This window comes from Petromyzon marinus, chromosome 6 (assembly GCF_048934315.1).
Source record: "Petromyzon marinus isolate PM22_M1 ecotype Great Lakes invasive population chromosome 6, UKy_Petmar_22M1.pri1.0, whole genome shotgun sequence".
NCBI classification, from domain to species: Eukaryota; Metazoa; Chordata; class Hyperoartia; order Petromyzontiformes; family Petromyzontidae; genus Petromyzon; species Petromyzon marinus.
In genome coordinates, this window is record NC_133672.1 from 13,493,280 (window position 1) to 13,618,670 (window position 125,391).

Below are 125,391 nucleotides of genomic sequence, written 5' to 3' on the forward strand. Positions count from 1 at the left end.
GCATACAAGTGTAATGAGACACTTCCGCGACACGTCGTGGAGAGGGAACTTCTTCCGTTATTTCTCACACTGGGCACAACACAGGCCAACCTCATTCCTCTCACTCCGAGTGCAACACTTAGATATTAAAGTCTCTACTGGCTACACACACGGCCGATCACTCGGCGTGGTCCCACCGCCCTCACTCGGCTACGCCGCTGGCTGGCGGCGTGACGAGGATGGCGATGGAAACCCCGCAGGAGATCTTCCACGTGGCCGGACGACGGAGCCAGGACCCAAGAATCCACACGCGAGCCCCGGGTCCGCTTCCCCTTATATCCCCCCAGGCGCGGCTAGGCCCCGCCTCTGGCCACGCCCTCTCGTGGATTCTTCGAGCAGGTTCCCGGAGCATCTCGACCAACCCCACCTGTTAACCTTTGCCCCAGATACCTGTCTCTCTCTCCGATTGGATGTTCCCTTAAGCGTGCCCATGCCCGTGCTTCCCTTTCCCAGCCAGCAGGTGTCATCATGTCATTACACAAGCGACACCTCTCCCACAGTCCCACTTCTCCCGGTTGTATTTGTCTGACAGCTGAAGAAACTGAACTGTGACTCATTTGAAGGCCAATTTTGACAAATTATTATCGAGGCTTGACCCCTCCCTCCCTCCCTGTTTCCTATGCGTACATTGTCGTCATTTGGGTTAACTCCCCATTCTCCCCTCCATGCGTATGTACTAAATGGATAACCCCTTATTGCCTGCTCACAGTTAATCACCACCGATGTATGGTGACCTGCTTCCAAACAGCACTGAGCCTGTAGCTATCAGAACGGTTTATAATTGTTTGTATTTCTCTCCATTTTGATAGATTCTCTAATTAGTCTTGGCCAACAGTAACTAGTTTTGCACAGAACTTCAACATGATCAAAAACAATTGAGTGTCCTTGTTGGCACGCTTGTTCTGCCACTGCCAACAGTTGTATTTTGGAGTATTTAATATTAATTTGGTGTTCTTTTAGTCTCATGCTAATCATTCGTCCTGTCTGACCATTTGCCACAGGAACAATGCATCTGTTGCATGCCTTCTGTTGATAACTTCGTGAATACATTTTTAGTACCAGATATTAGCTTTTATATTTACACGATGTAACCCAAACGCCTCTTATGGATAACATTGGTCGCGAAAGCCTACGTGTTAAACTAGATCACAAGTGACATCACAGTTATCCCTCTATTTAAGACCGAAACAGCAAGATTTCTCCACAACTCTGGCTGTCTCCTGATGAGGATAGTTGTAATTTACTGGTAAAACATCAGACTGGAATTGTAAATGTTGTGGCTTCTTCTCTCCAACACACCGGTGTGCTGTACTAGTAACGAATCGGCATGTTTCATTTTCGTGACAAATCTTACTAATTGGCTGTGGCGGGTTTAACGACACATTTATATTTGGATAATATTTCTCGCGAAAGCCTACTAGGCATTAAACTGACATGCTTTACGGCTTGTTGATGATGCTGTGGTTATTGCGCCATAAGTGATTTGTGAATTACCACCCCACGCATTAACACGTAGCAGAGGGGACTCGGCTGGTTGATATGCAGTTGGATTACTCTATACGGGACAGCGATTCACGTGTTCCAGTAACGTGGGGGCAGGGGTGCCTTTCCTCCTCCCCCGTGGCCAAAGGCTACAAAATGGGACCCCCTTGACAGCCATCATGAGATGTGTTTTCAACAACAGTGTAAAAGAACAAACACCTATTTAAAATGCGGTTTTAAATTCTTATTTTTATGGAAATTCTTTAACATCATCAGACCGCCTTTGCCAGTACCAAAATATAATAATAGGGTTTTTCCACTTTTTTTCTGGCAACAAAACTGAAGCCTTTTAAAAAGGAATTCATGTGTGCATTAACCACAATACTGTAGCCACTACAGTGTCTTCAGTGGGCATTGCCAGCTTCGGGTCCAACTCGCTGATACAGTATTTATAGCCCGGTAGTCCACAAGAGGCAAAATACTCAGTTTACTGATTATGAGGATCCTATATGCATAATTATATATAAGGGAAATTTGTGAATGTGTGTCGACATGCAACGAACTTGAAACTTGGCATGTGGGTAGTTTCCAGACTGTACACCATGCAAAATGTATAATAATAGACTTTTGTATATATATTTTTTTGGGGGGCGCAATAATGGATATATTTTGCACGGCAAGTGAGCTGTGACGTCACATCTGTGATGTCACCCGCATGTGGAAGCGTTACGCAGTGTGCCTGCTGATGTCACGCATTCCCCCCCCCCAACCCTCCGCGAGTAAAGTGCCAAACAAATGTGTTGCAGGTCTAAGGCGTTTTTCGCGCAGCATTGCTTTATTGTTTCAGTCGTTTACTGCCGTACGCACCCTGACAGTTGTGTGTGTCTGCAGCAAGCGCGTGTATGTGTACCTATGGACACGCGCGCGTGTGTGTGGGGGGGGAGCGGTAGTGTAGTGGTTAGTGCACTGCGCTACGAATCCAGCGACCCGAGTTCAATTCCCGCCCACCACCGGTGACGATTATTTGTAACCGTTCCTGGGCCTCCCCTAGGTCGACTCAGCCTCAAATGAGTAACTGGTGTGGTGTGTGAACATCGCCACTGGGGAGGCAAAGGCCGCCAGGCATGGTGAATCCAAGTCCCGGGTAGTAAAGCTAGTTTAACATGAGACATAGCTCATTACAAGTATTTCTTTTAAACCTCAACATATTCTTCAATAACACTGCCTTAAAAGAAAATGCATAAAAGGCGACGTTTTGGGCAATGGCCCTTCTTCAAAGCACATATAAATGGAGGTTCTCCCTGCCCTATGAGGGAATCATATGAACTATCTCGGTTGAAGCATCAACTCTTCGGCACGTGACAAATTTCAGATTTATAGGCCTTAAAAAAATCTTAATCGGAATCTTTATTGAGACAGGAGGAATCCGACGCGCTATGAAGCTCTGTCACAGATGTCCAGTCGGGACGGGTCAGCCAGTGACATTCAATATCATGGGTGGCATCTTCAATGACACAGCTGCGAGCTGTCCTAGTTAACCACAGTCATCACAAGCCCAGTAAACATGATGATGAAACGTTGAGCCGACCTTGGTCCCAACAGTTCCCACCACATGCCAACGTTGGACCAACATTGCATGTTTACTGGAAGACTGCCAAAGCCTTGACCTGTGGAGGAGGCAATTGTAGTTTATGACCATAGCAATTATGTGTATTGCCGTTATTTATTAAACTTGTAGTTGTAAATGCTGTACACATTTTCCCCATTTGAAAGTTTTCATTTGCTGACATACAGTTGTGGTTTTATAGGTGTTCAGATTATCGGGGCCTTGGAACTGTTTGTGCAAAGCACGACATAAGCTTGATTTGCAGTACTTTAGTTATTATTACATGTCATTTAAAGTCTGTTTGCTGGCGTGCTAGAACATGCAGATAATATGTAGGGAATTCCTGAGCACGGAGCTCTAAGCTACGAAATAAGCCTCCATTGCTGGCTCAAAGTCACTCACAGTAATTCAAACCCTCGGGCGCTGTGGTTAAGCCCTCAGTGGGTTTACAGTGAGGGAAAAAAAGTATTTGATTCCCTGCTGATTTTGTACGTTTGCCCACTGACAAAGAAATGATTCTATAATTTTAATGGTAGGTTTATTTGAACAGTGAGAGACAGAATAACAACAAGAAAATCCAGAAAAACGCATGTCAAAAATGTTATAAATTTATTTGCATTTTAATGAGAGAAATAAGTATTTGACCCCCTCTCAATCAGAAAGATTTCTGGCTGCCAGGTGTCTTTTATACAGGTAACGAGCTGAGATTAGGAGCACACTCTTAAAGGGAGTGCTCCAATCTCCCTCGGCCTGGGGCTCCATGCAAGATCTCACCTCGTGGAGTTGCAATGATCATGAGAACGGTTAGGAATCAGCCCAGAACTACACGGGAGGATCTTGTCAATTATCTCAAGGCAGCTGGGACCATAGTCACCAAGAAAACAATTGGTAACACACTACGCCGTGAAGGACTGAAATCCTGCAGCGCCTGCAAGGTCCCCCTGCTCAAGAAAGCACATATACATGCCCGTCTGAAGTTTGCCAATGAACATCTGAATGATTCAGAGGACAACTGGGTGAAAGTGTTGTGGTCAGATGAGACCAAAATGGAGCTCTTTGGCATCAACTCAACTCGCCATGTTTGGAGGAGGAATGCTGCCTATGACCCCAAGAACACCATCCCCACCGTAAAACATGGAGGTGGAAACATTATGCTTTGGGGGTGTTTTTTTTCTGCTAAGGGGACAGGACAACTTCACCGCATCAAAGGGACGATGGACGGGGCCATGTACCGTCAAATCTTGGGTGAGAACCTCCTTCCCTCAGCCAGGGCATTGAAAATGGGTCGTGGATGGGTATTTCAGCATGACAATGACCCAAAACACACGGCCAAGGCAACAAAGGAGTGGCTCAAGAAGAAGCACATTAAGGTCCTGGAGTGGCCTAGCTAGTCTCCAGACCTTAATCCCATAGAAAATCTGTGGAGGGAGCTGAAGGTTCGAGTTGCAAAACGTCAGCCTCGAAACCTTAATGACTTGGAGAAGATCTGCGAAGAGGAGTGGGACAAAATCCCTCCTGAGATGTGTGCAAACCTGGTGGCCATCTACAAGAAACGTCTGACCTTTGTGATTGCCAACAAGGGTTTTGCCACCAAGCACTAAGTCATGTTTTGCAGAGAGGTCAAATACTTATTTCCCTCATTAAAATGCAAATCAATTTATAACATTTTTGGCATGCGTTTTTCTGGATTTTTGTTGTTATTCTGTCTCTCACTGTTCAAATAAACCTACCATTAAAATTATAGACTGATAATTTATTTGTCAGTGGGCAAACGTACAAAATCAGCAGGGGATCAAATACGTTTTTTCCCTCACTGTACAATTCACCTTTTTGTTCGAATAAGTGCCCTTCATTGTATTAAAAACGATTTCTAAAACCTCTGGGATGAATGAAAATGTATGTGCCCTTTAAAACAATCTCATCCTATATATGCGAATAGGATAACAAATAAAAACATTGTAAGTTTTAGATTTTGTGGAATAAAAAATGCACTTAGGATGCAAGAAAACAAAGTGTTGTTGAAATAACCCCAGACATGTCAAACTCATCGGCCTCATCAAACCTGCACTGACCAGTGTGGTAAAGTATGGCCAAATATACTCACGACTGGCACGGAGTGGAGAGGTATTCATCCAGCAGTAGATGTAACAAAATGGATGTACATGTACACAAAGTATCATACTATAAAACAATGCATACATCACACCGTATGGAATTCCAGCCAATGGCTTTTACAGAAACTTCGTTTTGGAAAACGACAATTTGACTGACATGCGAATAATATTTGGTCCCAAATAGAGTACAGTATGTACATCCGAGTTATGTCAGCTACTTCTCAATACAGTACATCGATTCTGGCGGTCTCTAGCGGTTGCAGTAGTGGCGTGCACCCATTGCATACAGCATAGACTAAAATTAGAAAAGTTTTGCTGGCTGGCTACGTGGACGTGATATCACGCACGGAGGGACGAGTGGGCCGCGAGTACGAATCGAAAAATAGATTATTACGCACGCGATTTGATGCATGTGTGCGAGCTTAAGAATATCAATAATCTTGATTTGAAGTTTTCGTGACTGCAGGAATCCATACTCTTTGGTTCTTTCGGTAAAGTCACGTAGGTAGAAAATAAAATAAAACAAATCACGACCACAAGCGGTCGTCATCAGGGGATGACGACCGCTTGTGTTGTGATCGAAACGTCGTTATTTGTTTTATTTCTAACAAACGTGACTTTACCGAAAGAACCAACGAGTAATATCAATATTAATGCGCCGTTCCGCTCGTCAGTCTTACCACAATGGGCTCTCAGAACCAACTGGCTTTTGAAAGATACTAAAACTGTACATTGTCGTGAAATGTAAAATCCACTCGCAGACGCACTCATAAAATAAGGACAACAAATACTGCCGCTGATGCCGTATATATTAAAGTAACTTTATTATAATGAAAGACAGGCAATCAGCCATGCTGCAAAAGGCAACTTGAAAGTGTGATTGCAAATTTAAAAAAAATCAACAAAAAATACTATAGCTGCAGACGAGTAAAATGTAGCAAATATCTGTAATAACTTAGCAGGCCCGAAAGCTCCCCACAGCCGGGTACATCTCCATCTTAACTGGTAAATAATCCAATGCGAGAAAGCACACGTGTCCGTCAGACTTCCAGAGTTCCACTTGCTTCTACGTACCAACTGCAAACCAAGGTGGTGGATGTGACGACTGAGTGGTTGAGCGTGGATGGTTGGGTGACTCTCCGTTGGAAGTGGTTCCACGAGGGTGGACCCATAGTCGAGTGTGAATGTTTCCGTGGCTAAAATGCGGATGGCCGAGTTTATATGGCTGAGCGTTATTGAGTATGGGATGGTTGAGTGTGGATCGGTGTATTATTAAATGGCTGGGGTGTGCATGGTTTTATGATTGAATGGCCGGGTCTGCATGGGGATGAGTGGTGAGGCATACATGCCAATTCCCTATGACAGCCTCTTCCACGCTTGGTCCATCACAGCAATGTCCCATTGAATGTGTGATCCGTGTACCTACATGAACCTGCAGTGACTAAGACACTCTAAACTTCTGCCTTTGTGTTGCTAAGCATGGCTCGGCTGATAAGGCGGCGAGTACCAGACTCGACTGCACATTTTTGTTTTACTAAAAATCGCTCGGGATAAACGAACAATGGGAATCTTGCAGCTGCCGTGCAACTTGCACGCACGGTTTAGACGATCCATCATGCCACGATCGCCATCGGGCATCCCTCGGCTCTACAGGGAGGAGGGGCCGCTGCTGGATATTATGAGCTTAGAGTCCAGACAGACACCTCGTCTTTCAGACAGACACATTGCCTGTCGTGGTCCAATTGCCCAGCAGCCACAGCAAGTTGTCTGCTATGAGCCCTGCACTGAGGTTTGGGAGTATGTACGTGACGGTATAAGCCAAAGGCATCGAAGCAGGTCCATGATATAGCTTTGCGTTTACAGCTCAAGGTCACTCAAGTCCATGCTTGCGTGTAACACATCTAACCCAGTCCGGTGTAACATGGGAACGTGGCGAATTGCATTGCTTTATATTATTCTCTGGAGTTATTCAAAGGCTGAAGGAGGCATGGCAAGTTGGGCAAATCCTGAACCTCTGACCACTTCATTTTGTGTTTTTGTTCAAACTTCCTAGAAGACGAGGAGGCTACTTTAGAAAACTAGCATTCGACAACATCTATAACGGGGTACAATAAAATACAGCAAAACAAACTTAAAGCGGTAAAGAAAGCCACGTGTATATATAGCACTCTTTATGGACGAAAAAAAACGTGGGTCAACAATTTGCACAAATGTGAGCTTTGAAAAGTTGTTACCAAGTATTTGGTTTAATCTTACCTGGACGAATGAAGGAATAATTAGGTATGCTAGCAGGCATAAGGCATTCAGCTCTGCTTCGTACCAAATGCTACAGACATATAAAATGAGGACATCTGACATCCTCACAGTAGACTGCTTAAGACCCTGCGTGCACAGGCAGTGGTCCTGCCAATGTCCCACTTCTAGCCACTTCGGGCTGACTTGTTGACAGTCATGGCCACGAGTTTTGGGGGCTCATCCTAGAGATGCTTAACAATCCACGCTCTGGCCCAATACAAAGGAGGGCTTGCGCTGGAAGAAAAAAAAACTTGATAACCCATATTTTTTAAGGAAATGTATGCTAGCTTCATATACCTCACAGTCAACCTGATTGTTATTTTATTGTATCATCTCCGCACAGGTGGAAAGTTCAATGAACTTAAGAATCCATTTGTTTCATCCACGACGTCCTCCTGCTCTCTACAAAAGCCTACTTTCTGGTAAATTCGATTTTGTCGATTATCAAGCTTTTCCAGGGTACCAAACAAAATCAACTCGCCAGGTGACACCACAAACACAAGTCCTGTTGGTGATTATTCAACGAGAAGCCGGAGCTAAATGTGGAGGTACAGAAAGTGTTGTATAAAAACAACTGTCTCGATTATTACGTATAAAAAAAAAACATTTTTTAAAGAAATTACTATTGCTCAAATATGCTATTGTATACAGTTACGCTTTCTCTCGGATAGGCTCAGTGATGCCATCACCAAAGTGGTCACAGCACGACGCTGGCTACTGCGGATCTTTACCATTCCAATCGAAGCCAAATGCCCGGTAAATTGTATGAGGTATTAAGCGCCTCGCGTTACGTTGAACTTCGGGACACTCGTGTCCACGTGGGTGATGGCGCTCACCCAGGAGTCTCTCGACAATGATCGCCCATAGAGATAGGCCAGGCTGCGACGCTGGCGTGCCCTGCCAGACACGGGCGTCACTGCCACCCGCGGCGTGCCACAGGCCCAATCCATAACTCACCTTAAACACGAGCCTCGTGTAACTGTGGCTTCCGAATGTCACGCATCGCTTGCACAACCATTAATAACGTTAAAAAAATACTATTTTCAATTTGTGGATCAAATTTTGTTAAGCAATTGGTCCAACTTTCAAAACAGTAGCAACATTATGATGAAACGAGTCCTGAGACTCGGTGAGGCTTTCCTGCGCAAGATTTATTATTATTATTATTAACTATCTCGACAATGTGGCTGCACGTATGGGGCTTAATTCCCAAACAAGTGGTTGGGAGGAGATGACGAGGTGGAGACATAAGGGACACATGATGGAGACGCAGGAGAGAAGGTCGCAAGGGAGTATTTCGAACTGGTAGGTGCGCATAGGTGAGCGCAGGGTGGCTGGGTGGGTAGGTAGGCGAGGAGCCGGAGTGTGGTCGGTGAGTTGGGTAGCGATAGGCCCCCGCCTCAGTTGCGCGGCTGCTGGTTGAACTCCTTGCAGATGTTGCTAATGATCTGCGGCACCACCTTGTACACAGCCTCGAAGTCGTCCACGAAGAACATGTGCTCGACGTGCGGTTCGGAAGCCATGAACTGCAGCTCCTCGCGAGCCGCCCACGCGATCCCAATCGAGTAGCCGATGATACCTGCAAGCGCACAGGGGATGCGCACAGGTGCACAGGTGTATCACCAACCTGGCTACCTGGCTTACACGCATGCAATATAATCACACTTTAGTTTCGTTAAATGTCCCTGTGTTTTGGAAACAAGGGTTGGTGTATCACGTGCAGATTTATGAAACACAAAAATATTGCTGGGCTATGGCAGCATTGGCATCACGTGGAGTGTGAACCTGGGTGGGTTCTCTCTGAGTATTCCAGTTTCCTCCCACATGTAAAACACTTCTTATACTTGAATTGGAGAAAATCTCAACGAATGAACACCACCCCCTCTGCATCAAGGCACTACAAAGATAAACATCTCCGTATAGCCTAAACAGAATTTTGGGCTAAGTGCTGTTAGCGATTTCCTATGAAGGCCAGGGTGGGTAGCCAGAACCACGCCTGGTCATCTTTGTCTCCCTAATGGTAACGTTTGCACACCGCACCAGGTACTCATTTGAGGCTGAGTCGACCAAGGACAGGCCCAGGTCCACTTCAGATAATCGTCACTGGTGTTGGCCGTGAGCGGGAATCGAACTCGGATTGCCGGGTTCTTAGCGCAACGAGCCAACGGCGAGACTACCTCTCACTGCAGGGACCAGCATAGGCACATACCTACACACAAGACAAAGATCCCTCGTATAGACTTAATATAATTTTGGGGCAAGTGCTATTCGCAAGCACCTTTGAAAGCCGACAAGGCACGCACGCATGCACACACCCACGCTCCTCACCTTGACTGTGCGCGGTGCTGGAGGGGCCCCTGACATCATCGTACGAGCGCCCATCCGTGATGATGATGAGGATCTTGCGCTTGTTGGGCTTCGAGGTGGAAAAGAGGTTGGCGATGGTGTAGCTGATGGCGGCACCGGTGCTGGTGCCGCCGTTCCAGTAGTTAACGCGCCGCACGGCCGCCACTACGTCGGCCTTGGTGGAGTGGTCGGCGAAGGCGAACTCGGTACGCTGCTCGTAGGTGTACTGCACCAGGCCGATGCGCGTCGCCGTGTCAGAGATGTCGAAGGCCTGCGAGATGTTGGCCACGAACTCGAGCACCGTGCGGAAGTTGTTGTAGCCCACGGAGCTGGAGCCGTCTACCACGAAGGCGATGTCGGCCGAGTTGAGGCACGTCTTACTGCACAGCAGCTGGTCCGTGTCGCACACGCGCTCCACCAGCGGGTTTACAAAGTCGTGCACCGCGAACCAGCTCGGCACCGAGAATGAGAAGAAGCCGCTCGTCCGACAAACGGTCTAATATAGGGGGGCAGGAGTGGGGGGGGGGGGGCGAAATCAAGGGGTCAGGGGTCAAGACCAGAGTCAAAGTTAAGGGTCGTGGTCAAAGGTGTGAATTTAGGTATTCATTGGATTTGGGGTAGGGACTAAGACTGGGGATAGAGTTGAAGATGGGGTGAGAGTTTACATGAGGGATAGGGGTTGAGGTCAAATGTATGAATTGAGAAGTGTTTGATTCAAGTCCAGGGTCACAGTTTGAGTCAGAGTTGACCACGGGACTAGGGCTGGAGTCAAGAGTTGTTGTGCATTGAAGTTGAATGGGTGCATTTGAAGACACCACGTGCTACTATATCCAGCCACAATGTAGTTTTCATCCATTAATTTTCCCAATTATTCATTGCGTTATTCACTATATATCTCTATGTATTTAGAATATGGTGTGCACCAGAGTGATAAACTGAACCCCCTTCATGCCACCAGATCACCACCCACTTACAACTGGGGATAGAGATCAAAGGAAAGCCTAATTTATCTAAAATCCACCACATCACAGATGTTAAACGTAAACAGCCAATAAGGATAAAAACCGTAGTTTGGTTGAGAATCAGGATGCACGCCCGTGCACTTGGACGCGCTTTACTAGGCTCTGGGCCTAGTCCGCAAGGCCCTGGGATATGTCCACGGAATTGTTGAAGATAAACAATTATTAATGTAAACCCTATACTTTTTCGCCGCGTTGTGCTCCGTGAAAAAAAATTCGAGGGTTGACAGTCGACGACGGCCCCGGGAAGGTCGGGAGCCACTGCTCTAGGGTCAAAGGTCGAGTGAGGCGAGCGCAGGCCGAGGATCGCACCTGGTTGACGTAGTCGGGCTCGGGCAGGAGGCGCTTCTCCTCGCTGCTCGCCTCCTCCACGGTCACCATGAAGATGTTGATGCCGGACTCTCGCGAGAGGCGCGCCGCGTCGCCCAGCTTGTCCGTGGGCCACCCGTCCAGCAGCACCACCACCACGTTGGGCGCGCGCCCGCGGTTGCCGTTTTCATCCAAGAAGACCGTGTCAAAGACCTCGCGAAGCCCGCGGCCTGTGTGAGGGCGAACCCGGCAGATGGGTTACGTCGAGGGCGTACGTGGGCATACAGTGCTTCCTGTCTCTCTATTTGTCTACCTCCCTCTGCCTATCCACCTACCAATGCCTCCGTCTCTTTGTCGCTCTGTCTACCTGGTGTATGTTGTACTGATGCTGTGTAATCCATGCTGTCAAATATGAGTTTTAAGGTTTTGCTCGTGTTAACAAAAATTTATCACCATAAAGTGACTTGATAATGAACATTTATAATTTCTTTTCCTGAGAAAGCAACAACGAATCTCAAATCTCTTTTTCTGCAACATGCCACGATCTGAAGTTTGGCCAATTCTATTATTTTGCATGTGGAAGGACATGCAGCATGTTCGCCCTTGCAATCAAAGGTATAACGTGCAACGTTTTGCACAGGTGCGCTCATCAACCCATTTGCCGTACTGCCATATTCAGGCCACCTAGCAACTCAGTGACTTTGGGAGTTTCCAATATCTCTATGATCCACCAACCATTACCTCTGAAGTGCTGGATCACAGACACTTGGGATTACTATAGCATGAGAATGTGACCGCACAATAGGATGCTGTACAATAACAGTTACCGTATTTATATTACTGAGAGGTAGATGCAGTCGATCAAAGGCAGAGGGGAAATAGGACAATCCTGGGCGTCGAACTTAGACAGGAGCTGGCAACCATTAGGAGTTATTTGACATGAATCCTCAATTCAACTGCGAGGTGATGAACACTGTGTGCGGTGGCAGAGCGAATGGGAAGAGTACTGCCCCCTAGTGTGAACCAGTGGTCACTTGAAGGAATCTCACAAGTAGATCTGTGACATCCATTTCCACGGGATGTTCTCCAACATGAAGGCTCGCACTGCTCGGAGACAGTTCCGAACAAATACACCCCGCGCCTCTTGGCATGACGCCGTCCGGATAAGATTCAGGGAAAAAGAAAGACAAACGATAACGTAGCCCGACGAGTGCCCCTCCCCTGGAGCTTAGTTCGCCCTCGCACTCGCTCACCCACGTTGGAGAGGCCACCGCGCTGCGGGATGTTGAGGATGGCGGCCGACGTCTCCTTGGCCGAGTTGTAGCTCTTGAGCGAGAACTCCGTCTTAGATTCGTCCCTTCGGGTTGGGAGTGAGCGCACGGGGAGTGTGCGTGAGAGGTAATGGAGAGCGCGGAGTGAGAGGGCACATTCTGGAGCACGTGTAGCCACGGGCCACCCTGACTAAACCCCTGGACATGAGGAGGGCTGCGACGTGGAGGTGACGATGAGAGGTGCGAGGGTGGTGGTTGTGAGGTGCAGCTCGGGAAAAGCAACTTGTGCAATTGGCCGCAAATGCAAGCGTGCGCTACATCGACATCCACAGACACTCGCCGTATATTGATGCGTCGATTAAAGTCGAATGTTACGCTCATTGCAATAAATAATGTGTGTAACAAATTGTTCATTAAGATTGATTACAATTATATCCAGTGGAGGAAACACTTCCAGGAAGGATGTCCACCACAGAGATGGAACCAAGAGATCGGCTCGTGTGCAGGAGCTTAAAAGGGCTGTTGCATCACGTGGCCGTGAGAGATGATGGCGGCTTGCAGAGGCTTTTATCCACCAGCGGATAGATCATAACTGGTGATGATATGCAACTGACACGAGTATGTAACACTTTGGCCCGCGGAGCAAACTAATTTATAGAAAACGAGAGAACAAATATCGACAAATGAATCGACTCGTGATGTCACATTTATGACACAACTCGCTGGATGGGAGAATCATAATGGGGAGCAGCGTCGATATCCCCCATGGCGGCACCAGTGGTGGAGGTGGCGGTGGTGGCGGCGATGGCACCGGTGTTGGCGGTGGTGGTGCGGCGCGTGCCGTACCCGTACTGCATGATGCCGATGGCGGCTCCCTCTGGGCCCACGCCCAGTGCCTCCGTCACTTTTACCAGGAAGTTCTTCTGGATGGCAAAGCGGCGTTTGCCGATGCTCCAGCTACCGTCGAGGAGGAACACGACGTCCACCTTGCACTCTGCAATCCACATGTACGCACACACAATGCGCACGCACGCAGCAAACGGTTCCACAAAACTTGATCTCCATGGGGACAGAAACCCCGATGCAGAGTTCTGGGTGGGCCTGATTCCAGCAGAGTCCCGAGCGGTAATGGAAAAGAGGAGTGGAGGTGGCACTGTCGCTACCCCCTGCTGAAGACTCAGCCCCCCCCCCCCACCCCCTCTTATAAATCTGAATAGTCAGCTGAGAAAATGTAGGAAAATATTGAAGGGCAGTAGTTTTCCTTCAGAGTTTACAGGTTCGATGAACACCCATTACACCGTCAACATTTGGGATGGAGTGGGCTGGACAAATTGCAACAATTCATGTCCAAGCAACAGGTGTCACAACCTTTATTCAGTTGGATACGCGGCGGGTGAGAGCTCGTCCAGAATGCCCGACAGTCAAAAGCAGATTGTATCGTTCCTCATTCCGTTGCGTGTTCAACGTCTGGTTTGAAAGTTCTGTTTAACCTTTAACTGTGTTGTGCCCAGCCCGAGTTCGCATAATGCCGCCCCCTCTGAACAAGGTCACGCCACGGTGGTGTCGCGTCGACGCGTGCGTGGTGTGGACCGTGGGAAATTAAGGAACGGAGCGGAGCGTCACATACCCGGGTTGCCTCCGCTCACGGCGTGGTTCATGTCGGGAGCCGGGGCCACCCGGTGTCCGCCGGCGGGGACGGCGGTTCGGCTCTGTCCTGCACGGCACTCGCACACGGCCAGGGATGGGTCGTTATGCACTCGCACATCCATCCGGCCAGCCTGCTAGGATGGCTGCGCTCTGCTGCGTTGAACCGCGGTGACCTCTGCGTGTGGGACTCGTCCCGAATCTCGTTGACAGCAGGAGGCGTGCAGTCATCGATTTGACGTAACAAGCAACGTACGTGGCTGGAGATAGCGAAAGTATTCAAGGTTGGCTGGGGACACGCGTATGACTGGGCCAACGTGGTGGGGGGAGGGCTGGACATGGCTGGGCGGGGCAAGAGATCGCATGGCAGGGTGGAAAGAGAGTTGGACTGGGAAGGGCAGGGCAGGGCTCACCGGGTATGCCAGACACCGCAGGCGGAATCCTTGGCGGAGGCCAAACGCCCGTGTCCGTCTGAGCACGTCCTGGGTGAGGGGGGAAAGGAGGACAGAGGATTAAGGGGAAACGTGAAGAGAGGAAGGGATTTGGGGAGACAGGGATTAGGGGGGGGGGATGTATGGGAGATCGGTTAGCGGGCTGAATTACAAACCCGGCGACCCGAGTTCGATTTTCTGCTCACGGCCAAACCAGTGATGATTATCTGAACGCGTCCTGGGCCTCCCCTAGGTTGACTCAGCCTCAAATGAGTACCTGGTGCGGTGTGTAAAACATCACCACTCGGAAGACAAAGGTGGTCGGGCGTGGTGCTGGCCAACCACCCCCTTGTGTGCCGTACCGGCCTTCATAGGTGCTCGCTACCAGCACCTGCCCCAACAGTCTGTTAAGGCTATACGGGGGATCTTTATTTTTTGTGTATGATGGTTTGTGTGTGAATGATGGTGTGTGTGTGTGTGATGGTGTGTGTGTGTGATGCTGAGGGAGGGTGGCGTTTGTGCACCACTGGACAGGTTCCGCAGGATTGGAAGGATGCCCTGTTGGTCCCCCTCTTTAAGAAGGGGGACCGCACAGACTGTAACAACTACAGGGGCATCTCACTCCTTAGTGTGCTGGGAAAGGTCCTGGCAAGGATTATTCAACATCGCCTTGCCAGGCACGCTGAGGAGAGGCTTGCGGAGCCCCAATGCAGTTTCAGGAAAGGGCAGTCCTGCACAGATGCCATATTTTCTGTTCGTCTGCTACAGCAGAGGTGTAGGGAATTCCAGCAAGACCTACATCTCTGCTTTATTGACCTGGTCAAGGCCTATAATACCATCAGTAGGCCTGGGCTCTGGGTTGTTCTTCGTGCTTTTGGAGTACCTGACCCTCTGCTCACGATCATTAAGGACCTTCATGATGGTTAGCGGGCCCGGGTAAAACTACGTGGCCGGGAGTCAGAGCCATTCCCTTTACACCTTGGGGTGCGACAGGGATGTCCTCTGGCTCCCACATTATTTAACATCTATTTTGACCACGTAGTTCGTGAAGCCTTCAATAGCTGTACCGGGGGAATCTCCATATGGTACAGATATAATGGGAGGCTGATCGATGCCCGGGTGCGGTCAAGGGATGGCTCCCTATTGCTCAACGATGTTATTTATGCCGATGATTTGGTAATAGCTGCTCATTCAGAAAAGGAGTTGGAGACGCTGCTGCTGAGACTGGAGCGTGCCACTAAGAGATGGGGCCTTACCATCAGCCCCACCAAAACTAAGCACCTGCCTGGGTATTTTGTACCATCGGACACTCCACCCCCACAACTCCCAATCGGTGATGGGGTAGTTGTGGAGAGAGTGGAGAGTTTCCCATACCTGGGCAGTGTGCTTATGACCGGCTCCAGTTTAACAGCAGAGGTCTCACTCCGAATCAGTCGAGCGGCAATATCTTTTCATCGGTTGCATAACGCTGTGTGGAAGCTACCTGGTCTGTCGCTCCGCACTAAGCTTCAGGTCTTCTCGGCCACGGTCATTCCCTCCCTTCTCTACGCTTGCGAAACGTGGACCTCCCTAATGGAACATCTTCTCCGGTTAGAAACATTTAGGCTAGCCTGCCTACGATCCATCTTGGGTTTAACTAGGCTGGATTGTGTGAGGAGCTCACAAATCCTTGAAAGATCTGGGCAAGGTCCCATCGGTGAGCTCCTCCGGCAGGCAAGGCTGCGTTGGCTGAGTCATGTCGCCCGTATGCCCAGCCACCGCATGCCGAAACAGCTTTTGTTCGGCCGGATCGAGGGGGCTAAACGGGCGCGGCACGGGCTAGAGAAGAGATGGAGTGATGTGGTACAGGAGGACGTGGAGCTGAGTGGACTTGCCGATGACTGGTACCAGCGGTGTCAAGATCGGCCTCTGTGGAGGAGGCTCGTGAAGGATGCTACTGGGCAGTTGGAGGTAGTCGCCCTCCAACAACAACGGAGGGCGGAGGAGCGACGCTCACAACAACGAGCAGAGCGCCGGGTGGCTAAAGCACACCAAGTTGGTACAGTAGGGGTGCATCAGCCAGTCATCTGAGTCAGTCGACTTGTGGCATCTGGGTCTACCCTGTGAACTCCTGCCAGCGGGCGTTCGACACTTCACGTGGCCTCAAGGTGCACATAGCCTGGCACAAGAGTCGTGGAGACGTCACCGCCACTTAGTGGCGAATGGCGGTTGTTGTTGTGTGATGGTGTGTGTGTGTGATGGTGTGTGTGTGTGATGGTGTGTGATGGTGTGTGTGATGGTGTGTGTGTGTGATGGTGTGTGATTGTGTGTGATGGTGTGTGTGTGTGATGGTGTGTGATGGTGTGTGTGTGTGCGATGGTGTGTGATGGTGTGTGAGTGTGATGGTGTGTGTGATGGTGTGTGATGGTGTGTGATGGTGTGTGTGATGGTGTGTGTGTGTGATGGTGTGTGATGGTGTGTGTGTGATGGTGTGTGTGATGGTGTGTGATGGTGTGTGTGATGGTGTGTGATGGTGTGTGTGTGTGATGGTGTGTGTGATGGTGTGTGTGTGTGTGATGGTGTGTGATGGTGTGTGTGTGTGTGTGATGGTGTGTGATGGTGTGTGTGTGTGTGATGGTGTGTGATGGTGTGTGTGATGGTGTGTGTGATGGTGTGTGATGGTGTGTGTGTGTGATGGTGTGTGATGGTGTGTGTGTGTGATGGTGTGTGTGTGATGGTGTGTGTATCCGGCGCTCACCGGGGCTCCCGGCCACCACGGGTCCCCGGGCCTCGTGTCTCGATTCGGCCTCTCCGCGGCTGAGCCCTGGGGGCACGGGGAGACGAGGTTTAGCGACGGGCGCCGACGGTCGTGCTACCACTCCTCCTAGCTCTATTCAACACGTAGTAGTCGGGCTTTCGCGACCAATATCCATAATGCAGGGGGGGGGTTTGGTGTTAGATCGCGTAAATATAAATGTGTCGTTAAACCCGCCACCACCCGACACAGCCAATTAGTAAGGGTTGTCACGTAAACAGAACACGCCAATTAGTTACTAGTTCAGCACACCGGTTTGTTAGAAAGCAAATCCACAACATTTACAATCTGAGTACGACGTTTCGCCAGTAATTACAACGAACGTCATCAGGCGGGCAGCCTACCTCGCGGTTGTCGTGATTGTACTCGGATTTAAATATGGAGATGTGGACACATGTGATCTGTAGCAATAGAATGACTTTCCCCGTCTCATTTCATATTTATAGAGCGCCTTTAGTCATCATTATAATCATTACCAAATGTGATTTATCCACTGCTAGATCCAGGCCGTCCTAAGCCATCAGCCATAACTTACGATCACGTGATACGACCATCAACATGAATAAAGGGGATTATTGTTCTGATGATCACCTTGGATGCCCCTGCAGTGTGGCAATGTTCAAGTGAAGGGACAGTCTACCCATACCCACCCTGCTTCTTGTCTTGTGGCTGTCCGGCACGCATGCCCTGCCTGTAATCTGCAGGCGACAAGCAGAGGACTATGAATCACCCTCGTGTCCCAGCTATTTCTTTCTGTGGCTCAGGCAAAATCGACCAGAAATAAAATACTGTACCATGCAGACCAGAACACACAATTGATATTAAAAAAAAGTTGTTTGTATCACAGGCTGTGTGTGGCACGCATATATATTGGTTGCCATCATCTAGACGTGCAAAGTATGCCGGGACGTCTTTGTCACGCATTAGGTTTCCAAAACACATGTTTTGTGCTGAAAAAATAGTTGCTTTTGGGTTAGATCGTGTAGGTACAATGTAATGTCAGAGGCATAATGTAAATGTTTAATTATATACAATGAAAATGTAACAATGTACCGAAATGCTCTAACCCAGAAGAACTCATTATGAGTCCTAACGTTGGTTGTGAAAGTCGGCGTGTAAAATTAACCTTCCTGTGCACGCTGAGCCCGAGTCCTCATTTCAAATCACGGAACTTCACATCGTCCCCGTGGCCGTCTTTGGCCACAAAAATGTGAACAGCTCTCCGCTGCCGTTCCACAATCCGCTCCCGTCGCGTCGTCTATTGCCGAAATATATTGTTGTAGACAAAACTGACTCTTTTACCGAGAACATCAGGGGCGGGGGGGGGGGTGGTAGGTTCGAAGTGGTGCACACACTCTTCCAGCGTCCTTGGCTATCGGTATCATTGACGGTTGCGTTGATTTTCAACGCCGCTACGCAAATATCTCACTTCCGATGAATTCCCATTGATATTGAGCCTTTCTTTGCACCCCTTCCTCCTCCTCCTCACCCCCACCGTCAAATACTGCGCCTCCTTTGCCTGTTAGTATTCATTGAGGATTCCCCGTACTCGTTCTCTGCGATGTTTACACGTTGTTAGCCCTCGGTTGTTGCTGCTGTGCTCACGCATCACCAGGGAATGTCCCGTGTACAATAGCCGGGCAGCTCACTAAACGGGATCATCATCCGTGTCACAAATCAAATAAAGTGAACACTCGAAACGGTCACCAGGCCACAGCGGGGTTTCGTCCCGCCTTGAAAATACCACTGACGGTTCAAATCGAAGGGCCGCCCTGATTAATGCTGCGGGTGTATTAACCGTAACAATACTACACGCCGCCTGCTGCACGGTAGACATTAAAGATGCTGCGATGTTATTCGCAGGAGAAAGTCGTTCTGTGTGCCGGCGTCATGGTCCAAATTTGCCAGGTTTTAGAACTTGGCTCGGTTGAAATCTGCACAGCAATCATCAACCCCCCCCCCTAGTGCACAAACTTGGCAGGACCCTCGTAAAAGGGAGTCATGAGACTCGGTGAGGCTTTCCTGGGTAAAAAAGCGTTATGTAGTAGTAATAATAATAACAACAATACTCTTTGGGTCTTTCGGTAAAACTTAGCTCGTGACTTTACCGAAAGACCCAAAGAGTATGAATTCCTGCAATCACGAAAGCTTTAAGTCTATAACAACAATGTTTGTGTCGCACGCTGTTGACCACACTGCTGCCTGCACCGATGGGTGGTGAGTGCGGTGGCGTTACACGCCCGCTGGGTCACAAGGTGGCTAAGGAGGTAGCAGGAGAGAGTACAGCAAGTAGGTTCACGACCCTTTCAATGTTATCCCCTCATATTTGTGGTGAGTTTTCTTCGAGTACTCGAGTTTCCTCCCAAATAAAATTACCAAACGTCCCAAAGTCAGGGCCCTCCTCAAAAAAGTGTGAAGGTTCAGTTCGCATTTTCTGGATAAATGTAATTATCATGATGCTGATTATAATTGCTGCTGCATACCGAACTCCACGCCACTAGGGCTCCCCAAACAGCCACAACTCATCATGGTGCTGTATGTACGCGAAACTTCTTTCGCACTGGACGTAGCCAACCGTCATAATCAGGGGTGCGGGGATGGGCAACAAATCACGAAAATAAGTTGTAAAGAAATTCGTTTAAAATCAAGATTTAAAGTGCATAGCTCCAGTGGCTTCCTCAAATCGGAATGGCGGGCGTTCCAGACGGTCGCAGAAACGCACCCGAAAGCGCGCGATGTGGTAACCGTCTTTGTTCGGTGGCGCGCCAAGAGCCGCTGCGATGATGACCGGAGTTCGTGTGATGGTTTATGTTGCTTATGATGTTGCTGAAGGTTGATGCCAACATCGACGATAATGACTATTATGAGAATAATGATTACGATTATGACGTTTACCTGCGTCTGCTTTCTTGCCGTTCGTCTCTCCACTGGGTGAATAAGTACCTGCAGGGTTAGGATCAGGGTCGTGGACGGGGTTACGGGTTGCAGGTTAGGGGGTGCGGTGTTAAGTGGCAATTAGGGGGTTTCTTTGATCGTTTGTTAGTAACGTGGCCGCTGGGTGAGAGTGGTTAGACTGACAGCGTCAAGTGGTAGTGGCCGGCTGGCTTGCCGATGACTCTCAGCTCAAGAGATTCAACACAATGATTAGTGCATGCAGGGCAATTCGGAGGGATCACAGTCTCTTAAGAGCCTCTTATGAGACTGTAATTGCGTGGTTATAAGTTGGGGACGTTAATGCATGCGCGTAACTGTAGATAAATATCGGGCTACATTTTTGTCAAAGTCAATCGAGCCAATCGTTACCGTCATCTTCATCCCTTCATGGTCGGAAAAAGAGAAACCATTTGTACGAGCTCAACGCATTCGTCAATAACTCTGTAGCCTCAAAAGGAAAATATATAACGGACATTCTTCATAGCATGTATATGGTATGAGGAACCATCGCCCGAAACGTCGCCTATGAAATATAGTTTTTTTCTTTTAAGACCACTCTGTTATTGACGAACGTGTTTGAGTTTTATTCTTTTGCTATTGTGCACCACTGCCAACACAGCAGTAGCAAGCATCACCAAATAATTTGCGTGAACTCCATCAGTTGCTGGGAGGGAAGTCGGCACCGCCATGGTAACGTGGAATTCCCACCACTATCCAAAAGCCAAATCGCAGAGATGATTACTCCCCACTGTCTGCTTACATTTGGCACGTGTTCTCTGGCTGCGTTCCGTGACAAATGCATCCGATGCTCAGGCGCGACTTGCGCACGCGAACGCTGCCGCATTTAAATGTAGAGGCACATCCCAGAAAGCAAGCAGCTCTTCTCCTGTATCTGCGTCACGCCTAGACTTTGGGTCCTGGCCTGCCCCGAAATGAGGGTGAAAAGTTTCATTCACAGCGGGGGGGAAAAAAGGACGTTGAAATAACTTTCGGGCACCGTAATTTGACCACCGTAGCTATCGGTGTCACCGCAAGAGTGACATCGATCGCTACGGGTTTGTGCACCCGTAAATCACCACAGTTACTCTGTGGTGAACCTGGTGGGTTTGAGAGGTCTCTTGCCCCCTCACTGTGGTTTTGTGCCTTCGGGTTGAGTTGTGTTGCCCCGTGCTCCCGCTCGCCAGCAGGCGTGTCGGAACGGAGGACCGATTTACCGACTAGCGACCGCGACACGCGTGCGCGGAGCCGTGCGGAACGCGCGTCCATCGCCACTGCTCAAACATTTGCCACGCAAATTGCGTTGCAGAATACGCGGCGCAGCTCGGCCAGGTCGGGGGAGGGCGGAGGTGGGGAGGGGAGGCAGCCTGCGAGGGGGGGGGGAGGTCACACGTCGGACATGAAGTTGGGAGGGAAGGGGGGGGGGTGCGGAGGGGGTCGCCGAGCCACTTACCCGGACGCGCATACAGCCGACCGCTGGCTACGTCGTATCCTGGAAAAAGCAAGCGGCACGGGTTGATGCGGGCAAGCGTGGAGACACAGCGACCCGGTAGCAGCAGCAGCAGAAGCTCTTTCACATGAAGGAAGGTAAACCGGTTCGGCGTGGACATTTCCGACGGATTCTTTGATGTTGAAACGTTTTGCAGGTGGGAAACTTAATTAAGGAGAAATGTCACTCGGGCGGAAAATGTAACCTCAGTTGGCGCTTTGGAGAGTTCGGCCCAAATGAACTGTCAGCAGTTTCCTTATTTGTCCTTATATGTCTCGGGTCGTGTTTATTGTGGATTAATGGGGGCCTCGTAACAATAATTTTCCACTCTCGTGATTTGACGAATTGCCACGATTCGGTGTCACAATTCGATGCACGAATCGACAGCAGTATATTTGTCATTGTTTGGTGAACGTAGCGGCCTCTGATAGCGGCAGGGGTCATACGCCACCATTACGTACAAGGTGCACGAATCGGAAATAATCAATTCTCGCCCGCACGGTTCGATACATAGATCACAAGCACGAGAACCGATTGTAATTAATGGATTACAATGCACGCCGAGTACAAATCCTACAACAACAAAAAACCCCACACAAAAAAACAAGGGCTCAATTGGGCTGAACTCTGAAATGATTCTTAAGCGTGTTAGGTTATCCGTGCCACTTCTCCTTAACGAACCGTTCGCGTGAAGCCAGATTAGAGCGATCTATTTCTCAAAACGTTGCAGATATATAGCCCACCTCAAGTGGGAGTTGGTAGTAGTGTGTGTTTTTGATGGAATTTGCCACAACTGTTGAATGAAGCCGATTTAGACAACCTCATGTGAAACGGGGCTCGTCGGGAGGCTCGCGCGGCATTCCACACGCGCGCAACGGCTTTCGCGGCGAGGCGATGACTTCAAACAACCGGCACGGAACACTTTAAAATCAGGACCCCCTCGAGCTGCGCGAATATTAACTCGTTTTAATCTCGACGACGGGGAGGGGCGGGGGAGGGGCGGGGGCGGGGCAGAGGGCTTCTCTCGGCACCTCCCGCTGTCCTCTCCACAAATCGCGGCAAAAAAAAGAAAAATCGGCATAAACGACCCGATCGATGGAGGGCCTTTCGTTAAGAAGAGGCGTCTCTCTGGACATTGTAAAGTTCGCGTGTAACCGGCACTGGCCCCGCGTGAACGCACAAGGCCTCGTCGTCACACGGCACCTCGGGTGTTCATGGCCAGCACCACGGACAGCTCCCCCGCACCTCTCGGAATCGATAAAAAAAAATCGGCGGAAGCCCCCGGCCGCCGCCTCTGCTCGAATCTCGATTTCAGTTTTTTGGTGTGGGCCACGGCAACAGCTGTAGCTGTTTGAGCAGCTACGAACTGTTATTTACGTAGGGCGCAGAAACGCTGCAAAAAAAATGCTTTAGCACCATGGTCACACACACTGCACAAGTTCATGACGATGATGCCGAAGCATTTTCCGACAGGATTGCAATTTTCAATATTTTTGTTTGTTTACGTTTTAAGGAGGTTAACGAACTAGAATGGACCCCATCGAACAGGATTCCTAGGGTGGACAAAAGCTCTCCGATTTGTTAGTTGCCCGTATGACCACCGCGTGAGAAAAGCCACGACCACGAGCGCAGAGCCCAGGGCTGAGTTTCAAAGCCCCCAGAAGATGGGGCCCAGCTTGGGGAGAGACTATGCTGTTCGTTCTCGCGTCAATGCAGTATCATAGACTCAGACACAGTATCCGATTTCACACCAAGATTAAACGTGTGCAGTATTGTCGAATGTTAGGATGCAATCATCAGCCAACTGAACGCGAGCCATAACAGCACTTGGGTGCCATGGGTCATATACTTCACACGTAGCGGACAGCATTATTTCCCCCAATCTGTAGTCACACCTGTCCATCTACAGCTCGAGGGGCCGGTGTCTGGTTAATTGAGGCCACGTGCAGCCCGGCGAAACATGCGATGCGGTACAAAGGATAACCCCATCCGCCGTGCGTTTCCATTCATACGCGCGTCTCGTTTAAGCATGCCACGTTAACTACTCAGTAACACGCACCGACTACTGCTTTTACTTTATAATGGGCAAGGAAAAATTGCCAACAGATACCCAGTAATAATGCCCTCTTTGTATCCAGCAATGTAGTCTCACCGAGTCTCAGTACTTACGAAGAGGGTCTTGCATTATTAGGGTGTGTGGCCAATTCCAGCCACGAGGGTTTTGGCAATGACAGTCACAGCGTGTTTGCCGGTTAGTTAACGGGGAGGCACGAACAAGCAATTAAGGGGGAGCGTTTTCGGAGTGCTTAAACGACGCTTGAGAATGAATACACAGCGGTGAACGGATCGGTCCTTCACGACCCGGCGTTCACTGAGCAATGTACCATTATCCTGAGCGTCGTTTTGGACATTATTAGTACTGTTGCTTGAATTTTTAAGAGTGTGAAATGTTCAAGGTTATTAGTAAAAACACCGTGTTTGGGAACAGCACACAATGGTGCATCATGGGACTACCGTGTTAATCCAAATTCTGATAAAAAATAGTTTGCCGTTGCTGATTGGAATCGAACATATTTCGGAAAATCAATTGAATTAAAAAAAAAACATCTCCTCTGTTCAAATGTATACTGCTCATCGTCAGATTTTATGTTCGGATGTTCACAATTTTTGAATACGTTTGGGCGATAAGTGGATGACAATAACTTGAATATAATTGCGATGAAAATGTGAATTGCGATCGCGTCTAAACGCGACCGCACGTCAGGACGCTGAGCCTCATGCGCATTGGAAAGGCGGCGATATTTTGGTTAGTAAATTTGGCGGTACGCGTCGCACATACCGGAGAGAAAACGCTCGGGAAACGCGGAGCCACAGGTTTCTAAATATTTGTAAAATTCTTCAACGCATGCATCCTGCCAATCTAGAATGGAAAGGCGAGCAGGAGTTAGGGTTGAGCCTGGTTCCTTGTGTCCGTCACTTTCAACACACATGACATACACAACACACACACACTCCATCTCTCATTCTCGTAAGCTGTACCCCTGGCAGCTACACGAGCACCTATCCAGTAAGGCCGGAATGGAACATGATTTATGGGTGTGATGTGCAGGGTTGCCACCTGACCCGGTTTGACCCAAAATAGTGAGTCAAGTATGTCTGTGCATATGTTGAACTTCTTACGCACCGTACGTGGGAAACCTGTACTCCTATCAGAGGTGCAGGCAGGGATTGATTCGTACAGGAAATCCTGGTGGTGCTATTGCGTTGGACCTTTATTACACAGTTGACCTCGGCCGACTGAGACATATGCACGGCAAAAAGGTGGCAAACACGCGTGATGTGGACATTGTCACTCAACCACGGCCACCTTTGTCTCCCCAGTGCTGCTTTTCCTGATCGCTCCACCGCAAAATTTGACTCATTCTCGGCTGAGTCATTCTGGAGGATTTCCGATTGCAGGTGACATGGGATTGTAGCATCAGTAAATCTGTCTCTCCCCCAAAATACGCCATGTAAACAGTAAAATTGCATAAAATGTACAGCCCTTTGTCAACGCACTGCTGTACACAGAGTATAGTAGTTGACACAGACATGCGCATACATACACGTGCACACGTATGTATATACTGCACATGTAAATGACGTTGCCGCTTCCTCAAGCAGACCATGGTGCAGATCATTTGAATAAAGTAATTAATTTGTGGAATTCTCCATTTTTGGTCGCCGAGATGAGGGAAGAATTTCACTTTAACGTGACACTGGGCTTCGGCCCTTCCTCTTTCTCAGCGACAACACAAATGGATTCCTGCTGTAATTAGTTTATTCAAACGCGCTCACATTGACACGGTATATGCAGCACGCACAGGCGTGTCCACGCAGCACCACGGTGAAGCCGCCACGCGTGCACGGTCGGAGCCTCGCACTCCGTGCGAGCCACGCGTGCGAGGGCGCTGTACTCCCTCCCCTCTCCGTGTGCGCGCGTGTGGATTCTGCGTGTGCCGAGCGCGGGTAAGTGCATTCATTTGCCAGTCGTCTTAGTCGGTTTTAATCCCAAAACACCTGGGTCTGTCCCGTGACCGCCCGCCATCAGAGAGCCTATGATACTTCACGTGGGCCTCAAAGTGCACCAATCCTGGCACAAGCGCTATGGTGACGTTACCTCCACTTAGTGACGAACGGCGGTTGTTGTGTGGGTTCTGTGTCTGTGTGTGTGTTCTCTGGGTGTTTGTTTGCATCGATCCGGTGAGCGTGGGTTTGGTGTGTGTGTGTGTGTTCGCTGTATGCCAGGTGAGTGTACCTGTGTATATGTGTGGCTGTACACGTGTGTGTGTGTGTACACGTGCGTGTGTGTGCATGCACGCGTGTGCGTTCTCCACTCACTGGAGGCTGCTGCACTCTGCTGCTGCTGATGGCTCGCCCTCCCGCCCGCACCTGCACGCAGCCGGTGTGTTAGCGCAGCTTCAGCTGAATACGCGAAGCCAAAGGCCAAAACGGCTGCTGGCTGTCTCTGAGCTGCAAAGCCTGAGCAGGTTTTGCCAGCGTCTCTAAAATATATATTTTTTTAATCGCGAAGGTCACGGTCAGCCGTCCTCCACATTGCCGTCCTGAACGTTCAAAATGAGCCGGTGGGTGACGTGGCCCAGCCAGCAGGGAGCAGCGATTTGCCGCGCCTGTTTCGGAGGGTTCGCGGGATCGAGCTTTTCACGGCCGCTCTGCTTAACATCGCCGATTCGTTAATCGTAAAATACTCTGCGCCGCCTGCTTCGCGAGGGGGACGTTACAGATCCCGTGGCGTCGTTCGAAGAAGAGTAGGCCGTCGTTTGCCAACGCTATGGTCCAAATCTTAAGACAATAATTCGCATGTTACTCGATCGGGAAACACTTCGCCAGTGTCACTCGAGAACATAGCAGGAACCCTCCACGAACAAGGCCTTAAAGACGCTTTGCTGGGTAAACCAGTGTAAAGATGATGATGATAAGAAGAAGAACCGGCCTCAGAGCAGTGAAGTCACTGGGACGCTGCAAGGGCACGCACCCGTCCGTGACGCTAGCGTGCGTTTGATTCTCAACAGGCTCGAGCTCACGTTGGAGGCAGCCCCGCACAAACACCCTGGGTGTGTAGCGACAAGAGCGGAGCAGGCTCTCGCTTTCCTCGGGGTTTCTCTCCCCTTTATCAAGCCACGCCGCATGGAGCCCTCACCTGTGCTGGGCCCCGTGGACTGGCTCAATCGATCACCTTCACCTGCGCAGAGCGGGGAGAGTGGTGGTGGTGGTGGTGGTGGAGGGGGCGACGGAGGAGAGAGGGGAGTGGAGAGACAGCAATGGGGGAGAAAGATAGGGTAGGGGAGAGAAGGCAGAAGAGAGGGAAGAGAGACAGGGGGGAGAATGCGATAATACGAATGAGACGGTGAGTAGAGAGGTAACGAGAGAAGGTAGAAGAGAGGGTAGGAGAGAGAATGTACGGGAAGAGAGATAATCGAAGGATGAGAGAGTAGGTGGAATCGGGAGTAGATGATATAGGGAGGGGGATAAGGAGAGAGTGCAGGACCAAAGCAAAGAAGAGGTCATGAACAGCGATAGGTAGACGAGATAATTTAAGGAGATAATGAGATCATTAAAGAGAGGCGATCACAAAAATAGAGAGAAAAGGCGCACTAACGAGAAAGGGAGATGAGGTTACACCATGTTTGAAGGCGGCACGGTGACAAAAGCTGCCCATTGTGTTCTCGTGCGTGTGTGTGTGTGAGACGGTGCGAAAACGTCACGTGTAAACTTAGCCACGGGGTCATTTACAGAGCAAGCGCAGCGCCCCGCGTGCCTCCACGGCGTGCAGAGCGCTCGGCTCGCAATCGGACGAAGGGGTTCGTAAGTCGAACTCCCGATGTACGGGCGGACTCGGCCCTACATCCCCATCCCCCCACCGGGTCGGCGATAGGGGCAACGTGTGCCCGTGGCTCCTTCGTCCCAAACGCCACGGAACGCTGCAGCAGTACCCCACGTCACTCGCTTACGTCAACAGCGGACAGCAAGGGGAGTTCAGCTCGGGTCGCTGCCTGCGGCTCGGTAGGAGCACAACCTCGCATCGTCCGATCGCAGTCGCGACAACTGCACCAAACATCAATCGTGTCGCGATTCTTCGGCTCCCTCGAGTTTAAATGTAAGGGGTGCTTCGCCTTAGGCTAGCGGAGCTAGCGAGTCGACGCAAACGAGACGGCACAGGTGAAACGATGACAGTCGGACGATGTGAGTGGGCACAGGCGAGACAACACGAAGAAGACAATTTGGAATCGATCGCCGTTCGTCTCGTTCGGGTTGTTTCTCATTCCTGCCGTGTTGCCGTTTGTACTGTGCATCTCATTTGTCTCGTCCGTCTCGTCGTGTACCGCCTCGGTTATTGTCCCGTGTGCTACGGCTGTCCCGCTCCCTCCTGCCTCGTCGTCACCTTCCTACTCACTGGCGCTGTATCCGTAGAGGAGGCTGGAGGAGGTGTCGCGCCCTGTTGCACGGGGACACACAAGGCACAGCATGCGGCACGCACGCACACAGCATGCGATACGCGCACGCACGTGACACATACAAACAGCATGCGACACACACACAAACACACAACATGCGACACGCGCACGCACGTGACACATACAAACAGCATGCAACACACACACAAACACACAGCATGCGACACAAACGCAACATGCGACACACACATACACAACATGCGACACACACACAACATGCGACGCACACGCACAACATGCGACACACACAACATGCGACACACACACACATCATGCGACACACACACACACATCATGCGACACACACAACATGCGACACACACACACACAACATGCGATACACCGTCACAGGCGCTGCAGGGGCCAGTGGCGGCAGTGAGGAGATGCCGCAGTTGGATGAAATGGGGGTGTAGGTCGAGTTGGGGGTGCAGAGGAGTGAGTGTGCAGTTGGAGGGAGGATGCAGTTGGAGAAGGGTGCAGTTGCAAGTAGATCGAGGCGCAGTTAGAGTGGGGCTGTAGTTCGCTTGCGGGGGGGGGGAGGAGGAGGGGCAGTGCAATCGAAAGGGGGTGCAGGTGGGTGCAAGTGGGGTCGGGGGCGCTGCAGGTGGGGTCAGGAGGTGGACGCTGTGGGGGCGAGGGGGCGTGCGAGCACAGCGACGAAGGGCTATGGCGCATCATCATTCATTCTGGGCGTTGATGTTAATTGGTGCTGTGAGCGCTCCTTCCCGGTGTTCACGCTGCATGTCTTTGTGTTCACGCTGCATGTAAGGTGTTCACGCTGCATGTAGTGTGTTCACGCGGCATGTAGTGTGTTCATGCTGTATGTAGTATGTTCATGCTGCATGTAGTATGTTCATGCTACATGTAGTATGTTCATGCTGCATGTAGTGTGTTCATGCTGCATGTAGTATGTTCATGTTGCATGTAGTATGTTCACGCTACATGTAGTATGTTCATGCTGTATGTAGTATGTTCATGCTGTATGTAGTATGTTCATGCTGTATGTAGTATGTTCATGCTGCATGTAGTATGTTCATGCTGCATGTAGTATGTTCATGTTGCATGTAGTATGTTCACGCTACATGTAGTATGTTCATGCTACATGTAGTATGTTCATGCTGTATGTAGTATGTTCATGCTGTATGTAGTGTGTTCATGCTACATGTAGTATGTTCATTCTACGTGTAGTATGTTCATGCTGTATGTAGTATGTTCATGCTGTATGTAGTGTGTTCATGCTACATGTAGTATGTTCATGCTACGTGTAGTATGTTCATGCTGTATGTAGTGTGTTCATGCTACATGTAGTATGTTCATGCTCATTGTGGTATGTTCATGCTACATGTAGTATGTTCATGCTCATTGTGGTATGTTCATGCTGCATGTAGTGTGTTCATGCCACATGTAGTGTGTTCATGCTACATGTAGTGTGTTCATGTTACATGTAGTATGTTCATGCTGCATGTAGTGTGTTCATGCGGCATGTAGTATGTTCATGCTGCATGTAGTATGTTCATGCTCATTGTAGTATGTTCATGCTGCATGTAGTATGTTCATGCTACATGTAGTGTGTTCATGCTACATGTAGTGTGTTCATGTAGTATGTTCATGCTACATGTAGTATGTTCATGTAGTATGTTCATGCTACATGTGGTATGTTCATGCTACATGTGGTATGTTCATGCTACATGTAGTGTGTTCATGCTACATGTAGTGTGTTCATGCTGCATGTAGTATGTTCATGCTACATGTGGTATGTTCATGCTGTATGTAGTGTGTTCATGCTTTATGTAGTATGTTCATGCTGTATGTAGTGTGTTCATGCTGCATGTAGTGTGTTCATGCTTCATGTAGTGTGTTCATGCTACATGTAGTGTGTTCATGCTGTATGTAGTATGTTCATGCTACATGTAGTATGTTCATGTTGCATGTAGTGTGTTCATGCTACATGTAGTATGTTCATGTTGCATGTAGTGTGTTCATGCTGCATGTAGTGTGTTCATGCTGCATGTAGTGTGTTCATGCTGTATGTAGTGTGTTCATGCTACATGTAGTATGTTCATGCTGCATGTAGTGTGTTCATGCTACATGTAGTATGTTCATGCTGCATGTAGTGTGTTCATGCTGCATGTAGTGTGTTCATGCTACATGTAGTATGTTCATGCTGCATGTAGTGTGTTCATGCTGCATGTAGTATGTTCATGCTGTATGTAGTATGTTCATGCTGCATGTAGTATGTTCATGCTAATTGTGGTATGTTCATGCTGTATGTAGTGTGTTCATGCTACATGTAGTGTGTTCATGTTGTATGTAGTATGTTCATGTTGCATGTAGTATGTTCACGCTACATGTAGTATGTTCATGCTACATGTAGTATGTTCATGCTGTATGTAGTATGTTCATGCTGTATGTAGTGTGTTCATGCTACATGTAGTATGTTCATTCTACGTGTAGTATGTTCATGCTGTATGTAGTATGTTCATGCTGTATGTAGTGTGTTCATGCTACATGTAGTATGTTCATGCTACGTGTAGTATGTTCATGCTGTATGTAGTGTGTTCATGCTACATGTAGTATGTTCATGCTCATTGTGGTATGTTCATGCTACATGTAGTATGTTCATGCTCATTGTGGTATGTTCATGCTGCATGTAGTGTGTTCATGCCACATGTAGTGTGTTCATGCTACATGTAGTGTGTTCATGTTACATGTAGTATGTTCATGCTGCATGTAGTGTGTTCATGCGGCATGTAGTATGTTCATGCTGCATGTAGTATGTTCATGCTCATTGTAGTATGTTCATGCTGCATGTAGTATGTTCATGCTACATGTAGTGTGTTCATGCTACATGTAGTGTGTTCATGTAGTATGTTCATGCTACATGTAGTATGTTCATGTAGTATGTTCATGCTACATGTGGTATGTTCATGCTACATGTGGTATGTTCATGCTACATGTAGTGTGTTCATGCTACATGTAGTGTGTTCATGCTGCATGTAGTATGTTCATGCTACATGTGGTATGTTCATGCTGTATGTAGTGTGTTCATGCTTTATGTAGTATGTTCATGCTGCATGTAGTGTGTTCATGCTGTATGTAGTGTGTTCATGCTGCATGTAGTGTGTTCATGCTTCATGTAGTGTGTTCATGCTACATGTAGTGTGTTCATGCTGTATGTAGTATGTTCATGCTACATGTAGTATGTTCATGTTGCATGTAGTGTGTTCATGCTACATGTAGTATGTTCATGTTGCATGTAGTGTGTTCATGCTGCATGTAGTGTGTTCATGCTGCATGTAGTGTGTTCATGCTGTATGTAGTGTGTTCATGCTACATGTAGTATGTTCATGCTGCATGTAGTGTGTTCATGCTACATGTAGTATGTTCATGCTGCATGTAGTGTGTTCATGCTGCATGTAGTGTGTTCATGCTACATGTAGTATGTTCATGCTGCATGTAGTGTGTTCATGCTGCATGTAGTATGTTCATGCTGTATGTAGTATGTTCATGCTGCATGTAGTATGTTCATGCTAATTGTGGTATGTTCATGCTGTATGTAGTGTGTTCATGCTACATGTAGTGTGTTCATGCTGCATGTAGTATGTTCATGCTGCATGTAGTATGTTCATGTTGCATGTAGTGTGTTCATGCTGTATGTAGTATGTTCATGCTGCATGTAGTATGTTCATGTTGCATGTAGTGTGTTCATGCTGCATGTAGTATGTTCATGCTGCATGTAGTATGTTCATGTTGCATGTAGTGTGTTCATGCTGCATGTAGTATGTTCATGTTGCATGTAGTATGTTCATGCTACATGTGGTATGTTCATGTTGTATGTAGTATGTTCATGCTACATGTGGTATGTTCATGCTGCATGTAGTATGTTCATGTTGCATGTAGTGTGTTCATGCTACATGTGGTATGTTCATGTTGTATGTAGTATGTTCATGCTACATGTGGTATGTTCATGCTGCATGTAGTATGTTCATGTTGCATGTAGTATGTTCATGCTGCATGTGGTATGTTCATGCTGCATGTAGTATGTTCATGTTGCATGTAGTGTGTTCATGCTGCATGTAGTATGTTCATGTTGCATGTAGTATGTTCATGCTACATGTGGTATGTTCATGCTGTATGTAGTATGTTCATGCTACATGTAGTATGTTCATGCTACATGTAGTATGTTCATGCTCATTGTGGTATGTTCATGCTACATGTAGTATGTTCATGCTACGTGTAGTATGTTCATGCTGTATGTAGTGTGTTCATGCTACATGTAGTATGTTCATGCTCATTGTGGTATGTTCATGCTACATGTAGTATGTTCATGCTCATTGTGGTATGTTCATGCTGCATGTAGTGTGTTCATGCCACATGTAGTGTGTTCATGCTACATGTAGTGTGTTCATGTTACATGTAGTATGTTCATGCTGCATGTAGTGTGTTCATGCGGCATGTAGTATGTTCATGCTGCATGTAGTATGTTCATGCTCATTGTAGTATGTTCATGCTGCATGTAGTATGTTCATGCTACATGTAGTGTGTTCATGCTACATGTAGTGTGTTCATGTAGTATGTTCATGCTACATGTAGTATGTTCATGTAGTATGTTCATGCTACATGTGGTATGTTCATGCTACATGTGGTATGTTCATGCTACATGTAGTGTGTTCATGCTACATGTAGTGTGTTCATGCTGCATGTAGTATGTTCATGCTACATGTGGTATGTTCATGCTGTATGTAGTGTGTTCATGCTTTATGTAGTATGTTCATGCTGCATGTAGTGTGTTCATGCTGTATGTAGTGTGTTCATGCTGCATGTAGTGTGTTCATGCTTCATGTAGTGTGTTCATGCTACATGTAGTGTGTTCATGCTGTATGTAGTATGTTCATGCTACATGTAGTATGTTCATGTTGCATGTAGTGTGTTCATGCTACATGTAGTATGTTCATGTTGCATGTAGTGTGTTCATGCTGCATGTAGTGTGTTCATGCTGCATGTAGTGTGTTCATGCTGTATGTAGTGTGTTCATGCTACATGTAGTATGTTCATGCTGCATGTAGTGTGTTCATGCTACATGTAGTATGTTCATGCTGCATGTAGTGTGTTCATGCTGCATGTAGTGTGTTCATGCTACATGTAGTATGTTCATGCTGCATGTAGTGTGTTCATGCTGCATGTAGTATGTTCATGCTGTATGTAGTATGTTCATGCTGCATGTAGTATGTTCATGCTAATTGTGGTATGTTCATGCTGTATGTAGTGTGTTCATGCTACATGTAGTGTGTTCATGCTGCATGTAGTATGTTCATGCTGCATGTAGTATGTTCATGTTGCATGTAGTGTGTTCATGCTGTATGTAGTATGTTCATGCTGCATGTAGTATGTTCATGTTGCATGTAGTGTGTTCATGCTGCATGTAGTATGTTCATGCTGCATGTAGTATGTTCATGTTGCATGTAGTGTGTTCATGCTGCATGTAGTATGTTCATGTTGCATGTAGTATGTTCATGCTACATGTGGTATGTTCATGTTGTATGTAGTATGTTCATGCTACATGTGGTATGTTCATGCTGCATGTAGTATGTTCATGTTGCATGTAGTGTGTTCATGCTACATGTGGTATGTTCATGTTGTATGTAGTATGTTCATGCTACATGTGGTATGTTCATGCTGCATGTAGTATGTTCATGTTGCATGTAGTATGTTCATGCTGCATGTGGTATGTTCATGCTGCATGTAGTATGTTCATGTTGCATGTAGTGTGTTCATGCTGCATGTAGTATGTTCATGTTGCATGTAGTATGTTCATGCTACATGTGGTATGTTCATGCTGTATGTAGTATGTTCATGCTACATGTAGTATGTTCATGCTACATGTAGTATGTTCATGTTGTATGTAGTATGTTCATGTTGCATGTAGTATGTTCATGCTACATGTAGTATGTTCATGCTACATGTAGTATGTTCATGTTGTATGTAGTATGTTCATGTTGCATGTAGTGTGTTCATGCTACATGTAGTATGTTCATGCTACATGTAGTATGTTCATGTTGTATGTAGTATGTTCATGTTGCATGTAGTATGTTCATGCTACATGTAGTATGTTCATGCTACATGTAGTATGTTCATGTTGTATGTAGTATGTTCATGCTGTATGTAGTATGTTCATGCTACATGTAGTATGTTCATGCTACATGTAGTATGTTCATGTTGTATGTAGTATGTTCATGTTGCATGTAGTATGTTCATGCTACATGTAGTATGTTCATGCTACATGTAGTATGTTCATGTTGTATGTAGTATGTTCATGTTGCATGTAGTGTGTTCATGCTACATGTAGTATGTTCATGCTACATGTAGTATGTTCATGTTGTATGTAGTATGTTCATGTTGCATGTAGTATGTTCATGCTACATGTAGTATGTTCATGCTACATGTAGTATGTTCATGTTGTATGTAGTATGTTCATGTTGCATGTAGTATGTTCATGCTACATGTAGTATGTTCATGCTACATGTAGTATGTTCATGTTGTATGTAGTATGTTCATGCTACATGTGGTATGTTCATGCTACATGTAGTATGTTCATGCTACATGTAGTATGTTCATGTTGTATGTAGTATGTTCATGTTGCATGTAGTATGTTCATGCTACATGTAGTATTCATAATACATGTAGTATGTTCATGCTACATGTAGTATGTTCATGTTGTATGTAGTATGTTCATGTTGCATGTAGTGTGTTCATGCTACATGTAGTATGTTCATGCTACATGTAGTATGTTCATGTTGCATGTAGTATGTTCATGCTACATGTGGTATGTTCATGCTGTATGTAGTATGTTCATGCTACATGTAGTATGTTCATGCTACATGTAGTATGTTCATGTTGTATGTAGTATGTTCATGTTGCATGTAGTATGTTCATGCTACATGTAGTATGTTCATGCTACATGTAGTATGTTCATGTTGTATGTAGTATGTTCATGTTGCATGTAGTGTGTTCATGCTACATGTAGTATGTTCATGCTACATGTAGTATGTTCATGTTGTATGTAGTATGTTCATGTTGCATGTAGTATGTTCATGCTACATGTAGTATGTTCATGCTACATGTAGTATGTTCATGTTGTATGTAGTATGTTCATGCTGTATGTAGTATGTTCATGCTACATTTAGTATGTTCATGCTACATGTAGTATGTTCATGTTGTATGTAGTATGTTCATGTTGCATGTAGTATGTTCATGCTACATGTAGTATGTTCATGCTACATGTAGTATGTTCATGTTGTATGTAGTATGTTCATGTTGCATGTAGTGTGTTCATGCTACATGTAGTATGTTCATGCTACATGTAGTATGTTCATGTTGTATGTAGTATGTTCATGTTGCATGTAGTATGTTCATGCTACATGTAGTATGTTCATGCTACATGTAGTATGTTCATGTTGTATGTAGTATGTTCATGCTGTATGTAGTATGTTCATGCTACATGTAGTATGTTCATGCTACATGTAGTATGTTCATGTTGTATGTAGTATGTTCATGTTGCATGTAGTGTGTTCATGCTACATGTAGTATGTTCATGCTACATGTAGTATGTTCATGTTGTATGTAGTATGTTCATGTTGCATGTAGTATGTTCATGCTACATGTAGTATGTTCATGCTACATGTAGTATGTTCATGTTGTATGTAGTATGTTCATGCTGTATGTAGTATGTTCATGCTACATGTAGTATGTTCATGTTGCATGTAGTATATTCATGCTACATGTAGTATGTTCATGCTACATGTAGTATGTTCATGTTGTATGTAGTATGTTCATGTTGCATGTAGTGTGTTCATGCTACATGTAGTATGTTCATGCTACATGTAGTATGTTCATGTTGTATGTAGTATGTTCATGTTGCATGTAGTATGTTCATGCTACATGTAGTATGTTCATGCTACATGTAGTATGTTCATGTTGTATGTAGTATGTTCATGCTGTATGTAGTATGTTCATGCTACATGTAGTATGTTCATGCTACATGTAGTATGTTCATGTTGTATGTAGTATGTTCATGTTGCATGTAGTGTGTTCATGCTACATGTAGTATGTTCATGCTACATGTAGTATGTTCATGTTGTATGTAGTATGTTCATGTTGCATGTAGTATGTTCATGCTACATGTAGTATGTTCATGCTACATGTAGTATGTTCATGTTGTATGTAGTATGTTCATGCTGTATGTAGTATGTTCATGCTACATGTAGTATGTTCATGTTGCATGTAGTATATTCATGCTACATGTAGTATGTTCATGCTACATGTAGTATGTTCATGTTGTATGTAGTATGTTCATGCTGTATGTAGTGTGTTCATGCAGGGGGGGTGCAGGGTGCTCACCTGCAGCCGGCGCCCAGGGCACGATGACGTTGTCACGTGACCCGCCTTCCGCCCAGCCCGTGTTGCGGTCTGCGGCCAAGCGTTATGCATGGACGAGCGAGCACGTGCGCATGCACACACATACACACATACATACACACACAGACACACACATACACGTACATACAGACACCACGTACACACATACACACGTACATACACACACAGACACACACATACACACGTACATACACACACAGACACGTACATACACACAGACACACACAGACACGTACATACAGACACCACATACACACGTACATACACACACAGACACACACATACACACGTACATACACACACAGACACACACATACACGTACATACAGACACCACATACACACATACACACGTACATACACACACAGACACACACAGACACGTACATACAGACACCACGTACACACATACACACGTACATACACACACAGACACACGTACATACACACACAGACACGTACATACACACACAGACACACACAGACACGTACATACAGACACCACATACACACATACACACGTACATACAGACGCCACATGCACACATACACACATACATACACACACAGACACGTACATACAGACACCACATACACACATAGACACGTACATACAGACACCACATGCACACATGCACACATACACACGTACATACACACACAGACACACACAGACACGTACATACAGACACCACATACACACATAGACACGTACATACAGACACCATATGCGCACATACACACATACACACGTACATACACACACAGACACACACAGACACGTACATACAGACACCACATACACACATAGACACGTACATACAGACACCACATGCACACATACACACATAGACACGTACATACAGACAACAAAGACAAAAACACGCATACATAGACACATATAGACATACTTTCAGACATACATGCACACTCATTTATACATACATACATACAGACATGCACACACGCACAGACATACACACACACAGTTTTAGCAGCAAGCCGTGCAGAGCCAGACTCTGTGTGAGCTGCACGAGTGGATGTGCTCGGGATGAACACGGTTCACACACGAGTGGCGATACGGGGGGAGACAGACACAGCGAGGCACGGGGAGACACCGAGGGACACAGAGACACATGGGGGAGGGGGAGGAGGGAGGGAGGAGGGAGGGGGAGGAGGGGGGAGGGAGGGGGGAGGGAGGAGGGAGGGGGAGGAGGAGCGGCCTAATATTTCCCCACCCTCCCAGGCCAATGCAGTCCCCTGGAGTCGCACACCGTTGTGGGAGTGCTGCAGCTGGTAGAGCGAGGAGGAAGATGAGGATGAGGAGGGTCCTCCTACCGGCGGCCTGCGGTCAGGGGTCACCACGCGGCGCTCCGGGACGGAGACCCGACCCACGGAGCCTGTGGGTCAGGGTCAAGAATGCGATCAGGTTTTAGAGGAGCGGTCACCGCCTATGTCTCAGGGTCACGAGCAGGTGTAGTGTGTTAGGGGTTAGGGGCTCGTGTGAGGGCGGATGTAGATTGCGGAGTTGGGTCGCATTGGTGGTCAGGGTGAGGCTGCGTGTGACCGTCTAGGCGAGGTTTGTGTTTCGCGCGATGGTTCGTGTAATTGTGAGGGTTGGGTTAGGGTACTGTAAGGGTTAAAGTTGGTTTAAAGGGTCATGGTTATGGACAGGGTTGGGAATTGGGCTAAGGTAAGAGATAGGGCTATGGTTGTGGACAGGGATAAGGTTAGAGAAAGGGCTATGATTATGATTATGGACAGGGTTTGTATTTGGGCTATGGTTATGACAGGGTTAGTGTTGTGGCTATGGTCAAGGTTAGTGTTGTGGCTGGTTATTGTTGTGGCTATGGTCAGGGTTAGTGTTGTGGCTATGGACAGGGTTAGTGTTGTGGCTATGGACAGGGTTAGTGTTGTGGCTATGGACAGGGTTAGTGTTGTGGCTATGGACAGGGTTAGTGTTGTGGCTATGGACAGGGTTAAGTGTTGTGGCTATAGACAGGGTTAAGTGTTGTGGCTATGGACAGGGTTAGTGTTGTGGCTTTGTTCAGGGTTAGTGTTGTGGCTATGGACAGGGTTAGTGTTGTAGCTATGGACAGGGTTAGTGTTGTGGCTATGGACAGGGTTAGTGTTGTGGCTATGGACAGGGTTAGTGTTGTGGCTATTGACAGGGTTAGTGTTGTGGCTATGGACAGGGTTAGTGTTGTGGCTATGGACAGGGTTAGTGTTGTGGCTATGGACAGGGTTAAGTGTTGTGGCTATGGACAGGGTTAAGTGTTGTGGCTATGGACAGGGTTAAGTGTTGTGGCTATGGACAGGGTTAAGTGTTGTGGCTATGGACAGGGTTAAGTGTTGTGGCTATGGACAGGGTTAGTGTTGTGGCTATGGACAGGGTTAGTGTTGTGGCTATGGACAGGGTTAAGTGTTGTGGCTATGGACAGGGTTAGCGTTGTGGCTATGGACAGCGTTAGTGTTGTGGCTATGGACAGGGTTAGTGTTGTGGCTATGGACAGGGTTAGTGTTGTGGCTATGGACAGGGTTAGTGTTGTGGCTTTGTTCAGGGTTAGTGTTGTGGCTATGGACAGGGTTAGTGTTGTGGCTATGGACAGGGTTAGTGTTGTGGCTATGGACAGGGTTAGCGTTGTGGCTATGGACAGGGTTAGCGTTGTGGCTATGGACAGGGTTTGTGTTGGGGCCTTACCGCGTGCTGGCTGTGCTGCCGGGGTCGCGGCCGGGGGCTTGGTCGTCACGGGCCCTTGCGGCGCTTGTGGTTTCCCTGCGCGAAGCGCGACCGCTCGGCACGGTTAATCGCAATCGCAACGAGCGTCGACTACTGCCATTTAAAAACGTGGGCACCGCTCGCGACCGAGTTTTAAGGATGCAACCCCCCCCCCCCCCTCCGGTGCCCTGCGTTTGAAACGAGGAGACGACCCCCCTGAAGAACGCATCCCCGCTCCTCCGTAACCAAAGAAGTTCTCTCACCGATCTTCACGGACGACTCCGCAGCCGGGAAGAATTCCAGCTTGGCCCGCTCACCCTTCTTCAGCTTGGCGTCCGACGCTGCCACGCACACAAAAAAAACGTCCTCGAGATTTGTGTTTGTCGCCGTTGTCGTTGTAAAGGTGCCCACTCGTCGACAGCTTACACTTGCCCCAAATGATGTTAATTCGTTGAAAAAAATTACGAACATCAGTTGGTAATGATGCTGATGCCTGGGCAGTGGTGCACCACAAACACGAATAATAATTTTAAAAAAATCAACATGTTCGTCAATTACACCGTGGTCTTAAAATTTAAAAAAATATAAACATATATATGATCGGCGACGTTTTGGCCAATGGTCCGTCATCATAGCACATCAAAGCCAAATCCCCCAATGAATGTGCTATGAAGAAGAGACATTGCCCAAAATGTCGCCCGTTATATATTAGTTTTGTTCAAGAAATTACTGACGGAGGGAGATGGAAGGATGCAGAGGGAGATGGAGGAATACAGAAAGAGATGGAGGGAGGCAGAGTGAGATGGAGGGAGGCTGAGGAAAATAGTTAGAGGTGGAGGGAGATGGTGACAGGTGGAGGGTGATGGAGGGAGGCTGAGGGAGATGGAGGGAGGCTGAGGGAGATGGAGGGTGATGGAGGGAGGCAGAGGGAGAGTTTTCCCACCAGAGAGCGTGAAGGAGCCACTCCACTTGGGCAAGGAGAGCGAGCGAACCCCGTTGGCCACCGAGGCACGGTAGTTCGCCTGCCCTGCCATCTTGCGAACCCGCACCGCGCCGCCCTGGTTCTCCACGGCCCCACTGCGGGACGCGCACAGCCACAGGCACCATCGGCACCCCGACCACCTTTGTCTTCCCGACCACCGTCACCACCCTCGCCACCCCACCCACCCTCTTCCCCTCACCCCACTCGATGACCCGCCAGACCCAGTGGATGAACCCCCCTCCCCCCCCTCTCTGCACCGGTGCCCACCATAACTGTGCTCGTGTGGAATGTGTTTTTGTTGTGATGAATATTTTTAGATATTACTTTTACCATCATCATCATTGTTATTCATGTTGTTGCAGCATCCTGTCACCGGCTGGGTGGCGCGGGGGTTGGAACTCGCAGCGCCGATTCCGATTCCGGAAGGCTACGCATTCACGTCCAATGAATCATCCATCAGTGGCCTGATTGACCGTGGCATGCTTTAATGACTGAATGGATGATTGATTGATTTGCTGGATGACTAATTTTATTGATATAATTGCTCATGTGTTTTTGTTATGGTCGTTTACCCAGGAAAGTCTCGCAGAGTGTCATGACTATTTTGAGGAGGGTCCTGCCACATGTTCACAGTCGGTGGTGGTGATTGCTGTGTGGATTCCGACCGAGTAGTTTGACTCCTTGGCCGATTTATTCCGTAAATAATTCCACTGACTAATTAACCGATTTATGAAATGGACAATTGACTGACTGATCGTCTCATCGACTGATTGACTGATACACTCACGCACTGATCATCGGATTAACTAGAAAAAAACACCTCGCGTTCGTGAATATTGCTGCCGCATTCAAATTGATATGCATAACATATATCAGGCAGTGTTATTGACGGGTGTGTCGAGTTGTTTTGTTATTTGTGCACCACTGCCAACGCAGCAGCAGCAGCATCGCCAAATAGTTTCATTATTTCATTCATTCACTCATTCACCTCGCACTGCCAAGAAAGCCGTGTGGTTGATGGGATGTATACATTACTTTTCATACGTGGAGAGATCGATATGGTGGGGAGCAGGCCTATCAATTCTGCCACCGACCGTCGACTCGTGTGGTGGACAGCTGGTAGAGAGTCCCGCTCACGGCTAACACCGGTGAGGATTATCTGATCCGGTCCTGGGCCTATTCTAGGTCGACTCAGCCTCAAATCAGTACCGGATGCGGTGCATAAAAATCGCCACCTCGGGAGGCAAAGGCGTCCGGACGTGGCTACGGCCAACCACGCCTTTCGTTTTGCCGTTCCGGCCTTCGCGGGTGCTCGCTAGCAGCACTTGCCCCGACGGTCCCTTGAGGGCTACACGGGGAGCTTTGCCTTGTGCATGGCGCGTGTCCCACGGCGGCACCTGTGGATTGCGGCGGCGCAGATGCTGGAGATGGAGGCGTACACGGCGCTGCCCCACACGTTGGCCTTCTTCTCACGGCAGCCGGGCGGGCAGCGCACCACGAACTCGTTCCCCTTCACCTTGGCCGCACGCACGTCGCAGTCTATGAGCGGAGCGGCTGCGGCGGGGGGGAGAGGGCAGGGAGGAGAGAGGGGGCAAAGCGAGAGCGAGAGAGCGACATGGAGTAGGAAGAGAGGGGGGGGGCAGAGAGGGGTTAAGAGAGAGAGTGAAGGGGTAAGGAGAGCAGAGCGAGAAATCTTTTGTTAAATCTTTCATTTAAAAAGGGGGGGGGGGGGGGGGTTACTTAAAGCAAAGCATTAAAAAAACGAAATGATGAACGAAGCAAAGTGCCGACTACACCGAGCATCTTCTTGTTTTCTCTGATCGTAAAAAAAAGATAGAGGAGTGAGAAGGTGAGCTGGTGAGATGGGCGGGGTGCAGGGAGGAGGAAAAGGAAGGAGACGAGAGAAGAGAGAGGGAGGTGGGAGCGAGAGTGAAAGTGAGAGGGGGTGAGATGAGAGTGGGAGAGCAGAGAGAGAGGAGGGAGAGAGGAGAGTGGGAGAGCAGAGAGAGAGGAGGGAGAGATGAGAGTGGGAGAGTAGAGAGAGAGGAGGGAGAGGCTCCGGCAGTACATATACTAAAATTGGAACGATACAGAGAAGATTAGCATTGCCCCTGCGCAAGGATGACACGCAAATTCGTGAAGCGTTCCATATTTTTTCCCCCTCCACGGGAGCTCTCAGTCGTGCCACTGCATCACCAATGCCGACAAACGAAGGCGGATCACAACCTGTGCCGGCTGGAAGACCTGCCGGAGGTGGCGTTCGCAAATGTAAAGAGGAAGGTGCTCTACTCCTACATGGTCCGGTTCCACCAACAGGACACCCTGAGGAGCCACAAGGACCATGCCTGGAGGAGAGCCCTGCCCTGCGTCTCTCCGGAGAGGCCTCGCTGGAGGCAACTCTACTCCAGCCCGACGTACAATCGCATCGGCGACCTCAGCTGGAGCATCGCCCACGGCACCGTCACCACCAATGCCTCCCTGGCGTGCTTCACCGACACGTCCCCGGAGTGTCGGTTCTGAAGTAAAGTGGAGACGGTGGCACACCAATACGTGGAGTGCAAGAGCCTGGACTCGCTGTTCAAGGTCCTGAGAAACACCCTCCTAAAGTTCAGCCTCCACTTCTCCCCGACGGTACTCATCTTTGGATACCTGAAGGGCGACGGACCCCAACATCTTCAGGGGCTGGTCAACGTGCTCTTTGGCTACGCCAAGCTCGCCATAAACAGGGCGAGGAAGGTAGCCCTGGAGGGGCAACGTCCGGCCAGCAGCCTGGGCATCTTCCGCGCTCTGGTCGGAGCCAGGGTGTGTGGCCGGAGTTCCACCATGCGCGGCTGACCCACGCCGTGCCGGCCTTCAAGGAGCAGTGGGCACTGGAGGAGGCCGTGTGCTCGGTGGCAGATAACGGAGAGCTCTACATGCAGATCTGAGCTACCCGTCGGAGGCCGTTTGACTGTGGGAAGGGCTGCGTGCAGATGCAGCACTTGTCGTAGTTATAAAAAAGAGAGAGTGAGCGAGAGAGAGCGAAATGGAGTAGGAAGCGAGGGAGCAGAGAGAGAGGGGGGGCAGAGAGAGAGGGGGGGTAGAGAGGGGGGTAGAGAGAGAGAGAGGGGGGCAGAGAGGGGGGTAGAGAGAGAGGAGGGGCAGAGAGGGGGGTAGAGAGAGAGGGAAGGGGTAAGGAGAGTAGAAAAAAAGAAGAAAAAAATATTGTATTGGGTCTTTTATTTAAAAGGGGGGGGGGTTTACATAAAGCAAAGCATAAAAAAACAAAAAAACGAAATGATGAACGGAGCAAAGTGCCGACTACACCTAGCATCTTCTTGTTTCCTCTGATCGTAAAAAAAGAGAGAGGAGGGAGAGATGAGAGTGGGAGAGGAGAGAGAGAGGAGGGAGAGATGAGAGAGAGAGGAGGGAGAGATGAGAGAGAGATGAGCGTGTGAGAGTAGAGAGAGGAGGAAGAGAGGAGGGAGAGAGCAGAGAATGAAGTTGGGGGTGGAGAGAAAGGAGACGAGAGTAGAGAAATGGAGGTGGGAGGGAGAGGAGGCAGGAGGGGGGTGGGTGCAGGAAGATGAAGGAGAGAGAAGAGAGGCGAGTTAGGGAGGAGGGTGAAGAGGCAGGGGAGGAAATGAGAGAGGAGAAAATAAGACGCGAGGGAAGAGTGACAGATCGGGTAAGAGAGGGGGGAGCTAATGGGAGGGACGTTCGGGGGAAGAGATGAGTGAGATGAGCGAGGGTAGGGAGCGGAGACGAGTCGGCCGTGCGAGTGATGGGAGCGTGCGAGTGATGGGAGCGAGCGAGTGATGCGAGCGAGTGATGCGAGCGAGGGCTCCTTACACTTGCGGCGGTTCTTCCTTCCTTCCTTGCAGTCAGCAGTGATGGCGAGCATCACGCCTGCAAAATATCATCATCATCCAAAAGCAATCATCGGCATCATTAATAGAACATTATCGTTATGACCTCTTCATCATATTACCATAATCACCCCAAAACCAAGCATCGTTAAAACATTATCACCTTCATAATTATCATCCATCAATGAATTACCAAACAGAATACACCACTCACCATCCGCATCATCGATAAGTAATTATAATCATGATTATTTGTCGACATCATTTATAAACCACCACCACCACGATCCATCATTCGTAAATCGTCGTTCATCATTCATCGTCGTCGTCATCTCACCCAGCACCAGGACGAGGGCCGGGAGCTTCATCCTCGCCCAGACCCGGGCCGGCTCCGAGCGGCGTGGGTGTGGCCTCGCTCTCCGCGGTTGGCTGGCGAGCGGGGATCCGTGTCTCACCTGGGGGACCCCAGCAGCACCGCGCAGCGTCAGCAGCAAGGGGGATCCTAGCCCTCTACTCCCTCCACCCCCCTGCTCCTTCGTGAGCGACCCACGTTACTCGAGGAACCCCCCCCCCCCGTCCTCCACGCGCGCCAGGATTCGACAGCGTTCCTGGAAATTCGAGGGCGCGATGAGTGAGCGGGGCTCATTAACCCGCCCGTTACTCAGCGAAGGGCGCGCACCGATGCAGCGTCGTCACCACCACCACCACCAACCACCTCCACCGCGAAAGCGTGCCTGCTCGGTTCTCCAATCGGGCTGTCGACGGTCTCGACACGGGTTCGCAAGGGAGCTCAACAGGGCCTGGAAGCGCCCCCCCCCCCGAACGAAACGTCTTCATCATGAAGGCCGCTGAGCGCACCCACCCTGGGAGCAGTCGCGGTGATGCACGTTTCAAGCAACGTGGATCCGAACCCTCTCCACGGCGTGCCTCGCATTGCCCTCCCGCAACCACCCCGCTTTGCTTCAATTCCATTATTTCTGAGATTCAATTATCTCGGCGAGAAGCCGACTGCTTGGTGCGGATGTGTGCGGTGTGAGCGAGTGTGTGTGTGCAGTGTGAGTGTGTGTGCAGTGTGTGTGTGCAGTGAGTGTCTGTGCAGTGTGAGCGAGTGTGTGCAGTGTGTGTGTGCAGTGTGTGTGTGTGCAGTGTGTGTGTGCAGTGTGTGTGCAGTGAGTGTCTGTGCAGTGTGAGCGAGTGTGTGTGCAGTGTGTGTGTGCAGTGTGTGTGCAGTGTCAGTGTGTGTGCAGTGTGAGTGTGTGTGAGCGAGTGTGTGTAGTGTGACTGTGTGCAGTGTGACTGTGTGTGTGTGGTGCTCGCTAACAGCACTTACCCCTACAGTCTGTCAAGGCTATACGGGGGATCTTTATCTTTGTGTGTAGTGTGGAGGCTTCGTAGCAAGCATGCCCACGTGTGCCACGCCGTTGTTTGCTAAGCCGGGGGGTGGCTTCTGTCTCGTGTTCGCCTCGTACGTTCAGTTTGCGTTTTGTGGTGTTTCTAGTTTCTTGCCATGCGAAATATTACGAAGATGATGGTGGTGGTAATGCTGTCCGATGGTTGATGATGACTGATCAATCATGATTATTGAGAAAGCATAATGGACTATTGATAATGGCGATAGCTGATGAATGATTACTATTATTAATACTGATAGATTGTGGTCGACGGTTGATGAATGACCACGATGGCTAATGGATGACAACGACGACGATGATTGTCGTTCTTGATGACGATCGCCCTCATCTTTAACGATCGTCCCCTCGCCAAGGACGAATTTCTCGTCTCGATTGTCCCTCACTTGGTTCTAGCCAAAGGTCACCGGTTGACTCACCACGTATCAGCGACCCCTGCCATTAGATAATGACTGTGACGTCACAATACCTCTCTTTCCCTCCCCTCTCAACATCTCTCCTCCTCATTCACCCACGGTCATTGCCTCTCCCCTCCCGAGTGCAATGTCACCCGCCAAAGTTTTATTTTCCATCTCCCGTCACCACCTTCCTCGGAATACTTCCCTGGCCTCGTCCGCCGTGCACACGGCCGCATTTCACACGGCGCTGGGCAAAAAATTACCCGGGGCCTCGTAACCTGAGGCGCCTTTCATTTTCGGTGGGATTTTTTTTTACAAATAATATATAAATATATATAAAGATCTTAATCTGTGTGTCTCAAAAAAATCCTCGAGCGTACCTTCCCGACGAGGTAGAAAGCTGACGTTTGGTACAGAGGTGGCTTTTTGGACGCAAACAGCACGGGAGATCTGAAAATCCGAGATTTCTCATTTTTAAGACCCAAAGTCTCGATTTTGTCCACCCCCCCATGAACATGTTTGTGCGTTTCTTTCAGAAACCGTTAAAAAATATAAGATTTCGGATTTGTACTCTTTGGTTTGATTCGGTAACGTCACGAAAGCAGTCACGAAAGCTTCAAATCTAGAATTTCGGATTTGTTTTCGTTTTATAAAGCCTTAAACAGCAAATAAGGTTAAAGCGATAACCATTGTTGCGTCTCTTTGGGTCTTTCGGTAAAGTCACGTAGATAGAAGAAAAATAATAATAAAAAATCACGACGTTTCGACCGCAACACAACAAATCGTCTTCAGGTGAAAAAATACAGCAGGCGGACTGCTGAGGCAGGAAGAAATAAATATATATTTTTTATTATTTTTCGATCTACGTGACTTTACCGAAAACCCAAAGAGTATGAATTCCTGCAGTCACGAAAGCTTTTCGTCAAGATTGTTCCATCTTTTATTGATTTCGATATATTTCTGATTCAAGCAGTTTTGCAGGAATTTTTTTTATTATTATTATGTTAAAACTGAATAATTCGAAAACGGTAACAAAAAATAGGAGCTTCCCCTAACAGAATATTAAGTTAATATGTTTTTGTTCTTTCCAATAAAAAAGAACGGAATCTTTAAATTGAGTGGTTTAAGAGTTCAATCAAGTCATCAACAATGTTTGTAAAGTCACGTAGAAGGGAAATAATAAAATAATAAAAATAAAACATAATATGATACAGGGCAATAATAAAATAATAAAACCACATTATATAATAATGTTTCATTTTTTAATTTTATTATTTCCCTTCTACGTGACTTTACCGAAAGAACCAAGAATATGAATCCATGCAGTCACGAAAGCTTTAAATCGAAACAATGTATTTTTTGTGGAAAAATACAAATGTTTGGAGCAGTTGTTAGTGTCTGATCGTAGAAGAAAATATTTAAAAAAATTATATCAGGTTACTTATTATATTTATTGAAAACTTTTGCCTGGCGAAAGCTTTATGAACGAGTGGGTATTTACACGCAAATAGCAAGGAGAGGAATTAGAGAGCACGCAGGGCGGGAAATATGGAGAGAGGATCTGTTCGCAAACACAGACGTGAGCCTTCTCTCTCTCTCTCGCTGTGAGGAAGCGTTTCGTGTCACTGGCCTTGTTCAGGAATGGATATGACTTTCTGTATGTTGTGTTTACGTGACTTCTGGTTGTGTGTGTGTGTGAACTTGGAGTGGACTCAACAAAAGACAATCACGGACGTTCGCAACAACGGAAGTCGCACCCTTCCCCTCGCTCACCTACGCACCCCTGCACTCTCACGCTCACACACTGGAACCCACAATCACACACTCACACTCCTCCTCACAACTCACAATCACACACACACACTCCTCCTCACAACCCACAATCACACACTCACACTCCTCCTCACAACCCACAATCACACACTCACACTCCTCACAACCCACAATCACACACTCCTCCTCACAACCCACAATCACACACTCACACTCCTCACAACCCACAATCACACACACACTCCTCCTCACAACCCACAATCACACACACACTCCTCCTCACAACCCACAATCACACACACACTCCTCCTCACAACCCACAATCACACACTCACACTCCTCACAACCCACAATCACACACTCCTCCTCACAACCCACAATCACACACACACACTCCTCCTCACAACCCACAATCACACACTCACACTCCTCCTCACAACTCACAATCACACACTCACACTCCTCCTCACAACCCACAATCACACACTCACACTCCTCCTCACAACCCACAATCACACACTCACACTCCTCACAACCCACAATCACACACTCCTCCTCACAACCCACAATCACACACTCACACTCCTCACAACCCACAATCACACACACACTCCTCCTCACAACCCACAATCACACACACACTCCTCCTCACAACCCACAATCACACACACACACTTCCCCTCACAACCCACAATCACACACTCACACTCCTCCTCACAACCCACAATCACACACACACACACTCCTCCTCACAACCCACAATCACACACACTCACACTCCTCTTCACAACCCACAATCACACACTCACACTCCTCCTCACAACCCACAATCACACACTCACACTCCTCCTCACAACCCACAATCACACACTCACACTCCTCACAACCCACAATCACACACTCACACTCCTCCTCACAACCCACAATCACACACTCCTCCTCACAACCCACAATCACACACTCACACTCCTCCTCACAACCCACAATCACACACTCACACTCCTCCTCACAACCCACAATCACACACACTCACACTCCTTCTCACAACTCACAATCACACTCACACTCCTCCTCACAACCCACAATCACACTCCTCCTCACAACCCACAATCACACACACACACTCCTCCTCACAACCCACAATCACACACTCACACTCCTCCTCACAACCCACAATCACACACGCACACTCCTCCTCACAACCCACAATCACACACACACACTCCTCCTCACAACCCAAAATCACACACTCATACTCCTCCTCACAACCCACAATCACACACACACACACACACTCCTCCTCACAACCCACAATCACACACTCACACTCCTCCTCACAAGGCACAATCACACACACACACACTCCTCCTCACAACCCACAATCACACACACTCACACTCCTCCTCACAACCCACAATCACACACTCACACTCCTCACAACCCACAATCACACACTCACACTCCTCACAACCCACAATCACACACTCACACTCCTCACAACCCACAATCACACACACACACTCCTCACAACCCACAATCACACACTCACACTCCTCCTCACAACCCACAATCACACACTCACACTCCTCACAACCCACAATCACACACTCACACTCCTCACAACCCACAATCACACACACACACTCCTCCTCACAACCCACAATCACACACTCACACTCCTCCTTACAACCCACAAAAGCTTACCCGCCACCTCGCCTTGCACACTGACCCTGTCGCACTCACCCACACTCAAAGACAAAGATCCCCCACATAGCCTTAATAGACTTTTGTGATGTTGGCAGGCGCCTATGAAGGCCGGCGCGGAAACACGAGGGGGTGGGTGGCCAACACAACGCCCGGCCTTCTTTGTCTTCCCAGTGGCGATGTTTACACACTGCGCCAGGTACAGTACTCATTTGAGGCCGAGTCGATAAACTCACACACGCACAGCCCATCGCACCCACCCTCTCACCTTCACCCTCTCACCTTCACCCTCTCACCTTCACCCTCTCACCTTCACCCTCTCACCTTCACCCTCTCACCTTCACCCTCACCCTCTCACCTTCACACTCCCACAAACTCGCACCCACCCACTCACCTTCACACTCCCACAAACTCGCACCCACCCTCTCACATTCACACTCCCACACACTCGCACCCACCTACTCACCTTCACACTCCCACAAACTCGCACCCACCCACTCACCTTCACACTCCCACAAACTCGCACCCACCCTCTCACATTCACACTCCCACCCCTCCGCACCCACCCACTCACCTTCACACTCCCACAAACTCGCACTCACCCTCTCACCTTCACACTCCCACAAACTCGCACCCACCCACTCACCTTCACACTCCCACACACTCGCACCCACCCTCTCTCACCTTCACACTCCCACAAACTCGCACCCACCCACTCACCTTCACACTCCCACCCCTCTGCACCCACCCTCTCTCACCTTCACACTCCCACAAACTCGCACCCACCCTCTCTCACCTTCACACTCCCACAAACTCGCACCCACCCTCTCTCACCTTCACACTCGCACCCCTCCGCACCCACCTTCGTGTGGTATCGCCGCAGCCCGGACCGCCTGTAGATGGCCCTGCTCCTTCCTCCTCCTTGGGCGCTCGCCCCAGGTTCAGCTGCCGCCGCCGGTGCAGTCGCCGCCGCCTCTGGGAAGGCCGGGAAGGCCGCGTTCTGCCGGGCCCTCCCCTGGCCTCCGCCCTGAAATCCCAGAATTTGGAATTAGCAACGCCGAATGTCACTCACGTGCGTGCGCTAATCGACAGCGGCGGTCGGTCTGGGATCTCCCGGTCACAATCGGCTCATTCTCGCCGGCGGGTTTCGAGCAGCAATGCACGCCCCTTTTCGTGACCTAAATACAATCATCACTGGAAAGCTCAACACGTTGGTCAATATGTAACACTGCCTTCAAAGGATATATATAATCAGCAACGTTTTTGGCCAATCAAATTACGTGGCTCTTCACAATAACGGCATATACAATTATGCAGTTATTATGAAGGGCCAATTTTATGTCCTATGAAGAAGGACCATTACCTGAAACGTCGTCCGATATACAGTGAGGAAAAAAGTATTTGATCCCCTGCTGATTTTGTACGTTTGCCCACTGACAAAGAAATGATCAGTCTATAATTTTAATGGTAGGTTTATTTGAACAGTGAGAGACAGAATAACAACAACACAATCCAGAAAAACGCATGTCAAAAATGTTATACATTGATTTGCATTTTAATGCGGGAAATAAGTATTTGACCCTCTCTCAATCAGAAAGATTTCTGGCTCCCAGGTGTCTTTAATACAGGTAACGAGCTGAGATTAGGAGCACACTCTTAAATTGAGTGCTCCTAATCTCAGCTTGTTACCTGTATAAAAGACACCTGTCCACAGAAGCAATCAATCAATCAATCAGATTCCGAACTCTCCACTATGGCCAAGACCAAAGAGCTCTCCTATGATGTCAGGGACAAGATTGTAGACCTACGCAAGGCTGGAATGGGCTACAAGACCATTGCCAAGCAGCTTGGTGAGAAGGTGACAACAGTTTGTGCGATTATTCGCAAATGGAAGAAACACAAAATAACTGTCATTCTCCCTCGGCCTGGGGCTCCATGCAAGATCTCACCTCGTGGAGTTGCAATGTTCATGAGAACTGTGAAGAATCAGCCCAGAACTACACGGGAGGATCTTGTCAATGATCTCAAGGCAACTGGGACCATAGTCACCAAGAAAACAATTGGTAACACACTACGCCGTGAAGGACTGAAATCCGGCAGCGCCCGCAAGGTCCCCCTGCTCAAGAAAGCACATATACATGCCCGTCTGAAGTTAGTTTGCCAATGAACATCTGAATGATTCAGAGGACAACTGGGTGAAAGTGTTGTGGTCAGATGAGACCAAAATGGAGCTCTTTGACATCAACTCAACTCGCCGTGTTTGGAGGAGGAGGAATGCTGCCTATGACCCCAAGAACACCATCCCCACCGTCAAACATGGAGGTGGAAACATTATGCTTTGGGGGTGTTTTTCTACTAAGGGGACAGGACAACTTCACCGCATCAAAGGGACGATGGACGGGGCCATGTACCGTCAAATCTTGGGTGAGAACCTCCTTTCCTCAGCCAGGGCATTGAAAATGGGTCGTGGATGGGTATTCCAGCATGACAATGACTCAAAACATACTGCCAAGGCAATAAAGGGGTGGCTCAAGAAAAAGCACATTAAGGTCCTGGAGTGGCCTAGCGAGTCTCCAGACCTTAATCCCATAGAAAATCTGTGGAGGGAGCTGAAGGTTCGAGTTGCCAAACGTCAGCCTCGAAATCTTAATGACTTGGACAAGATCTGCAAAGAGGAGTGGGACAAAATCCCAACTGAGATGTGTGCAAACCTGGTGGCCAACTACAAGAAACGTCTGACCTCTGTGATTGCCAACAAGGGTTTTGCCATCAAGTACTAAGTCATATTTTGCAGAGGGGTCAAATACTTATTTCCCTCATTAAAATGAAAATCAATTTATAATATTTTGACATGCGTTTTTCTGGATTTTGTTGTTGTTATTCTTTCACTGTTCAAATAAACCTACCATTAAAATGATAGACTGATCATTTCTTTGTCAGTGGGCAAACGTACAAAATCAGCAGGGGATCAAATGCTTTTTTCCCTCACTGTATATGTTCTTCTTTTAACGCCACAAGACTGTGTTGAGTTTGTTTTGTTAATAGTACCTTTTTTGTGCACCACTTCCAATGCAGCAGCAGCATCGCAAACAATCTGTGTTCACTTCCGATCCGTGGAATGTCTTAAACAGTAGCATCAGCAATCGCCACAGTAATCCACGCGCGTTAGCAGCGCAGTCTGTCGCCCCGTGCGTTGTGTACGCGCTTAAAGCGAGGTCTATAAACGGATTACGGGTTTTTTTGCATTTCAGGAATGCAGTTCAATTAGATCGCAAGGATCGTTTAGGGGGTTAGGCGAGGCCTTCATCCAACAGTGGATCGACCACGGCTCGTGATAATTTGCTCATTTATCCAGGAGGGGTACACCGAGTCGTGCGACTCGTTTTCAGCAGGGTCCTGCATTGGATTGATATTTTAAAAGTTTCCATTAATGATGGGGGTCTATGGTGCAAGTGGGAGGGAACCGGAGCACCCGGGCGAAAACTCACGCTGCGCGAGGGGGAAACACTATATCCCCGTAAAAATGTAAACAGATCAGCATTAGTCCACTTGCTGTACTGTCTTCTCCTGGCGAGCCGGGGTATGGCACCACGTCGACGCCCAGGGAGTTTCACAACATTTGTGCGGTGATCCACCAACCCTCGCGTGCTCATCGAGCCAACTTCAGATGTCTTACCAACACACACACACACTACGGTGTACAAGCACGCATACAGCCCTTTTGTCAACACACTGTCGGATAAGTGTTTGCCCACGTCGGTTGGCTACGTATACGGTGCAAAAGAAGTTCAACATACTTAAGTATACTTCCCCACGCTGAGCTCCGCCACTGGCAGAGAACATAGACGTTGAAGCATAGTGCAGTGCAACAATGGACGTTGCCGCACTGCCCCTCTGCGCACAGAGTAGCACCGGTAATTACGGTAGTCAGGGTGCATCAATCAAACGGCCGTCAACAAGATGAGACTTGTGCCGAGCTGCAAAACACAAAGATCCCCCGTCTATCCTTGAGCAGACTGTTGGGGCAAGCGCTGTTAGCGAGAGGCATCTATGAAGGCCGGCACCGTGGCACACGTGGGAGTTTTGGGTGGCCGACAACACGCCGGGCCGCCTTTGTCTCTTGTCCCAGGGGGTGAGGTTCACACACCGCATCGGGTACACGCAGGGCCGGATTTAGGCACGGGGGCTGCAACCCGGGGGGGGGGGGGCTCCGCCAGCTGGAGGGCCTCCAGAGATTGTGAAAAGTTATTTAATTTGTGAATGCTGAATTTTATTTGTTAGCCTTGTAAAAAAAAGTATTTTTATTTAACGTTCATAATAGAGGTTTTTAAAAAAATATAAAAAATTATGGATGATATCGGTCGCGAAAGCCTACGTTGTTAAACTTCATTTAACTTTGTTTTACTTTTGAAACTATTACTGGGGGGCCTCGCAGTACCTGTAGCCCAGGGGTCTACACAATCTTAATCCTGCCCTGGGTACACGACTCGATCAAGGCCGAGTCGACCTACGCGAGGCCCAGGCCGGTTTCAAATGTTCTCCGCCGTCATTGTTCGTGAGCGGGGAAATCGAACCGAGGGGGGGTCGATTGGTTTCCGCGGCGGTTCGCTGACCGCTGCACCGCCGCTCCCCACGACGACGACTCTAGAAAGAGGGGCCACACTCACCTGCGCGAGGCTCTCCATGGGGGTTCGGGGCGATGTCGCTACAGTGCTTGTGGTTGCGGTGACTCTCAGGGAGAGAGAGAGAGACGGAGGGAGGGAGGGATGGAGAGGCGACCTGTGGCGGGTGTCGTGTGACAGGGTCGGCCAGGCAACTCGTGTAAATGAAGACGAGGTGGATGATACGGAGGAGGGGAGTGAGGGAGGGGGGAGTCTCCACACACGAGGGAACCTCGGGGGTGGTTACACCTGCGTGTCAGGTGCGTTCACGGCCTCGTTTATGTGCTGGTGAAGAAGGGCCATTGCCCGAGACGTCACCTGGTATATACTCTTTCTATTTTAAAGGCAGCGTGATTGACGTGTTGAGTGTTCTTCTTCATATTTAACACCGAGAGCTCTTTGCTTGCTTGCTTGCTAGGAGCGCAAACATCGTTGCGTCGACGATCAATCGATCAACAACACTCATTGTCAGTTGAACACGTCGTAGGAAGTGCAACACTCATTGTGCGTACGATGACGATTCTATTCGGGCGCGTGATGGCAGCAGCAGCAGCAGCAAGTTGTTCAGGAGCCTCGTGCCAATGGCGAGGTCTGCGAACCACGAGGGGAGGGCTTCAGGAGAGAGTTGGCATGTTTTTGCAATTCCTCCTCCATTCACAATGAGCGCGGTCCATGCGATGGCAACCTATTATTATTATTGTGACAGGGGGAGACAGGGGAGCGACTATGCAGGGTGGGGGGGGGGGGTGGTATGTAAGAAGATAAACTAAAATGTTAAGGAAACTTATTCAACAAAAATGAGTCCAACAGTTAACCACGAATGCCAAAAAAAAACATTGTTACGAATGAAACAAATTCACGCAGCGCAAAATATTTTTGCTGACTGACGTGCGCGTGGCAGCAAGATGCGTTCTAACTTAATCGTGAGTGCTGTACCTTTAAATCTCACTGAGACTGTCTCCCCCTTAACCCAAGACACGGCCCAAGTAAAATAATACCTAGACTTATAGGCTATTCATGATTGTATTTGGGTTAAAAACATCCGTGGCTATTGAAGTAAAAGTGAGCCGGGTGAAAGGAGGCCCTTGAGCCCCTGGGTTGTCGGGAACCAACAACCAAACAAGAAGCATCATTTCTTTCGAATTCGGTCCCAAAAAAAAACCACAACCGCCACCCTCAATATTTCAAGAGCCTCAATGCCGTGCGAATGCTCGTCACGAAGCGGTCCTTCGGAGAGAGCCGCGTGCGGCTACGGATCAGCAGGTTGCACCACCAACCAACCGTCTTATCGTTTACATCGCAACATTGCGGAGACGGCGGCTACTCGGGAAAGCCCCCTCCATTCCGTGGGCGATGCAACGGTGGATCGCCCATGGCTGACGGACAACTTCCAGCCAGCGCCTGTTGTCAAGGTCACCGCTGGAAGAAGGGCACCTCCCGAAGCGCCGCGATGGTTTGTTTGACCACTTCTTCATCGCGTCGGTCGGTGTGCGTTGGCGAACGGGGTTGGCGTTGATGGGAGACACTTTTTTACGCCCAGAACCTGGTCAGATGTTAGCCGTGACCAGCGGTTCAATTCAGAGCGTAGTGCCTGAGCAGCTGTGTCACTGATTGTGTGTGTAGCTTGTTGCTGTGCTGCGTGCTCTAAGCTCTTGTTTATCAGCTAGTGCAGAGAGCTCGTGCTGATAAACAAGCACGCGGCATTTGTTTAAACCGGCCACGCACTGCTGACGAGAAACAAAGAAACCGAAGCCGGTCCATGAGTTTGCGGATTTAACAAAATTCTGTTGGAAACCACTGGTTCGGAATGATTCATCATGGGCTGTCGACTCTAAACGTATATCCCCTTTCCGGAACGAATTGAACACATTGCACGGCACTTCGATTGTTTAATTCGAAGGAACAAAAATCGGCACGCGTTGATGTTGGACAACGCATCCTCTCGGCACACACGTGGACACTGAGAAAGTTGCTTCGCTGTCGAGATGGAGCTGACGGAATGCGTCGTCCGCACGTCAACATTGGTGGAACGAGTGAAGGTGTGAGATTAAGTAGATGGGTAGGAGGGGAGTTTGGAAGCGAGCTCTGGGACCCGCGGGCGATGCGCGCCCTCTCGCGGACTCCTGCTGCTGCTGCTATCGCTTCTACGTTTCTGGTGTAAACGACTGCACACGTTTTTACACGTGCGCGGTCGCACACGTGTAAAAACGTGTGCACCGTACGCAGCCAATCGTGCGGGGGTTAGGGCAACAAACTCAACACACACAAAATAACAATCAGTTCTAAAAGAGATGAGTTTTCAATCTGGATTTAAAAGCGCACACACACGTGGCCAACAGCTCGAGAAAGCTGAGTAGAGTCAAGGCGCTATAAGTTATAGAAATAGGAAAGTGAAAGGATAGAGAGAAGGAGGGGAAAAGATGGAAAAGGAAGGGAGAAACGGGAGCAAAGAGTCCAGCCAAGATGATGATGGGGAGGAAGAGGCTGCATTGGGGTGTGCACGCAGCAGCGTCTGTTCTCACAGGGGGCGGGGAGAGAGAGAGGGGGGGGATTCAGGGTGGGGGTGACCCCACACAGAAGTCACGTGATTGAAGAGGGGCTTCAGGTGATTTATATACATAAATATGGATTGGACTGTGCAGTATGGCGACGTATAATTAACTCCTGTAAGTTGCTCTATACCGCTAGTAGCGTTTGTGGTTGAACCTGACGTGAGAGGGTATCCCGAGGCCACCGAGTGGGCACGGGCGACACGGGCTGTCGCTTACCACGTTGTCCGCGCGGTGCCGGCCGACACGTGCTGTTGAAGGGTTAACGCCCGGATCGACTTTCGAGCGTGAGTGATGGTCTGAGTGAGCTCTTAGCGAGCGCCCTTCCGCCAACGCGGGGTGCGCCTCCGATGGAAACCACACGTCCCCGCTCATCCGCCACTCGTCTGCGGAGAGCACATTCATTCCGAATTGCGTTTCCCTCTTTGCCGTGAACATGTTGCGCGACCCCGTGCCCGCCTGTGCGCCTGACCGCACGTAACGGACGGGACGGTGACAGCGATCGCGAGACAGCAGCCATGAGCCGCGCCGCACTCGCCCGTGTGAAATGAGACCCCATCTCTTGACTCCGCAATCGTCACCGTCTGCGCGCCGTGATAATTACCACCGCCACCACCACCATTAACCACCACGCGCGCTCACCCCGAATCACTGCTGCCATCACTCCACGCGCATCCACCACCCCGACGCCTCCATCCGCCTTCCACCCACCGTGTGCGTAGGGGTGTGAGTTCCACGTGGATCAATGCACGGCTGTTACCAGCTCTTACCTGGGACCCCGCCTCGCCGCCCCGAGGGGGTTGATGCTGTTCACGCCCGAGAGAGGTTACGAGTGGCAGAAAAAATAAAGGGCCGCGGCGCAGCCACGATGGGTGGCAGGAGAAGCGAGGTGGACGGTGCGCGTTGAGATTGTCGCTAACACCAACAATGACCAAGGCGCCAACGCCAGACGCTAGATACCCTCCCCCCACCCCTAGCCAACCAGCGGTACGGAGTGTGTCCGTCGTGGACAAGACGATGAGACTAACAGAGGCGAAGCGAACGAATGTTTCAATGTTTTTGGAAAGTTGAATGTGTTTTATTTAAGAAGCACAACAACATACCGATATGCCGAACGGGGGAACGTTTTCGAATTTGTGAATGCTACTTGCTGGTGACGTGTTGACGTATGCCTGCTGAAACGTACACTGAGAGAAAGAGGAAACTGGTGAGACGGGGGAACAATCGTGAATGAGAGAGACACCGTGCTGACTGAGAGCGAATGGGCTTGAGCAGATCACATCTCCAGAAGAGATGTTGCCGATGGACAAGAATGGAATGGCATCCGAAGGAGAGGCCGCATCTGACAAAGTAGCCACCGCAGAGATGGAACGGTTCGGTAAGTTCGTGTGAAGGCACGAGAGATAGATTGTGGCATCGCAGGGCCGTGAGAGATAGTGACGGTGTGGTGAGGCCTTCAGCCAGCAGTGGATAGACAATGGCTGATGATGAGAGAACGTAATCAAGATTGGCTTTTGATAGTGTTGATGAAAGAAAGACTTCCATTGTAAAATCACGTAGAATATTTACAACTATATTTGCTTTGACTGGAAATAAGAATTAATGAGACTGCACCAAACCAAATACTAAAATAAAAGCCAGGTACCTTGTGCAAATAATATTCCTGCATTTATATCGGAATGTTTGAGATTATACCAGCCCCCTTTTCTCTCTCTCTCACTCTTTGGACTCAAGCAGTAGATCACATTTGTGATTGCTGAGAGGGTAAAGATTTTAAGAGGGAGGGTGATCATCGCTGAGACGCGATGGGGCCTTGTGAACGATAACACTGCGGGGATATCGTCTGGTCAGGATTATTAGAACGACATATACGATTAACAATTAACTCCACGTGTGTGCATAAATACATAGTTCTCATCGCATCCCAAATGCGTGATTTAACCTCCTCCCGTTCCTCTCTTAAAGCTCACCTCTTCTATGTTGCCCATTCTCTTCCCTCTCGTCGCCCCTCCACTTCTTCCCATCCCCCCCCAATACCCTTTCGTGATCCCCACACATGTGTAGCCCTCTATCGCTGTCACTCATTCCTCAATCCTTGTACCCCCCCCCACCCCCACCGCTGCAATCTAAATCATTTATTCGGTCACCTTTTTGGAAGCTGTGTCAAGCGCCTTGATTGAAGGCGCTCTCTCTATAAATTAGATTATCGGGTGCATTGGGATCTTCGGATACAATGCGCCTTACACAATTTAGTTGTTATTATTATCATAATAATACGCTTCCCTGAACGTGAGTGACACAGACACATTTTTTTTTAAGGATAGTCGTTTCGTCGGATCGGTTTTACAAACTTATGTTTTTTTTCGTACCAAAAATAAAAAAAAACAGCACTTATTCGAGTCGAGAGACAAACCTGAAAATCCAGTGTATGACGTGAGGATTCAAACACTGAGGTTTTATTTTTTTTACTGGAAATATCGACTCGACATTCGAACGCGTGTAAAAACCTCCCCCGTGTCCGTCTGAGAGTCACGGCGTTCGGGTGATTTCCATTCCACCGAGACCTGAGCAAAAGCGCTCCACTCACTGTGATCTGAGGACGCCAGGTGACCTGCGGTATGGACGATGAGAAATGTACGCACGAGCCGTGCATGGCCCTTGACGGATGTCACACAAAAAAAAAAACGTGACATTTTTTTTCACCGTGCAAAAACTTACGGGGGGGGGGTTTGTTTTCTTTAACAAATGCCTCAACGCTCTCTGTTCCCATTGCTCTAAGTTTATGATTTGAGATTTGTAATTCATGTTGCAAAGTGAAGGAAAACATCTGGCTGACGAAGGTGAGTGAGTGGTGCAGAACCGTGCCCGAAGAGTCTTCGAAGTCACTCGCGCAATGCAGTTTAATGCAGACGGTAGTTTTTGAATTTGATTAACCCCGTCCAGGCTTTATATTGGTAGACGAATATAGAGTCTCGACAGGTAAAACACGCTACTCGCGTATCAGACATTAAACATGAATGCACGTGTGTGTGTGTGTGGGCGCATGGTGGGGAGCGGTAGTGTAGCGGTTAGCGCGCTGCGCTATGAACCTGGCGACCCGGGTCCGATGCCCGCTCACGGCCAACACCAGTGATGATTATCTGAACCAGTCCCGGGCATCCCCTAGGTCGACTCAGCCTCAAATGAGTACCTGGTGCGGTGTGTAAACATTGCCACTAGGGATACAAAGGCGGTCAGGCGTGGTGCTGGCCACCCACCCCCTCGTGTACCGTTCCGGCCTTCATAGGTGCTCGCTAACAGCACTTGCTCCAAAAGCCTGTTTAGGTTATATGGGGGATCTTTGTCTTTTGTGCGTGCGCGCGAGTACCTGGCGCGATGGGCCTCCCCTAGGTTGACTCAGCCTTTTAAATGAGTACCTAGCGCGGTGTGTAAACATTGCCACGAGGGAAACAAAGGCGGACAGGGCGTAGTGTTGGTCACCCACCCCCCTCGTGGGCCCTTACAGGGCCTTCGCGGGTGCTCCTCGCTAACGGAGCATCCCTCAGCGGTCTGTTGAAGGCCCCGTGACGGGCCAATCTGTGTACGCTGCGTCGCTCACGGAGACAAAACGACGGTGGCCGCACGCAGTCGCCAGCCACCGTGCGTCCCGGTGAGTGATCGGAGCGAGCAGCGGGCCAGCGCGACGACGATGATGACGACGATGATAACGACGACGATGATGACCACGACGACGATGATGACGATGACGACGACGATGATGACGACGACGATGATGACCACGACGACGATGACGACGACGATGATGACGATGATGACGACGACGATGTCACGCGAAGTTGGAGCCACGCGCGACCGCGCTGCGCATGAGCCCCCCCCCCCTCCACCCCGGGAGGGCGGGAGGCAGTGCCCGGATTAACCCCGTAGCAAAAGTAGCTACATATGTAGCAGCTACTACTACTTATGTAGCAGCTACTACTACACATGTAGCAGCTACTACTACACATGTAGCAGCTACTACTACACATGTAGCAGCTACTACTACTCATGTAGCAACTACTACTACATATGTAGCAGCTACTACTACTTGTGTAGCAGCTACTACTACTTGTGTAGCAGCTACTACTACTTGTGTAGCAGCTACTACTACTACTACATATGCAGTATCTAGTAGTAGCTACACATATGTAGCAGCTACTGCTACTTGTGTAGCAGCTACTACTAATTGTGTAGCTACTACTACTACATATGTAGTATCTTGTAGTAGCTACACATATGTAGCAGCTACTACTACTATTAATGTACTACTACTTACGTAGTAGCTACTACTACAATATATGTAGTATGTCGTCGTAGTAGCTACGGGCCCCGCACTTTCAAGGGCCCCGCGCTAAATGCTTTCAAGCTATCAATTCCGGTTCAGTGATTCTGCACTTGCTCTGTTACTATAGTACTATACCGTCTTCAACTTTTATGAACGATTGGGTGTTTAAGTTAGGCTGTATAGCAAATGAAAAAAAAACAATTACTTCACTATGCAAGTTACAAATGTATATGTAATTAATATTTCCGTGTTTTTATTTTATTTAGGGCCCGTTGATAACATATTCTACAGACCCCGCACTAGCTTAATCCGGCACTGGCGGGAGGGCCTCTTTGTCAGGACTCGGGAACGTTTAACCCCCAACATCAATGAGGGTGCTCATTGGTTTTTCGGTAAAGTCACGTATGTAGAAATACAATAAAATTATATTAAAACAAAAAACAATCACGACGTTTCGATCACAACGCAAGCGATCTTCATCGGGTGTCAATAACAAATCACGGAGGTAAATACAACAAAAAGATGAGAGACGAGAATTCAACAAACCTGAAAAAAACATTATGTGAAGCACATCCAGTCAGGCCAACAACACAGTTAGACACTTCCTGGCGGACCACGAGGGTGCTCAACTTCAGCGCCCGCGTGCGTTGAACGCGAGCGTAGCGGGGGGTGAAGGGTTCGAGTTGGGGGATAGCGTCCGAGGTGGGGGTATCGTTCGTGATCGGGCTCGATATTCATGTTAGAGGTGGACTGCGGTTTTCGGTTTCGGCTTATGGCAGGGGATATTGTCTAAGGCGAGGCATCAGGATAGAGTTAGGGTATAGGACTACAGAAAGGATTACGATTAGGGATATGGATGGGGCTGTGTTTATCTTATTGTTAGAGGCTAGGGTCAAAGCCCAGATTAGGGATCGGAAGAGAATAATATTGGTCGCGAAAGCCTACGTGTTAAACTGATCGGAACATAATTAGTCTAAAGTTATACATGGGGGTTATGGTCAGACCTGAGGATAGTGTTAGTTTTACGGTTACAACTATCTCACAGAGTTCATGGATAAGGGTCGGGTCAGGACTAAAGCCCGTACTAGAACGAGTGTTGGCACTTAGTCTCCTGTTAGATCTTAAAATCGCTGCTCGAGGTTCAAGTGTAAGACACTGGCTGAACACTCGGATCAGAGTTGACCCACGCATAGAACACAGCGGAACGCGGAGGCTTGTAACCAACAGCGAGATTACCATCAGGCCCTCTTTTCCCAACACTGGAATCGTCTGTCTCATCCACCGTTACGTAACTCTCCCCTCGCAGCCAGGCTCCGTTAGCAACTCCACACGCAGGCACGGACGGGAATGGAACTCTTGCCCGAGTGCGCAAACTGCTAATTAAGCTCCCCCTTATTGCCAGGCGTCAATAAATTCTGCTCCCTCTCCGCCTCTCTCTCTCGCTCTCTCGGTAGGAGGAAGAGAGAGGGTGGGATGAGTGATCGAGTGAGTAGTGCTTGTGTCGCTTTGCGTCCGCCAGAGGGGAGGAGAGCGCATAGAAATCCACGGGGGCTCCGTCGTGTTCGCGATTAAATCAGAGCCTTTTGCGAGCGCTGGCTCGAGGGAGAGACAGTTGGAGAGCGATTCGGAGGGAATAAGGAGGCCCGGACAGAATCAGACGAACAGTGAAACGCGCACACACAGATCGCGACTGCCTGTCGCGCAATCGCACCCAGCGCGCACCGCGATCCGACTCAGATCGCTAATCTGCGATCGCAGTGACATTCCACAATCACAAGTGAAGGGGTATCTAGCGGTGGCATCTCTCGTGGGGACTTCGACTCTCGCAGAAGCCGCGCGCAGACAATAGCCGCCGATTTCCTGCGGCTCGCCGTTTGATCTCCGGCAGGGTCGGACGATGCATGGGGGAGTGGGGGGGGGGTGTGGGGTTACCGGGTGATCCCGATCGGGTCCCCTCGCTCACCTGCTGCTCGCTCCACTCGAATGTCACGCCGTCTCCTCTCGCCGACCGATTTACTTCTCAACGCCTTGCCCGGAGCCCGCCACGCCAAACCACCCGCTGGGAGATGGAGCGCGGAAGAAGACCCCCCCCCCCCCCGAGACGATCGCGCGCCTTCACAGGCACCCACCCCCTCGCCGCCAACCTCCTTCAGTGCCCGGCGTGGTTCACAACTCCAGCGGCGGCTCCCCTCCGGTGGTGCGCGCGAGAGAGCGGTGTGCCCTGGGAGCCGTGCGTGGCGCGCTCGAGCCAGGCACGAGAGGAGCTGCTGCTGCTGTTGCTGTCTTCGCCCGCCTCCACCACGCCCCGCATGCAAATAACAAATAGCCGTACCTGTGGCAGCGCTCCTCCCAACCCTCTCTCCCCCTCTCCCTCCTGTCTTATAACAGCCCCCCCCCCTTCTCCCTCAATCTCTTTCATCCCTATCCGTAGATCTATCCTTTCAATCCCCCCCCCCCCCCCATTACACCGTCACTCCGTACTTAATCCTTCCCATCACTCCGTCTTTCTACCCCACCCATTGCCCTCGCAGTGCCATGTTTTACAAGCAAATGTACTTTAAACTACAAATGAAGCCTTTGCACGTTGCACGAGCCGTAAAGAGCGCAGACGCGAATGAAGAACGCGGTCTATGTAAACTATTGGGGCAAGTGCTGTTAGCGAGCACATATGAAGGCCGGCACGGCACACGAGCGGGTGGGATGGCCGACACCACACCCGACCGCCTTTGTCTCCCCAGTGGCGATGTTTACACACCGCACCAGGGTACTCATTTGAGGCTGAGTCGATCTAGGAGAGGCCTAGGATCTAGACCGGTTGAAATCATATTTGACTGGAGTTGGCCGTGAGCGGGAATCGAACTCGGGTGGCCGAGCTCGCTAACCGCTACACCACCGCTCCCCACCGCGTGGGAGAGACACACACAGGGAGACGTGTGCACATTCAAGAGCGCGATCTCGATCTGAATCAGCACCCCCCCCCTCTCTCTCTCTTCCGACACATTGATTTACCTATGGCGCGTGCAACGACCTAATTTGTATTTCGTAACTCAAACTCGTTATTAGCTTCCTTGTGGAGAATATTAAGAACGTAAAAAAGCAGACACTGTTTCCTTCATGCATATGCGTCTCTCCGCGTTAAGCAAATACTAATACAGCCCATCATCCGTACGGCCTTCTGGGTTGGGTTAATGTGTGATGAGTGCGAGGTGAGCGCGAAGTGGAGTGATTGTGTGTGGTGTGTGTGTATGTGCGTGAGGATTTTGGTGAGTGTGCGGCAAAAGCTGGGGCCAGGATGGGTAAGTGTGGGGTGAGGGAGTCGTGACGATGCGGTGAGTGTAGAGTAAGGGGAGAGTAAGTAAGGATTTAGGTGGGGTGTATATATGGTGAACTTCTTTCGCACCGTACGTAGCCAACCGTGCTAATCGGAGGTGCTGTGGAAGGACAACGAACTAAACACAATGAAGCGTATATGGCAGAAATGTGTCCAGGAACGCAATGGGCAAGGTCGAGATCTGCTGGCCACGACGAGCGGGCTTGAGGAGAGAGATCGCGTCGCTTCGCTGGGTCACTGTAGGGTCCATTGATTCCAGGACAAGCAGAACCCTGGACCGGTTTCGACATCTGTGAATAAGAGCTTCATAGCTCATCGGATTCCTCATTCGGGTCTCAATCAAGGTTCCGACTCTGATTGAATCAACACTTCCACCCGGCGCCTCCGATGACCAACGGTTGGCTACGTACGGTGCGAAAGAAGTACAACAGACGTACATGCTTCCGATTTTACATGCCAGTACCATCGATTGTATTTGATCGGAGAAGACTGGCAAACATGGAGAGGCGGCTGCACGTGGGTGTGGCGGTGGTGGTGGTGGTTGAGAAGCGAGGAATGATTATCGCCAGTTATCGCCAGTCCCCGAGTATCCTTCTCCACTGCCCCGAGACTCTGAATGCAATACACCGGTAAACGCTTGTTACGCGCGGTGGCACACCTATGTGGACAGGTGAGAGTGACCGACAGGGTGGAGGGGGTGGAGAATGTGGAGGGGTGGGGGGATTTGGGGTGAAGGTGGCCTCTGTTCGTGTGACAGCTTCTGTCGCCTCTTGATTTGTGTAATAGAAAGTGATGTGTGTCCCCCCCCCCCCCCCCCCCCACATTGCCTTCAGTGCGACAAGCAGCAGCAGACATTCTCCATCCACGGCTGGATGAGGATCACACGTGCTTTCAGTTGCTTTGTAGTGATAGATATATACACACGCTGTATATTTAGAAATACAAAATACAATAATTCGACCCATATTTCACCACGCTGGTCAGCGCAGGTTTGTAGAGAGAGGCTTTAAATACGAGTCGCCACGGACGACGTTTCGCCCGTGACCGGGAATCGAATTGAGGTCACGGCGCAGTGCACTCGGTCTGATAGGACATTTGTCCAATCTTGATGTGAATCTTAATTTGAAGCTTTCGTGACTGCAGGAATACATACCCTTTGGTTATTTCGGTAAAGTCACGTAGGTAGAAAAATAAAACAAAAAAATATTATATCACGTCGCTATATATTATTTGTTTTGTTTTATATCACGTCGTGAAACAATATTTTTTGTTTTACTTTTCTACCTACGTGACTTTACCGAAAGAACCAAAGAGTAAGGACATTTTGTACTTGGTGCACGTTCACGGAATGATGGGCCCCGTGGACGCTGACGAAGCCTCAGCGACGACGCAATGCACGACGCTTGTTTGAACTGAGCTCATTGCCCTGCTGCTGAACGTGACCGTGGCGCTGCTGTGGCTGGCGAAAGTGGTGGCGCGGTGCCCAAACAACGGAAGCCTCGAACGCATCCGTCAAGTAACACCACGTGCTGTGAACAAGAATGAAAGGCAACTCGTCCGATCCGCCATCGATGAGATGTAAACATATCTATCTCTCTCTATATATATAAACACACGGTAGAGTAATACGTCGGGGATGCGTTCCTCAGAGGTGCGACGACGAATATCGAAGCGACGTCAATCAAAGCGATGTACAGGGGCAAGGTGGTGCATGAGAAGGCCGAGAGGCGACGTGTAACGAGAAAGGACGCACGATGCTGTCAGCGACGTAGGTGTGAGTTTGAGGCGACGAAAATCAGGTCGTGGTATTCATAAGGCGACGACGTATTTGCGAAACGACGTCAAAGGGGGAGACGTAAATCAGGTGTATTCCTGCGTGTGTATATATGTACGTGTCACATGGGGAGCGATAGTGTAGCGGTTAGCGCGCGGCGCTATGAACCTGGCGACCCAGGTTCGATTCCCGCTCACGGCCAACACCAGTGACGATTATCTGAACCGGTCCCATGCCTCCCCTAGGTCGACTCAGCCTCAAATGAGTACCTGGTGCGGTGTGTAAACATCGCCACTAGGGAGACAAAGGCGGTCGGGCGTGGTGCTGGCCACCCACCCCATCGTGTACCGTTCCGGCCTTCATAGGTGCTCGCTAACAGCACTTGCCCCTACAGTCTGTTAAGGCTATATGGGGGATCTTTGTTTATCTTAATCTTTGTGTCACATTACAGTTGAAGGCAAAGCTATTGAGGGATGTGTTCACGTTTGTTATTGCCCAGCTGTTGGGGTCCCTAAAGCCACGCGCCTCTGTCGTGCCGTGAAAATGAATGTCCCTTGAAAGTCAAACGTAGTGTCTCACAAATACATGCACGCACACACAGTAAATATGTTGAACTTCTTTCACACCGTACGTAACCAACCGTGCTAATCGGAGGTGCGGGGCAAGGACACCAAGCTAAACACAAATAGCAGTTCTATAAAGGAATTAGTTTTGAATCTAGATGATGATTTAAAAGGTGCATAGATCCAGTGGCGTACTAATATCGGAAGAGCGTTCCAGACGGCCGCGGAAGCGCATCTGAAAGCGCGCGATGCATTGATCGCCTTTGTTCGATGGCTCGCAGCCAAAAGCCGCTGGCGAGGATGACACGAGTTCGGGTGATGGTGGTTTATGCTCCTTGATGTACAACAAAGACAAATATCCCCCCGTAATCGCCTCCGACAGACTTTTGGGGCAGGTGTTATTTTTGTTAATGCACAAACGCTGTTTAACACGGCAATTCGAACGCAGCTTTTATTCCCCAACTCGGAGTCGCGTCCACCCCGAGTGAACGAATGACCAATGCGATCCACGCACCGTTAAGGGACCGTCAGCATCGTCCCGCGGTGACGGGTGAAAGATCAAATATATTTTGGCCGAATAAGCGCCGTCAAAATCGGACAGAAAACAGCGCGCAAAAAAAAAGTGGGCCACGTTTCATTCCAAACGCTGACCCCCAACGCTTCCGTCAACACGCGACACGCCTGCAGGTCCCCTCGGGGCTCCTGCCCAGCCACCCAGATAGGGGGCCGTCCATAAATGACGTCACGCACCTAGGGGGGGAGGGGGGGGTCAGACATTTGTGACGATGTGTGACGAGAGGGGGGGTGGGTGAGAAATGTGACGTCACGTAAAAATGCGCAACTTTAAATAAATATAGACAACACGTTCTACTTAATTAAATAGACTTTTTAATAAATGTTTTATCCTACAACATCAGGGTGCAGCGCCATATTAAATACGCACTACAATGACAATAGTTTTTAAGGCGATTTGAAGCATGTTTTATTTTTTTGGGGAGGGGGGGGGGCAGAGCTTTGTGACGTCATATTTGAGCGGGGGTCTGACTTTTTGTGACGCCGTGTTACAGGAGGGGGGTCAAAAATCGTCCAAAATCGCGTGACGTCATTTATGACGGCCCCCATATCGCGAGGGGTCAAAACGTTCGCGGATCGTCCGCGCCTCCTTCCCGCGCCGTGCAAAGGGAGTCGCGGCCTCTCCTCTCGGAATGCCGCCGCTGGCGCTGGCGAGGCGAGCGAGCCAGACCCCGTATCTCGCTCTCGGGATCTGCGCTGCGGCTATTTATTATTTAATATCTACGCGTCTTCCTCGGCTGAGATAGGGTGACGCCTCTTGTTATGACTGCCTCGGAAACCTACAAGAGCCTTCTCGGCGGCATTCAAAGTGAGCGGGCGCGCGCGTGCCTGTGTGTGTATTGGTGTGTGTGTGTGTCTGTCTGTATTGGTGTGTGTGTGTATTGGTGTCTGTGTGTCTGTGTGTATTGGTGTGTGTGTGTGTGTGATGGTGTCTGTGTGTGTTTGTGTGTGTGGGGAGCGGTAGTATAACGGTTAGCGCGCTGCGCTATGAACCTGGCGACCCGGGTTCGATTCCCGCTCACGGCCAACACCAGCGGCGATTATCTGAACCGGTCCCGGGCCTCTCCTAGATCGACTGAGCCTGAAATGAGTACCTGGTGTGGTGTGGAAACATCGCCACTGGGGAGACAAAGGCGGTCAAGCGTGGTGCTGGCCACCCACCCCCTCATGTGCCATTCCGGCCTTCAAAGGTGCTCGATAACAACACTTGCCCCAACAGTCTAAGGCTATACGGGTGATCTTTGTCTTTGTTTTGATAAGGGTGGTTGCACACTGATTAGCGCACCTCGCTACGAATTAGAACACATGTTCGATTCCCCAACCATGGCTAACATCAGTGGCAAGTGGTATCTCACCTAGGTCTGGTCCTCTCCTAAAGGAATATGATACTTTGGGGAACAAAGGCGGCCGGGCGCGCTGCTGGTGACGCCACATCCTCGTCTGCCTTCTCTCCACCCTCAATGGGAGCGTCATTATCATCGTCATCAGCCGTGATGGTAATCTACGTCACTTAATGGATTTCTGTATGATCCTTTGGGTCTCCAACTGGGTCTCTTGATCTCTAAATAAGTCCGTGGGAATCCATGTAAGTCCGTCAGTTATCAGGTTGCTGCTTCGGTGAACTCACACGCGAAATGCGGGGTTATGAGGTCTGCGCTTTGTTTCGCTGTCGGCGACTTGGCCTCACAGCTCATCGGATTCCTCCAGCGTAAATAAACATTCTGATTCTGAGGTCTCCCTCGAAAGGAGACAACCCGCGTGCTCCCGACGGTCTCCTGCCGGCTCATATATAACGTGCTACGAAGCGGAGCCACTGGTCCCAAACGTCTCCGATTAAATGTCGTTTTCCTTTTAAGGCCACGGTGTTATTGACCGATGTGTTGAGTTGTTTGGCTCACGTATAAAGGTCACCTGTCCACGTGAGTCGATAAGTCGCTATGTTAACGGAAGTCTATGCAATTCGATGTAAGTTCATATAGATATCCGTGTAAGTCTGTATCAGGCGATGCTTCTTTGTGCGAGTCTATAGGTGTGTATATGTAAGTATGCGCAGCTGAGTCGTTCTTGTGCTATCCTAGGTAGTCTTCCTGATAACAGAGACTCCAATGAGCTCTTACCTGCTCACGAATGAGGATCACATATCTTGCCCTGTGTACACCCACGCTATTAATTTAGTTGCACAGTTACTGAACTCTACTTGGTGAAATTCAGGACGCCGCTTGAAAAGAGAATCCCCTGGTCCAAATGGGCTCTTACGTGTTCAAAAAGAACAAACGTAACTTGATATGTCTGTTAAACAATACAAAAAATGAATGCAGTACACTTGGTATTCACACCATCAGTGTGCAGTGTTATAGCGCAAGCGGCAATGTTTCACAGACGGAGTCTACGGCAGTTTAACAGCGGGGGGGGGGGCGGATGCGACGTTGCTTTGTTGGATCCCCCACGGAGTCATTCGCGAGTAATTTTTCAAATTTTAAAAATTTGGCAAATTTGGACCATTCCATTCATTCATTCGTTCCATGACACCGGCGCCAGGGCGTCTTCAACGTCCCAAATCCCCCCCCCCCCGCCCGCCACCCCCTCCCGCGATTAACTCGTCGCGTAACTTGTGGTGAATACAGCCGCAGTTGTGTCCAGCGTGGCCTGCCGGATGCGAACCGCGAAACTTGGCAACACACGCGGCGAACGCGACACCACCACCACCACCCGACAATGTCACCACCGCCCCCAAAGTATCTCGACAAGTCTATGACGGACAAGATAGTAAACCACTCTAGTCTGCGCTCCTTCAACGGAGGAGAAAGAATAGCAAAACGACGAAACATTATCTCTCTCTCTCTCTGCTGAAGCCCTCTCGTCGTGGCCAGCAGACCTCCATATCGGCATTCAACTCCTGAACACATTGCCAAAGGCAAGAATAGAACGACAGCTGTGCAGTGCGGTCCTTTCTTAAACCCCAAGGTCTCCTCCACCTTACAAAAGAGAAACCCCTTGCGTGGTTCTCAATGGGCTCTTAGCTGCTCGTAAGTAAAGGCCATCGTCTCCGTGAGTACAAAACACCGCAACCCGCGCGCTGCCCTAGAGAAAGAGAGAGAGCTGCTGGATCTCGCCGTGGCCCCGTAACTCGACTCCACTCTCGCTTCTCTCGCTTCTCTTTCGGCGCGACTGTTGTTGCGCTTGTAGCCCCCGACTTGGGTGAAGGTGTTGGGGTTCGCAAGCGACGCGTCGCCAACAAAGAGCTCCCAGCCCAGATTTCAGTCCACCAGCGGGCGAGTCTCATCCACGGGGACTGCCGCAGACGATCTGCCACCGAGGCCTCGTTTTAGAAAAACCGTGGACGGATGCTGGGCTGAGTCACTCAACCCATGATCAGCATTTGAGTTCACAACTAGTTGCGCCACCTAGCCAGATTCCTCGATATTAAGGGCATTATTATAATAACAACAATCATTTACAGACCATTCTCAATAAACTGCTGGATGAAGACCTCCCCACGTCGTGGTTTGCACGGGATATTTATTTTCACCATATTCAACCACGCTGGTGAGTGCTGGGCGGTGAAGACGTTTGGCAGGATCGGGTCCGATATCACTTTTCCACTGATGTTAGCCGTGACTGGGAATCCATCTCGGTTCGCCTTGATCACCAAAGTTCAGCACGCTCACCAACGTCCCACCGCTCCACCTCTTGTTGTATGACTCCTCATCGTTTCGCGAGAAGGCAGCACGTCCCACGGACAGGGTCACAGGGACGCCCGCAGACTCGTTCTTCACCCGACACTCGCCAGCCGCTCGACCACTCGCTCACCTAACGCGGCTTGCAGAGGGCGAGTGGGCGAGTGGGCATGTATTCATTTATCGATTCGAAACGATTCTAAGGCTCACAACGATACATGCGTGGAATAGTGCAAAGTTGGAGCCGGTGATTCGCGATCGGTGATGGTCGGAAGGAAGTCGAAGGGACAAATGAGACGGGGATATGAGACAAACCCGAACAGCACATGCGAAGACTGTAAACTTCATGCCGAATATAAACACACACATGCACACAGCATTATCGATTATTGAATGCAATCGCGATTCTCAATCGTTGCAATTAATCGAAGCGCGCGGGAATGTGCGGCGGAGGGAAGGAGGTGACTCACGGGCCGGGCCTCGAACTCAGACGGCCTGGTTCAAAGCGCAGTGCGCCGATCACTGTGCCACCGCTCCACCCTTAGCACAGCGACCTCACATTGCTGTTACATGTCAATGTTGATTAGTAAGGAATCCGAATTCGTATTTTCCATCCACGAATGGCGTGGAGTTCTTCCCGGTGAGCAGTTTCACAGAGTGAACGAATGAACATCAAACACACCGAGTGCGTCCGTTGAGGCCCACCTGTGTTTAACCAGAGGCCGCTTGGGCTGCTGCTTCTGCTGCTGTCACACAGGTGGTGTGACAGCTCTAGGCACCAGTTTCCGGATTATCCCAGTAGCAAAAGTAGCTACATATGTAGCAGCTACGGGCCCCGCACTTTCAAGGGCCCCGCGCTAAATGCTTTCAAGCTATCAATTCCGGTTGAGTGATTCTGCACTTGCTCTGTTACTATAGTACTATACCGCCTTCAACTTTTACGAACGACTGGGTGTTTAAGGTTAGCGATTTGTCGTATTATCTGGTCGTATAGCAAATGAAAAAAATACAATTACATGTAAGTTCAAAATTTGTGTTTTAATATTTACGTGTTTTTTTTTATTTAGGGCCCCTTGATAACATATATTCTTGTAAGCCCCGCACGAGCTAAATCGGGCACTGCTAGGCACTGCACTGCAGTGATAGTTCTACGGGCACAATGATACTCCGGACTCCAGCCAGAGTGCTTTTGCCGTCGTTCTCGCGGCGTGTGGGCACTGGCGATAGCATCGCGGAGCTTGGCGACAGATGCGACGAGACTCTCAGCATAAACACGCAACCCAAGTAACAAAGACAAAGAGCCCACCCCCTCCGTATAGCCTGTAACAGACTGTTGGGGCAAGTGCTGTTAGCGAGCACCTATGAAGGCCGGCACGGCACACGAGGGGGTGCGGTGGCCAGCACCAGTGGCGATGTTTACACATCGCACCAGGTACTCATTTGAGGCTGAGTAGACCTAGGGGATGCCCAGAAGCTGTTCAGAAAATCGTCACTGCTGTTGGTGGCCATGAGCGGGAATCGGAACTCGGTTCGCCGGGCACGTAGCGCAGCGTAGCGCTAACCACTGCACGATCGGCTCCCCCCAAATCAACACACAACTTTTGTCTTGCCGCTACTACACCAGCCGAATTGTGTGGCCTTTTGTGTATCTTTTTTACGCGAGTTTGATCGAAGCTTCGGACATTAGAGGGGGGAAACAGAGACTTCAAAAACTAAAATATGACAGCCAAGCGCGTCATCATAGCGCTCTGCCAACGTAATTAGCGGTGTCCTCGAATACGTTTTGTGGTGCACACCGGTCTCCGCGGGAAATACACGAATCGTAATCCGCTCTCGCGTGGTTAAATAAAGCACGTGCTTCACTTGTGAGACGCAAGGTGCCTGTGCCTATGCGAGTTTCTGCACGCGTGTGTCTCTTAGTCTTTGTACGCGTGGGGAGTGGTGGTTCCCGTGTGTATGCCGGCCGTCTGGGTTCGGATCTCGGCCACGGATAACATCGTTGACGAGGGATATCTGAACCGGTCCTGGGCCTTCCCCAAGTCGGTTCAGCCCTAGATCAGTATCCGGAGTACTGAGAAGATGAAGGTGGCCGGGAATGGTGTTGCTGGCCACACCGCTCCGTGATGCGCCTTCACGGGATTCAACAGTACTCGCTTATAGCTCTCGTCGCAACAGCTTGTCAGAAGCGACACGGGGGGGTCGTTGCCTTCTGTATGCATGTGGAGCGCTGGCGCACGGCGCTACGAACCTGGCCACCTGAGTTCGCTTCCTGGTCAAAGCTAACATCAATGGCAAATGGGTGTCTGGAACTGTCCCGTGGCTCTCCTAGGTCTACTGCGCCGTCAAATGAGTACTCGGTATGCACGCGACTGTCGGTTGCGACTCGAACGCACGAGTCCCTGCCGCGTCTCCTTCCCGTGACGCGCACCGTGACGCTCGCCGACACTCTGTGACTCTCTCTCCCCGTGACTCCCTACCGGACTATATTCATCATCACTCACGTGTTGATTTGAAGCTTTCGTGACTGCAGGAATTCCATACTCTTTGGTTCTTTCGGTAAAAGTCACGTAGGTAGAAGAAATTATAGATCACGCCGTTTCGATCGCCACGCAAGCAATCGAAGACGATTGCTCGTGTGACTTTTACCGAAAGAACCAAAGAGAATCACTCACGTGCCCAACCCGGTGGCGCGTGCTGGGCGGGCTGCATAGCGAGGCGTGCGGGAGGGAGTCAGGGAGGGGACAGTGAGAGGCTGTTGGGGGGGGGGGGTGAGGACGAGGGGAGGGGCTGGGGGTATAAGTTATATTCTCGTGTCCGTATGGGGTGAGAGGGTGGGAGCAGGAGGGGGTGGGGGGGGTGTCGCGACTCGGAGGGGGTCGCTAGCGCGACAGGTGGACGCGAAGTCGCGCTCCGGTCGCGACCAACAGAGACGGCGCGACACGGTGAGGACAGCAGCAGCGGTCGCGTTGCCAGTGCGCGGACATTCTTCACCCGGTCCGACCGCGCTGTGTATCAATCCTCTCCCTCTCTCTCGGGGTCACGCGCGGGAGGGCTGGGTGGGGGTGGGGGCAATGGAAGTTGGTGAAGAAGGAGGTGAGAGGGTGACACAATGAGGGAGTTGGGGGGGGTCAAGTTTGCACGGATTGAGGTTGGGGGGGGGGTGTTATTATCAGGGTTCAGGATCGGGGTTCCGCTTGCTGGTAACTGCGCTATATGAACGAAGCGGGGATCGGCCCATCACAGGCCACTTCTGACCCCGCGTCTTCCTGAGCCAGAGACCACCGCGTTCCGTCCACCCGCTGCCGGGGCCACAGCTCCACCGCCTCCTCCTCCTCCTCCTCCTTCACCTCCTCTGCCTCCACATCGTTTCCGACCTCCACGTCGTCACCGCGAGAGGCCCTCCTCTCGCCCCGAGTGCACGCGATGCCAGAGTCCCGACTCTCCACCGCCGCCACCTCGGCGAGGGCCGACGCCCGCCCCTCGGGGTCAAACTCGCGCTCGTCAAGTTCAGGGTCGCGGTCCCGAGCAGCGCTTGGGGCGGGCGACGCCGGGCGAGGCGCGGCGGCTCGGGGCGCGGGTTGCTCACGAGCGGCCACGGCCGCCCGGTGGGAGGCCCTCTCGGGATCGACGTGCGTCCGGTAGCGCTTGAGGCGGACCGCGTCCCGCGGGGCCTTCGCGCTCGTGGCCCGGCACGGCAGCATGGCGCGCACGTCAGCGCGGAACTTTCCGCTCATGCCGAAGTAGATGAAGGGGTTGTAGAAGCTCGCGGACTTTGCGAAGAGGGCCGCGAGGAGGCTCGTGAGCGCCGGGACGCGGTGGCCGCACGCGGAGTACATGGAGATGACGGCGTACGGGCTCCAGGCCAGAATGAAGGCGCAGCAGATGACAATGGACACCTGCGGTGGGAGGGTCGGCGCGGAGGTGAGCGCCGAGGTCAGGATGGGACGGCGACTTTGAAGGTCAAGGTCTCAGGTCGCGAGCAATGCCGGGTTGTGACGACAACCCGGCAGATCGTGATATACGAGGTGAGAAGGCGATTGCGATTAAATGCCACCTACGGCAGGTCAGAATGGGATGACAACTTGAGCACGGTTTATAAAGTGGCAGCTGCCGTGGTTCAGGAGTCAGAATTGAGCCGGAGCCGTTGAGAACCTAGGTTCGAATCCGGGCTAGAGCCGGCCCATTGCCGCTTAATCCGGGTTCTCGAGTGAAGTGAATTGATGGTCTCAGCCTGGTCACCGATAACCACACGAAACGTCTATCAGGTTAAGTTGGTTTCTCACTTAACTTGGCTACATTCCTGGCGAATGCAAATTTGCTCCGCTAAGAACATTTCTCTTGTAGCAGGACGCGTCGTAAATTGCGCCCCAAGCGTATGGATAACAAGGGGGTCTTTTAAGGACCGTCACAAGTAGTTCTGTGTTTTGATTTAAAGCTTTCGTGACTGCAGGGATTCATATTCTTGGTTCTTTCGGTGACTTTACGTGACTTTACCGAAAGAACCAAGAATATAGTTCTGTGTTGTCTGTTTTAGCGGACCATTCTCTAACAACTCGTTTTTCTCTCATTGCGATAGTGCAGGGCAGACGCTGGGTCTCCTGCCCTGACACTGATTGCGCATTTGGAGAAGCGTTAAGAAATTACACCGACAATTAAATGCAAAGTCTTACAATTCCACAACGTTGGAGCTCGATCTCCACTCGCGCGTCAGCTTCGCGGAGGGACGGCGAGTTGAGACATGACCGGTATTTGGACTCGCGGGTTTACTATTGTGGGACTACTCTGGACTCGTCTCTCTCTCAGCTTTACCGATAAATTATTATCCATTATATATCTCTGGCCTCTGTGTGTATTTGCTATGAAGAACCCATTGCCCGAAACGTCGCCGATTATATACTTATTTCCTTTTCGGGCCACGCAATGTTATTGACAACTGAGTTTGTTGTTGTTGATAATTGTGCTTGTGCACCACTGCAAACGCAGCAGCAGCATCGCCAGACCATTTTTGTTTTTAAATCAGCAAATGTAGTTGGCAGTGATTGCATTGCGAGCAAACGGATGTTCGAGAAAAGTGCGTGAGAGTGTTGTTATGTCTGAGAGTGCGTGCGCGTGTGTGTGCACGAGTGGCGAGTGTGTACCACAGTGGTTGGCGCGCTGCGCTACGAATCCGGCGGCCCGAGTTCCTGTTCCTGCGCACACGGGTGACGATTATCTTAACCGGTCCTAGCCGCCCCCCTCCCTCCCCCCTGGTGCGATGTGTAAACATCGCCATGAGGGAGACAAAGGCGGCCGGGCGTGGTGCTGGCCACCCACCCCCTCGTGTGCCGTACTGGCCATCATTGGTGCTACTCGCTAACGGCACTTGCCCCAACAGTCCGTTTAAAGGCTATACGGGGGACCTCTGTCTGTGCGGGTGCGCGCGCAATTACAGGCACGGCGATTTGCGTTCCAATCCCCGCCGCAGGAATCGTACAGTCCATAGTTAGCACTACAGTATACAATGCAGTAATAGAGGTAGACTGCGCCTTATTGGTCGGCTGCGTAAACATCGGCACTGGGGCTGCGTCCTAAATCGCATTTGACTAAATGTGCTCGCGGGGAAGATGAAAGGTTTCCATCGCTGTCACAACCCACACGGTTTACCCCGCATTTTCTTGTGTAGGGAAATTTAGTTTTCAGGTCCAGACGGTGTACAGCCGTTTCAATACGGGCAACAAAAACACGTTTTGTCTATTTGCTTGTGTTTCTCCCTTATGATGGGACTTTGTAGGATGAACGTTGGGATTGATAAAGGGCACGGGATGCCCAATAAGGGCCACTGGTAAGGAGTCGACAGATATATGGATTTTTCGACGGCGTGTGCATCCCATTGGCATGTCCGCCCTATCGATTCTCCAACCAACGTTTACTCTTAAACAAAACTGCATATTAAACACTTGATTACGTTCATTGTAAGTCCCGTTTTATGTGTGGTGTGTGTGTGTGCCTGTATATCCATATATACGAATACACGCACGTATGCTTATGGGTATATGCATATTACAGGGCATGGGTCGACAATCAAAATAACAAGAGGAGGCATTTTTCTGTTCGAATTCTGTAAAAAAGAAAAATCTAAAACGCCCAAGAGCCGCAATGGGATGTGGATAGCAGGCACGTGGTCCTAAATAAATGACGTCACGAAGCGGACGTGCGAACCCGGCCACCCGAGTTGGATTCCCGCTCACGGCCAACACCAGTGAAGATTCTGTGAACTGGTGCTGGGCCACCCTTGGGTCGACGCAGATTCAAATGAGCACCTGGTGCGGTGTGTAGTGAACACCGCCACTAGGGAGACAAAGGCGGCCTGGCGTGGTGCTGGCCAAACCACCCCCTCGTGTGCCGTGCAGGGCCTTCATAGGTGCTCGCTAACAGCACTTGCCCCAAGAGTATGTTAAGGCTACACGGGGGATATTTGCCTGTGGATGGACGCGTCACTAGACTGCATCGTGGCCGATATACGGAATGGCAGCAGAAGGTGAGATCGTCCCAGAAGACGCCCACCGTGAAGACAGAGCCATGTGTTCGACTCAAGCAGGAGTGGAATTAGTGTTAGCAACACTGGGCCTGGAGGGATGTCCACAGCAGCGGAGGGGGTGGGGGAGGCGCTCATACAGCAGTGGATAGCCCCATGGCTGATGATGATGCTGATGACGCCGATTATGTGGGTTTTGGTTCTCTCTACCCTCGTGATGTCTCGCTCCATGTTGCGCTGCCGCTCTGACACGTCGCCCATGCGCGCCGTCACGTGACTCGACTTGACCGTGTTGATGATGGAGATGTAGGCGAACAGCATGGTGGAGATGGGCATGAAGAAGCAGCAGATGAAGATGGAGATGATGTAGGACTTGTAGATGGTGGAGAACGTGGCCTTCATCCAGTCGATCTCACAAGTCCCGTACCTTCGGTCTGTTGGGGGGAAACGACAAACGCGATTGGCCGCAGTCGTACGCCAGGTTCTATCTACTGGAGGGTGGAGAAGGGCCATGGGGACGGACGCGGGAGCTCCTGGGTGCTGCTGTGGGGAGTCGTGATGCGCCACGTCCATGCGGTGTTGTTGCCGGATGTTCCGCGCCAATGTCTCCATCACCATCACCACCATCACCACCATCACCATCACGACCATCACCATCACCACCACCATCACCACCATCACCACCATCACCACCACCATCACCACCATCACCACCACCATCACCACCATCACCACCATCACCACCATCACGATCATCACCATCACCACCATCACCACCATCACCACCATCACCATCACTATCATCACCACCATCACCACCATCACCATCATCACCATCACCACCATCACCACCATCACCATCACCACCATCATCACCATCACCACCATCACCATCATCACCATCACCACCATCACCACCACCACCATCACCACCATCACCATCACCCCCATCACCATCACCACCATCACCACCATCACCACCATCACCAACACCACCATCACCATCACCGCAACTCGCCCAAGTGATGTGACAGCGATCCGGCCGATTCGTCAAAATCTGGATCTGAACTGACGAATGAAGGAAGGGATCGTCTGGGTTGGGTTAGAAAGGTGGTGCTGCTGTAGAGGATGGTGATGCTGCTGATGATGACTGTGTGTTTGAGTTGGTATGATGATGATGATGGTGAGATGGTGCTGCTATCGAGGATGGTGATGCTGCTGCTGATGACTGTGTTTGGATTGGTATGATGACGATGGTGAGATGGTTCTGCTGTAGAGGATGGTGATGCTGCTGGTGATGAGTGTGTTTGGGTGGGTATGACGATGATGATAATGAAGGTAGTGATGCTGTAGAAGAAGGTGTGGGTTGGTATGATGATGATGATGAAGGTGGTGATGATTAACATGTGGAGGCGTTTTTCCACAAGTTACCGACGAGACATACTGCATTTCTATTTACGACAAATCCTGATATTTTACATTTAAAACTGTGATGATAAACATTGCACTTTTTTCTTCAGGTCATTAAAAGAATACGCAAGTCAACAAAAAAAATATCTGGTATGTTGCAGACCAAGGGCCCAGCAACCAAAATGGCAAGAAGAGCCTTTTTTGTCGTCTTCGGTATAAAAAAAAACCCTCAATATTTAAAGAGACCCAATGGAAGTGGGTGAATACGAGAAGGGTGGTCCTCAATAAACAACATCGCGATCAAGTGAGTCCTGTTGTAGGCAGAGACTGCGTGCGTAGCGTAGCGTTCCGAGTCGTCTTAGAGTTGCGTGGTCACGCTTCGCTAAGGAGGAGAAAGAAGAAGAAGAAGAGGAGGAAGAAGAAGAAGAGAAATCCAAGCGGACGTGAAAGTGACGCCGCGCGGCACCCACCCGTGTAGCTGCCCCAGCCCAGGAGAGGTGCCGCTGACCAGAAGAGCGACGCGGCCCAGACGAGGGCAAGGGACACGACCATGCTCGTGCTGGTCACCTCGTGGGCTGTGGAGGTGTGGGGGGAGGTGGGGAGGAGATGGGGGAGCAGGCAGGTTATTGGGGGGCATGAGGGAGGTGGGGGTTGGTGACGGGGGAGACGGTAGTGGGAGCACGACCGATCTCTTGTTATTATAAATACTTAACTCGCATTGGAAGTTGAGCAGGCTCGGTGGCTATGTATGTATGTATAGTGAGCTTCTTTCTGCACCGTACGTAGCCAGCCGTGCTAATCGGAGGTGCGAAGGAAGGACAAGAAACTAAACACAAAAAAATCGGTTCTGAAGAAATGAGTTTTCAATCTAGGCCAAGAGGTCACAATGAGTCGGCAGCGTAGAGAAGCCTGGGTTCGGATCCGCGTTTCAGCCGCGATGACGCGGGGTGCTCGAGTGTGGCGCGTTGATGGACCGCACGCGACACATCGGACTACATTTGGGGTTTCACTTAATGTTGCTACGTTTCAAGCCCAGTTTTACCATCACAGGGTCTGTTGAATGGATCCCAGACGTAGTTTTCTGATATCTCCTTCCGCGGACCGTTCTTTAAAACGTGGTTGTGCACTGTTGACTGTGAGAGTTCTGAACTGATCATTCGTCTCATTGCGCGATTCTATTCGTGCAAGTAGGACAAGCTGCTTTGCGTGGAGAGTTAACAAATCATTTAAAGTCCCATGAGTGAGCTCTTCCAGCAGGAAAAGATGCGTTGACTGGGTCATGTCGCCCGCATGCCCCAACCACAGCATGCCCAAACAGCTTTTGTTTGGCCGGATAGAGGCAGCTAAACGGGCGCGGCACGGGCTAGATAAGAGATGGAGTGATGTGGTACAGGAGGATGTGGAGCCTAGTAGACTTCCCGATGACTGGTACCAGTTGTGTCAAGATTGGCCTCTGTGGAGGAGGCTCGTGAAGGACGCTACTGGGCAAGTTGGATGCAGTTAGCCAATATCAACAACGGACAGTGGAGGAGCGACGCTCACTGGAGCTACGGCACTTTTAAATCTAGATTGAAAACTAATTTCTTTAGAAATGACTTTTTTGTGTTTGTTGTTCTTCAATCGCACTTCCGATTAGCACGGTTGACTACGTGCGGTGCGAAAGAAGTTCAACACAGTACATACCACAACAACGAGCGCTGACCCGGGCAACTCAATCGCAGCATGATGGCACAGTGGTGAGCGCAGGTGGTGCATCTGGCAGGTATCTCAGTTAACCCATGGCACCTGGGTTTGTCCCGTGATCTCTTGCCAGCGAGCATGCGACACTGCAAGTGGCCGCAAAGTGCATGTAGCCTGGTGATGTAATCACCGCTTATTTGTGAATAGCGGCTATTGTATGTGTGTTTGGGGGGGGGGGGGGGCGGTGGCGCAGTTGTTAGCGCACTGAACTTCTTAGACCGGCGGCCAGAGTTCCATTCCTGTTTGAACCGCTCCTGGCGCTCCCCTAGATTGACTCAGCCTTCAATGAGCACTGGCTACGGTGTGTAAACATCAACAGTGAGGAGACAAAGGCGGCCGTGCGTGGTGTCGGCCACTCACCGCGTCCGTGTCCCGTGCCAGCCTTCACATGTTTCTCGCTCACAGCGCTTGCCCCAACAGTCTGTTCACGGCTATGCGGGGGATATGTATGGGACATTTTTTTTTACCAATATAAAAATGATGAAAAATATAAGAATGGGATTCACCCTTTTATGGCAGTAAAATAGGAGGTGTTAAGATGTTCAAACACCAAATAGAAACATTTTGCAAGGCAACAAGTCTCCGTTAACCACACGGTACTTGTAGCAAAACATGCAAAACAAATGCGCTTTGATAATACAGAGTGCTTCAGAAAAATGTCAACACTTAAATGGGACTATCGTTTTTAATGCAAAACGAACGGATAATACACTGTACCATGATAACAAATGTAATGTTAACAGCTTCAAAAAGTCAAAGAGTCTCCCACGTGTTCGCCATCATTGTCAACACGTGGCCTGGAATCTTCTCCCAAGTGGTCTCCAGAGCCAGGAGGCAGCAGCACATTTATTGTGGTTTTGTTGCAAATTGACGGAAGTATGAACATCTGTTTAAGCACCCTGTATACGCATTGTCTTTGAAACTGATTGACCTGCACCAGAGACAGCCTTCATTTATGGCTTTGTCTCGCCAGTGTGAGACCATAGCATGTTTGTTTCCATGTATTTGGGTGTTTGGACATCTTAACACCTCCTGCTTCATTGCCAGAAAGGGTAAAGTCCATTCTATATTTGAAGTTTTCGTGACTCAAGGATCCATACTCTTTGGTGCTTTCGGTAAAGTCACGTAGGTGAAAAAATAATAAAATAAGAATAAAAACATAAGTAATCAAATTAAATCACGACGTTTCGGAAGCAACACAAGCTTCCGTTATCAAAAACAAACAAAAAATACTGTAATTCTTTGTTTCTTTGCTGTGGTTGTCCCACCTGATGACGGAGGCTTGTGTTGCTTCCGAAACGTCGTGATTTCATTTGATTATTTATATTTTTTTTCACCTAACGTGTCTTTACCGAAAGAACCAAAGAGTATGGCAAAGCCCATTGTTATATTGCGGGGGAGCTTAATATTTCGTGTGAAAGTCTGCTCCGGTGAGACAAATGCGCTCGAGGTGCCATTGGCAACATCTGCCTGGCGCGTGATGGAATGATCTCCCTGCAATCTCCCCTGAGGTGTAAAGACGATCCACGTGGATACACTTGCGTCTGGTATTGTGTGTGTGTGTGTGAATTCGTGTGCGTGTGAACCCGTGTCTGTGTGTGAATGCGTGTGAGTGCATGTATGCATGTCTCTGTGTCAGCATGTGTGTACGTGTGTGTGTGTGTGTGATAAAATAATCTGTGTGTAGTGTAGCGGTTAGCGCGCTGCGCTACGAACCCGGCGAACCAAGTTCGATTGCCGCTCACGGCCAACATCAGTGAAGAATATCTGAACCGGTCCTGGGCCTCCCCTAGGTCGACTCAAGGCTTAAATTGGTACCTGGTGCGGTGTGTAAACATCGCCACTGGGGAGGCAAAGGCGGTCGGGCGTGGTGCTGGCCACCCACCCCCTCGTTGTACCGTGCCGGACTTCATCGGTGCTACTCGCGAACAGCACTTGCCCCTACAGTCTGTTAAGGCTATACGGGGGATCTTTGTGTTGTGTGAGCCATGCGAGAAACACCCCATCACCTTGGTGTGGCCGACAGCCCTTGATGTAGCGGGTGATGCTGATGACGGTGAGCGTGTTGATGCTCGCCAGGCCGAACAACAGCGTCAGGAAGCCGTCAACCTGGGCGGTGAGGGGTAGGGGTGAGAGGGATAGGGGGTTCGGAGGGTCAGTGTGCGGTGATGGTGGAGTCAACGGTTGGTGAGTTCAGGACGAGTTTGTAGGAGGATTGGGTGAATGTGTGATGGGTGTGAGGTGAGTGTGGAGTGGAGTGATTTGTGTGTGGGGTGTGTATGTGCGTGAGGATTTTGGTGAGTGTGCGGTAAAGCTGGGGTCAGGATGGGTGAGTGTGGGGTGAGGGAGGAGTGAGGATGCGGTGAGTGTAGAGTAAGGGGAGAGTAAGTAAGGATTTAGGTGGGGGTGCATGTATGTTTAACTTTCTTCGTACCGTACGTAGCCAACTGTGCTACTCGGAGGTGCAGGGGAAGGACAACAAACTAAACACAACAAGCAGTTCGCAAGGAATGACTTTTCATTCGAGATGATGATTTAAAAGTGCACAGCTCCCAGTAGCTTCCTAATATCGGAAGGAAGAGCGTTCCAGACGGCCGCAGATGCGCATCTAAAAACGCCGCCGCGCGATGATCCGGTGACCACCGCCCTTGGACGCTGGCTGAGCCAAAAGCCGCTGCTGCGAGGATGGATCCGAGTTCGCGTGGTGGTGGTGCATTAGTGAGTGTTGGTAGGGGTGAGCAGATGGAAGGAGGGAGGGTTGGGGAGGGTGAGTAAGGTGATTGCGAGGCGATTGTGGGGCGAGTGTGAGTCGATAATGAAGGTGAGTGTTGGGATGAGCGCGGGGAGAGCGTGTTGATGAATCTTGACTTAAAGCTTTCGTGACTGCAGGAATTCATATTCTTTGGGTCTTTCGGTAAAGCCACGTAGATAGAAAAAAAAATATCACGACGTTTCGATCGTAACACAAGCAATCGCTATCAGGTGAAAAAATTGCGATATTTTTTTATTATTTTTTCTATCTACGTGGCTTTACCGAAAGACCCAAAGAATAGTGTGTCGATATTTTACCTAGCGCACACACACACACGGGCGATGGCTATTTCCGTGAGCTGATCCGCTTCTACTGCAACAAAGGGCCGATTCACGTCTTGACAAAAAACCAAACGTAATTTTCCGCTCCACGATATTGGCCAAGAAGAAGCGAGAGAAAAGAGCAAATGTCTCCGTCGCGAACAACGTCGTACGCCCTCGCATCGCCATCGCAACGAAACATCCTCCGTCGCGCCAGACGGGAAGGAAAGAATATCATCAAGTGGGGTTGTTATTTTTTATCGGCTGTACCACGAACGTGGACTTCTTGTCAAACGTCTCCCATCATCCGTCATCGTCGTCATCGTCGACAATGACGACGACGACGAGGACGCGAGACGGGCAAGCGGAGGCCGCACCTGGCAGGTCCACGTGGACTTGATGATGTAGCCGTCGTCCTGGAAGACGTTGAAAATCTCAATGATGCCGCGGGAGTAGCCGAACACGGCGATGCTGGCGTCGGACAGCGCAAGGTTGAGGGTCAAAAGGTCGGGCGGCTGCAGGGAGCTCCATTGGCGCGTGAGGACGAAGATGACGAGGCCGTTGCCCAGCCACGAGAGCCAGCCTGGCGCGCACGCGACAGCCAAGGGGTCACGGACCGCGCAGGGGCTGTGGGTTGGCACCCGAGCGAGGGTTTGGGGTTTTTGGTTGTGCGTTGGGGGTTAGGAGGAGGGTTTTGGTCATGTATTGAGGTTAGGAGGAGGGGTTGTTGTTATGTGTTGGGGTTATGCGTTGGAGTTAGGAGTAGGGTAGTTGTTACGCTTTGGGGTTAGGAGTAGGGTTATTGTTATGTATTGGGGTTAGGAGTTGGGTTTTTGTTATGTATTGGGGTTAGGAGTCGGGTTTTTGTTATGTGATGAGGTTATGTGTTGGAATTAGGAGTAGGGTTGTTGTTACGTTTTGGGGTTAGGAGGAGGGTTATTGTTACGTATTGTTGTTACGTATTGGAGTTAGGAGTATGGTTATTGTTACGTGTTGGGGTTATGTGTTTGCGGTTAGGAGTCGGATTTTGGTTATGTGCTGGGGTTATGCTTTTGGTTAATGTTTGGGGTTGGGTATTACAGTAACAGATTAAGGTTGGGATTTTACACATGAGTTGGCGTTAGCGTTAGGATGTACATTTTGTGTTAGAGTTATGGTTTTGATTATGTGTTGGGGTTAGGGTTTTTTGTCTGAAATCCTGCGTACTTTCACTGGAAAAACCACCTCTGCGGTACAAAATTCTACTCACCTGGTATCGACAATCAAGGGTATTTCCCTGTCCCCAGACGACCTGCTTGTCAGTTTTGATGTAGTTTCCTTATTCACCAAAGTTCCTGTACCTGACACCATCGCAATAATTGAAGACTTGGTTCATCAAGGACTAAACACTGAGGTACCCCCCCTGGTGAGACACTGTTTAACCAATACATAATTCACTTGGAATGGAACTTTCTACAAACAAACTGAGGGCACCCCAATGGGCTCCCCCCTATCTCCGGTTATAGCTAACATTTTCATGGAGAAATTTGAGACTGACGCCATCCAGACTGCCACTCTGCGCCAAACCTTATGGAAGAGGTACGTGGATGACACTTTTGTCATCTGGCCACATGGCCGGCCTGCTCTAGACCAATTCTTCGACCACATCAATTCCATACACCCAGCCATCAGATTTACCATGGAAGTCGAAAAAGATGGCAAGCTAACTTTTTTGGATGTCCTAATAAAAAAGAGACCTGATGGTTCAATGAGCCACTCTGTCTACAGGAAAGCTACCCATACGGATGCTTATCTGACACCGGATTCCCACCACCATCCATCACAGAAGAATTCTCTCATCAAGACTCTGTACCATAGAGTCCAATGCATATCCGACCAGGAACACATAGGCAGTGAACTAAAGCACTACACCAAGCTCTTAAGGCTAATGGCTACTCCGACTATACAATCCGCAAAGCTATCACTCAAACCATGAAGAAGGACCCTCTTGAGGAGCCTTTCAAAACCATCACTTTGCCCTACATTGCGGGGATCACAAAAAAGATCTCCAAAATCTTGAATAAACACAAGATCCAGGTCCGTTTTAACACATTACATAAAATCCGTGATCTGCTTCCGTCTGTAAAAGATGTGATTCTGGACATACAGTACCCTGGTGTCTACAAACTAAGTTGCCTCTGTGGTAGTAGTAGTTACATTGGAGAAACCAAACGCCATGTCTCGGACCGCATTCGTGAACACAAAGCAGACCTTGAACACGGTAGGACCAACACCTCGGCCGTGGCAGATCATTGTTATAATTCAGTAGGCTCACATGACATTGACTTCTCCAAGACAGAGGTTATTTGTAAGCCATCTGGCTACCATGAGAGATTCGTTCATGAGGCTATCCACATATACAAGCACAGAGACAATTTCAACTGAGATGATGGATTCTGGCTTAGCAATCATTGGACGGATTTGATCAACCATTTCAGGTCTTAATTGATTGTTCACGCTTACGGTGGCTTTCAGACAGCATACATTAATTTTTCGTCTCCCCCCTCCTCTTTTCAGAACATAGATGGACTCGTCCTTCTATTAATAAATAAATACTTAAATGCGAACCGACACTTCTTTCAAATGTTTCTTGCCGTTGGTTTTCACACCTGATGATGACCGTTTGTGTTATGGTCGAAACGTCGTGAGAATTTTTATTGTTTTATATATTTTATTATTTTATTGTTTCCCTTCAACGTGACTTTACCGAAAGAGCTAAGAATATGAGTTAGGGTTATCATTAGGGGTTGCGGCCATGATTGTGAGTTAGGGAGTGGGATTAGTCTAGAGTTGGGGTTGGTGTTATTGTCCAGGCTAAGGTTATGGTTTGGGATTAGTGGATCACACAGAGAGGCAGTCATCGTGCGTGTGTGTGAGACACATCTGGCTGCAGCACAATGGCTTGTTGTTTTGCCTGTAATAGGCAAGTAGAGCAAGTAGGTTCCCGACTCGTCTGCTCGGACTCGTGAAGTGCCATACCTTCACGGTGTGTGTAGGGGGTTATCTCCGGTCGTACTGGTTGACACTGGGTTAAGGTCATCCTTCAGCTCATGGAGCGGAACAGATTACAAACTTCCGGCCTTGGGTTTCAAGAGACGATGATGCGTTATCGGAATGAATCCTAAAATAAATAATAAATCATAAGAAACTAAATCTCCAATTTCCTCCCATTCGGGAATATCAGGGCACAGATGAGGCTCGCGCGTGGGTGGCATCATCCCCGACGGGAAATCTGCCGTCACATTTTCATCATCGTGGTTGTCTCAGCGTCAGCGCGATGAGGGCATGGTGCGCCTGTACGTGGCCCGGATCTTATTTTAATTCCTCCGTTAATTCCATCCGATTGTCCCCCGGGCTTGCCCGGAACGTGCGGACAGAGGGCGGCCGCTGACACAGGCGATTATTACAGAGGAACAGAAACGGGAACTTTGAGCAATGCGAGACAACGTGGAAGCAGTCGATTGGAAATGTGGCAGACACCTCAAACTCATGGACAAACTCGCGCGTCGCTTAATCGACATGAATGTTCAATGGCCACGATTGCCAACCATCGGGTGCGTGCAGTGCGCAGTGAATTCAGTTAAAAATAAAACATGAAGTATTGGTGTTAACGAAGAGGTGGACCGTGGGTGGTGGCGGGGTGGTGGCTAGAGGGCCTAAGAGGGCCGAAGTTGGGGAAGACGGCCATGCACCACAAACTTTACGGATCTCACCGGAGATTACTTGTAGGCTGCTGGTCTGTCGTTCACTGTTGTTGAGTGAATCGGCAGTCGGTTTCCGTGGCAGGTGTTTTCCTTTGAAATTCAGGTCTCCGCTCGCACGTCGTTTAAATAAAGGTTCAATGGTGATGATGATGATGTCTATTATAGCATTTAAATATGTTCCAACTTGCATCCAGAAAGCCTGTTTGGTCTGGCCTTATTTGTATCGATGTGGTCTTACCACATTACCAGTCCTAACCCTGATCGTAACCCTCGCCATAACCTTGACCTGACCCTAACCCTGACCCTAATTACATCTCTAGCCCTGACCCTAAACCAGACCATATAGCTCTAAACCTATAGCCCGAACACTAAACGTGACCCTGACGTCTATACCTGCCTTAGTAGTCCGTGGTACAGCACCAGCTATTCTAGTTGTCGGTAGCCAGTAGAGCTTTATGGCTGCCAAGTTCCACGCATGGGCAACAGCGGGGAATGATGCTGAACCTTGTCGAGTGAGAGGCTGAGCTATCGCACTCCGACTTGCCTCTCTCTGCCCACAGGAACAAACCGACACTCGTGGTGTGGGGAGGGTTGGAGGAGGGGAGGGGTGTTGGTGGGTGGGGGGGGGTTATCGGTGGTGCAGTGGTCGCTCAGCTACCAGAGTTCAATTCCCGGCCATGGCGAGTGACATCTGGACCGGTTCCACCCTCGCCCCCCCCCCACCCCTTACTCACGTTCACCATGCCGCATCGGTCAGCCGGGTGAAGTATAGTCAAGCGAGCACTCCCGTGGCCAACGCGGTGTTGGAGAGGCTTTCATCTTCATCCAGCAGTGGATTGACAAAGGACTCTAGATTATTATTACTATCATTATCAGGAGTAATATTAGTAGAATAAACCGCCAGTACTCTAGGTGGTAAAACTCTCTCAGCGCTGGCACTGAAACCACATACCAGTAGTATGTATCTCTCTCTCTCTCCTATCAAGCGATTCTTTTGTTCAACCGCACGCGCTCTCGCCCCTGCGTGCAGACCCGAGCAGGTGTTTCTGCTCTCTCGATATGAACATCGATGCGGTCGGGTGGCTCATAATGGCCGTGTCGGTGCGCCGAGCCAGAGGACCGCCGAGGCGCTTGGTGCACGTCCAGGCGTCTCGACGCGATTGACGCGGCTGGCTGACGATTTCTTTTTTTTTTCTTAAGCAACAATAACGAGAACGGAGAACAAAAAAAAATATGTTCTCCCAACGTGCACTGTTTGGGTGGAGTGGTCGGCACACCGCGCTAGGGGTCCCCTGCCACCTCGGTTCGATATCTAAACTCGCGGATAACATCAGTGGCGAGTGTATATCGACAGATGTTATGGGCCTCCTCCTTTAACCAACCCGCACCGGGCAGCGTTGTGCCATCACTAACACGGCATGGGGAGACAAAGGGCTGTCGATTACGATATTTATTTGTAACTTAAATGGAAAACAAATCAGGGAAAATGTGTAAAAATTCAGATGTTTGCTTCACCAGTCACTCAGGTGCGGCGACGTGCTTACCCGAGTCTACTGGCGAGCAGGGGCAGCTTCAGTGACTCGGAGAACGCCCAAAGCGATCGCTCAAGACGACGGCTCACATCGATGACATCAGAATAAACAGAAAGGTCGCGAACGAGAGCGGAGCTTTCGGTCCATCTGGAACCCACAGACAAGCCGGAAGGCAGCCAGAAACAGGCTGCCCACGATTACCCAAGCCATGTGGTCCGCCAGTATCAGGGGATGATTGCTATCTATAATCCCAATTTTAAAAAATTCGGGTGATTTATCACATTGTCGCAAATGTGGACCATGACACCGCCACGCAATGGCCTTCTCTTGCGAATTACGTAACCGGATCTTTAACGTCCACTACGGAGCAGACGGCCTGCACAGGAGTAGTATTATTGATGCTTAATGATCCCGCAGTATTAATCAGGGTGGCCGTCGGAATTCGAACCGTGAACCTCTGACACCCGGCGGCGAACGCGCTACCGCTAGGCCGCATCACGGCCCCAATGAACACTCAGCTGACAGCTCAGCTGACAGCTCAGCTGACAGCTCAGCTGTGACTCAGCTGTGACTCAGCTGACAGCTCAGCTGTGACTCAGCTGTGACTCAGCTGACAGCTCAGCTGTGACTCAGCTGTGACTTAGCTGTGACTCAGCGATCGCGGTGATGACTCAAGGATGGAGAGAGACGGTGACGACTCAATGCTTAGCTTAGGCAGATGATTCGCTCATGACTCAGCTGATTATCAATGACGGAGGTGAAGAGTCTGAAGACTCAATGGTAACCAAAGGTGACGGCTCAATGATGACCGTGGGGAAGACTCAACGATAACCCTGGGCGAACACTCTGTCATCACCAAGCACTTATATTTGTATTTGACCAGGTGAGGCCCACCGAGCTGTACAGCTTTTTTTCAGAAGCGACCTGGCCACAAACGATCGGTTGACGAAGTGGCTCATCCATCGTGTGGACAAAATGTTTAGCAGCCAAATACTCCAAACGCATATCGATTCCAAATGTGGAGGGGGGGGAGAAAACCCCGGAGTAACCCGGAGGAAAAATCCACGCGACCACGGGGTGAGAGAGAGAGAGACACGCAAACTCCAAGCATACAGCAGCAGGCGTCAGAATCGGGATCGAACACCCACGACCTCGTGTACACCAGACGAGGTAGTTAACATCTCCTAGCCACCGTGTTCAGTGACACCTCGCGTGGCGCGTGCCCTACCACCACCCCCCACCCACCCTCGCCGCGGCATAAACGACGCTGAGACTCGAAAGGGACTCACCGAGGCTGATCAGGTAGACCCCGATCGCCGTCTCACCTTGCTCGGACAAGGGCGGCTCGCTGTACGGGACCGAGCCGTTGTGGTTCCGCCACGGGATGGGCGCGGGGGGCAGCGTTTGCTCTGGGGTCACGGCTGAATCCATCGTGCCGACGCCGCGGAGGAGGCGGAGAGACTGAAGTCTCTTCTCCCTCCGCACGGAGACGAGACTCGGCGAGGCCAGCGGCTAGACTGGCGAGACAGATGGAGAGACATAAATAGAGGGATGGCAAGGGGCTAGAGGGAGAGGGGGAGAGAGGAGGAGGAAGAGCAGGAGGAGAAAGAGGGGAGAGGGGGTTTTAAATCCACGATCGACAGGTGCCCTCTCTAGCGCAGGGATTTGCCGACATAATGCAGCTCATGGTGGAGACAATTAGCTAGAAACACGCGCGTATTAGCCCCACACACACAGACTCTCACCAACACACATACACACTAAGACAAAGCACCCCCCTCTCCCCTGCATAGCCTTAACATACTCTTGCGGCAAGTGCTTTTAGGGAGCACAAGGGGTGGGTGGCCACCACCCACACCAGGCCGCCTTTGTCTCCCCCGGTGCTGATGCTGAGTCGACCTAACCGTGCACAAAGGCAATGATCCCCCGGATAGCCTCAACAGACGTTTGAGGCAAGTCCTGTTAGCGAGCACCTATGATGGCCAGTGCTGATGTTGACTCACCGCATCAGGAACTCGATTGTAAAATGCACTGAGCGTTCACCCGGAGCCCCTCGGCTAATTTCGGAGCACAAATCCTCGCTGGCTGCTCGAGTCGCTCATTCACACGCACTGTACAGCGTAGTCTTCAACAGCTTGTTGGGGCAAGTTTTGTTAGCGAGTAGCACCTATGAAGGCCGGCACTGTGGCACACGAGGAGGGGGGGGTGGGTGGCCGACACCACGCCCGGCCGCCTTTGTCTCCCCCATTGGCGATGTTTACACATCGCACCAGGTACTCATTTGAGGCTGAGTCGACCTAGGGGGAGGCGCAGGACCGAATCAGATAATCGTCACTGCCGTTGGCCGTGAGCGGGAAACGAACATACACACAAAAACACATACAGACACTCGCCACTAGTGTGAACGGTGACCAGGATGAAACTCAGGTGGTCTGTCCACACTAAACCAGCTGCGCCGCAAGCATCCAGAGCTCCCTAGAGACGGACACTTTGATCACGGCGTGCTCGCGAGATAGACGCTGCATGGTCTGTAAGAAGCATCGTCAGGCCTTATCACACAGGAGTGACGGGGCAGAGACATCAGCCAGAGGCGATGTAGTGCCAGAGCAGTGGCGTCTCCACGTCATCTAAGAACAAATCTAAACTCTTTGTATTTTACCAGGTAAGGCCTACTGAGTTATCTAGCTCTCTTTTCTTTCAGAAGCGACCTGGCCACAAATGATAGCTCAACGAAGTGCCTTATGTGGAAATTTACAGAAGCCAAACTCTCTAAACGCGTGTTTCTAAATGTGGAGGGAAAAAACCGGAGGACCCGGAGAAAAATCCACGTGACCAGGGTCGGGATCAAACCCATGTCCTCCTGTATGCCAGGCGAAGGAGTTGACTTCTCGCTGCCACCTTCAGTCGCCACGCCGTGAGAATCAACCTCGTGAGGTCCTGGTCAAGTTCACCTTCACGGAATTATATTTGTCTCGGAACCGTGATTTAATTGATGGAGATGGGATTTTAAAAAAATATATATAAACATATTCTAACTGAGGATCTTGGGGGTGAGCTCCATGGTGCAGAGGTCAGAGCCATGAGCTGGCACGTGACTACGAGGGCAGGCAGCCCCTCGTGGCGAAGCGTGGTTCTCGAGTCGAGTGCAATGAGTGCACACAAATCAGTCGCGTTTAATGTTGTGCTGTCCATAATTTGGTGATAGTTCACCTCGCCCGCGAACCTACGCGCCCAACCACAATGCACTCTCTCCACCACCACCACCACCACAGCCACCACAGCCACGACAAGACAGCGGTACAAATCGGATATTTTCACAGGAAAAAAACAAGCAGACGCACAATCTAGATTTGAAGTTTTCGTGACTGCAGGGATCCATTCTCTTTGGTAGGTATACAATAAAATAAATTAAATCACGACGTTTCGATCGCAACACAAGCGGCTGCTGTTGCAGCAGTTCTTTCTCCTGTCAGCGGTTCTCCTGCTGTATCTGTTCCACCTGATGACGGTCGCTTGTGTTGCGATCGAAACGTCGTGATTTATTTTATTTTATACCTATACGTGACTTTACCGAAAGAACCAAAGAGCACACACACACACAAAGTGCACAACCTCGGTTTCTTCTCGTCGTTTTTTGTTTGTTTAAGAGTGACCTATACCCTTGGCCCTAATCCTAACTCAAGTGCAAATCGAATATTTTTTTGACTCTAACCTCCCCCCCACACACACACCCGCCTCGGCCAAAAACCCCCGTGGGAATCCGAGTCCCCAATTAGAAGGATTTCTTTTATCGTTTTACCGAAAGTGAAGTGGAGTTTTGTTTGTAATCGCCCTGAAGGGCCACGTAGGCGAGACGACGCGGGTCAGCACGCGGCTCGCACTGCCGTGGTTTCGTAATGGTGACCCCCCCTGCGAGGATTATCCACATTTAGCTGCCCTCGCTCAGCCGGCTGATGTCCCTGGCCCCGTCTCCCGGACCCAGTGACTTTGTAGTGAAGCCACCCGCTGGCTAAAATAGCACCCTCACTTCACAATCCCCCCCCACCACCATCCCCTCCCTCACCGCTTCCTGCTACTCCATCTACAACACTGCTCCAAAGGTAAAGGCAAAGATCCCCCCGTATAGCCTCAACAGACTGTAGGGGCAAGTGCTGTTAGTGAGCACCTATGAAGGCCGCCATGGCACACGAAGGGGTGGGTGGCCAGCACCACGCCCGGCCGCCTTTGTATCCCCAGTGGGCGATGTTTACACATCCCTCCAGGTACTGATTTGAAGCTGAGTCGACCTAGGGGAGGCCCAGGACCGTATATCTCTAAACAGATATATCTCTAAACAGGGAAAGTAATAGGTGTTTTTTTTTTCGAATTAAGCTGTATGTAGTTAGGATTTTGGTATGAACTCCACTCGCGTGTCGCTTTAGGCGTATATATTAATGCCTTTGAGTGAGGGATATGATCGTAATTGCATAAGAAATGCAGTTACGTAAAAAATATATATACATATAAGGTAATACCCTCATTTACGTCTCTCCCCTTTGATGTCGTTTCGCAAATACATCGTCGCCTTCTTCCCACGGCCACCTGATTCGCGTCGCCTCAACCCCACGCCTACGTCGCTTGACAGCATCGTCCTCTCTCGTTATCCATCGCGTCTCACAGCCCTCGCCTCCACCACCTTACCCCCACCCGCCCCCCCCCCCCCCCTCTGTCAATTGCCTCGATTTACGTCGCACCTCTCAGGAACGCATCACCGACGTAAAAGCGGGGTTATCACCCTCGCTTAACGACGCGTGTGTGCAGAGGCTCCATCATGTTCAGGTATGTCGCGTCGGCGACGCGCGACGCGAGACGCTTCAGGAACGTGGCTCGCAATGACCGAGGAGCGTTTTGTGGTCCAGAGCCTCGGTTTGCTGGTTCGTAGTCCGAGTGTCAGGATTCTCAGTCCGTTTCTGTCCGCAGCGAGTAGGGTGTTCATGGTGCAGTGTGTAGGGTGTTCATGGTGCAGTGTGTAGGGCGTTCATGGTGCAGTGTGTAGGGTGTTCATGGTGCAGTGTGTAGGGTGTTCATAGTGCAGTGTGTAGGGCGTTCATGGTGCAGTGTGTAGGGTGTTCATGGTGCAGTGTGTAGGGTGTTCATGGTGCAGTGTGTAGGGTGTTCATGGTGCAGTGTGTAGGGTGTTCATGGTGCAGCGTGTAGGGTGTTCATGGTGCAGTGTGTAGGGTGTTCATGGTGCAGCGTGTAGGGTATTCATGGTGCAGTGTGTAGGGCGTTCATGGTGCCGCGTGTAGAGTGTTCATGGTGCAGTGTGTAGGGTGCTCATGGTGCAGCGTGTAGGGTGTTCATGATGTAGTGTGTAGGGTGTTCATGGTGCAGTGTGTAGGGTGTTCATGGTACATTGTGTAGGGCGTTCATGGTGCAGTGTGTAGGGTGTTCATGGTGCAGTGTGTAGGGTGTTCATGGTGCAGTGTGTAGGGTGTTCATGGTGCAGCGTGTAGGGTGTTCATGGTGCAGCGTGTAGGGTGTTCATGGTGCAGTGTGTAGGGTGTTCATGGTGCAGTGTGTAGGGTGTTCATGGTGCAGCGTGTAGGGCGTTCATGGTGCAGCGTGTAGAGTGTTCATGGTACAGTGTGTAGAGTGTTCATGGTGCAGTGTGTAGGGTGTTCATGGTGCAGTGTGTAGGGTGTTCACGGTGCAGTGTGTAGGGTGTTCATGGTGCAGTGTGTAGGGTGTTCACGGTGCAGTGTGTAGGGTGTTCATGGTGCAGTGTGTAGGGTGTTCACGGTGCAGTGTGTAGGGTGTTCATGGTGCAGTGTGTAGGGTGTTCATTGTGCAGCGTGTAGGGTGTTCATGGTGCAGTGTGTAGGGTGTTCATGGTGCAGTGTGTAGGGTGTTCATGGTGCAGCGTGTAGGGTGTTCATGGTGCAGTGTGTAGGGCGTTCATGGTGCAGCGTGTAGGGCGTTCATGGTGCAGCGTGTAGGGTGTTCATGGTGCAGCTTGTAGGGTGCTCATGGTGCAGTGTGTAGGGTGTTCATAGTGCAGTGTGTAGGGTGTTCATGGTGCAGTGTGTAGGGTGTTCATGGTGCAGTGTGCAGGGTGTTAATGGTGCAGCGTGTAGGGTGTTCATGGTGCAGTGTGTAGGGTGTTCATGGTGCAGTGTGCAGGGTGTTCATGGTGCAGTGTGTAGGGTGTTCACGGTGCAGTGTGTAGGGTGTTCATGGTGCAGTGTGTAGGGTGTTCATGGTGCAGCGTGTGGGGTGTTTATGGTGCAGTGTGTAGGGTGTTCATGGTGCAGCGTGTAGGGTGTTCATTGTGCAGCGTGTAGGGTGTTCAAGGTGCAGCGTGTAGGGTGTTCATGGTGCAGTGTGTAGGGTGTTCATGGTGCAGTGTGTAGGGTGTTCATTGTGCAGCGTGTAGGGTGTTCAAGGTGCAGCGTGTAGGGTGTTCATGGTGCAGTGTGTAGGGTGTTCATTGTGCAGCGTGTAGGGTGTTCAAGGTGCAGCGTGTAGGGTGTTCATGGTGCAGTGTGTAGGGCGTTCAAAGTGCAGCGTGTAGGGTGTTCATGGTGCAGCGTGTAGGGTGTTCATATTGCAGTGTGTAGGGTGTTCATGGTGCAGTGTGTAGGGTGTTCATTGTGCAGCGTGTAAGGTGTTTGTGTGCCGTTCCGGTCTTCATAGGTGCTCACTAACAGCACTTGCCCCAACAGTCTATTGGAAGCTATACGGGGAATCTTTGTCTTTGTCAAAGGAATAAGTATAATATATTCATCCCGGAAAATCATTGCAAGGTCTGAATAACCTTTTTAAGGAAGGTCCTTCTTGTGGATGTTTGTGCCCTTCCATTTGAACGCGGAGTATTCTTCTTCTGCCGTGTGGCTACGGATTGAGTAGCAACTTCTGATTCCACGTGGAGGCTGTGAACCCACGCGAATCCCACTCCCCGCGCGCCCTCGGAGAACACTCGCTGGCCGTGTTTTGAGGAGTGTTTTGAGGAGCGTTTCGAGGGACGTTTCTAGGGGCGTTTTGAGGAGCGTTTCAAGGAGTGTTTTGAGGAGCGTTTTGAGGAACGTTTCAAAGAGAGCAATTTGAGGATATTTTTGAGGGGCGTTTCGAGGGACGTTTTGAGGAGCGTTTCGAGGAGCGTTTGAGAAGTGTTTTGAGGCGCGTTTCGAGGGAAGTTTCTAGGGACGTTCCGAGGAGTGTTTTGAGGAGCGTTTCGAGGGACGTTTCTAGGGACGTTTCGAGGAGTGTTTCGAGGAGTGTTTCGATGAGAGTTTCGAGGGGCGTTTGAGGAGCGTTTTAAGGAGTGTTTTGAGGAGCGTTTTGAGGAGTGTTTGAGGAGCGTTTCGAGGAGCGTTTCGAGAGACGTTTCTAGGGACGTTCCGAGGAGTGTTTCGATGAGAGTTTCGAGGGGAGTTTTGAGGAGCGTTTCAAGGAGTGTTTTTTTAAGCGTTTCAAAGAAAGCGCTTTGAGGATAGTTTTGAGGAGCGTTTCGAGGAGCGTTTTTTGAAGCATTTCGAGGAGTGTTTTGAGGAGCGTTTCAAAGAGAGCGAACCCCCCACTTTGGCTGTACTTGAATACCCTGGGGACACCTCGCACCCCGGGGGGGGGGGGGGGGACAGGGAGGCGGTGGGCTCGGAGGGGGGGACAGGCGGAGGGGGCTGCGTGAGTGGGGGGGTGCGGGAGGCCGAATTAATCCGATTGTGGAATCCGCGCCTCTCGGCGTTCGCGCTGTGCGAAGGGATTCAGAGGGCTGCTGATGAGAGGAGGGGGAAAAGGGGGTCAGACAAATCGGTGGGGGGGGGGGGGGGGGTTGGAGAACCACGACAAGATGGGAGCCAGCGGGTGTACGGTTATAGGCACTCGGAGGTCGGCGGCCGAGAGTGTACACAGTACACACAGTACACACACAGTACACACAGTACACACGACACACAGTACACACACAGTACACACACTACACACAGTACACACAGTACACACGATACACACGATACACACAGTACACACACGATACACACACAGTACACACGATACACACAGTACACACACGATACACACGATACACACAGTACACACACGATACACACACACTACACACACTACACACAGTACACACACAGTACACACAGTACACACCACACACAGTACACACGCAGTACACACAATACACACAGTACACACACGATACACACACAGTACACACACAGTACACACACTACACACAGTACACACGATACACAGTACACACACAGTACACACAGTACACACACTACACAAAGTACACACAGTACACACGATACACACGATACACACAGTACACACACGATACACACACAGTACACACACAGTACACACACTACACACAGTACACACGATACACACAGTACACACCACACACAGTACACACACAGTACACACGATACACACAGTACACACAGTACACACACGATACACACACACTACAAACACTACACACAGTACACACACAGTACACACACAGTACACACGATACACACAGTACACACCACACACAGTACACACGCAGTACACACGATACACACAGTACACACACGATACACACAGTACACACACGATACACACAGTACACACGATACACACAGTACACACACGATACACACAGTACACACAGTATACACACAGTACACACGATACACACAGTACACACGATACACACACAGTACACACACGATACACACACAGTACACACAAGTACACATACAGTACACACAATACACAGTACACACACTACACACAGTACACACACAGTACACACAGTACACACAGTACACACACAGTACACACAGTACACACTACACACAGTACACACACTACACACACAGTACACACTACACACAGTGCACACAGTACACACGATACACACGATACACACAGTACATACACAGTACACACGGTACATACACAGTAAACACACTACACACAGTACACACAGTACACACGATACACACGATACACACAGTACACACACAGTACACACACAGTACACACACTACACACAGCACACACAGTACACACACGATACACACAGTACACACACAGTACACACGATACACACAGTACACACACGACACACACAGTACACACACAGTACACACACGATACACACAGTACACACACGATACACACAGTACACACACAGTACACACACTACACACACAGTACACACTACACACAGTACACACACTACACACACAGTACACACTACACACAGTGCACACAGTACACACGATACACACGATACACACAGTACACACACAGTACACACGGTACATACACAGTACACACACTACACACAGTACACACAGTACACACGATACACACGATACACACACAGTACACACACAGTACACACACTACACACAGCACACACAGTACACACACGATACACACAGTACACACACAGTACACACGATACACACAGTACACACACGATACACACAGTACACACACAGTACACACACGATACACACAGTACACACACGATACACACAGTACACACACAGTACACACACTACACACACAGTACACACACAGTACACACACTACACACACAGTACACACACAGTACACACACGATACACACACAGTACACACACTACAAACACAGTACACACACTACACACAGTGCACACGATACACACGATACACACACAGCACACACACAGTAAACGCACGATACACACAGTACACAAACAGTACACACAGTACACACACGATACACACACAGTACACACAGTAAACACACACTACACACACAGTAAACACAGTACACACACGATACACACAGTACACACACGATACACACAGTACACACAGTACACACACGATACACACGCAGTACACACGATACACACAGCATACACAGTACACACACAGTACGCACACCATACACACAGTACACACAGTATGCACACAGTACACACACTACACACACAGTACACACACAGTACACACAGTACACACACAGTACACACACAGTACACAGTACACACAGTACACACAGTACACACACAGTACACACACAGTACACATGATACACACAGTACACACACAGTACACACACAGTACACACAGTACACACACGATACACACAGTACACACACAGTACACACACACTACACACAGTACACACACAGTACACACACACACAGTACACACACAGGATGCACACACACTACACACAGTACACACACAGTACACACACACTACACACAGTACACACACAGTACACACACACAGTACACACACACTACACACAGTACACACACACTACACACAGTACACACACAGTACACACACAGTACACACACACACCGTACACACACAGGATACACACACACTACACACACTACACACTACACACACAGTACACACAGTACACACACAGTACACACACTACACACAGTACACACACAGTACACACACAGTACACACACTACACACACTACACACAGTACACACACTACACACAGTACACACAGTACACACGCTACACACAGTACACACACAGTACTCACTACACACAGTACACACACACTACACACAGTACACACACAGTACACACACAGTACACACTACACACAGTACACACACGATACACACAGTACACACACAGTACACACAGTACACACACAGTACACACAGTACACACACAGTACACACACACTACACACAGTACACACAGTACACACACTACACACAGTACACACACAGTACACACACACAGTACACACACAGGATGCACACACACTACACACAGTACACACACAGTACACACACACTACACACAGTACACACACAGTACACACACACTACACACAGTACACACACAGTACACACACACTACACACAGTACACACACACTACACACAGTACACACAGTACACACACAGTACACACACAGTACACACACAGTACACACAGGATACACACACACTACACACAGTACACACACACTACACACAGTACACACACAGTACACACAGTACACACACAGTACACACAGTACACACAGTACGCACACAGTACTCACAGTACACACACAGTACACACAGTACACACAGTACACATGATACACATACAGTACACACACACTACAAACACTACACACAGTACACACACACTACACACACACACACACAGTACACACACAGGATACACACACACTACACACTACACACAGTACACACACAGTACACACAGAGTGTTGTCCCACGTCCGACCACATAGCTGCATGTCGAGTGAACGAAACCCGAATAGTCCCGCATATTGAACATCGTATTCACATTGTAAATGTTGTGGATTTACTCTCCAACACACCGTTGGGCTGAAGTAGTAACTAATTGGCGCGTTGTTTACGTGCCAAACCCTTCCTGGCTGTGTCAGGTGGTGGAGGGTTACGACACATTTATACTTACGCGATCTAACCAAACCCCCTTTATTACGCCTTTTTCTCCTTTGTCCTTTAGCAGCCTGCCTTACGCATGGTGGTCACCCATCTAAGTATCCAGACTCAAAGCTGCATAAGCCTCCGAGATCCGATGAGACCGAGCGATTTCTGTATGCCCCATGCGTCTGCACGTGGTTAATAGGAGGCATGTTTGTTGAACTTCTTTCGCACCGTAGGTGATGCTAAAGTCATCATAGACGATGACTTCCCAAGTCGGATCGACCGCGTCTGGGTGCAACAAACTCGATAATCAGACAATGTGCGCCTCCTCCCCATATCTGTCCCTCCACATACACACATTTTATTACACATCCCATCGGCCATGCGGGCTTCTGTGAGTGCATCATTTCAGCACGCAAGAAGGCACTTGGACCAGTTTGGACATTCAGAGTCCCGTCAGCAGAGTCAGGCGTTGATGGAAATTAACGCTGATGAACGACCTGATGATTCTAGATTTGAAGTTTTCGTGACTGCAAGGATCCATACTCTTTGGTTTTTTTCGGTAAAGTCACGTAAGGTGAAAAATATAATGAATTAAAATGATTTAATTTATTTGTTTTCATTTTAATTAATTTTATTTTATTTTTCACCTTACGTGACTTTACCGAAAAAAACAAAGAGTATGGATGGACCTGATGATTACAGGCAACGACCGTTTCTATTCGGTAGGGGTCCGAGTTCGGCACAAAACTAGAATACCCCCCCCCCAACCCCCTCTCCGAGACCCCCATCTCTCCCCACCACTCCCCTACGTAAACGTTCTCCAGCTACGTTCCTGGAGTTCCTAAGGGAACCTACGCAGGGACCTTTCCTTAGCTGGACTCGCCACTGTTTATAGCCGTGTCAAACGCGTTTACAATAACGATGAATATCGATGTGAGTGTTCCCCAGTTCAAGTATGTTGTCGCTGTGGAATGCCCTGTCGGGTTTGTTTACCCCTGTACAGCGTTCGCTGTCTATGGTGCGAAAATGGGTGAGGGATGTGAATCACGCGGGGTGAGGGTGGTGCTTGTATGCTCACCTGTCACCTGCCTTTTAACAACAAAAAAAGACATCAGCAACTCTGACGATACGAATTCCTGTATTTGTTTTTTTTAGTGTCTCCCCTCCAAACTTGTATCCTAATTGTCGCTACAAGCAACTGTTCGCCCACTGTCAACACCGCAGGTAAAGGAGAGAACAGCCAAGGACGTTAATTCATGGAAAGAGGACGAGGAAGGGCACTTGGAAAGAGAGAAGATAAACACATGGGGGACAAGGTTGCCAAAGGAGAGGATAAATGCGCGAGAAATCCGTTAGGAAAGATGAGGATAGGGAGAAATGGTGGAGCCAGGATTTTCAGGTAGAGGGGGCAACCCCTCCAGCAATGAAACATGATAGAAGAGTTGTTAGTAAGTGAGGACTTGTCCCTTGCTTTGTATTCGACGCGTGTGCGGCGATGGCACAGCCATCGATCGAGGGTCGAATTCGAACCGCGTGGTGTGATCGGCATCGAGCTCGCTGAAGGTGTTGATGCCTTCAGTGAAGTCGTGGACTCTGTATACACAACTGCGCACAATTCTGAGTCACTTATAGCTGCTTTGCCGTTACTTATCGCCCTTTATGGACTCAGACTATTGTCCTATCGTTTCATAGAGTCCCTGGCACGTAATAATATGCTACACAGTGGCAGTGCGGGTCGCAAAATGCCGATTTATTACTACAAAACCCCACTGATCCGATCGAAATTAGGGATTTCGATCGGATCATTGGGGGGGCATGTGCCACCCCCCCCCCCCCCCCCCACTGGCTTCGCCAGTGATGGGGAGGAAGGGGGCTACACGAGGCCCTCGACCGTATTGCACGGAGGAGCGTCGTCCGTTTTCACAGGGGGCGCGGAGGGATTCAAAGTGGAGGGTGGCCGCACATAAGTCACGTGATTTACAGGAGGCTTGAGCTGACTTGAGAGAGAGATATAGATGAGAGGGGATGGATTCAGAGTGGAGTGTTGAACTCACAGAAGTCACGTGATTTGCCGGAGGCTTGATCTGCTTTAGATATGGAGATTGGCATCATAGCAAGCGGAACAGTGTCCGTATGGAGCTCTCGCAGAGCAGTGCGTCGCCCCGTGTGTCAAATAACGGCCCACGGAAGGAGACGTCACAGAACTACATCTGAAAACTCATTTCAAGTGACTCTTGTTAATTATACACTGGACAAAAAAACGTTCAATTCGTTTTTTTAAATATATCCGATAGGTCAAAGGTTATAGGTGGCGCGCAACTCGTCATCAATGTCACGTGTGCACGTGTCCAGCTGCATTGACACACCTTCAGGGAGAATCCCCCGTAGGCCACCCCCGGTGCCGGCGTTCTGGTCCTAATCAGAAACACTGCCCGCACAATCACTCGACTGGTATCACACGCGGCAACATTTGCCCAATACTGGGCAGAATAATGCCCCGTTGCAGCCCAGGCGCCGTTTTTCATCCTGTGTCGCACATGCACAGCTCACGCCGGAGGGTGGTGCCCTTTGTATAAATGCGTTGAGATGACGCGTGATGTCGGGTCGCTTTATCGCGTGTGCAGCAAAACTCTGAGACTCTCAGACGCCGCAGCCCTATCTGCACGAACGATTAATCGCTCTTCTCAATTCTCATCATTTCCGCCCCCTGGCTCCCCCTCGCTCTGATGTGTTGTTGCGGATCGGACGAGAAGGAATGCGGACTCTCACATCCCGACCGCTTTGTCGCGGAGCCAGATTGGTGACACGCGTGCACGCGTACGTACAACGGCAGACATCCCCCGTGTAGCTTTACGAGACTGTTGGGGCTGGTGCTGTTAGCGAGCACCTATGAAGTCCTGCTTCGGAACACGAGGTGGTGGGTCGTCAACACCCCGCCCGGCCGCCTTAGTGGCGATGTCTACACGTCGCACCAGGTACTAATTTGAGGCTGGGTCGACCTTGACACGCGCACACTCAAACCCACGCACGTGTACGCTCCAGTGCACGGGCGTGTGCAGTACGCAGACACACCCCGGGCACACGTGCACACGCGTCTGGAGCTGGGGCCACGACGTCAAAATTCGCACTCGGGAGAGACAAGCGGTGGCGAGTAAAGACTGAGAGAGAGCTAGAGAGAGAGAGCTAAAGAGAGAGCGCGAGAGAGAGCGACGTCGCGTGCGTCCTTGGCTCTCACGGACGGTGTTTCTTCCCCTCTCCGAGATTCTCATTCGCGAATTCCAGCGTCCCCCCGCCCCCCTGTCCCCCGCCCTCCTGGACCTTCAGTAGCGGCGGTTATCACAGAAGCTTTCTTTTCCGCACGCCTTTGATCCACGCATGGTGGTGGGCGCCTTATCTGCTCATTTCCTATGCGGTCACAGACAGAGCAGCAATTCTCCACTCAACGCAGAGTGGGTGGCGCGGCGTGCGGTGGTCCGTGTATAGCAGCGTGGTGGCGTGGTGCGGCGTGGCGGGGCTTGCGGGGTCGGCGCGGGGGTTACGGGAAACAACGGGAGAGCCACGGTATCTGGGCGTTGATTTGGGGTCAAGTGCAGGTCCCGGTGCCGGGGGTAGGACCCCAATTAGACACAAGCAGACCCCCACTTGATCCCGACCTTGCCGCCTTCTCTGTTCCGTTCTTCGGTTGTTTCCATTGTTTGTTGCAGTGACTACTGGCGTGCATAACGAAGAATCTGTGTTTATGATTAAGGCGCAATTGCACAAGGGACGTGTTTCATCTCCGTGTAAACATTTAGTAAAGATGTCACGTGCCCTTTCTCCGCTTCTTTGATGTCCACAGCTATTTTTATCTCATCCACAAAGGATCTTTCCTGTTCCATTCTGCGAAGGACAGAGTCAAATCCTCCGAGTGTGAATCCTGGGATGTATAAAATATATAGTGTGAATAACATTCAAGCACTAAATGTAAAATTCTGGTTCATCAACTTTTATTGTTCAAATTTCTTATTTCTCGGGGATCAAATCTGAAATAAAATTCATCAAACGTTTTGTTTCCATGCTTCGTCCATAATTTTTGGTATGACCATTTTTTTAAAATAATGTTTGTGTCACAATTCCTAAATTATTTCTCAATCTTTCCATTAATGTTTCTACACAATCATGTGTGTTACATATTTATTTCCCATTTCGGTCTCGTTATATATACAACAATAACCCCCTCTTCTTCCACGTGTCTCTCATGGCTTGGAGATAACCTTTAAAGATGATCAATTACTGTATAACCAAAACAAAAGTGCGCGTGTCTTCACGAAAAAAATTTGTAAAGTTCACGAAGAAGAGTTTGGAGACACACAACCGGACAGACGCTTCGGGGTAGGATTGTGTACAGGGCACGAATATTGAAGGCACACCCAGGATGGGAATGATAGATTAAAGGGGCGAGTGACCGCAAGGTTGCGATTGCTTTTTTTGTGGGGGGGGGGGGGGGGGAAACGAAACTCGATCGTGAAAAAAATCAACAGATATTCTCTCACGAACTAATTCGTTCGTTCGCACATCAAAGGCGAGGTTCCCGACGCGCCTAAAGAAGAGCATTAAAGGTCCGTCCCACCAGGTTTTCTGGCAATTACCCTTGCCACTCGTCTCCATCCTCGCTTCACCACCCCCCCCCCCTTCACTCCCCTATTAAACCAAAACACGCATCCGTGTCTTACACCTGCCCCTAAACTTCCGTTGTTTGTCGCTGCTTGCGCTCACGCGCCACGGATTTCCGGGCAACTGGCTACACGTGGAATCATCCGTGTAACAAATCGAGCGAACTTAAACGCAACAATACATCATACTGCGGTCGTGCATTCCCTGCCGCGGCGTCCTGCGTGCGCGTTGTGCTGCGAAGAAGGACCGTCGCCCGCAACGTCGCCTATTGTGTCGCCGTTGATTTTGTTCATGGGCAGCGCTGTCGACGAATGTGTCGGGCGCCGTAGTGCACGCGCAGTGGAGACCACGACACGGCTCGAGCCGCGCACGAAACGTCGCGACGCTTTGAGGTTCAACGAATTAAGAACAATCGCCGTGTCACGGCGTTGATTCTAAGCCTGCTCGTTTAACACAGCGTTCGACGACAACGGCGACAAACGGTGGTTGTGTAATGCAGCAAACTCTCGTGTCGACAACTTTATAATCTGCTTCGTGTGCTCGCACGGCATTCTTTGAGCCCAGGGTCAGCCACCTCGACTTGAATCTCGTCTCCTCCTGCACCTTCCATCCCCGCTCCAAACTCATCTTCAGCTTCAGTTCCCCCAGCTCCCACCTCGTCAAAGTGCCCCCCCTGCCCCCCCCACCACCCACCGCCACCCCCTCCCCCGATGGAAAGTTATGGGATGGAGCGATCCCTGCCGAGGATGTAGGAGGAAGACATCGAGGAGAGGAGATGGGCTGGAGGGGAAGGAGATGATGGGCTGGAAGAGCAAGGAGATGATTGGCTGGACGGAATGGGCTGGAAGAGCAAGGAGATGATGGGCTGGAGGAGATGGGCTGGAGGGGCAAGGATATGATGGGCTGGAGGGGCAAGGATATGATGGGCTGGAGGGGAAGGAGATGATAGGCTGGAGGAGGTGGAAGGGGCACGGGGATGGCGACAAGAGGAGTCGTTCTCTCGCGAAACCCGAGCGCAGAGAAAACACGGAGGGCTCGCGTACCTTGGAAGATGTTTTTATTGACGCGGGAACGAGAACAAATGAGCCCATTTTGTAGCTTTTAGTCGCTGAGCCTCTTGATGAAAGCGGGGGAGCCGGCAGGGGGGAGCCGGGCCGTGTGTGCGCGCGTCCTTGCCAGGTGTGAACACACACACGCGTGCACACACACACGCGTGCACACACACGCGCGTGCACACACACACGCGTGCACACACACGCGTGCACACACACGCGTGCACACACACGCGTGCACACACACGCGTGCACACACACACACAAAGATCCCCCGTATAGCCTTAACAGACTGTAGGGGCAAGTGCTGTTAGCGAGCACCTATGAAGGCCGGAACGGTACACGAGGGGGTGGTTGGCCAGCACCACGCCCGACCGCCTTTGTCTCCCTAGTGGCAATGTTTACACACCGCACCAGGTACTCATTTGAGGCTGAGTCGACCTAGGGGAGGCCCGGGACCGGTTCAGATAATCGTCACTGGTGTTGGCCGTGAGCGGGAATCGAACCCGGGTGGCCAGGTTCATAGCGCAGCGCGCTAACCTACACTATCGCTCGCACACACACACACGCACGCTTAGGCACACACACACACGCGTGTACACACACACACACGCGTGTACACACACGCGTGCACACACACACACACACGCACTGGGGTGCAGCAGCGGCAGCGTGGTTGACAGCGGCCTCTCCGCTACGACCCTGGCCGCGTGCACTCCAGTGGCAGTGTATTCATAAAGGACGGCAAATGTATATTATCTCACACACACATAAATGCACAAAGACAAAGACTCCCCCCCCCCCCCCGTACAGCTTCAGCAGACTTTTGGGGCAAATCGCTCTAAGCGAGCACCTATGAAGGCCGGCACGGCACACGAAGGGGTGGGTGGCCAGCACCACGCCCGACCGCCTTTGTCTCTCCAGTACTAATTATTGTCTATATAGTTACACGTGTATCACATTCGCCGCACGTCTGTTGCAAAGCCCTATAGTTAACATGGAGGGGGTGAAGGGGTCGTTGCTATTTCGTGTACGTTAAGTATGGAGGGGGGGGGGGGTGGTGTGATTTTAACGAAAATACTTTTTTTCTCGCTCTCTCGCCCCGCCGGGGCAACACCGTTGTAGTGAACACCGGGACGCCGTCTTCGCTGTTGCTAAAGAGAACAAATCTCTCACAATCGCAATGGGCCCCTCCACGCGAACGCGTTCTAACTTCTGGGCCACCGACAGCAGAGGCCCGAGGATGCCGTTCATCTGTCACCGTGGTGACAGACGCCAGCGGGTAATCGTGCGTCTGCGATGCCCTACTGGGTGCACAAGCACTGATTATTATAATCTCGCCGCTGCGTTGAAGGGTCGTTGCCCGAAACGTCGCCTCTTTAATACGTGCGTATTCCTCATGTTTGTTGGTGGTGTTATCGACCAATGCTTTTCAGTTTGTTGACTACCCAGTAGCGGTGCGTAAACATCGCCACGAGGGAGACAAAGGCGGCCGGACGTGGTGCTGGCCACCCACCCCTTTAGTGTGCCGTTCTCGTCTTCATATGTGCTCGCTAACAGCACTTGTCCCAACTGCCTGTTAAAGACGATACGTGTGTGAGGGAGGGGCTTTTGTCTGTGTTGGTTTGTGAAGGGTTAACCTCGCACGGGATAACCTAGGCCTGAGAGTTCCCAAATGTCCCCTCGTGGAGCACGCAGGGAGAAAACTCCGGGTTACCCATCCCGCACAACCCGCCCCCACCACCGCCCTTGGCTCCGTGGCCTCGGCAGCATCGCCTGCAGTTGCACGAGAGCCTGGGAGGGAGAGGGAGGCGGCGAAGATGAAAATGAGCGAGGAGAGAGAACATCGCCACTCCGTTCCCGCGCTGGTATCATCGCCCAGTGTCGGAGCCAAGCCGTGGGTCAAGGGAGTCTGTTGCTGGCTCGTTCCAAGCCCGTCGCCTCTGGCTGACCCCAGTATCACAGCCCACCCCATCCGCCTCCTAAATCCCTCCTGCTAGTCGTCTGAATTCCTCCTCCTCTTCTGAACCCCCCGTCCCCCCCGTGCCTCGCTCCAAGAGCATCGCTGCCTCCCTCAACCTCCAGCCCCCTCCGTGCGTCCCACGCTGACCTGACATCACAACTCGGTTGCCGATGGACACACATCGTGGCCAGATGGACGGGAATTATGGAAAAGCGACCACACCACGCCATCGTGCGCCGTGCGTGTCTTAATAGGTGCTCGCTAACAGCACTTTCCCCAGCAGCATGTTTATGGCTATACGGGAGGATGTTGGTATTTGCTATGTGTCTATAGCTATGTGTGTGTTTATATATATACAAGGGGAAGCGATGGTGTGGTGGTTTGCGCGCTGCGATATGAATCCAGCAACCCAAGTTCGATTCCCGTTCACGGCCAACACCGGTGGCGAATATCTTATCTGAACTGGTTTTGGGCCTCTCCTAGGTCGACTCAGCCTTTTAAAATTAGTACCTGGGGCCGGTGTGGCAACATCAGCATTCGGGAGCTAAAGGTAGCCGGGCATGATGTTGGCCACCCACGCCCCCCCCCATCGTGTGCAGGCCTGGTCTCGCCAACAGCACTTGCCTCAACAGCCTGTCAAGGCTATTCGGGGGCACCTTTGTCTTTGTCAATTGCGTGCACCTCGTGAGACGTTACCAACGTTCTGCTCCATGCAAGCCTCGCGCACCTGTGCGGGATGGAATGCGAAGGCGACAGAGAGAAATCCATCTCAGCGCGCGAGGATTCTCGACGTTGAGTTTTACTCGCCGTGGTGGCTCACGGCCGTTTGACCGACAAAGAATTTCTCGGTCAGCGAGATCGACCCGAGAGATCATTTCTCGGTCAATCTCGTTACACAACAGTAAACAACAACAACAACAACAAATACACTATTATATTCTCGGTTCTTTCGTTAAAGTCACGTAGATAGCTTTTGTTTTTTCAAATAAATTCAATCAAAAATAAAAGCAAAAAACCCACGACGTTTCGATCGCAACACAAGCGGTCTTCATCTCTCCTCCTGATGAAGACCGCTTGTGTTGCGATCGAAACGTCGTGAATTTTTTGCTTTTATTTTTAATTTTCGTTATTTTTTATTTTATTTTATTTTCATTTTCTTTAGACGTGACTTTACCTGAAAGAACCAAGAATATGAATTTCTGCAGTCACGAACGTTTTAAGTAACAATACACTATCGTTAGGGTTTAGTTTGTCCATGAAAAGCCTCCACTGAGTTATACAAATGTATTTGTTGTTGTTGATTATGGCCATGCACTGAAATGTATTTGTTGACAATATCACTTTGTGATGGTTATTGTTGTTGATTAGGGCCATGCACTGATATGTATTTGTTGACAATATCACTTTGTGATGGTTGTTGTTGATTATGGCCATGCATTGAAATGTATTTGTTGACAAAATCACTTTGTGATGGTTGGTGTTGCTGATTAGGGCCATGCACTGAAATGTTTTTTTGTTGACAATATCACTTTGTGATGGTTGTTGTTGATTATGGCCATGCATTGACATGTATTTGTTGACAATATCACTTTGTGATGGTTGTTGATTATGGCCATGCATTGAAATGTATTTGTTGACAATATCTTTGTGATGGTTGTTGTTGATTATGGCCATGCATTGAAATGTATTTGTTGACAATATCACTTTGTGATGGTTGTTGTTGATTATGGCCATGCATTGAAATGTATTTGTTGACAATATCACTTTGTGATGGTTGTTGTTGATTATGGCCATGCATTGAAATGTATTTGTTGACAATATCACTTTGTGATGGTTGTTGTTGATTATGGCCATGCATTGAAATGTATTTGTTGACAATATCACTTTGTGATGGTTGTTGTTGATTATGGCCATGCATTGAAATGTATTTGTTGACAATCTCACTTTGTGATGGTTGTTGTTGATTATGGCCATGCATTGAAATGTATTTGTTGACAATCTCACTTTGTGATGGTTGTTGTTGATTATGGCAATGCATTGAAATGTATTTGTTGACAATATCACTTTGTGATGGTTGTTGTTGATTAGGGCCATGCACTGAAATGTATTTGTTGACAATGTCACTTTGTGATGGTTGTTGTTGATTATGGCCATGCATTGAAATGTATTTGTTGACAATATCACTTTGTGATGGTTGTTGTTGATTAGGGCCATGCACTGAAATGTATTTGTTGACAATATCACTTTGTGATGGTTGTTGTTGATTATGGCCATGCATTGAAATGTATTTGTTGACAATATCACTTTGTGATGGTTGTTGTTGATTATGGCTATGCATTGAAATGTATTTGTTGACAATATCACTTTGTGATGGTTATTGTTGATTATGGCCATGCATTGAAATGTATTTGTTGACAATCTCACTTTGTGATGGTTGTTGTTGATTATGGCCATGCATTGAAATGTATTTGTTGACAATCTCACTTTGTGATGGTTGTTGTTGTTGTTGATTAGGGCCATGCACTGAAATGTATTTGTTGACAATCTCACTTTGTGATGGTTGTTGTTGATTATGGCCATGCATTGAAATGTATTTGTTGACAATATCACTTTGTGATGGTTGTTGTTGTTGTTGATTAGGGCCATGCATTGAAATCTATTTGTTGACAATCTCACTTTGTGATGGTTGTTGTTGTTGTTGTTTTAAGTTTGGGAGGGAGTCGGAGTACGCAGAAGGGGGCCCAACTTTGCGAATCTCTCGCGCAGCTTCCTAAGCAGACCGCGTTATCTACACAATCAGCCCTACCTGGGGGCCCTGGCAGCTTTTGCGTGCACCGCGGCGTGCACGACGGCGCGAGCCTCCGACGTGCAGCGCGTTGGAGTAAAGGGTTGGTGGATCACGCAGAGGTTTCGCGTGGAACCCACAAACCCGCGGGGCTACGAGGTGGCGGCCAGGAGATGGTAATGCAGAACACGGATTACTGAGTCCATCTGTGCGAAGCTTTGAGTGCGTGACCTTGCTCGTGAGGCGAATGAGCTTCATCCGGGCTCCCCGGTTCCCTCACACGCGGAGCGACGCTCTCTTTACTCGAATCGACCCTGCTGAAAACGAGTCGAGACTCAGCGAGGCTTTCCCGGATGACGAACGGACATCGCTGCGTCACGCAAAATCCTGGTCGGGCAGGTCGACACGGTCACTCAACCCTCCGCGGTCGATTAATTCACTCGCAGTGGCCCACTGTTCGCAACCCGTCGCCGGTTCGATCGCCGGTTCGATCTCTCGGCGTGGCAGATGAAAACGATGGGCAGGTTCATCGAATCAATCCGCCTCTGACAACCCAGTCGTAAGTTTGGGGGTATTTTTCCCACCTCTTTCAAGACGTCTGACCAGCGTGGAAGAGCAGGCCAACGTTCCCCTCGATAAGAAGGGCTCAGCGAGAACTACCGCGTAACATGGAGGTCCTTCCACCAGCAGTGGCGTGAATACGAACTTGCAGGGCTGTAGCTTTGACTCGTCATTATCATTATTGTTGTAATTATCACACAACTCATTGGTGATCGCACATCTTATCAGCAGCAGCAGATTCTCAGACACATTCCCGGGCACGAGGGCACGCGGTCATTGCCAGCACCTGGGAGAGCCGGTGGAATCACTTATTCCGTCCGTGCTCCTCTACCAGTTTCAAAAAGAGCATTGAACGAGGCCGAATATCATCTAAGCCCCCCCCCCCCCTCAAAAAAACACAAAACGTCAGTGTAATGTAGCAGCGGAGCAGAGCTCTTAATTTCCGGCAGTGACAGTCTCGCCTTTGATAAACCCGGCTCGGAGAGGGGGGCCTGACGCCGGCCTCTCTTGGATGAGTGCGCAGGCAGCAGCAGCAGGCAGCAGCAGCAGGCAGCAGCAGCAAGAGCAGCAGCAGCAGGCAGCAGCAGCAAGAGCAGCAGCAGCAGCAAGAGCAGCAGCAGCAAGAGCAGCAGCAGCAAGAGCAGCAGCAGCAAGAGCAGCAGCAGCAAGAGCAGCAGCAGCAAGAGCAGCAACAGGCAGCAAGAGCAGCAGCAGCAGGCAGCAGCAGCAAGAGCAGCAGCAGCAAGAGCAGCAGCAGCAGCAAGAGCAGCAGCAGCAGCAAGAGCAGCAGCAGCAGCAAGAGCAGCCGACTCCGGTGTGGGCTTAGCCGTTTATTTTCTCGGGATTTTCGAAGGATTTTGCTGTTTTCGTGACCGATGGGGGAGAAGTGGAGGGGGGGTCAACGCGTTCCTGAGCTGCCACTGTGTACGCGTTCGCACGCTCTGTGTGTACCTCTATTTTCGCTGTTAACCCCACGGGGTCGCCAGTCCTGGCTTGGGGGGGGGGGGGTCGCACCGCCACAGACGCCAGGGGCAATTAATATCTCGAAGAGAAGGGATTGACTGTCCGCTAGGTGAACTCGGCCTCAAGCTCAGCATGTGGCGCGGTGAGGGCATGCATGTGTGTTTGTGTGCGTTCCCTTTTGTCTTGTGCGTGGAGCGGTGGTGGAGCGGATAGCGCTACGCTGCGCTATGAACCCGGCGACCCGGGTTCGTATTCCCACTCACGACCAACACCGGTGACGATTATCTGAACTGGTCCTGGGCCTCTCCTAGGTCGACTCAGCCCAAATGAGTACCTGGTGCGGTGTGTAAACATCGCCACGGGGGAGACAAAGGTGGTCGGGCGTGGTGCTGGCCACCCACCCCCTCGTGTACCGTTCCGGCCTTCATAGGTGCTCGCTAACAGCACTTGCCCCTACAGTCTGTTAAGGCTATACGGGGGATCTGTGTTCCCTTTTGTCCAGTGCGTGCAGCGGTAGTGCAGTAGCGGTTAGCGCGCTGCTGCGCTACAAAACCGGCGACCCGAGTTCGATTCCCGCTCACGGCCACCAAACACCGGTGACGATTATCTGATGGCGGTCGTCAATCTCCCTTCGGTCGACTCAGCCTCGACCCGAGCACCCCGGTGTTGGTCACAGACGTGGTGCTGTCCACCCATCTTTTCGTGCGCCGTGCTGGTCTTCATAGGTGCTCGCTAATAGCACTTGCCCCCAAAACGTCTGTTAAGGCTTTACGGGGGGGTGTCTTTGCGTGTGTCTCTACGGGACACTGGAGTCGCGTCTGTCGCGAGAAGGGGAGATGCTGTCGCTACACCCACAGTGGCCAGTCCCACGCTTTAACTCTGAGTGTCACTGGAATGTTTTCTAGATTCTGCCAGCAGAGTTGTTTTTTCTTCTTCTTCTTCTTGTGGTTGCTCTGTTAGGACAGGCATTTGTGCGACTTGCAAAACACGTGTGCATTTTCAGGTGCGACAAATATACACACACCAATACATGTCGTGAGTTCTACTGCGTCGCAGACGTATACTTGCAGGCAATACATTTATTTAACTCCAACACACGGAGTAACTTCCCCTTAACAGACTAACAACCTATGGTGGTGACCACCAGGCTAACCACACTAATCACAACGTAACTAGCTACTACGGACCGGGATCACAGCTCGGGTCCAGCTCCACGTGTTGGAGACTCGGTAGAACGTAGACGAAGGCTTCTTCAGGATGAACAACAACAACGCCGGTCCCTCTGGGGGACCCGGCTGATATTCTCTGCGGCGTGGCTGCCTCCGCCCTTGGCCACGACCACCTTCCAGAACCCTCGGGAAGGATCTGGATGCTAACCACGTGAACACCCCTAGCCCCCACTTGGGGCCCCTTTTTAGACTTAACCGGTCACGTGTCCATGGCCTTTAGTAACCTCATTCCTGCGGCCGGCACTCACACACCCTGCCCTGTAGGGCTGGAACTGCACGCCGAGCGTGGTGCCATCCGGCGCTATCAACCAGCGCTCACCGGGCCCCTCCAGGGCCGGTACTACACCCACACCCTCGTGGTGTCCGCGGTGTCGCTACACGGCACGCCGTGCCTCTACAGGGCAGGCACTGCACGGTGACATTTTGCTATGTCACTACAAACACGAGCGGGGGCGCAACGGTTCGGCACCACGCTATGAAATAATGAGTTCCATTCGGTTAACATCAGTGGCGAGTGATATCTTAACCTGTCCTTGCCCCCAACTCCCACCCCCCCCAACACCCGACCCTCACACGCAGTTCACCAACGCACACTGACCAGCGTGGTGAAGTATGGTTAAACAATTCCCACGACCCACACGGCATGGCGAGACGTCCAACAGTGGATTTACAAAAGGGGGGGCTTGTAAATTACGTGAATCATTGTCATCCACAGAGCCCAACCATTTTGGGCTTTCGACGGAGACGTGGGATAATGACGATGATGCCGATTATTATTATTATTAACCCAGGAAACGCTTGATTGAATCTCAAGACTCGTTTGCACTCAAAGAGGCTCCTGTATTGAAATGCTCGGTCAATGGGCATTGGTGAGCGTGCGTGTGGCTTCACACGTGGTGTGGGGGTATCCGGAGACAATATTCGGATGAGCAACAACTCGGGGCTCGCCTTCGGTGGATTTCCGCACCTCCGATTGGAGAAACTCAACGTTGCCTTCGATCCACATACCCATTGCAGTTGAGCGGACTCAATCTTTAGCGTGGCCCGCACACGCAGCCATTGGCCGCACTGACATATGCCTCTGGCCCCTCGCCGCTCACGCAGCCTTCAAACACCTGATATGCGTCGCTGGACTCCAATCCAAGCACTGGGACAATTATTGCTTGAGCCTGCGCAGCTTTTCCGAGACCATTCAAAGTGCAGTAGTCATTGACGTCTTAGGGAAATGAAACCGCGCTCCTCACTCCAATAATGAAGAAAAAAACATTTAATCCTTCTCGTTCATTGCGTCCTAAATAAATACATTTGGAATAACTTTAGAACGTGTAAATATTTGCTCCGGTTCTTTTTTTTTTTAGTGGGATGTTTGCTAAAGGAGGTGGTTTCATTTTGAATCGATCCCTTCGCGACCTTGCAAATTTATTTCGTGGCAGGAACAAACGACTCCTTGTTCGTGCTACCTTTGGTACCAGTTAAAACTGCACACGTATGGGTGGAATGATGGCGTATCGCTTCAATTGAACAGCATGAGACATTCTTACGCTGACGGTTCCACCGTCTCGAACCGCGTGTGTAAGAATCAACGTTTTTGTTGTTGTTGTCTTTGTCAATTTGTGTACTGTACACCTGTTTGTAATGTGTTCACGTGGGGCCTTACAGTCACTAGTGGCCGCTACATTCGCCGCAATGTAAAAAAAAAGTTCGATTATTTGATCGAATCGCGACTGTAATTCGATTGACAACGGTGATAACACTGTCGTGTAAAATGTATTATTGAATCAATAACTTACGACGCTCATAATAATTGATTACCGATTGCTATGCTATGACATGTTGTGGTGTATTTACGTCATCGGGGTGATGGTGTATTTACGTCATCGGGGCGATGATGATGACGATCTGTGCTCTCCGCCGTCACTCGCGCCCCGACAACAACAAAGGGACACGCGCGCGCGAGTTCCCGATGGATTCTTTGGCTCGTCACGTGACGCCGATTGCGCAATTGGAATAAATTTGGGCTAAAAAAAAAGACAGATTGTTTTTATTTTGACTTAAATATTTCGTGACTGCGGGAATTAATATGCTTGGTTCTTTCGGTAAAGTCACGTAGATAGAAAATACAAATAATGCAATTAAATAAAAAATATCAATAAATTGCATTTTATTTTTTCTATCTACGTGACTTTACCGAAAGAACCAAGAATACAGATTGTTTTTGTTTGAAGTGTTGGATGAGAGGGGGGAGAGACCACAATCAACTCAACCCAAGTCTCCCAACCGCCACCCCCCTCCACCACCCACCCATGATGTCTGAGCAACCCCTACTGGACACCCGTGAAAAAGAGCCTCACAGCTCATCGGATTCCTTCAGTATAAAGAATCCTGATTCACATTCTGAGGTCCCATCCCCAAACGCGCCTCCTCCTGCTCCCTCTCGCCTCGGGCTGTCGCAACCACCCCCCGCCGCCCCCCTTCTCTCTCTCTCTCTCGGTGCGTGCCTGCCCGGATCCTCGCGTCAATGTCCCGTCAGGACCTGTCACCCCTCCTCGCGAGCGGAGCCGGATTAATGTGGGGGCAAGCCCGGGCTGGCGAGGGTCGCAGAGAGCGTCTCCCGTATTGGGCAGCGGCCAAACATTAGGAGACCCTGAGCGTCGTGCGGGCACGGCTGGGCCAGTGCCAAAGCGCTGCAAATTGTTGCGAACGCCGCTGTTCTTGCTGCTGCTACTACTACGCCTGCTGCTATTGCTGCTGCTCTGCTACTGCTGATGCTATCGCTGCTGCTGCTGTTTCTGCTGCTGCTATTGCTGTTGTTGATGGCGCTCTAGACGCTACTACTGCTGCAAAAATTATGTCACCGAAATTCCTGGCCACTGTTTCTCAGCACAGCGAGCGGCCATGAGGGCGTGCCAGGACCGGCTCAGATGCCACTCGCCACTGATGTTAGCCGTGACCGGGAATCGAACCCTGGAGCCGGGGTTTGTCGCGCAGTGCGCCAACCACCGCTCGCCACCCCCACCCAACCACCCTTCATTACACGTTCCAACGTGATGCTCAAACCGTGCCACCGATGTCAGGAGGAGAAGGCCGCTTCGGGACTCTCGCAGCGAGCAGCGCACCACCTCGAGTCGGAGAACGACCCACGGGGGGTGACGTCACCCGCCACCTGTGCGGCCACGGGGGATGACGTCACCCGGTCACCTGTGCGGCCACGGGGGATGACGTCATCCGTCACCTTGCGGCCACGGGGGGCTCAGCACCCCCTGACGACGGAGAGCTCCGTCTCACCGGGACCGCGTGTGGCAACCATCGCCATCTGTGTCAAGTTCCTCTCACACCTCCCCCGCCCCGCCAGCCGCCACTCGCTCACCCCTCCACACCCCCCTCGCTGTGCGCGCTGCGGAGTGGGGGGGAGTATGGGGAGGGGTGTTGGGGGGAGGGGTGTTGGGGGGGGGGGCGAACGCCCCGAGGGAGTCGCGTGGCGGGGAGGGGTGCCGGGGTGTGGCGCTTTGCAGGGAAGCAGCGGCCACGTGACATTCAAACCGCGGTGGGGAAAACACTCCTCGCCTCGCTCCCCTCCCTCGCCTCGCTCCCCTCGCACCTCCTCGCCCCCTCCCTCGCCCCCCCTCGCCCCCTCCCTCGCCCCCTCCTCGCCCCCTCCCTCGCCTCGCTCCCCATCACCCCCCCTCGCCCCGCTCCCCTCCCTCGCGTGTTGCGCGCCTGGGAGTGGACACGTGTTGTTCGTTCGGGCTGGGAGGTGTGCCACGGAAGTGGCGATGCAGCAATGGATTCTTGAATTCATCTGCGCGGATCTTCGATCGTTAAACCTCGTACCCGTGCGTCAGTGTGGGGGAGGGGGTGAGGGGTTTGCGCCGTGTGTGTGGCTCGGGAAGTCCGCAGTTGGCGTGGCGGTGCGTTTACTTGCCCCGGCCGTTCGGTTCGTGGAATCGGCGGAATTCCCACACGCATTTGGTTAGTGGAATTAGTGGAATCAGCGGAATTCCCACACGCATTTGGTTAGTGGAATCAGTGGAATCAGTGGAATTCCCACACGCATTTGGTTAGTGGAATCAGTGGAATCAGTGGAATTCCCACACGCATTTGGTTAGTGGAATCAGTGGAATTCCCACACGCATTTGGTTAGTGGAATTAGTGGAATCAGTGGAATTCCCACACGCATTTGGTTAGTGGAATCAGTGGAATCAGTGGAATTCCCACACGCATTTGGTTAGTGGAATCAGTAGAATTCCCACACGCATTTGGTTAGTGGAATCAGTGGAATCAGTGGAATTCCCACACGCATTTGGTTAGTGGAATCAGTGGAATTCCCACACGCATTTGGTTAGTGGAATTAGTGGAATCAGTGGAATTCCCACACGCATTTGGTAACAGGAATTCCCACTCACCAAACGGCTCGATCGTGAGACGCACGGGTCTGTGCTCGTTTTTTTTCCAGACGGCCTGGTTGAGATTGCAGGCGATTCGACGATTCGACTAAAACATCCATTCTCATTTGTCTCGTTGTTGTTTGTTTCTCGAGTACGTACGGCGTTATGCGCCGCTTTAGCTTCGTAATTACGATTCGCATGTAAACTGCATGAATTGCAATTCGCGGAATTTCACGCGCATTATGTAAAACATATCTTAAGTGTAAAACAAATATATGTCCATGTTTACATGCAGACTGGGGTGTGGGGTTAGGCTTAGAGCGCGTGTCTGGTTGGTTGATGGGATTAGGAACATGGCTAGTGTCGTTAGGGATTTGACGAGTGTGGTTATGGTTGGGGAGAGTGTGGTTAGGGTTAGGGATAGTGGTTGGGGATATTGTGGTTAGGGTTAGTGATAGTGTGGTTAGGGTTAGGGATAGTGTGGTTAGGGTTAGTGAGAGTGTGGTTAGGGTTAGTGAGAGTGTGGTTATGGTTGGGGATAGTGTGGTTAGGGAGAGTGTGGTTAGGGTTAGGGATAGTATCGTTAGGGATAATGTGGTTGGGGATATTGTGGTTAGGGTTAGTGATAGTGTGGTTGGGGATAGTGTGGTCAGAGTTAGGGATAGTGTGGTTAGGGGGAGGGATAGTGTGGTTAGGGGGAGGGATAGTGTGGTTAGGGTTAGTGAGAGTGTGGTTAGGGGGAGCGATAGTGTGGTTAGGGTTAGGGATAGTGTGGTTAGGGTTAGGGATAGTGTGGTTAGGGATAGTGTGGCTAGGATTAGGGATAGTGTGGTCACAGTTATGGATAGTGGTTAGGGTTAGGGATAGTGTGGTTAGGGTTAGGGATAGTGTGGTTAGGGTTAGGGATAGTGTGGCTAGGGTTAGGGATAGTGTGGTCACAGTTAGGGATAGTGGTTAGGGTTAGTGATAGTGTGGTTATGGTTAGTGATAGTGTGGTTAGGGTTAGTGATAGTGTGGTTAGGGTTAGTGATAGTGTGGTTAGGGTTAGGGATAGTGTGGTCAGAGTTAGGGATAGTGTGGTTAGGGGGAGGGATAGTGTGGTTAGGGTTAGGGATAGTGTGGTTAGGGTTAGAGATAGTGTGGTTAGGGTTAGTGATAGTGTGGTTAGAGTTAGGGATAGTGTGGTTCGGGTTAGGGATAGTGTGGTTAGGGTTAGTGATAGTGTGGTTAGGGTTAGGGATAGTGTGGTAAGAGTTAGGGATAGTGTGGTTAGGGTTAGGGATAGTATGGTTAGGGATAGTGTGGTTAGGGTTAGTGATAGTGTGGTTAGAGTTAGGGATAGTGTGGTTAGAGTTAGGGATAGTGTGGTTAGAGTTCGGTGCAGTCCTAGAGGCGGGGTGGTCCGTGCGTTCCGCCCCACTCTCCACCCCACCCCCATCTCCAAGTTTGGCCTTTTCAATTTTTGCTCGCCTGTCACTTTTGGCGTCACAGCTCCGCGGGGCCCCCCGCCTCTGCCAGGCAGAGAAGAGAGAGAGCGAGAGAGCGCGACTCTTGATAGAGACGGAAGCCGCCGCTCCCCTCCCCGATCCCTCCCGCTCGTTCCCCGCGTGCCTCTCCGACATCTTCAGGGAGATTTCCAGAGCCGGGTGACGCGCATTGTGGCACGCGCACAAAGCGACGCGAACGGCGAGGCCGTCTTCAGCGGCCATTCGCATTTGTCTTGTTTGGAGAAACATTCAAGTGCTCGCTCGCTCTCTCTTTCGCTCTCTCTCTCATCTCATTTGTCTGCTGCTCGGCAGACGCCCTGCCAGACGTGGCCTTTCACGCGGGGGGCTCTACTCCCATTTTTTTTGTTAAGGCTCGCCTTTGGTTAATCCCGAGCGCTGATCTACTACTGGGTGAATTCACGCACGGCGCTGTCACTTTGCCAAGTGGCACAAAGACGCTGAGAGAGAGAGGGGGGGGGGCTGAGGTCGGTGGGTGGAGTGGGTGAGAGAATGAATGGACGGGCGAGTGGGTGGGTGGGTCATTTAGTGGGTGGGTGAGTGAGTGATTTGGTGGGTGGGTGAGTGAGTGTATGGATGAGTGGTTGAGCGGTTGCGTGGTGATGGTGCACTGAGAGGGCGCATGGTGCGCGTGGATGCCGGGAAAACAAAGGCGCTCGGGATGAGATTAATTGTTTAGAGTGGCATATCCAAGAGGCCCACTTCACATCGATTCAGCAATGAGCATCGATTCTTTACCTCTCCCGGAATGTTGCAACGGGCAATGCGCGCGTGTAATTCGATTATTAAATCGTTTAGGCAGATTGCGTGTTAAACGCCGCGATGAATGATATTACCATCGGACCGGAAGGTTTCCACCAAAATAATAATAATAATTCCTCTGCATGCAGACTGTCGAGTGCTCGTGCAGTGGGCGCCAGAGGCGAAGAGGGAGAGGGGATGAGTGGTGCGCATCGGGGTCGTGGTCTGAATTATGTAACGTTCTGACCCCGTGCCACCGACTGGACATCTGTCAAAAAGAGCTTTGTAGCTCATCGGATTCCTCCAGGATAAATCGACAAATAATCAGATGCTGATTAAAACTCTCGGCCTTATAAAACGAGGGCTCAAAACGAGACTAAAAAAGCAATCGCCAGAATTTTGAAGATTCATCGAACGAATCGCCGAACCCATGAATCGTTACATGCCATAGTCTGTACGGCCGGTTACAAATGTTTCCACGAGACGTGATTAAATTATCGTTACATTTAGTCTTAATCTATTGCATTTAAAAGCTTTTAAACGTATTCACTGTTCTTGTAATTACTTTCTTCAACCCCCCCCCTCCAAAAAAACTCAACACATTCGTCAAATATATAGTCGGCGACGTTTCGGGTTAATGGCCCTTTTCCCGATAGCAAATGATTCTTCAACCTAGGCCGCCCTTGCACACGAGACAATGTTCCACGTGTCTGAAGGTAAACTATAAACTATTTTTACTATTCCAGGTAAGGCCCACTGAGCTATATATGGGTCTTTTTCAGAAGCGACCTGACCACAAATGGTAGCTCAGCGAAGTGGCTTATCGTGTGGACATTCACAGCAGCCAAATACTCCCAACGCGTGATGTCGATACTAAATGTGGGAGTAAAGAAACCGGAGGACCCGGAGAAAAAAATCCTACGCGACCACGGGGAGAGACAGATAGAGACACGCGTACTCCAAACATACAACAGGCGTCAGGGGATCGGGATCGAACCCACGAATCTCCCGCATACCAGGCGAGGTAGTTAACATCTGCCTAGCCACCGCGTTGTGTTTCATCTCCCGGTTAAAATCAAGGTGGGGTTTTTTATCGCAGTTGTAGCCGCACCACAGCGGGCAAGCGGAGCCGCGTCGCCCCAATGCACCGTGGAGCATAGCGGGGCCATCGACCCCCCCCCCCCCCCCCCTCGACGTTCCCAGTCGGCGGGGCTCGTCGCTGTCGCGGTCCTCTCGTACACGACGAGAGCGCCGCCTGCGGCCCGAGCAGCGAGCGGGGTGGCTGCGTTAGGGGGGTGGGTGGGGGGGGTCTGAGTGGAGTTACCGGAGATGCAATCGCCACCACGCGCGACGGACGTGCCACGATTACCAAACGGAACATTCGACCGCACTTTCCCGCAGAGCCTTTTAAACAGACTGTGTGGGGCAGAGCGTCGCACCTACGAAGTGCCGGCACGGCGCACGAGAAGGTCGGCGGATAGCGGGCTAACAGCCACACGCGCACGGTCCCGCATTTGTCTTCCCAACGCCGACGTTTCAACACTCGATTGTACGAGGTACCCAGGTCGACCTACGGGAGGCGCAGGAACGGGTTCAGATAATCGTCATTGGTGTTGGTCGCGAGCGGTGAATCGAACTCGGGTCAGCCCGGACTCGTAACGCAGTGCGCTAACCACTGCACCACCGCTCCCCACCGAGTGCCCCCCAATGACCCTATTCAGAGTCGACACCTGTGGCCAGGCGCATACAAGCCATTGGGTGAAATACCCTGAGTTCACACTGATCTACATTGCACACCGAGGGCATATGTCACGTGAGATGTCTCAAGCAACCGACCACCCCACAGCCTACACACCGTGTGCTGCGGGAGACAGTGCGAGACGGAGATATGGGGAGACGCGGAGGGAGACGGGGACACGGGGAGTCGGGGAGGGAGACGGGGACAGGGGGAGACGCGGAGGGAGACGGGGAGACGTGGAGGGAGACGCGGAGGAAGACGGTGACAGGGGGAGTCGCGGAGGGAGACGAGGAGAGGGGGAGACGCGGAGGGAGACGGAGACAGCGGGAGACGCGGGGTGGGGGGAACAGGTGGAGACGCGGAGGGAGACGGGGACAGGGGGAGAGACGCGACGAGATGAGACGAGAGGATGATGAGACGTATGGGGTGCGTCACGCACGCATTATGTCTCGCGCTCTCGCCCGGCTCTTAGGGGGGACCGTCGGGGAAGATTTGTGGTAGTGGCGGGGGGGGGTTGAGGGTTGGGAGACTCGGAATGTGGAGAATGGAGGAGCTCAGACAGAGCACCTCGCCGCATTCCACCTGCCCACAAACAAGCACCGAGCCCCGGGGCCAGCGCGTCGGGTCTCATCACAAGCAGCGGCAGCAGCGCGCCCATGAACCACCGCTCTGGAAGGCCGTGGGTTGATGGATCGCGTGGATATTTCAGTGAGGCTGCTGCTGCATACTCGCTGGGCTTGCGAGGTGATCACGAGATGGCAGTTACAGCAAAGTGTTCACGAACGCGCCCTGTGTGCCACGGTGGCGAGATATCAACCACCTCGTCCGATACACAGGAGGTCGTGGGTTCAATCCCGACCCAGACACCTGTACATTTGGAATTTGCGTGTCTCTCTCTCCCAGTGGTCGTGTGGATTTTTCTCCGGGTCCTCCGATTTTCCCCTCCACATTTAGCATGCATGTGTTTAGAGTATTTGGCTGCTATATATTTCCACACGATAAGCCACTTCGTTGAGCTCTCATTTGTGGCCAGGTCGTTTCTGAAAAAGAGCTGTATAGCTCAGTGGGCCTTACCTGGCAAAATAAAAACTATAATTGTAGTGTAACAGTCTATGTTGTGAGGCTTTTAGTTTGTCCCCTCGTTGTGCGTGGGGTTTCTCTGCAGGGCACTTTGGTTTCCTCTGACGCGAAGCTAAATAATAATTAAATGAGTTGGTTAAACATCCCAATGTAACAAGGCCTTTCTGAAAAGTCTTGTGATTCAGTCTTCACATGCAGGGATGGACGAATTTATACAACATGTTGAGTAAGTGGGGTTTGCGGAGCAGTGGTGCAGCGGATAGCACCACTTCGAACCCGGCCACTTGAGTTTGATTCTGGGCCGCCGCTTAATAACATTGGCGCGAGATATCTGAGCCCTGGTCCTTGATTTCGTTTTCTACCAAACCGCATTGACCAGCGTGGTGAAGTAGAGTCAAACGACTATTATGGCCATCGCGACGCGGGAAGACCTTCATCCGGCAATGGACTGACCATGGCTGATGATGCTCATCAGGCCTGTCGGCTAAATCATTCGCGCAAAAAAAGGGTAGACTCTGCATACGTTTTTCAAAATTCTGGGAACCTTCACATGCAGCAGTGGATGGATGATCGTGGCTGATTGATCATGATGATGATGGTAATGATGATGATGATAACATCGGATCTGCAATGCAAAGAAAAGTGTCGGGTCGCTTCCAGCTGTTCAAGGGATGGGCGCGGAGCCTCCCCTGGGCCTGGCACGAGCGCCCCTCGTGAAGAATCCCTCAAAGCCCCACGAGCTCTGGAGGGGGGCCTCATGCGCGATTGAACCGGACCGCTGCTGATTATTTTATGGTAAACGAAACAATGAAACTACTTTTTTTTATTTCACCAGGTAAGGCCCACTGAGCTATGTAGAGCTCCGTTTTGCAGACGCCACAAATAATGGCTCAACGAAGCGGCTTATCGTGTGGAAATGTGTAACAGCCAAATAATCTAAACGCGTGATGTTGATTCTAAATGTGGAGGGGAAACCCGGAGGACCCGGAGATAAATCCACGCGACCACGGAGACAGAGGCATGCAAACTCCAAATATAAAGGCGTCAGGGTCGAGATCGAACCCACGACCTCCTGTATACCAGGCGAGGTAGTTAACATCTCGCCACCATTGATGCTGGTGTGTTTGTTTTTGTGCGTGGTTAGCGCGCTGCTCTGCGCACCAGGCCACCCGAATTCGATTCCCGCCCACGGCCAACACAAGTGACGATCATCTGAATCGGTCGTGGGCCTTCACCGCCAGGTTGACTCAGCCTCACACAAGTGCGTGATGCGGTGTGTAAATATTGCTACTAAGACGACAAAGGCGGTCGGGCGTAGTGATGTCCACCCACCCCCTCTTGTGCGGTGCCTTCAATGGTGGTCGCTGACAGCACTTGCCCCAAAAGTCAGTTATGGCTATACGGAAGGGGGGGGGTCTTTGTCTTGTCTTTGATGTTGCTTGCGCAAGCCACCTGTTGCACAGCAAGTCGATGGATTTTATTTATTTCTGCAGGAAGGGCCCAATGAGCTGCTCGGCTCCATTTCATGGGCGTCCTGCGACAGTACAGATGTTGTACAGCACAGATCTTAGTGACACAAGCAATGGCTACATAGCTCACGATACAAGACGGCGTGTATCGGTATAGAGTCGCAATCGGTGAGCGTCACATCTCCTCCACTCACTGGTATAACATTCGCCGTCGTGTTACGTTTGCCCCCACTCCGAATTCGTCGTTTGACCTTTGCGATCGGCCGAGACCCGGGTGTAAGGAGGAAGGCGACTTAACCACCAACCCGTTGACGAAGCCACACACGCAGCCCCACCCGAACAGAGTTTTGTTTTTAGATTTGAATGGGCATGCAGCTGGAGCCAAATTCTGGTCCCACGGCGTGGCGGAGCTGCTGTCTCTTCGTGTGAGTGAGCTCCCTAACCCCCTCACCCCCACCACTATCTCTGTCCCCCCCCCACCCACCCACCAACCACCACCGCCTGACACTGGAGACCTTAAGCACAGATGCCACTCAAAAGTAACTTTGTGGAAAATGTGAGTGTTTTACTAAAAAAAAGGAAATAATCCGGGGTGAAATGCCAGAGCCACTCCAGCGGTGCGAGCGATGTGTGGCAAGATGCATGTACGTTGAACTTATTTCGCACCGTACGTAGCCATCCGTGCAAATCGGAGGTGCGGGGGAAGGATAGCAAACGAAACACCAAAAAGGCAGTTCTCAAGGAATGAGTTTGACGCTGTGGTGCAGGGAGATGAACGCGCCAGTGTTATCACGCCGTGTCTGGTCTCGAGACTACATTTTCC

At 50.3% G+C, this 125,391-nt stretch overlaps 2 protein-coding genes and 1 non-coding gene across 11 annotated transcripts; 1 reads left to right on the top strand and 2 right to left on the bottom strand.

Moving 5' to 3' along the window:
- Nucleotides 1–6,041: 6,041 nt before the first annotated feature.
- VIT (vitrin) lies at nucleotides 6,042–63,413 on the bottom strand. Of its 9 annotated transcripts, XM_032947829.2 has the most exons (26): nucleotides 63,048–63,413; nucleotides 50,416–50,580; nucleotides 46,457–46,526; nucleotides 44,607–44,724; nucleotides 44,253–44,309; nucleotides 41,819–41,975; nucleotides 40,383–40,516; nucleotides 39,703–39,780; nucleotides 39,422–39,496; nucleotides 37,995–38,120; nucleotides 36,683–36,751; nucleotides 28,225–28,266; nucleotides 26,971–27,012; nucleotides 26,151–26,201; nucleotides 24,610–24,690; nucleotides 21,735–21,773; nucleotides 20,246–20,293; nucleotides 18,001–18,048; nucleotides 17,294–17,359; nucleotides 14,539–14,607; nucleotides 14,109–14,195; nucleotides 13,328–13,475; nucleotides 12,464–12,567; nucleotides 11,214–11,440; nucleotides 9,865–10,378; nucleotides 6,042–9,115 (listed from the first exon to the last, which is right to left on the bottom strand). In XM_032947829.2, the coding sequence occupies exons 4-26, from the start codon at nucleotides 44,635–44,637 to the stop codon at nucleotides 8,937–8,939; spliced, it is 2,472 nt and encodes an 823-aa protein (XP_032803720.1). In that variant the 5' UTR covers nucleotides 44,638–44,724; nucleotides 46,457–46,526; nucleotides 50,416–50,580; nucleotides 63,048–63,413; the 3' UTR covers nucleotides 6,042–8,936. The 9 variants fall into 9 exon arrangements, with proteins under 9 accessions (XP_032803720.1, XP_032803719.1, XP_075921194.1 ...); XM_032947828.2 differs by lacking the exon at nucleotides 46,457–46,526; XM_076065079.1 differs by lacking the exons at nucleotides 28,225–28,266; nucleotides 46,457–46,526.
- LOC116939811 (U6 spliceosomal RNA) lies at nucleotides 42,474–42,577 on the top strand. Its single transcript, XR_004402472.1, has one exon. It is a non-coding gene; the product is annotated as a U6 spliceosomal RNA (small nuclear RNA).
- A 10,798-nt stretch (nucleotides 63,414–74,211) lies between the features above and the next one.
- Nucleotides 74,212–90,811, bottom strand: LOC116939734 (visual pigment-like receptor peropsin). The gene is made up of 6 exons (XM_076063218.1): nucleotides 90,303–90,811; nucleotides 84,116–84,321; nucleotides 82,676–82,775; nucleotides 79,397–79,501; nucleotides 77,727–77,950; nucleotides 74,212–74,898 (listed from the first exon to the last, which is right to left on the bottom strand). The coding sequence occupies exons 1-6, from the start codon at nucleotides 90,442–90,444 to the stop codon at nucleotides 74,212–74,214; spliced, it is 1,464 nt and encodes a 487-aa protein (XP_075919333.1). The 5' UTR covers nucleotides 90,445–90,811.
- Between the last annotated feature and the right edge of the window lie 34,580 nt (nucleotides 90,812–125,391).

What these genes read in the sequence shown, in the direction of transcription:
- VIT (XM_032947828.2), bottom strand. Translation starts at nt 44,637, where the DNA reads ATGAAGCTCCCGGCCCTCGTCCTGGTGCTGG. An exon ending in CCTCTACGGATACAGCGCCA is followed by an intron (nt 27,013 to 28,224) that starts GTGAGTAGGAAG and finishes CGCTCTGCGCAG; the next exon opens with GTGAAGGTGATCGATTGAGC. An exon ending in AGCCCGACTACGTCAACCAG is followed by an intron (nt 10,379 to 11,213) that starts GTGCGATCCTCG and finishes CCCCTATATTAG; the next exon opens with ACCGTTTGTCGGACGAGCGG.
- LOC116939734 (XM_076063218.1), bottom strand. Translation starts at nt 90,444, where the DNA reads ATGGATTCAGCCGTGACCCCAGAGCAAACGCTGCCCCCCGCGCCCATC. An exon ending in GGTCTACCTGATCAGCCTCG is followed by an intron (nt 84,322 to 90,302) that starts GTGAGTCCCTTT and finishes CGTGCGCGCCAG; the next exon opens with GCTGGCTCTCGTGGCTGGGC. An exon ending in GGGCTGGGGCAGCTACACGG is followed by an intron (nt 77,951 to 79,396) that starts GTGGGTGCCGCG and finishes TCCCCCCAACAG; the next exon opens with ACCGAAGGTACGGGACTTGT.